At 43.4% G+C, this 144179-nt stretch overlaps 2 protein-coding genes across 30 annotated transcripts in view; both read right to left on the minus strand.

Moving 5' to 3' along the window:
- Positions 1-29738: 29738 nt before the first annotated feature.
- On the minus strand, positions 29739-119282 carry BIN1 (bridging integrator 1). Of its 28 annotated transcripts, none has more exons than XM_038141860.1 (20): positions 119071-119281; positions 83402-83482; positions 78549-78603; positions 78021-78115; positions 76108-76203; positions 72117-72224; positions 69364-69456; positions 64163-64248; positions 62765-62840; positions 60631-60713; positions 57847-57897; positions 52953-53103; positions 48804-48932; positions 45826-45933; positions 44201-44224; positions 40038-40130; positions 39146-39256; positions 38267-38368; positions 37002-37052; positions 29739-35272 (listed from the first exon to the last, which is right to left on the minus strand). In XM_038141860.1, exons 1-20 carry the CDS (start codon positions 119152-119154, stop codon positions 35165-35167), a joined length of 1785 nt encoding a protein of 594 aa, XP_037997788.1. In that variant the 5' UTR covers positions 119155-119281; the 3' UTR covers positions 29739-35164. The 28 variants fall into 28 exon arrangements, with proteins under 28 accessions (XP_037997788.1, XP_037997789.1, XP_037997790.1 ...); XM_038141861.1 differs by having other exon boundaries at positions 57853-57897; positions 119071-119278; XM_038141862.1 differs by lacking the exon at positions 44201-44224 and having other exon boundaries at positions 119071-119282.
- Positions 119283-132439: 13157 nt separating this feature from the next.
- Positions 132440-144179, minus strand: part of LOC119703552 (cytochrome P450 27C1) — a 19594-nt gene continuing 7854 nt past the window's right edge. For both annotated transcript variants that reach the window (XM_038143587.1, XM_038143588.1), the window contains exons 4-9: positions 143046-143255; positions 141609-141772; positions 138951-139117; positions 138098-138176; positions 137215-137418; positions 132440-134794 (exon numbers count right to left, since the gene is read on the minus strand). In XM_038143587.1, coding sequence (XP_037999515.1) covers positions 134678-134794; positions 137215-137418; positions 138098-138176; positions 138951-139117; positions 141609-141772; positions 143046-143255 — 941 coding nt within the window. In that variant the 3' untranslated portion in view covers positions 132440-134677. The remainder of the gene's footprint in view (positions 134795-137214; positions 137419-138097; positions 138177-138950; positions 139118-141608; positions 141773-143045; positions 143256-144179) is intronic.

Here is a 144179-nt window from a genome sequence, read left to right on the forward strand (position 1 = left end):
AGACAACAGAGCCCAGAGAGGTTATCCTTACACCAGGACACGGGAGTTTCCAATGTCTCTGAAGTGGCCATGGCCGTGGGAAATTGGGAAAGGACTTGAGAGAAAGAGGGCAGAGACTCGTTCTTCTCTTTCCAAAGTGCAGTCTCAAGGCCTGGTACACAGCATGCTCAGGTGCTCTGAGATGGGATGCAGTGCTACCAGGGCTTTAGAGAAAGGGGAGGGCTTTGAAATATCTGGGAAAGAAGCCCCCCTGCATTACCAGCGTCAAGCAGAGCACTGTTCTCAGCAGGCAGGTAATGAGATCACACCACATTGAAAGTCAATGAAGACTTTGAAGTTCTGACTTTACAAAGACAATCTTATTCTTATATTTTTTGCCTTTCCCAAGTAGCAGTTCTGGCAGACACCTGAAAAGAAATGGTAACTAGACGTAAATATAAACAATTACTGTGTTTTACCCCTGTGTTATCCCAGTGGTACTTGGCATTTTAGGAGTTTAAAGTTTAATTACATTTTTGCTTTTGGTACATTGGATAGCCATTCACCTATGAAGAGGAGCATCTGAGAGGGTTTCAAGCTCATTTAAAACACTCAGAAGCGAAAACTGCTGAAGCGTGTGAGGCTGGCTCTGTGTTTTGATGTGCTATAGAATAATGTATGGAATTATTTATACATTCCCTAAGTGGTGCATTTTTCACTGTGCTTTCAGCTAACTTGCAAACTCCACTGGTCCCATCTCAGGAAGGCTCTCTCTCCACACTTGTTAATGCTTCAAGTAATATGCTGAAATTTTCCTTGCCCCATAGCACTATTGTGTGGAAGGAGATATTTGAAAGTCTGCTCAGATTGCAGTGTGACAAGAAAGGGGGAAAGAGATGATTGAGAACATTTCAGTCATCTCATTGCTCACAGAATTTCTTATTTATTCAGATTACCCACTCCCAGCTTCCTCCAATCACCTTGGTTTCTGATGCCTTTCCTGCCATTACCTCACAAGACAGGAGCTGGGGACCCTTCATCTTGAAAATCTTTGAATTGGTCCATCAGCAAGAAACCCCCATTACATAAAGCTCCAAAGGTCATGTCCACTATGTCACAATGTGCCCCCCACAAAAAGCCTGTCAGGGCAGGCTGTTTTGAGGGACAGAAATGGCCATGTAGAAGGCAGCTTTTGATCTTCATCAGGTGGGCAAGGAGCTGGGGGAATCCCCAGAATCACTGCAGAGGTTTCCTACTTGCCTGGTTACATGCTGAGTTCCACCACCCTCATGTGTGTGCCCCCTCCATCTCTCTCCCGCTGTCCTGAGCATCCTCCTGCTGCCAGGGGCATGGAGCCCCTGCTGTGCTCAGCTCCACCAGCCTGCTCTTCAGAGCAGGGGAATTGATTCTGCTAACAACACGTCTGAAAACACAGCTTCTGCTGCTGTGGTAAATCAACACAGCGCCACAGGATCGGAGCAATAAAACACGCAGCAAGCTGGGGGTCTATTTCCTCTGCCTGAAGGGTGCTCCATCATGCCAAGCTATGATTATTACAGCCCCACACCAGCAATCTCCTCCATTTCTCAGGTCCAGTTTCAGTAGTTTGGTATAGGAGTGCATAGCTGTTTGTTTTAATCTAATCACTATTTATTTTCAGTTAGCCAGGAAAATGAGAAAATATTTCACAATACACAAAGCCCTGGGTTTCTTTACCTCTGGCTCTGATGGGCTGCTTGCAGAAGGACAGAACCTGGCCAAGCAGGCTCTGATTTGGGGAAAAGATAGAAAATGTGTTAGTGGGCAACAAAAACATAAAAACAGCATAAAGAAGCACAGATATGTGATCAAAAAGAAATGGCTAAATAGATGGTCTAAAATTTTCTATACACACATGTGTACATATATAACTATATTTATGTAGTCTCTGTGTACTTATGTATAAAAATAAGCATGCATGTATAGAAAATGCCTCCCTCAACACATGTGGACTTCATTAGAAAACCCATTGTTTTCATTCTAATCTGTGAGGGAAGTACATAGCCTGGTGTGATTTCTCAAAGAAAGAAGGGGGAGCGTTTGATGACGCTGACTCCTACACTGCCTCCTGCCTCTTTCAGCGAGGCTTTTCTCCTCACTCAAAGCTGTCCAAGGGATCCACACATGCACACATACACATCTGCTTCTGTCTTTGCTCAGATGCTTGAATGATTGTTCTGGCCAGTAGTTACCCTCTCAGTCACAGGGAAAGCTTGTCTTTTCCCCAGCAAACTTTGTCAGAAGCCTCTGGACTTCCTCGCTGTTGTTTCAGGTTTTGTTACTTTGTTACTTTTACTTATTTAGCTGCAGAAAATTTTTAAAGAGAAAAAGTCCAGCCTCCCACAGTGCCTTTCAAAATCATTTCAAATGTACCTTACTGGGCTGAGACAGCTGTTTATATCTTCTATGGGGGAAAAAAAAAAAAAAAAAAGAGAGAGCGAGAAAAACAGAGAGAGTTCTTTTGCTGCTTTTATTTCCCACTCTACAGACTCTCTTTTAAAAGGCACATGTGTTTCCACTTCTGACCAAGGTTTCACAGCAGGAAGACAGCATCTCTCCTACCAGCAGTAGCCTCCAAGCCTCACTCTGGTGCCTTTCCCTTCCACATGGAAAGGCTGCAGAGCCTAAGGCGTTACCTCTGTTTCCCTCTGCAGTACCCTGGGACAAATCTCAGGGCAGCATCACACCATGTTGCTCCTTGTCACTGAAGAAGAGAGGTTACCAAGACACTTTCATTTCAGGATCACAAAGTCCAGTGCACCATGCACCAGGACCAGTTGTTGTTGACTCTTTGGAAACCTCCCTGGGAAATCATGGTGCCTGTATCCTAATCCATATATCCTACACCACACCACGATTCCACGTGCTCCTTCAGAGCTGCTTCAGAGGAACAGGGTTAGGGGAGCACAGTGACCACTGGCACCCCCAAGCTGGACAGTCCAAGCAGGTCCTGCCTCAGGGACCCACAAGGTATCAACACAAAAGTTTCTCACAGGTTTGCAGAAGGAACCAGGTTACCTGCAAGACGGAGTTGTGTGCAGGCCTGCTGAACAGGGCTGGATTAGACTGTGGCAGTACTCAGGCTGCTGAACCTGAAAACATCTACAGAACCAGGAATCTATCACCTCACACAGGGCTACCAGGTCGATGACCAAGCTATCTCCCTGCTATCCAGCTTTCTTTTCTGAGGATTCACTTATCACTAGCACGGGATGTCCCCAGCTCACACCAGGGAGAAGAAACTCAATAATTATGGTTTACTCAATTAACCTTTTGGACTCCAGCTCTAATGGGGCTGCTGCTGACATCAAGAAAAGGGATAAAGGGTGTTGTGGGATCAAAGCTTGCTAAACCAAGGGCCAGATTAGCAGAATTTTATGGCACTGGAAAATTATATCAAACATTATTTATAATCATAGCTGTTACAGAGCAGATCCAATGAGAAAAAAACCAAGTCCTTTGACAAAAATAAAGGCAGCTACAAAATAACCTTTCTGAGGCACTACCATTCCCATGTAAGAGCCTGAAACCAAATCTATACTGCAATGAAATAGTTTTCTGCAAAACCATGCTGCAGCCCATTGGCTGGGTCATGCTCATGAGCTGAACTGTGACTCTGGGATCTAAAGGCATCAGTCACTTCTGTCAGAGCAGTGTTAGTAGTTGTGAAGCAGGAACCAGAATCTGATCTCTGCAAAGGGACATAGACAAGTTCAGTCAATATATTATTTGCTGTGTCTACACTGACAGCTGGATTGGATCCAAGCCCCCTGGCCACCCTCTGATTTACTGGAGCCTTTTAGTAACTGCATTTCTGCTTTAGCTCAGTGGTGATCCAGAATTAGCAAGTCCTGCTGAGATCCCCAAAGAAAGGTTGTGGTAGGTCAGAGCAGCTGTAGCCATGAGGAGAAAAGGCAGGTTTCTGTCAGTGTCCAGTCAGGGATTGTGGCAGCTCTGTGGGAACATTTTCCTAAGATAAACTAGGTAAACATCTCATTAAGACCCTTTAGTGTTGGCCATCAGTGGATACTCACCTTCTCATCTTCTCAGAGAAACTCCTGTGCTGATTGCCATAGGACCAACATCAAGTTCAGCTACACCATTCCTGCTGAGACCTGTCTTGGTTCATCCTGTCAAAGCCAGCGTGACTCTCCTGCAGGCTCTCACATCCTCCAGTTTGGAAAAAGACATGACAGAGTCAGGGCAGCAAGAAAACAGATATGTCTTAGAAAGTCCTCCCCAAGCTTAAGTAAAATACATCAAGCTGTGAACCCACCCAGGGGACACTCAGACTGAATCACACTCAAAACTCAGGCTCAAAAATCAGGCTGGAGCAGAGCATCATGTTGATGATCAGTACATTATTACACAGCAGCTGGGCTACAATAATTGTACTCCTCCTTAGCCTTGGTAACATCCCAGATAATACAGCATGGCTTATCCCCAGGAAAAAGAAAGGTTACATCAAGCTGCTCCAGTCTCAGATTAAAAGCACGTGAACAGAGGGGCAGTCAGCAGTGCCCAACTGAGCCACTTTAATTTGGAAAATTGTCTAAGCCCCATATTTCATGGGGCTTTCATTATTTTAATATGCTGGAGGGTGTTTGTCATGTTAGGCTGTGTAGCTTAGGGCTGTTTTGTGGTCTGTTACAGAGCACAGTTTGTTAAGGTTCCTGTGCAGGTGCTGGGGAAGATCACAAGCATTACCCATCATGACAGGGACACATGCACCACTCCTCTCAGCCCATCTCACCAGCCTCTGCAATTGTACAGGAGTGATCCCTGTGCTGTTTTATACATTTTGAAATCCATTAAGGCTGACACTTATGCAAATGTAAGTATCTCATCCTTATTAAAGGGGATGTTTAACTTTGAGCTCCTATAAGAATATGTGTGTGCTGTAGCCATCCAGGAGCCTCTCACACCTTCTCCCTACTGAGACAAATGGGGCATTTCAAGCACCCATCTTCTTCCCTGTGAGACCATGAGCTGTTGGCACAACAGGCTGAGGAAAGCCAGAGCCATACTGACACCGATTGACTTGTTCTGTGCCTGCACCAAGGAAGGTTGCACAGACATTTTAATCTTCATCAGCACAAAGCCCTGCATCTGAAAAAAAAAAAAAAAATCAAGCAAAAGGAAAGGGCAGAGAAGCCTGAAAAATTAACACAGGGCCACCTTCCCACCCCTGTCTTTTCATATGAGGAGAGGATGTTCTATCAGGACTGTAAATGGAGCCCCCAGTTGTGAGAAATGCTAAGATGTGCAATTTCCCTTCATGCTCTGCCTCTCACAGATGCCACTAAATGATAGTCATGGAAAGCTAAGCTGTCATCCTTTTCCTGGAGTGATTTCCACTTACTTTGCCTACATGTGGCACTTAGGGACATGGCTGGCAGTGTTAGGATAATGACTGGGCTTCCAACCTAAACTGTTCTATAGCTGTATTTGGTCACATTGCACTGTGATCTCAAAAACCTTTTTGCAAGGTAGCTCCTGGCACTGACATCCTTGCAGAGAGGGCAAACTGAAGTGTATTGTGGTGAGGGACCTTGCCTGCAGTCCCAGGGATTAGGAGTAATTGGAGATGGTGTTGAGGCCTCAGATTAATTCAGGCTGCATAATCCAGGCTGGTACTAGGTAGCTGCTGGCACTGTCAGCTCTTGTTCCTGCAAGGAAATAATTATTTGATCATGAGATTTCTCATACACATATATCTGGCATGTACACATGGAATTAGTTATAACTGCCTCAATTCTAAGCCACATGAACTCATTAAAATTCATTCCAATTAATGCCAATGAGCCGAAAACAAACCCAACACCTGCAAGCCAGAGAGAAATCAGCAGTTACAATACTTTACATATGTCACCCTACCTTGGAAGTTTTGCTGGAGCTTTAATGTGCAGACTGTGAATTGAAAATGAAAATTTCTCTGCTTAGACAGATCTTTACAGCTAAGGAGTTGAGAAGGTTAGGGAAGCCAGTGCACAATTAACCTCATTGTGGCACTCTGCATGCAGCTGATCCAGGACTATCTGCTTGCACAAGTTTGGAAATCTTTCCCTCATCTTACAGCCAAGGAAAGTGAAGTATGGAAGGAAAAGCACAATGGCACTGGAATTGTTCTCCTGTGAGTCCCACCTTGAGGAAAAACATGCACACAGGTATTAACCTGATCAGGGTTGAAGAGGCAGAGTCTGCAGTTCCCCTAGCCCACACTGCTTCATTGGGGAGCTGGGAGACAGGAGTATCCTAGAAAACTGTCTGCCAAAAGCAGGAATGTGCTGGTGGTGAGAACAGCCTGACAAGCTGCTGAGGTCCAGCTGCAGCTGCCAGCCTCTGCCCGAGACCTCCATCAATCAATTACAGCCCTCGGGGTAGAGAAGAGAGCTTGAAAGCACAAGAGCACACAGGTTATTCTCAACAGCCCAAAACATCACAACCTCTCCCAGCTCTGCCTCTGTGCTAGAGGAGATAGGGCTGAGTGCCCTCCACAAAACCATTTCCCTTCCGAGGGTGCTCCACAGCTCTAGAAAGGTTTAGTCGTGGGGACCTCACTTTAGCCTCATGCACAGGAACATGCAAATTGCAATGACAGCACCGTTTCTTTGTGTCACACAAAATCTGGGCTGATGGAGCTGGCAGGAGGACAGAAAACAAAAATAAAAGATAGAAACTTCTGAAATTCATGTGAACTATTTCCCATGTTTCTGTAATGCAGCAGCACTTCAGAGACTGAGCATGCCTCGTGTTTGTTCCCTCTCCTATCTGCAGTGTTGATATTTGCTTTAATGATTTCTTTTTCATTTCTTCTCTAGGTGTTCACTGGGAATTGTCAGCATCTCTTTTTCCCTACCAAGAGTGAATGAACCCCAAGTGCATTTTGTATTCAACTTAACAGACTGATTGACTTTAGACTAAGTTTCACTATTTCCCACCTGACTTTCATTACCTAGAATAAGATGGTAAGTCAACCTGAACTGAAAGTAATTAAGGGAGTTTTGGAAGGGGAGGGTAAAAAAAAATAAAACAAGAAAAAAAATCATTCTCTCTTCAAACACAAAATTGTACAAAAATAACAGGAAATGCAAATGACTTATAGATGTGCCAGCCTGGCTCATTTGTTGTCACTTTGAAGATAGTAACTACAAAGGGCTAATATTTGTAATCTACTGACACAGTAGTACTGCTAAAGTGTGCTATTTAGCATCTTCCAAAAACACCTCCTGGGTTGGTCTAAAAGTATCTGAAGGAAGCTTCTCATTCAGACATTCACCAAAATATCAAATCAGGCAGGATATGGGATAGACTCATATGAGTTAACATTCCAGCTCTTGGAATTCACACAAAGTCAAGTACAGCCCCTTTGCCAGCACGACTGGCTGCAAGCTCAAGGGTATATGGTTTTAAGAGCTCCGTTCAAGGCCAAAATATTCAAATGTACCTTGTCCAAACTTGGATCTGCACATGAAAGGCAGGATTTCTTGTGTAGCCATTACCAGTATTAGGAGCTTTCAGTATTGGAAGATAAAAAAAGGTAAAAGGTAAAATCCCAGAGAGCTGTAAGGGACATTACAGAATCATGTTGGAAATTATCTAAATGTATTCCAGTCTGCTTTGGAAAAAAAACCAAACAGACTCATAGGGGCAACCTGAGTGTTGAGAATGAAACTTTGTAGCTCTAACCACTTCATCCAATAAAATTTCTCTTTTCAACAAGTGCCATTAAAACTCTTGTATTTGATGGCAAACCAGGAATTATTTTGGATCAGGGAGAGGGCAGACATCAGGGCATGGTACACTTTGCCTCTAACACAATATAAATTACACTCATTCAAAAAATCACTTACTGGTGATTTCAGCCTAGATCTTATGCTGCTTCAACCACAGGAAGAGATAACAGGCTCCATCTATGGCCCATCAGTCCCATTAACAGTGAGAGGAAGCAGCAAAAACAGGTGGTAATGACAGCAAATCCCCAGGAATGAGGCAAGGACCAGCAGTGCAGGAGGAGGGATACATGGCACCAGCTTGTTCAAGTCCTTACCCCTAACAGCTGATAAATGCCTGCCATTTTATCACCTTTTGGTCACTCAATAATGCTTCCTACAGAGCACAAGACTTTGGTGAAACAAGAACTAATTTCTGATATGAAAGACTTTCTTCATCTCAGCAGCACAACAAATGAATTAAAGATAAAAATTGGGCCAGGGCTTTACTTTGGGGCAGGTCAAAAGCACAAAGCACAGAGGTTTTCCTTTCCCCAAAACTTATAGGGTGAACAACAGCTGTGGCTGCTGTGAGAAGTCCATGAAAGCAACAGATTTCTGGCCACTGTGTTTTACTCATGGTGCATGGACTGGAACCACATTGGTGTGTCCATACCCTTTGGGGACTTTTGGATGAATGACTATGAAAAAATATTTTCTCTCATTTCCAGATAACTGTGCACTGCAGGGATTTATCCTCTAAACAAGATATTTATCCTCTCAATAAGCTTCTCTGTCACATTAAAAACAGTGAAACCTCTTAAAACAAAAAAGAATTCAGCTTTGAGTAGTGTGTTTAAGCATCATGAAACGTCATGAAAGGGGATAATTTATGCATCAAATAAGGAGCTGTCACTTTTTCTGAGATGGTGAACAGTGTGAAATTCATCACTGATGCTGCCTCCCAGCAGAAACTGTAGGGAACATGGATGTGAGCAGAGTGTCCTGGGTTGCTGGAGTCTGCAACTAGCATCCTCTTCCAGTTTTCTGTCAGGCCATGAGACTCCAGCATGTCCCTTGGAAGTTTACAAGCAAGAATTTCCACAGATGAGAACCAGACAGGGGATGCAGGTGTAGAGCTGTCTGCTCACCTGGCTCGTTCATAGGATCTGAGTCTGTGTTTGCTGCTGCTACCCACATGCCTTCCTGCCAGGTGAGAAACAGTCTGAACCCCTCCCATGCTGGATCTTTCATCCGTGCCTAAGAAGGAAACACATCCAATGTCTTGCTTCATCAGGAATGTGTTCTCTTCTGAGTTGCAGCAGAAGAGCAAGATCTGGTTTATCAAAGCTGCTGCAGTATGGTAAGAGCCCTTTATCCTCATAGTACATCTGGCCTCCAGTGATATCAAAACCATTTATTAAAATTGAGTCTCTCAAAATTAAATGGGGGGGGGGGTATTATTAAACTCTGAGAAAGCAAATAGTAACAGTCTATCCTAAACATAGAGCCGTACATACCAAATGTATCTATTTCTCTACCATCCATCATTAAAAGTCCTCCAATCCTCAGGCTCTTTCTAGGGCACAGCTTAAATTCCAGCTCACGTGACAAACAGCCTTTGGACAGCATGCCACAGCACTGTGTGTCCTCTGTGCATTGACAGTGGTCAGACAACCCTTTCCCACTACCTGCTAATTTCTAGCGATGCCAGGTCCAGCTGAGCCAAACAGACATCAGCTGTTCATAGCAGTAGTTGTGGAACAGTGGGGGTTGAAATTTTTAGCAAAGACTGTCTTTTCCTTCTACCTCTACAGCTGTCCTGTGACCTAAAGGGAAAAAAAAAAAAAAAAGCTTAATTATTTTTTCATTAATTGTTTTTTAATTCACTCGGTTCTCTGATCCTGTTCCAGGGCCTTTGCACAGACAGTGCTGTCTGTGCAGCAAAGGTCAGGAACAGCAAGAGGAAGGAAAGGTTTGAATGCCTCACTCAGTATCATCATGAATGCTTGACTTGGGAAATCAAACCTGAATGTTCCCACCTGTTTCTGAGATTTTAGCAACCCTTTTTGCTCTAATTGTTTCACTGATTACTGTAATTAAATCAAAGTATGATTGTCCCCAACATTTTTTTACTTAGAAGCTGGCTGCTTGTGCTTTAGGCCCAAAGAAAGGATGTTGTGCCCACCAGTTCCTTCACTATTTATTTTTTTTCTAGATATGGCTCTTGATCTAATAAGAAAATATATTATCCCTGTCTGCCGATTTTATCTCAAATATTTATGGTGATTATGTTACTAAGGGCTGTAGAGTTACTTATCTGCCAATATATGCTCACTAATTTATACATTCATAATTTTTTTTAATTTACCTGCAAGGCTGATTTTTCCTTTTTATTTTAAGATCTATTTAGCAATAGATCTTCTTTTATGACAATGTTTCCAAGCACCAGAAACAAGAAAGAAGGCTCACACCATAAAAGCCTTGGTTTTTGGCTTGCCTTCATGATGTAAGGCCACAAGATGGGGGAGATGTTTCTTTTGCTTTTTCTGGTACAGCAGCTTTTGTGGGTCTGTGCCCCACTTTCCCTTTCATCCCTGCGGTGTTCACTGACTGCTGCAACCACCCACATCTCTCCTATGGAGAAATGTGATATCCTCAGGATTTCAACTTACAACACTTACCAGAGGCTGGGTTAAACTTAACTAAATCTAGAGAAGCCAGGTTTGGTGCAGAAGCAGAGATTCCTCCTCCTCACGTTCCCTCTAAATTGTGTAAGTGCAAACACAGAACAGCTGCAGAACTACATTTATACAGCTGGTCCCACACACCACTCGGTGGCTCCTACCTTCAGAGAGCTGACCTGGAGTCCAGCAGTGGGGAGAACCCCACCCCAGATCAGATCCTGCACTTCTGAGCAGGACAGACACAGCTAGCAGCCACAGTGGTCTCCTCACAGAGAGTTATCTTCATAAAAGACAACTTCAGAGTTAAATTCCAGGCTAAATAATTTTAAAAGAAAAAAAAAATCAAGCTGAAAGCATAGCTAGGGTTCAAGGCAAAGGCAAGATAAGAATTCTATGAGAATCTGGTAGGGACAAACACAAAGCCCTCAGGATAATAATGGAGGATCTCCTATCAGATCTACCAGGAATCACCTATTTGACATTATGCAAATCTTATAGAGTAAAATCCTGAAATATTAGGTTTATAAAGGTGTTGTCAAAAGGCCTTTTTTTTTTTTTTTTTTTTTTTTTCCTATTAGTGCTGTCTCTGTCACACAAGAAACTCATGAGATCATGGGCCCTGTACAGGCTTGAGCAGAACCTCTAGCTGGAGTTTTACAGATTACAAAATGTGTAAGGAAGGGGGATGACACCCTTTAAGGTTGCCTGAATTGGGCTCATGCAGGGAAACAGCTCTTGGCTGCTGGGAGCTTTACCTTCCATTCAGCTCCTTCATGCTCCTGGAGAGCTGATCACCCTTTTCCCACTTGTCCTATCTCGCAGTCTGATGGCCAGTTTGGTCTTTTGGGGAATGTTTCGGCATCCTTTCAGGTTCTTCCAGCTGAGATAAAGGGAAAGTGACTTTTAGGATAAAAAACACCTCAACAAAAACACTGTCCTCTTTATTTTTGTAAACACAAAAGCTCCCCAAACCTCTGATTTGGATTTGCTTTTAGAGGATGCTTGCATGTCTGCAAGGCACTGCTGGAACGCCAGAGCTGAGCAGAATGGACCCACATGCTGGGCAATTACCCGACTGCTAATTCCCACAGACAGAGCAGCCTCTGATCTGGAATGTGCTGGAAGGACAGGAGCTGCCAACCACTTTGGGCACATGTGGGAGCTTTGTTCCGGTAACTTCAGAGGAGCCATTTCATCTGGGCACCCCAGCAGCCAGCGAGTGGGGCAGCCCTGTCAAATGCAAACTAGAAATGAGCAATGCCTATGAAAGAGAGATATCATGAGAACCTGCCTCTTGGGAATAATGAAAGGCTCGGGCAGGTTGCTCTGATTGTGCAACCTACCCGGGGCCTGTCAGCTCTGATAACAATGGCAGCCATCAGTTCCTGCAGAAATGGCAACAGCGTGAATTGGAAATTGTGAAGAACCATTTAGGGTCGAAATGAGATTTTCTTCAGAATGCATTTGTCGGGCGTGTTCCCATTCACTTGAAAAGCTCTGGACAGATCAGAAGGAACGAGAAGTAGCCAGGGTTGGGAGGGTTTTTTTGTTATTATTCCTCCTCCTCCTTACAAAGCAGTTTTAAATGCCACGAGCTTTCACAAAACAACACTGGTTTCAAAGCTGCCAAAGGGCAATTTGAAAGTGAAAGGTATTCTCTTCAAATTACCTTGGAAAATGATACATCTTATGAAAGGGGTTTACTTTTTGGAGTGTTAAAGAGATACCAAAAATCCAATTTTATTGTCAGATTATGGAGGCAGGCAGTAGGGGACTGTGTAAAATTGCCAGATCTCCTCTTTAGATTCCACAGATGTCTATTTGCCTTTCACTGACACCCACAATGAGATATCAGACAGGACTGAAAGGGACAAAAGAGTTGTGGTTGTTTGGAAAATCTGTTTTGTTAGAATATTAACAAAAAGAGTTAGAGCTTACACAATTGTTACCTATTAATAGTGAGGAAAGACCTGCTTGAGACAATGCTGGTCAAACTCCCTAGAGAGACAGGAGCTACAAGAAATTTTTGTATTGGTTAAAGGAAGGTTGAGCCTGAAGAGGAAAACAAGTCTGTGACCCTCTTTATGAGCTTTAGATAACAGTATTTAGAATGCAGGTTTTTTAATAGGGTTTTCTCCCCACATGCTTTGGTGCATGGAAAGAGGATTTTTGCCTTTTCCTTTTTCTGAACAGCATGACATCTATTATTCCCCAAGGGAAAGAGCAAATCAAGTCAGCCTCCAAAATGTATGTTTTCTAACTTGTAGAATGGATGGATGGAAAATAACAGCACAGGCCTTTGAAAAAGGAAAATTGAGTCTGAAATCTGAATAGGATGAACATAATCGCTGCGTTCAGTGCAGAGGAGAAGGCAAACCTCAGGATTGAATTTTGCCCCAAGATGAGCAGGGAAATGTAAACCTGAGGATGGGTTCAGTCCTGCTACACAATAGACTCCTTTTGCTTATAAGTCCCAGTTCTATTTTCCCTCTTTCTTGTTCTTGAATTGGTTTTTATCCTTTAGAGAAAGATGTATCAATAAAAAAGCTACTTTTTGTAGAGTCTAGCACACTTAGTTCCCAGATAGTAGAAATTCCTTTCTCTGAAATCACAGAAGACTTCTTTTCTCTTCTGGTCCAGGCTGACCAGTGACAGCTTTGTCCCTGTGGGCAGAGATGATGCTCATCGATCCAAACCCAAACATGACAGTAATAGATGATGCCCTCTGACAGTTTCTAGGAGACAAATTCTAACTCAACTAAGTCAGAACAGTCAAATCCAGCTCTCACTGGAGTCAGGTGGTCCACACTGTGGTTTAAGTCCCTCAACAAGCACCTAGCAGTCAGGTGAAGAAGTAAGACTGGTGAGAGATGGGAAGCTTTTGCTGTCTCTGTGTTTCTTGAAAGCAGGAAGTTTTTCCTCTTCCTAGAGAGTACCTTTTCGGGTGGAACAAAATCTGGTGGACCCTTCCCAGAGGACTGTTCCCCTGGTTCCCCCACTTGTGACCTTTTGAGTGTGCTGTCACAAGCCTCACTGGGAGCTTTTTAAAGCTGGCATCTGTGACCACACAGAATTTAAGATGCACTAATATTTGCTTTGCATAACAGGCAAGGAGCCGCAGCCTGAGTTAGTGCTCGCTCTGAGCCCAGTGGGCTGAAGGCATACTTCCCTCTAACTTTCCCTCATCTGTGGTCGTTAAAGGAGCATCTGCATTACAGGAGCAGAGCTGGATTTGTGATTTCTTTGAGCTCCAAGACTTGCCTTTGAGGGAGAAGGATTGCAGCATGAGCTGCAACAGTGAAACACACTGTGTTCATACAATCCAGGGTATTGCAAAGAACCATCAGGAAGAGAAACAAGCTTCCAACAGCATCTCATTGCATTACTTCTAACTTGTCCTTTCCTTGCCTACTAATCTTCTGCAAATTCAAGAGCGTTCATGGAAGAATTTCTTTATGAATCAGAAAGTCAAAAAGAGAAAAAAGGGGGAAAATTGTTTCACATTTCCCATTGTTGCTTGCTTTGCTATTGAGGCTTCAAAGCAAGCTTCCAAGCAGGTGGCAGATCTGTGTTTTCTGAGGCTGAAATGTACATGGGTGCACACACACTCTCACAAAATATCAGTCTCTATCTGTCAGCTCCAATGAGCTCTTTCTGCCTGCGTTTTTCAGAGAAGGCTGAACACCATGTCCCTCAGCCCATGCTGCAGTGAACTGTTATGCAGCTGAGATAACAGAGTCAGATTAAGGTGGATTGAAAGCTTCTGGGGGGAATTTGCTACCTTAGAAAGATTTGTGAAGTTTACAAAGCCAAACACACCAAAATCAGGACCTAAGTCCTTTTGGAGAACAAGCCCTAATTTGTTTGTAAATAACATCTGTGCATGTATGCACGCACATGGACATCCTCCCACCACCAGAAATTCTGATTGTACCTGCTCTTTGAAAGCCAAAGTTTGTTGCTTCATAACTGCCTAATGAAGTTTCTTAGGAGAAACACAGCTTGCTTTGGGAATGTGGCATTCATGATTCACATTAGTGGCCAAATTATTGCAGCTTTAGGGGCTGGGGGCATAGAGGGGCCATTTCCTTGGGTGGAATATTGAAAACAAGGCAGTTGACCATTTGCATGGTTTACCAGGGACCTTACCCAGAGAGGGTAAGGTGTTCCTCTGCGGAGGCTGTTCCTCTGGCTGGTTCTCAGCCTCCCTGACTACAAGCTGCTCCACTCTGGCTGCTGCAACTGGAGCAATTTTTTCCCTTCCTATTTTATCCTCAGACTCTGGTTTTTCAGTCGTACCACGTGTAGGCAACTGATGCTTTGCTTTACAGTGAATAACATGTTTTGCAGGTAGAGAAGACAGCCTGGGGGAAAGAGCAGCTGCTTTTCCGACCAGAGTCTTTGGGGAGCATTTGTTTGGAGCTGGTTAAAGCCTTGGGAATCCCCATCACAGAAAAACCCAAAGACACCCAAACTGAAGAGCTGGATCTTGGTGACACCCACAAGTGAGTAACACTGGGCTGCCAGTGCAGCACTCGTGGCAGGAGCCAGGGTCCCCTGCTCGTGCCTCTCTGGTGGTACTTGCACACAGCAAGTACCTTCCAAGGCCTTCCAAGACAAGCCTGGCTGTCCTGTGCCATGCTTTGGTTGTCCCCTTCAGATCATGGAGTGATGCAAATTCTGCTTCCTTCCTCTTCCAGGGGATTTCTATTCATTTTCATCAATATAATAAACCATCTTTTGGTGATTCATTCCTGCTGGAACCAAAAGGTTTAACCCTTCCTCCTGCCCTTGCTTCCCCATCTGTCACCTGTGGTGGCACAGTGATAAAGAATGCATTAGAGCCTGGGAGATGCTCACAAGCTAGCAGGATGCAGGAGAAGGCTGGCACGTCTGATTTTGGCCATCTGGGAAAGGAAAGCCTTAAAAACAGCTCGGGGCTTAACATGTGCTTCCAGAACAGCAAGAGCATGTGCTACACTATTCACCCATCTTTGAAATTCCACTTCTATCATCATCACAAAGAAGTAATCGATTAAAAATTAATATCCCTGCTCTGAGATAGCAGTATTATTTCCTAATAAGTGCCTTGCCAGCCGCTGCAAGGCAGTAAATCTGACGTGGCATGGTCATAAGAGGAAACATATAATCCTTCACCCTCTTTTTAAATATCTACTCAAAATTCATCCCCATGCCTGTAGAAGTTTCCAGGTATAGGGAACCTTGTCCTTCCTTCTTAAGCAATGTAAGGAGCAGTAATTAACAACAGTTAATTGTAATATTTGTCTTGATGAAAGCTTTTGCAGTATTTGGCAATATCATCATCATTAGAGACCTCTCTTCTCCCTGGGGTGTTTAAGCATCACCATATACTCACTGCCCAGCAATTATTTTTGTGTCAACTCCTGGCAGTCTTAGAAGGTTAAAGAGTGAGAAAGATCTCATACCTTGAGTTACTACTACTAGGACCTCCATTCAACAACTTTTCTTTAAAATTTCTTGTCCAGAATATTCATAACCCATAACACAGAATTTTATCCCATTATTTATCCTCGCTAAGGTCTTACTCTTCCCACAACAAAAAGATGCTGGGAGCTGTTACGTTCCTGCCCCAAATCCTCATGCTAAGAGCTAGAGCAGGGATATTATCTCTTTCTTATTAACCCAATACCTCCCCAAATCTAGCTTCTGCAGTGCTCAGACTGAGTCATGTGCCCCACAGACTCAATGCTCAGCATTCTCAGGCCATTTGCTAAGTACAAGCAGACTTTGTTCAAAGCAGGGTATTTCTAGGCAGAGAGAAGATTTAACAATCAAAGGAGGAAACAGCAGCAGTCAAAAGAAAAAATATTGACTTGACCATTGTGAGCTGAAAAGTCTAATAATAACCAATAAAGTTCCTCTTCTTTCCTCTACTCCCCAGCCTAAAATACATCTGCTTTTCAGATTAACTCATTGCTACTCAGGCTCCCTGCCTTCATTCCTTTAATGTTTAACACAATATATTAAAGCAGAAAACAATGCCCTCAGCTCCATTTCAGGAAGTACTATGAAGTAAAGTATATCATAATCTGCTTCTTTATCTTTTCTCCAAGGGAATCTTTGCTCTCCTTTCCTCATAAACCTTCCTAGTAAACTGGTACTGCTGATCATCTCCTGCTCTCTGTTGGACTGGCTCTGCCATTTGTTTCCATTTAATGTGGGGTTTTTTTTTGCTTTGATCTTTTTGCTCTGAGGTTCAGCCCCTAAAGTCCCAACAGCCAATAAAAAAACACCAGAGCACTTGGGGTTTGGACTGGGCACACTGTGTGAAGTCTCTAAAGACAAGTGCTGGAGACCTTCACTCACTTCCAGCTTCTGGACAGAGAATGAGATGAGGAACCACACATGGGGCAGACCTGTCCCTTGCACAGTGTGTGCATGCATCTGGTGAAATCCTTCATCCAGCAGCTCAGGTTCCCCCAGGTGTTCCTGGCAGCCAGTGGTGTCTGACAGCCCCATGAGAAACTGGATTCCATTTTACACTGGAAAGTGGCAAAGCTGAAAGCAAAGATGACCAAGGGCAGAATGAGGATCCGGCCTCCCAAGTGGCAGCCAGGCTGCAGCAGAGCAGCACACAGAGCCCAGACCCCCTGTCTCTGAGCCCTCTGCCTAAACCACAGGGCTATTAAGCTAATAGGCATTAGTGTATGATTTTTCCCACAGGAGCATTTATTTCCTTGTGTGGTTAACTGCTTTGTCTTGTATTTCTCACTGTCATTGCTGTGTTGGCATTCTGCAAACCTCCTTATTTGCTGTTCTTTGCCCTTCTCTCGTGGGTTTCTGTCTGCACTGGGATCGAGGCAGACTGAGGCGTCTTTCATCTCACCTGCTAAAGTAATGATGTTTGCCACGAGAGAGAGAGTTTGATCAGTGAGAAGGAGGGGGAGGATTTAGAAGGAGAAAAACAGTGAAAAGAACATGAAGGAAAAGTAACTCAGGCTGAGAGGAGAGATTGAAAATGTTGGTTGATTTGACATCTGATGCTTTGGAGAAATTCTTGGCCGTATCTACTAAGCAGGAGCCTTTGTGCTCCCTTTCTGGCAGCAGCAGGAGAGACACAGCAGCAGAGACCTGTGCTGCAGACAGGCAACAGAATATCTCATCCTCCAAAAAAGCAATGGCTGTCCTTGTTCTTAGAGATAAAATGCCCTGTTTGGATTTTGTGGGATTTGCAAATCCTGGAAAACTGTATTTGGCTCCATTTCACATATTGCTACTTCTCTTTATTTTTTGTGCTTTGCCTTTTTCTAGTTCCAAAGTCTCTATAGCCTCAGTAAAACCCCCCTGCTGTTTATGCTTAGGGGAAGTGAACACAGGAACAGAAAGCAAGTCCTCTTTCTGATGGAGCTGTTTCCCCTTAGGCAACTCAGGATTTGATTCCACAAAGCCATAGAGATACAGAAACCAGGTCTGGGGACAAGTGGAGATGTGTCCACCCCTCTGACCTGCTCTGCCCAAGCACGGCTGACACTGCTGCATCAGCACAACCAGCTCAGTATGGCTCGGAGTTACTTCTCTGTACAAGGAGCAGATCCGAAGCACAGCACAGGGAAAGGCGCTGGTGAGGGAAGCCTTCAGCTGGATGAGGAGAAGAAATAATGATTCAAAATCTAGCTAGCTGCCCTGGGCAGTACTAAAGCTCAGGGGAAGCCCTGATGCTGTCTAGAACAAGTGGAGATGCTTTGCTTCCCAAATCACCAAATCTTCAAGGATATTTCAGGCCTTAAACCTGCCACTTCACCAGGATGGAATGTTCCCTCTGAGGCTGGGAGGTATTCATCACCCTGAGTGATGAACAGAGAAGAAGCATGGAAATACACAGATTTACTCACCTGTATGCTGTGCCACCCAGCAGGATGCCTGTGACAGGACACCTCCCTGCCAGGGCTCCTGAAATTCTCCCCTGCAAAGCTGACAGAAAGACACTGTGAATAGCAGTAGGTGGATTTATGATTCATATATAGACATGTAAATGTATTTCTGAATCTCTTTATTCATCATGAGGGCTGCCTTGTTTCTGTCTGGGAGCCCCTGGACACATACGCATCCTCTTAAGCACATGGGCCACAGGTTTCACATGAAAAGCACAGAGCATCCACACAGCAGATATGTTGTCAGGGAAAAGGTAACAGTACAGCTTAGGTACCTTATGTCAGACTACACTGAAAATCCAGGAAAAACAGGGAAAATTCTTAACATCAAACTGAACAATAAAATGCCTAGGAGAAAATGTAATGTCCCATTGCCTTTATATTTATTTATACAGCTGTGTCTAATTAGGTAGGTGCGTAGGTTATATGGGATAAATAGATTTCACAGATAACAAATTGCACGGGAAAAAAAATGAAACCTATTGAGTAGGCAGATTTTACATCATAGATCAGCTGCTTGAAGCTCCTCAAACCCATGAAATTGTGTCAATCATCCCCAGGAGACAGGTCAGTGCTGAGAGCACAAATGAAACAGCAACCAGCACACCACCAGGCTGTGCCTGTTCCAGACTCGTGTGCCACTGCTCCCTCTCAGCCAGATGATGTCGGGATGAAGAGCTGTCACTCAAAGGTGACAATTTCCTTTGGGACTAGACAGTACTAACAATCAATGGGGTGGCATTTTTTAGTGCTCCCTTCCAGTACTTCCTACAGAGGTTACATGCTTTTCATTTCTACCATGTGCAGCAGAAATGTGTTTCTGGCATATGTGGCCACTTGAAATGCAAAAAATAGAGAAAATAGAAATAACCTTCTCTTTCTACATGGCAGTGATTTAATATTGCCAGATGTGAGCCCAAACTCAGGCTTGCCATAAAGCCACTTGAATTCACACAGTGTGACTGGAGAAAGAGAGATGTTACCAAACAGGGACTTTTCCAGAGTGCCCTTAATTAAACCCAGCATGGCAGGACACAGACTTCTGCAGTTTGCATCTGTGGACTATTTTGTATGAAACCCCCAATGCTCCTTCTGGGGATACAACTCCCCGTGTGTCAGCAAGAAAATGGAATAAGTGCAGGGAACAGTGCAAATCACAGGGCAACACTGCCATCCTGAGCTGCTCCTACGGAGCTGCACAGCTGCAAGGCAGCAAGAAGTTCAGATGCCGAAGGCAGCAGCATCTTTGTGCAGCCTGGTTTAGGCAGGAGCTCCCACAGCCACGAAAAAAGCTCTCAGACTGCTTTTGGCTTCAGCCAGACAAGTTACCAAAGTGGAATAGATGTTATCTCATTCCTAAAGCCCAAGTAATACGTCAGGCATGGCACCCATGGCTGTGCTGTCCTGATAAAAGCCTGTCAAGTGTCAGCTGTGACATTGATCCGTCAATCCAGATTCCCTGTGACAGAGCCATTGCTGAGCCTTCCAGCCTTTCTCACTGGGAGAAATGCTGCAGTTCAAAAAAAAAAAAAAAAACACAACATGGAGTGTTTGAAGAACAGAGACTTTGCTTGGCATCATGACATGAAGTCCCACACCTGGACATTTATCTGCAAACTGTGTTTGCAGTGTTTCAACCCTGACTGTAGGATCTCCTGTCTCTCCCCACAGTCTCTCCTCTTCTTCCAGGGCCACCCTTCAAGCATCCTGCCTTGCTCACAACCTGCCTCCTGCAACTTTCCAATGGCTGAGGAGTTGTGCTGCTCCCAGGGGACCTGGCCATCTCGCAGGGACTCTGTTACTTTCTCACAGGAGCTGAAGGAAGAAATGTGCCCTTTGCACAAGCATGTCAGTAACACACAGCCATCCCCTGAAGTGTTGGTGGAGATACCCTGTCTGCAACACTCAGCATGCTGACTCCTTAACATTAGGCTGAATGTAGGAGAAAAAGGTATGCTGTTCTTTATAATGCACAGGTCACTGCTATAAATCTGGCTTTTATAAGTGCCTGGTGTGATCAGTGCTTTCATAACCTTTCAGTGTGGCTATAACCAGTCCTGTGGCTTTCACTCACCACAGGGTGTTGCAAATGAAGTACTTTGGTCCAGCAGCCCAGGCACTTTTACATCATGAAAATTTGCTTTGTCACAGAGTCCATTAAGGGGAAATGGTGCTGTGCTGCAAAGCAAGTCTTCTGTACCCCTGTAAAATCATATCAATCTACCAGTCTCACTGCTGGGAGTGACTGCAAACAGGCTGAGGGAGTTCTGCAGAGAGCCAGGGCTATTATGTGCTATTGACTTGACTTAAAAAAAAACACAGGGAGTTGCTGGTTCTTTTAAAGTCCCTGTTAATAACTATAACACACACACCCCAGCTCCTCTTCAGAGAAGTTGGCCTTGTCTTCTATTTGCTGCTGAAAGATCTGCCCAGCTGCCATTATGCTCTGCCCTTCTCCATCTGATGGCTGGACCACAGTCTTGGGTGTGATCCATCCTCAGACAACAGAACTTTTACCTCTGAAGGGTGGGTGATACAACTTGCTCCTGATAGTAAGAAAGCAGAAAAGAAATAACAACCCTGGCAGCTGCAGGGCTTTATCCTAATTACAAAACTCTTTTCCCCAGCTGAGATAGGGCCTGTTATCTTTCTTCCATCCCATCCCATGGACCAGTGACACCTGCAAGACAATTTCCAGCCACAGCAGGAGACAGGATGCAAGAAGCATGCTTCTTGCTGGGGCTCCACAGCCTCCACCTCACTCCAATTTTTTTCCCCCTAAACTCAGAGCCAGGCTGCAACACTGCAGGGCTGAGGTCTTTGGGAGCTATTTCTGCTGAAACAGCAATGCTTTTCCTCAGCAGAAACAGCTGCGTGGTGGCAGGATCATAGCAAAAGCCCCAAATGCCACAGCAGCAAGTCCTACAAGAGCTGTAAAGAAATAGTTTGCAAGCAAGGACTCACCTCTGTTAAAACCATCTCTTGAGCCAGCCAGGACCTTGACTGTAGTGGGAAAGCAAGAATGTCATAAGGAAGAATTGAGTCTGGAAGAAGCCATAGGAGGGCATTACTTGTTCTCATACCAAACAGCTGGAAGCCTGTTGCCATGTAGTCTTGAATTTGAACAAGCAAAGTCATACAGTGCTGTCCCTAGTAACACTGAAAGACACTTTGTCCCTTCTGCAATGGCTGTTCTAAGAGAGACATGTTCCTTCCAGGCTGTCCCAAAAGGAAAATCAACACCTAGGAGACATATCAAGCCAGCCTCCCATGATACTGGGCTCTTGTGACAGGTTTTCTGCTGAGAAAACATGAATAATATTACTTCTGGAGATGAGGAGTCCATCTCATTCTGTAGGAAGCCAAATATGTTAGTGATTTCTGACAGAAACTGGACACAGTGGCCATCAAAACATGTTCAGAGACTAAACAGGACATGAGGTGAGAGACCTATAAACCAGCCTCAGCTGCTGTGCTCTTAAGAGCCTGGAACTCCATGACCTCCTGTGGCTATGCAGCAAGTCTGGGGCAGGGCAAGGACCAAATCCAGCCCTCGTGAAGCCCATTGCAGCTGAGCTTCCTTTCCTGACCCACCTACCCTTATTTAGGGATGATCTTCAGTGTTCCAGAGGCAATCCTTTATCAATGGCAAGGACACCAAATTGGACATTTATCTTGTTTACTCTACCTTGGCATTGGGTATTTCTGTAGCTGCCAGCTCTCTGTGACACATGACCTACATTCTTGAAACTGAGATTTCTCAGAAGTGTCTTGGCACCTCTGAAAGCAAAACACCCATGATTTCAGTAGGATGTAGGCATGGAGACTTCTCAGTCAGTCCCCACAAGTATTTATCTGAATCCTTCAGCACCTAAACACCATAGAAAATCCAGCCCAAACATCACACTGTAGCCTCCCACTAGGATGTCTGAATAGTTGCATAATTGACATGAAAACCCAGCAGCCTCCGTGCAATTTCCCAGCTGACAGCTGCTTCCACTACAGCAGTGCCTACGTTTGTGTGAGTATCAAAGGGGGACATCATCACATTTGGCCAGAAGATAACTAAGCAGCTATCAAAGCTGAGACACAAAACAACACAGATAAGAGAAGATGGTTTCAAAGTACAACACAAATCACCCTTTTCCTCCGCATTTTCTTTGCTTATTCTTCCTGTTCTGTTTTGGTTTTTTTTTCCACTCAAGCGACTGCCTAGTGGCTACCTCACACCTGAAGATAGGTGAAGCAGAGGTGCTTTAGGAGTGCTGCTGCTGTGAGACATTCTATGTGTCACAAAGGCTTGGCCTGGCTCCCTGTCCTGCAGAGAAGGGCCACTGAAGCATTGCTCTCTTTGCTGCTGTTCTGCCAATGTGTCCCTTCACCTTTAGCCATGGAAAGCCCAATTTTGTTTTCTGCAGCTCAAGATCTTTCTGCTCAGCAAGTGTGATGGTTGGCTCCATCCTTTAGCACAAAACCAACCCCTCAGTTTTAAAACCAAGCTGGGTCTGGTCCTTTCTGGAACGCTGCCATGGTTTGTTGAAGCATCCATGTCCCTAAGATATGACAACTGCTTGGATGAACATTACTATGCACAGGGAGGGGAGATGCAGGAATGGCTTCAGTGCTCTGCACACATAGTCTGTTACACCAGACACAGAGGCTGCAGCTCAGTTGCTACAGATTCCCCAAAGAATGGTGCAGCCACAACAGCAAGCACCTTAGGAGGTTAGATCTTCTTCAAGCTACATTGAATTCCTTCACTTATAAACCTACACATTGATAAAAAGGGGGTATTGGAAGAACCATTCATCTCCCAGTGCAAGTGTTTCAAGAGAACATAAATGAGGCCTTGCAGGAGTTAAAGAGCACCAGAACAGCAGAAAGTTCAAGTGGAAATGAAAAAAAGTCATTACAGATTAAACCGGCTGTGTAAAACCCCCAAAGCTTAGAATTAAAAGCTTTTAAAAAGCTTTGCATGGACTCACTGACTCATCAAAATTTAAAGGCAGAATTATTCCGAAGGAGATGCTAACAGACTTTTAACTCAATGATGGAGAAAGAAGTGGAGCAGGAAAGGATTTTTAAAAATAAAGAAAAAAATTCCTTTCAAGCCCGGATAGACTTGAGCTGGTCAAGCTACTGATAGCAGCACTGCTGAGTGGCTGCAAATCCCATCTTCGTTGTGGAGCATGAGGCAAATGCACAGCAGGGACCTGCACGGGAAGTTGCTGCAAAAGGCTTGAGCACACTGCCTGACACTGCCTTCTTCCAAGCAGCTCCCCTCTCCAGGGCTCACAGCCACAGTGCCTGAGGCAGAGGTCCCAGAAGGTCCTTAATCCAAAGGTGTTCATGCTGTATCCTGTGCCGCGTCCACAGCTGCATCCAGCAGTCACAGCACCAGGACTGCTGCTGGTTGTGACTCTGAACATTGGCTCTCATCAACTTCCCCTGTCCTCTCATGTTCTTTAGCCTAATAACTGTAAGGAGTGTTGGATTTCAGGCCTGGATACATATTGCTTGAGATTCAGAAACAGAGCTCAGAGAGAAACAGAGGTACAGACAACCCAACTTTAACACCCGAGAAATCTCCATAGGAAATTTTCTTTTGGGCATCTCAATTCCTGTTGAAGAGCTTGGGATTTAGTTCATTCTTTTTTTGGATATGTTAAGATTACAGCAGTTTCACTTTCTTTCCCCTTGAGTTTCTCAACACACACTAAAACCTACAGGATTCCCTCCTGCTGCTGGAGATAAAAATGGTGCAAGCCCAGGGCTCTGCTTGGGAGTGATCCATATCTAAACTAAGCAAAGCTGGTCGACAGCTGCAACACCTTACATCAAAAAAATAAAAAGCTTAATTAAAATAATTGTAAAATTTGTAGAATGTTTGTAGTAGGAATATTATGTTCTAATGTTTTGATTTTCTACTTTTCACTTTCACAATGGCACTGTGTAATTAAAATCAGGAAATTGATGTTTATAATAAAAATTGAAAAGTTGGAACAAGAAAATACATAAAACAGGAGTTCTGTTTTTGGCAGACTGCTATTATGCATCAGCTCACTGAAACTGAGTTTTAATTTTTAATCTCAATTTGCTTTTAAGGCAAATTTGAAAGGCTCAGGCTAGCCCAGAAATAGAAAATCAAACTTTTGCTTTAATTCCAATCCACATTCACTCCTACATCACCTTCATCACCCAGAACTTATTGTATCAGAACAATAATGGCAGAAGAAGACCCCATTCCTGGCTTTTGCCCAAATTTCCAGCATTAACAGGCAGCTCTTGAGAAAGCTGCAATTTCTACAAAGGGACTTGGAAAATACACACAGAGCTCTCTGAGTCTACTGCTACGGCACCTTCGTGTAGCCCAAGTCCTTTGAATTGTACCTAACCCTGCTGCAGATCCCACAAGAAGCCCACGTACTGCTTATAAAGAAAGAGCTTGAGTATCAAAATTAATCACAATCAAGCAACAGGCCACAAGAATGACACCTGGAAGGAAGAAGTCAAAAACATAGTCTAATTTCAGGCAGAGAAGACTTTCCTGGCTGTCTAACACACTCATCAGGAAGCCATTTGTTTATTCATTATTATTATTATTTATGATAAATGAAGTGTGCTGTAAACCCAAGGCCGGAAGAAGCTGTGCAGCTGGAATAAGATGCTCCTCAGATGGCTGCTCTGGGGAGACTGAAATGTTTTTGCAGAGCTAATTGCCTCATAAATTGGTTTTATTCTCCTGGCTGAGGCTAATGTCTTCTTTTAAAGTTAATAAAAAGAACTCAATTTGCTGATTGTTCTGGACTGGTACTAGCAAAAAGAGCTGCTCAGGGACTCTGGAAGGGCCCAGACAATTCCTCAAAGCCATTGCAGCTTGGATGCTAAGTGGTGACAAGCAAGGTGTTCCCTGTCTGCTATTTAATCTGCTTTCCAGTGATGCTGTCACAGTGTGTGCCTTGGGTATCCCCAAAATCGTTTGAGGGGGAGAGATTAGAACTGACAGCCTCCTGGAGCAGACTCCAGGGCTTGGGGATTGAGAGAGCAGAGCAGGTGTTTATGCCAAAGAGTGTGTTACCAGCAGGCATGATGTGAGCTCAGGTCCCAGCAGTGCTCCAACAGCCAGCAGCCCCCTCACACCACACATTCCATGGGTCAGGGCCATCAGCCCACGAACTCACCGCTTCCAAGTGCACTCCTGCAGATCAAAGTCCGAGCAGCTCTGCAGAGGTTTGTCAAAGGGGGCCTGTGGAGTCACACCTACAGCTGGCACACACTGACAAGCCCCATGGCAGGCAGGTGCTGTGTCCTGCCCCACCACCCCCAGAGCCCGGTGCATGAACAGCACCAGCAGGAACATTTTTGCCCTGGTCAGGTAAGAAACAAGCCATTGCCAGCTGCTGATCCTTACCTACCCTGACACCAAGAGCAAAGTTTGAGCCCCTCACAACACAGACTCCCTGCCTTTCCAGTCAGGAAGTAAAGGAAATGCCAATCCATGACCGTGCCACGCGCAGTGCCGGGATGCTGCATGCAATCATTGCAGACACACCAGCTGCAGCCACCACACCTACGGGACCTCTTTGATAACCTGAGATAAATGAGAAGGTCACAAACCGACAGCTTCTTACACCAACACAAATTTCTCAGCAGTTAAGCAGGGACTGACTCTGGAAAACTTCAGCTGAGATCCAAGGAGGCTGCTTAAAACTTGGTGCCTCTTGGCCTCTCATGCATTGAAAGGATCAAATCCTCTGCTAGTGCTGAGCACAGGGAATTCAGCTCTGATGCTGAGCTTAATTAAATAGAAATATGAAGTAAGAAAGAAGGGCTAATTAGATAGAAATGCAGAGTTAGAGGATGTGAATGCTGATTAACCTAATAATAGACAATAATGCTGTTAAAGGGAGTTAAATGGATTGCTTAATGGATGGAATGATCTATAGTATATATTACATAAAGTACTTAACAGTAAACATTTAATTACCTCTTCAGTTGCATTTTTCTTTACTGTGTGGAGAAAAAGTGCTTCATAAAAGAGTTATTGGATAGGAGTAATTTACAGTCCTGCAAAAACATCTGTATCGTATGGGAAAGAGCAACAATTTGTCAGAACCACAGCAGAAAGCCTGAGACACAGTGATCAATGCTGGAGCTGCCACATAGAACAGAGCAAGGCAAATGAAATACCTGTCCTCCTGGTGTGGTACATCACTGCCTGTGTGGGGCAAGAGGCACAGCCTTCCCTGATGTGCCTCCCACAGGAGGGAGGGCTTAGGAAGCAGAAGATGGACGTGACACTTCACGAAATGGCTCCAGGTGAAACTCGCTGAGGATTTAGGAGGGTGACCACTTGTCACAGAGGAGCAAAGCCAGCTCTGCTGCGCCTTATGTGGAAAGTTCTTAGGGGGCTGGAGAATCTCTGGTTAATGCGACGATCGAGTGCAACGCCATGGCCCAGCCACTAAAACACTGTGACTTCTCCCAGCACAGATGCTCTCAGTTTGAGCTTTTCTCAGATTTCCCCAGGGGAGCCAGCCAGAAGTCTGGCACACAAAAGGTGTTTTCCAGACCTTCGGGATGTTTCATTCTGAGACAGGGAATTCATGGATGTCATGAGTGCCTCCGTGTGGCCAGCTCCCTCCTAAAGCAACATTGTCCTCAGCAGCAAATAAGCACTTCCAGCAAAATCAATAGTCTGGTTTCTCCTGGAGGCCTCTAATAGAGATGTACAGAGGCAATCCTGGACATTAGAGAGGGGAAGTCACTCCAGGAGGCTCTCACAGGTCTCTGAATTGGAGAAAGGAGAAATTACAGTCTGTGGCACAGGGGTTTCCGTACATGCTTCACTTGTGCTGTAATAGGCGTCATTGTGACCATTACAGAACATGCCCTAAAGGGGCACATGATCATGTCCCTTTGGGACACAGGACAAGGCTTGCACTCCTTACTGGAGCACAGCAGCAGTCTCAGTCCCATCACATTCATTTCACACCCTGGGCTGTATCATATTGCTCAAATGATGAAAATGTGTGCAATTTAATTTCTATACCTTGCACTCCTGTACAGCTTTTCTTTCTCCTGTCTTATTGCTAAGCAGCTGGTACAGAGGCAATCATTTGCACTTGGTGGAGCTCAGCCCTCTCCCTGTCAGGGTCACTACTGGAGTGCATTGCTTCCTCTTCACTTGGATTTCAAAAAGCAGCCTTGCTTTCATGTCCTCGTTCCAGCACAGCTCTGTCATCTCCAGTGCCTGATGCAGCATAGGTGGCACCTGAATTTCTAAATATTAATTCATGAGGAAGTGCTGAGACAAGCAGAGTGTGTTTTAAGAAGTCAGCCTCAGTGAGGGGGAGCACAAGGAGGACGTGAGGTAACACCAGTGCTAGGAAAAGGAAAGCTGATATTAGGTTGGGGCTGTGCCAGAGTTGCCTGCCTGACTTTGATAACTAACAAATTCCCTTACAGATCTATTCCCCCAGAATCTGAAAAAACAATCTCACCCAAAACCTCTCAGCAGCACATCAGAACAGCTCACAGAGTCTGCCCATTGCCCCTGGCAGGGGGCTTTGCCTCGTCCAGAGGGAAGCAATGCCTGTTCCATTACCTGCACCACAGGACCAGGGAGAGCAGCCTGACCATTAACTGCCTGTGATGAGCTAATTAATCATGGGCACTTGCTGAATTCCTGTTCCCACACCATTATTAATCGCTCTGTGGATTGGACTGCACAGCAGAGACTCCTCCACATGCTGAAGCAGCAATTCTGCTCTGCAAAGGGCACCAGCTTCACCCAGGCAGCAAACAGGAGAAATTGCTGAGTGCTGCCCCAAACTCCCATCTTTTTCTCCTCACCATTGTGGACTAACTCCTAGCTGCCCACTGGGGCTCAAGCTTCCTGTCATGGGGTCTTCCCAGGTGGCATGGGCTCCTACTGAAGGACAGCCCTGGTACCAACTTGTGCCTTCATGTGGGCATGTCATGAGGTGACTGACACCAGTCACTGCCAGCCCACTGCAGCACAGAATGCCCTGGCTTCCACCTTGCCCACTCCCAGACACTCCAGCCTCACCTGGTGCCACATGTGTCTCCTCCATCTTAGAGGCTTCCTTCTCCAGCTGTGTTGCCAGAGGGAAGCCCAGTCTTCCCTCGGTGTGATGAGGTCCACTGAGGTTGGACCAGGGCCCCTTGAGCCTGATCCTGCTCCAGATGTTCTGCCAGGGCTTATGTGGCCACAGCCTGCACATGGCCAATGACACCAACTGCTGCTTGCTTGGAGCAACAAAACATCACTGGGAATGAATTATGCAGCTGAGCAGAGACTCTGACAATGAATTCTTCACTGCTGCCACTCGTCCATCTTCTCCCCTCCCATTTCCTTTGCATTTCTAGGTGATGGGAATGAAACTGTGTGAGGCAGGACAAGCAGAAGGCATGAACAGAGCATCTGGGTCTTGCTCCTGCCCTGTGAGCTTCCATCTGCAGCAGAGCTGGCCCAGCTCAGCCTCACAGGAGCTACCACACCAAGGCAGAGCCTGAGTCACCAACTGCAGTGATGGTTCCAGGAGCACAGACTGCCTCTGGCTCTCCCTCCGCCACAAGATGTGACTCAGGTCCATCCCAATGCCATAGAGGTGAGAAGGCTAAAAGGCACTAAACCCTCCATGCTGTCTGGAAGCAAAGGAATGGTGCAAGCACAGTCTAGACAGCCCCCCGAGCTGATTTTGGGGCTTGTGGAACTTGTGCAGCCTAAAGCAGTGAACTCTGGCAGTCCATCCATCAAAGTGCTAACTGGCACCAATTTACAGCTGTGCCCATGTCTGGAATCAGGCATCTGAGGGAGTGGCCCCAAAACCAGTCAGCTATGAAATATGAATCCCTCTAATCTCGTCCCTCAATCCCTGTGGCTGATGGGCACAAACACCTTCTTTCTACATGGAAATGTCCAATTGAAAGAGCAGAACCCAAAGCCAGCCTGGGAAGTGAGCTCACACAGGTGTGGCAGCAGGCCAGAGGGAGCTGAGAAAAGTTTGGCCAGGTGGCACTGAGTTTCCTTGTGGTGTCATAGTCCCACCAACAGACCTGCCTTAGACGATGAAGGTCACATCACTTTGGGGTCAGTAGCTAATAAAAAGGAAAAGATCTCAAATTTTTCCTTACACTACTTTCATTTGGCGTCACGATCAACTGGAACAGAGATGGCTGCTACAAGAGCTTACCCTGCTGTTTTACGGACCAGCATCACCCTCTCCATCACATGTGATTGTAAGAACTCCCACTATTAAAGGTGCCTGGACACCAAACATCTATGAAGCTAATGACCTCTGCGGGAAGAAAAATGTCCTGAATTGTTTCAGCTTCTTAATATAAAGGTAGGGGGAAAAATAGAGAGAGAAACTGACGCAGGATTTAGGATGACACAAATTATATTTCTGAACATCACCAAGAAACAAGATGGGACAAATTCATCGAGTACTTGTGGAACTGGGTATCACAGCTCTAAATACAATGGGAATTGTTCAGCTTTGATTAAACAAAACAAAAATTAATTAAAAAAACCACTCAACCCCCAAACATGTTTCAGGTCATTGTGATTAAACTCAGAGACTGAATTAACAGAAGAAAAGAGATTGCTAATACACTGCCAAAGTCATTCCCACTTAATTCAGCTAAAGAGAAGCAATAAGCCCAGGACTGCGTCTGGCAAGTTTCAAGTAGGGACCCTCTACGTGAAATGCAGACTAGGGTCACAGTAGCAGAATAAGCTGCAAAAGGAGGTGAAGGAATTATAGCCATGGACACATCAAAGTACAAGCTTATACAGACCAGTCTTCACAGCTGTAGTTTCTCCATTTAGTTTCATAAGCAAAATTTCCAAAAGAGCCTTTTATTCTTAGCCCCATGTGTCAAGTAGACCAGATGGTTTGTGAGGGTGACACAATCCCACTCTGGGCACCACCCAGGACACCTTTCCATCAGGAATCATGCAAAAAGGTGTGAACCAGAGCATGCAAGCAGAGAGGTGTCTGCACCAGTACCAGGTGAGACAGTACCCGTGTGGCAAGGAGTAGCTTCCCTTTGGTGGCCCAGAGAAGAAAAGCTGTTGCTTGTTCTCCTGATATCAGCACTATCAAACTGCATTGTGTAGGATTTGTTGATGGACATGTTTGTGCATCTTCTGGCTTTGCACTTTTTGGCTGGTGGGACGTGCCTGATGCTGCCATCATCCTTAAAAAGGATGGGAGAGGCTGGGAGGTGAGAGGAGCTGGAGAATGGGGCCAGTGCTGAAATCAGAGGCGACTCTGTTAGATGCACACAATCCTGCCTTGTCTGTGGGAGATCCATAGGTCTTCCTAGAAAGGGCTGAGAGACACCTCTGCCCCCTTCAGAAAAAGACATTCACTGTTTTGGGGCACTGACTGCACAGCACCCAAAATACCTGTGGCAGAGCATTGCATCTGTCTGGCACAGAGCAGGAAACAGGGAGCTCTGAACTCAGTGCCACTGGCAGGCAAGAAGCACCTGTTATCAGAGTGAACATACACACCTTGGCCACTCATTTTTTGTTCTCAGCCCTACAGAGTTTCCCCCTGGAATTAAGAGGTGAGGGAGTCATCAACCCAAAATGAAAAAGATAATGAGTCATCCCTCCATCCTCCTCCACCTCCTTAGCCTTGGGACTTTTCCCTCCAAGAGGCTACTGCAAAACCTAACTGAACTGACATGCTAGTTCCAGGTAGAATTTGGAGCCCTCACTCCTGCTCCAAGTCCCCTTTGACCGGGGGCTGTCTGCCATGGCCACGGTCTTAGGATAGTGACACAGGAAAGGGTTCTGCAAGTGAACAAAGCTTCAGGGATTGTGGCACAATTCACACAAAGCACTACCAGCTTTGAGCAGTTCAAATGAACCTGCACAACCCCATTTACTGCCTCACCTCAACAGCCAAGCAAAACAAAGGTGATAAAAGCAGACAGCTGAGGAATTTCCATGGAAAATAGCACAGAGTATGTGGGAGTCTCACCTGGAACGCCATACTCTTCTTCACCCTGGGACTTTTCCTTAATTCTATCAAATAGATACATTACTGACACTGCTAAGATAGAAAAAGGGGTAAGAAACAATGCCTTATTTCTCATCAGTTGGGTAAATATTAATTCCCACTTCATATTAGGATTAGACTCAAACTGGAGTATCATAAATCTGTAAACAAACTGAAGCCAACAAAGCAAGAATGTCTTTTAAAGTCCAGCTACAAAACCAGTCAACGGCATGGGATGAGATGCTTTTATTTTTCACCCAGTAGAACAATCAAGTGGAAGATTACTTAATGGGGAAAACAGCAGCTTTGATGGGCCAGATACCAAGTAATCCCTGAAATGTGTCCAGTGTATCTGTCAGTGGAGCAGAACTGGGCTTCTTTGGGTTCTCTTCAGTGGATATTTGCAAAAAAATACAGTTTAGAGTTAACTGAAACCAGTTATCAGATTAAGAAAAAAGGCAAAGGCAAAAAGACTATTAAAACATTTTCTTTCAGCATTTTCTAAACAGAAGGTTTCACATTTTTGCTTCAAAGCAACTTGTTACAGCCCAAGACATAATGTTTGTTAAAATGCAAGCCTAGAAATTAATTTTTTATTTTGGTATGAAAGGATTTGTTTGTTTCAATTTTTCCCTTTTTCATTCCACTGAGAAAATGGAAAAAAAAAGTCTCAGGTCACCCTTACATTTTTTCTCAGATTTTTCAGTTCAGCCTGCAAACTGAAAAACCAGGAGGGCACAGCCTACTTGGGAGTTTACTGCCCCTCTTTCTATTTGAATCAGATCTAAACCAAAGAAAAGAGGAAGTTCATTTCACCAGGTAATACCAACCAGAATCAAGGTATTTAGGAGATGTAAAAACACTGAAAATGGGAGGAGCCATGGCTGTTTACAAGGGGCTGAACAACCCAGGAGACAGCTCTCCTGGCTCTAAAGAACACTGCCATCTACAAGTTTCCTGCTCTGCCATCCTACTTTCACATAAGGCAATTTATAAACTGTGGGTCTGATCCCGCATTTTCAGAACCTGACTGAGATATGCTGACACCACTTATCTGTGAGCAATGCAAGATCCAGGTAACCCACCCTAACCTGCTCTAAGCCAGGGGGCTTGGGGGTTCTGGGGCTGGGGGAAGCAAATGGAGAGAGACACAACACTCTCCCCACCAGCAACACTGGAGCATCACTCACGTGACCTGAAAACAACATCCCTTTTGTGCAAAGTGCTACCACTTCTGCAGGGACAATACAGTACTGGATAGTTGCTCTGCAAGCTCAATAAAATGAAAAGGCCTTACAAGGATCTTTGTTGGGACAGTCGTCTGGTTCAAGCACAGCAGAGGACAACAACAGCAAAAAAACCCCACAATAAATTAGGTATCAGTACAGCTTTCTAAATGGTCTAGAACAGTTACTACAAGACAAAAATCACAGCTCTGGTAACTTAGAATCTTGTCCTTTTTTTAAAAAAAAAAACAAAGCTATTATCCACAGGTTTTGCATAAAAATAAACATTTTAAGCTGACAGCATTATGTTAATTGGATCAACCCGCTTTTTTATATATATATATTTCTATGTATATTTAAATGTATATTTTTATATGAATAATCTTTAAAGGAGTAATGGGAGTCACAAATGCATAAAAATAGATATTTTGAAAAAAAAAAAGAGTAATAATAAAGACAACCCTGATGAAAAAGGAAAAAAAAAAGTCAAACAGGGCAGTATTCTAAAGCAACAGCTCACCATACCATAATTTGTGGAGTCCAGTCCTTCTGTATTGTGAGCAGTTACTCCTAAATACTATTGGGGTTTCTAACAGTGATGCAAAATAAATTCCTGCACATTTTTTTCTTTTAAAAAGGAGAAGATATTTGGGTATATAGGACAGATTTAATGCCTGTAAATAACTAGCATGGATCATCTCCCAAGCTGAAAGCAGGAGGAACTCCAACAATGCTCGCATCTATAAGAATATATTTTCTAATCAAAATCAGATCTGTTCCTCCAAACTAAGTTGTTTTGTTGTTTTTTTTTTAAACACAATTTTTGCCCTACAATGTTTTTCTGCTGTTTTACAAATAATCCAAACAGACTGGAGAAGGTGAGATTTTCAGTACTCTGTCAGCATTTGGTACAGTTTTGACAAAAGCCAACTCCTACCACTTTGGAAGATTATTTCAGAGTGATCCTGACCATGGCGTAACCTCACTGTTAAAAATCCCTTCAGGGCAAAACAATCACGGGGGGGAGGAGGAGAAGCTGTAAAAAATTAAAATAGCCTGACTTGCTTGCCAGCTGCATCAGTATTCAAGTAAAGTTTATAAAGTACCTTTGTGGGACTTTAGAGTCTTGGAGAGCCAGACTGGCTTATATTAACAAGTGTAATATGCACTTAGAATATGCCTTGTCATCTGCTTGTCTAAACTAAAAAAAAAAAAACAAAAAACAAAATTCAAAAACAAACAGAAGCAAAGGAAAGGTAAAAGAAAGGACTCAGCATCAGTATTAGACTGCAGAGTGTCTTCTTGACACTGACACTTTGATATTCTTGCCTTCCTTTCTAATGCATTACAATAGCATGAAGTCACACAGCCATTTTAAACGAGCATTTCAAGAGTCCAGTTTTCATAGAGGTTAACGTGATCATCAGCACAGCACTGGAGAAAGCTGATCTAACGATATTTCACTTACAGAACTCTTCAAAGGAAAATAAGAAATACAATTCCACAAAAAAACAACGCCAATGAAAAGCACAGAAAGTAATTTGTTTTTTATCAGTGTTTTCTCTTTGATATTCTTACAGAAAAAAAAAATCTTCACTTATCTCTGTCTTTAAAAGCAAATTTTCTAACCAGTAGATTTTAGAGCTATTTTCCATCTACATGAATCTAAGCTTTTCTGAAACCACCAAAAGGTTTGGGGTTTTTTGGGGGGGTAGGGGATGGGGATGTGTGTACTAGAGGATTCCCTCTCCTAAATTTCAGGCATCCAAATGGCATCTGTTTGTTTTGTCTTGTTTCTCCTCTTGAATTTGTCCATTCCCCTTTGAAAAACCTAAGGTCAACACTACTGTGAGAATTTAGGTGTCCGCATTTGAAAGAACTTTGGACTGAGCACAGCTTCACACATTTCACCTTCTTCATGCCCTTTCCAAGTAGTTTCTTCTATCTTTACATGTATAAAATCACAGTTTATGTAACATTGTTTTAAAGGAAGAAAATAAAACACACACACGCACACACATACATTGTAGTGGTGAACACTATACACTAATTTTTTTTTCAACAGCATAACAGAAAGTTTGGCCTACTGTAGGTTGAAGATGTAGGGAAGGCTGAATTTTTATGGTTGCCATGCAAGCCACCTTCAAGACAAAACAGATTAAACCACCCAAGAGCAAATGCAGCTTCTACTTTCAAGCCATTTGACAAATACTGCCTTTCCAGGAATCAGACTGACATCTGACAATTCAGTCAATGCAGTACTTGGAGAACCTCACTGAGTTGCTTCTGCATCAGTCCTTTGAATCCAAATGCTGTTTAAACCAAAGGGGAAGAGGGTATCTGAATTGCCATATTATTATTAATATGTATATATTTCAATAACACTTTGAATTTCAATTAACTTCTGAAACCTTGCCCTTTGAGAAGAACACACCCTTTAAGTTGACTTTTTTTTCAGGCTTCTATTCCTTCATAATTCTCTCTTCATTTCCATTCGTTGTTCTTTTTCAGTTATCTACCAGAAAACTTGCTTTCTTCCAGCAGAAATGCAGCTGGTGGGCTTGGACTTCACTGCACCCGTTCTGTGAAATTCTCAGGGAAAACCCCTCGGCATTGGTCAAGTTCCTTATGCTGGATCCAGTCAGACTCCTTCACACCCATCAGCCACCCTTCGTCCTGGAGGAGAAGACAGAGATCAGATGCTAAGGGACAGATGTGAGCAGGGATTTTTCTTACACAGTGCAGGCCAAGGAGGTGTCAAGACATTACCAAAGCCATGCTCCTATTTGGCTTGGAGAAAATCCAGGAGCACTATGGGGGAGAAGGAAAAAATGCTTTTGTTTCCTTTTAAACGGATTCAAGACTACATCCCACCAGAGTTCATACCAAAGCTCCCACCTGACCCAGATTGTGCAGACACAGTAAAAAATAAGCAAGTGTACCAGAAACATGTCATAATTTACACCCACTGAAACAGGAGGAATTCTGCCAAAAGAGACTCCAGATCTACAGGGTGGGAATCACCTATCTCACCCTTCACAATGCAAACATGAGGGGTCTAGAATTCTCCATAGCCATAAAAGAGACAGGCACCTCCAGCGTGTGTCCCATTCATCTCAGGGACAAGTCTTTGGAAAGGATGAAACAGCCCCAGGAGGTGCTCATCCCTGCTCCAGTCAGAGCACCCAAATGATTGGCATTTTAGAGGTGGTACAGGCAAAATAGGTCTTATATGCTATGCTGAAATCCTTATCTATGGTCATTGGGAGCTGAGGAACCCAACCCATCTTCCCAAAACTCAACAGTCTGTTTGGTTTGATGCAAGGCGAGGTAAGCAAAACTACCAAATTTTGGCTACACGTGATTTAGGTCTCTCAGTAAAGGTCTTCCCTAGCCTCCAACATCTATAAACACAGATGAATTTTCACTCAGGCAAAAGGAACCCTGCTTGGTAGAACCTGCTCATGAGCAAAACCAGACTTCCCACCCTCTGCCTGCAGGCTGCCGGGCAGCCTTTGAGCCATTGAGATTTCTGCTTCATCCTAGGCACGTGAGGGAGATATTCAAGGTGGGAGGGCTGCACTGGGCTTTCAGCTCAGGTGTACAACCACTCTATTCTCTGCTTGCCTTGGAGCTGCCACAGTGGAAGCTCCCCTTCCATGCACATCTACCACTCATTTGCAGTGGGGCAGCCTATGGGTTTAGAGTGCAGCAGGAGACACGAGAGCTGCACAGCTCCCAGAGCCTGCAGGCTCACTTAGCCCTGACTGCTGCCTTAGATTGGAACATTCAGGAAATGTCTCAGGAATTACATGAGATGGGAACCCATCTGCAGCAGCCAGCTGCAGGGGCTGTGGAAGGACTGACATGCCATAAATCAGGAAGACAAACAATGAGGCAGAAGACACTGGGCCCAAGTGTCTAGAAGGCAGCTCCCAGCTCACAGCACGTCAGGCACAAAAGCTCATCCATTTGCACACAGTGCTGTGCCATAGAGCATGCATGCATCACTCCCACCACATCCTGCTATGAAGGGTCTCCTCAGCTATAGGGATTAGACACCAGGATCCAGATGGGGCCTTAACAATTCTAAACCACATCACTTGAAGTACCAGCTTAGAAGAGTTGCTGCCCTTAACCCTTTCTTCTATCAAGAGAGATGAATCCAGGCCTGGGCATACCCACAAACTGAGACGTAAGCTGCAAGGTAGGGATGGGAATCAGTCTCTAGAATCCTAAGCTCCTTCCACTCACGTGTACAGTTCATGCACATGTTAACAGCCAGCAATTCCTGGCTGGGTATGGCTGAGGTTAGGGAAATGAGTTGTAGCACAGGATACACTGTAGAAGGGTTAGAGGGCTTCAGTGCAGCTACAGAGTCATGTTAGCAACACTCAGAGCTCACCCTCTGCAGCTTGGAGAGTCTCGAGTTCATGGCTGTTGCACCCACATCCAGCTAAAGTGCAAACACAGAGCGTTGAAAAACTCTGATCCAAAAATGCCATCTGCTCCACAAACGCCATCTCCTACCACAGAAACTGGGGGAGCTGACACTCATTTCCCATCCAGAAAGCTTTCTGAGAAAGAAATGTTCACAAATACTTGTGCAGGGCAGTCCCACCCAGTGGGGAGTCTCATCTCCAGAAGGAATCAGTGCCTGCTCCCCAAAAACCTCTCCTCCTCTAGCTGTGTGGGAACTGTTGGCATTTTATAGCTCCATTTCACAAACATCAGCATAATCTGCCTCCATAATTCACAAAGCCCACAGCTGGGCCACAAAGAGGATCCACATATTTCTGAGTTTCACCTTCCCTTTACCCTTTGCAGAATCCAGATGTTATCGGAACTTGGCCAAACCCAGAGCTGATGACTGCTCAATCGATTTGGAGAATTCTCTTTCTTTTCCAAATAGAAACCTAGAGATGTGAGCATTTATTTTATAAACTCACCACCTCTCTCAGTCAAAGTAGTAAAACTGCTGCAGATTTTCAGCTAAGTGCCCTCAAACACAGAAAGTAAGGAGGACTTACTCAAGGCTTCTAGCTCAAATTAAAGAAAAACATGACCAAGTAAATTCAGGTAGAAGATGGGCAGCAAGACTTGTTCTCTGGAGCTGAGACCTGCTCTAGCCTTTGATTCTGCTGCCATCTCCTGACCAAACACAGTCATTTGGAAACAGCCACTGCTGTGCTGAAGTGCAAGACATCATCCATCACCAGCTGCTTTCTCAGAGCTCCAACATTTCTTAAAAAAGAAAACATCATAAGGTATGAGTCACTTCTTTCAATGCCACAGTCTGTGCTGTAGTGGTCATAGGGAATGTGCATCATGTTTAGGGGCAGTGAGGAGGCAAACTATGGGCTCTGCTGGGCTCCCTAATCAAGAGAGCCACTGTATTGCCTCAAATGTTTTGACAGTGACAAGAACCCATGGCTACTCCACATGCTTTATGCAGGATAATGTCTCCACTTTCCAGTAACAAGCAGAGTCCTCCCCGCTGTTGCAAGAAGCCAATCTCAAGCTCAAGGACAACCAGCTCTCTTGCCAGCTCCCAGCCACAAACTAACGGCTCAGGATTCAGCCAGCCAACTGTTAGTGAAGAAAGAAGCAGCTCAGGAAAGCCCCTTGGCTCCACCTGGCCCATGCTCACACCCTGCCTCCCCCACTCACCTGCTCCTCAGGGTTCTCAAATGGAATCACAAGCACCACGTCCCCAGCCTTCAGCTGCAGCTCGTCAGTGTCGGTGGCCGTGTAGTCGTGCATGGCCTGGACCTGCAGGGACAGGAGAGCAGCACTTTGAGCAGCACAGCCTAAAATGCCACCTGAAACCACACTAAACGTTATGAGCCTCCTGGCATTCTTCAGGGTTTTGCCATTCTTCCGCTTTCAGCAGAACTCACAGAAAAAAAATGGGAATTACTAAAGGAGGGAAGTGTTCCTATAGTAAGATGCTGTAAATTCTCATTTTCAGGGCACGGTACATCTGTGCTTTCTGGTTACCACGATCCCCTATGGACATTAAATTTGTGGCTTATCTTCACCCAAAATCACTCCTTTGCTGCAAGTGATCTTTGGCATATTCAGAATACCCACCCAACTTCCCTGTCTAATCCTATACTTTTCTCTGTTAATTCTGACTTTCTAACTTCCCTGAACACAGAGTCCTCTGCTCCTGCTGGTGTTCTCAACTCTTCTCAATTTGTCAATTTTGCACCAAAGCTTAACTTTTCCTGTCAGGAGCACATTTTATCCACTATTCAGAGTCTGTGACCAACACAACCACACCACCAAGACAGAAACCACTCCAGCAGAGAGAACGGATTTTGCTGCACAGTAGAGCAAGACCTTTAGATGCTGATGCTCTTACATAATCCTTTGAAACATTTGGAATTGCATGAAGCTGTGCTGCTGGAGAAGAAGGTTTATCTCTCCTTCAACTTCTGTTCTGCCTTTCAATGTGGCCTAGCCCATGGCCATGCTGAGTGAAAGCACTACAGGGGAGAAAAAAACCTTCACTAGGAACTCAATGCTGCACAGCCACACACTCACCTTGAACAGAAATCCTGGGGGCATGTCAGCTCTCTCAGATGAAGCACCTCCTTCCACAGTGCCATTGACAGTTGCAGGGAAAGTTTCCACAACAACAGCAGGCAAAGAGCTCTGATAGGCAGTGGCAGCCAAGGAAGGGAAAAAAAGACATTGAGAAAAGAGAATCCAAAACTGAAGCTCCAAGTCCACCCTGAAGGATCCAGACCCCAACCATCCCATGGCTTCAGTGGGTTTTCCAAGCACACCAGTCAGCAGCAAGAACGCCCCAAGGGACAGCAGAGGCAGCAGCGAGAAGGCAGGAATGGTGACTGCTGTCTTTTTCTGCCTAAGGCTGCAGAAAGGCAGGGATGAGTTGTAGGTTTCCTGAGACCATAATGGCCAGCATTTCCCAGTTGCTGTGATCAGAATGCAATCTCATAGAGCCCTCCTGGAACAGACAACTCAAATGTGACAGCCTATAGGAACAAAGCTGCCATGAGTGGGACCTACCCCTGTCCCCTAAAAGGGCAGTAGTGTCACCAAAAAGGGAGGAAGCCTGGACATTCAGGAGACACAGCCAGAGCCCAGAGGACAGGGTAGGTAAAGTAAATGGCAAGCAAGAGGGAATCCAGCTGACAACACAGCTTAGGACAGCACAGGCTGCAGGCTGACTTCATAACATGGGTGAAGGGATATTTCTTTTACTGACTTTTCCAGCAGAACTTCTCCCTAAGCACTACAAAGACAAAATGCAACAACTAAGTCTGGTCCCTGAATAAGAGCATCGTAACTCCTCTGGTGGCAGAGATGTGTTTTTCCAAGCAGCTACACAGCTCTTCCCAGTCCAGCCTCCCACGTGTGCTGCGTGACAAAGGGATGGAGGAAAGGGATTGCTGTCCCTTGAGGTGTTTACCGATCCTGAGTCAGCTTCAGTTTTAGATGCTTCAGCTCCAGCTGCTGCTTCTGATCCAGCTGCTTCAGCTCCTGCACGGGCTGCTTCTGCAGGCTGCAATACAAAAGTCATCCCAATGGGAAGTTACTCTCATTCCAGCTACATGAGTGTGCAGCAAAGTGCAGCCCAGCCTGCCCAAGTGCTCTGTGCCACTGTCTGAGCCATCTGCTGACTAACAGGTGAGACACTGCAGGGTCTGGCTGCATATCTGTCTTCCCCTTTCTCTGGAAATCACAATGAAGTCAGAAACCCTCAACTCCAGCCATGCAGAAGGCAATACTTCAGAAGAAATCAATGAAACTCCAAAAATTCTGTGTGCCTCTTTCTCTTCATGATCTAAACTGTAGACCTACTATACACACAACAGTATCTATTATTAGATCTAGACTGCCTGCTTGTAAGAGAAAACAAGTTCTCTTGCATGCCAAAGAACAAGGATCTCTCCATAGTCTACTTCCAAGGATCAGCAACCACAGAATATTTAAGCACTCACCTACTCCCAGAAACAAGAGAGCATGGTAATGATATGAAATTTAGATATGAAATTTAGTCCAGACCCAGCATCAACATGACATTAGGACTGAATCAAACAGGACACTGAGCTAACTTTCACTCCCTTAAATTTCTGACAGGCCCAAGGAGTTGTGAATTTGGATTCTTTCGTGAATATTCTATTACTAAGAATTTTCTATGAATATTCCAGATGGGGTGTGCCACACATTTGTGTCAATGGAAAGTTTCTACTGCACAAAAGCTGCCACAACCAAAGATATCCACTATCACCCACAAATCACTGCTTGACAAAGACTGTTCTATAATGCCTGGGGACAGGGGTCTCTGTGCACAACAAAAGACCAACCAAACACCTATGACAGGCTTCCGGCAGTTCAAGTTTTTATTCTCCTTTATCTGGAGATTAACTCTTGTTGATCTCAGATTAACTCTTTTTTAACAGAAAATTAAAGATATTCATTTGCCCCTCCCAGAAATTGCAACAATGCAGGAAGTAGATTGGATCTGGCAGCACCAAGGCGGCAAATCAGCTCCTTGGGAGACTGGCCAGGCAGCATCAGGGAAGACTCCCAAGATTTCCCATTTTTAATACATGGGAATACCCAGCTTTAGCATGCCTACATGCCTCATACATTTAATAAACACATGTTGTCCCCCTTTAGCTGGGATAGTTGATTTTCTTCCTAATAGCTGGTATAGCGCTGTGTTTTGGATTTAGGATGAGAATAATGTTGCTAACACTGATGATGTAGTTGTTGCTGAGCAGCGCTTACACCAAGTCAAGGACTTTTCAGGTTCTCATGCTGCCCTGCCAGCAAGGAGGCTGGAGGGCACAAGGACAGGAAGGGACACAGCCAGGACAGCTGACCCCAACTGACAACAGGGAAATCCCAAATGCCATCATGCTCAGTGTATAAATGATGGGAAAAGCTGATCAGGCACCACTGCTCAGGAATGAGCTGGGCATCAGTCAGCTGGTGCTGAGCAACTGTTTTTCATTTGCCTCACTTGGGGATTTTTTGTTTCATTTATCTCTGTTATTTTTCTTTTCATTACAATTATTATTATTTTGTTTGAATTAAGAGGGTCTCATCTCAATCCATAAGCTTTATTATTTTTTATCCTTCCCACTTTCTCCTCCATCCCACCAATGGAAGGGAAATGAGTGAGTGATTGTGTAGTGTTTTGCTGCCAGTTGCAGTTAAATCAAGACACATGCACCCCTGCATACAATCATATTCAAAACAAGGCATTGTCCAGATTCCTTAATTTTGCAGTTCTTATAGTCCCAACCTTACAAAACCTCAGAATAAAGCAATCACCATGGTAAATCTCAAATGTACACCCATCTGGCTACTAGCCACACACTAGCACAGTGCTCCAAGCAGCATTCTAATAACAACAGCAATAATAAAGAAATAAACCCTTGATTTAATAAAAATCCATTACTTTACCTTCAGCTGCTCCAGTGGTGTCATCTAACATGCTTTCCTTCCCTATCACATCCTTCCTCATGTCTCCCAATCACCATGTCCACAGGCCTATACTGCCAGAAGACATTACAGAGAGCAGAGCTGTTCCCGTCCTACAGAGGATCTCCTCAGCAGCTTTGGTAGAGCAAAGGTAAATATATGCATATGAAATGCTACAAAGGATTCTCCTGTTTAATTGGATTCACTCCCAGGTTTTCATTTGGGTTCAGTGAAACTGGAACTGAGACAAATGCCAGGCCAGCTCTATCTGACCAAGCATGAGTTTTATATGGACAAGCGAAAAGGAGCTCAATGTGAGGGTGAGGGTTTGTTTTGTTTTTTAAAGCAGCTAATTTGCAAAAATAGTACGGAATAATCAGAGAAACTGGATCTAAATTAATCCCCTGAATTTCAACAAAGGGCATTTTCATGTCAACTATTAATTTTTCTATTTTATATACCTGTGGGGCATCCTGAGGCCTATAAAAGCATTTACAGTCATGGAAAGATAGTACAGGGAGAGGAAGAATTGCTCACTGCTGTTACGAGGTTTAAAAGCTCTGCTTATTCCAACAGCAGCATCATGCACACCAAATGCACATTTCCCAGTCTGCAGAACTCAACTTCCAACTCAACTCAAGCCAGCTCTGCTGCACTCAAGTTTCTATGCAGTTGTCAACTTCATGGCCTATGGGACTAAGGAACCCCAAAAAAACTCTCCTCTCATCAACAGCTAAGAACATTTTAACAAGAACACTTCAGAAGACTTGAAGAGGAAGGTTCCCCAGCTTTAGGAAGCTCTGCTCTCTGTGTATGGTACGCCAAGGTGAGAACTGGTACAGTGAGAACACCTTGACTAGTAGCATTTCCTGGTTGAGCAGATTCTCTTCTGGGTAAAATCAGTTTGCAGGAAGAGAGAAGTTGTCCAAAACACTTTTTACAGCCAACACTGTAAGCACAGCTCAATCAGATACAGTCGTACCTTACCCCTGCCCATTCACCTGAAAGGAATGAGATTTTTCCTAGCTAAACCAGTCTCTTCTTCCCTACAATGACAGATTGACAATGCACATACAGGGGAATGACAGATGTTAAACACTGATGGCTGATACAAGACACAGAGGAAACCTTCTTCCTTGACATCACCCAAGCTCATGTGAAGGACAGGAGTGGCCACAGTGAGTCCTTAGGCCAGCCTAAGTCATGTCCTTCTAAGTACACTCATTCTAGGGGGTGATCTGGCCCTTGGGAACAGGAAGGTTGGCAGGACTCAATTCCTCTGCATGAGCCAAGGCCACGAGCTTACTCAGTGAATACAGCCAGTTCCATCAGCAGGCCTGAGAACCCAGATCAAGCATTTTCTGTCCACACTGCTGGCTGCCAGTCCAGGGGGACTCAAAAGTAGCTGTGCTTGAAATACCTCTCAAGGGCTAATCTGCAGCAACCTGAGACCTGCCCAGGCCAGGCATGTAGACAGGGCATAAACGAGGGTCTGGTTTTTGTTCAGATGCAGGGCATGTGCAGGGTCTCCCTGTCAGCAAGCTCCAAAGCTGAGGTTGAGGCAGATGTCAGGCAAGTCTCGGGCCTGCAGTTAACTTCCAGTGGAGACACAGGAAGAGCAAATTCACATCAGCCTTTCTGACAACGATGGTTGATGAACAGCAAACATCACAGACAAATCCAGATGTGTACATATCTAATGGTACAGGCAGTAATGATGATAACATTTATGACAGCTGAGATATTTATGCATTGCACACAAGACCAACAGGACATAGGGAGTTTAGGAAATGCTGTGCTGCAGAGAGTGAGAATGATGCCACAGGTATTAAGTATGAGGTGAAGGTCACAGCATTATGCCAAGGGAAGGATGAGTGGGTTAGCAGGGAAAGGCAATGGCCATGTGCACTGGTAGAATGGTAAGTCTTAGAATGCCAGACTGACTTGCAAACACATGATTGGCCCTGGGGCTTCATACAAGGTGCATAAGTGGGTCCAGCAGCAGCACACAGAGCATCTTTGGTCTGGGGTGTGCAGCAAGGAGAAGCAGTGAAGGACAGGAGACAGGCATGTGAACAGAGCTGGCACTGGCATGTGAACAGTACATGATGAGAGACAAAAGCCATATGAATTTCTTACCTCCCATAAATCCCAAGGTAAAGACTAAGCATGTCAAAGAGCAACAAAAATAAAACATGTTTATACATGATTACTTCAGCGAGTACAAACATTACAGACACTGATCAGACTGAAGCAGACATACACATTCAACAGAACTTATCTCTGCATGTTTTGAAAATATCTGTTAGTACATTAATTTACACATCCCTGGGAATAGAAGATCTTTAAGGTCCCTTCCAACCCCTTAATGTTCTATGATTCTGTGGTGTCTTTGGATCAGTAGCAAAATACCTTAACCATTCTGCCATACTGCCCATCCTGCCATACTGCCCATCCTATAGGAAATAAATCTGTTTTGATAACTAGGTGGTTTTCACTATTTTTTGTGCTTTGGTTACCAGCAGAAATTCTTGATTTTTGACTCTCTTTTAATGACTTCTGAAGCTAACAATAATTAGGTTAGAACACTAAATATGCCATTGCTGAGCACTTTTGAAGAACCCGCTTAGTGTAATATTTGTTGCTTGCTGGAAGGATAACAATTCCATTTTAAGTCAAATTTATACTTGCATCCTATGTCAGTAAAACCAATTATCTGAGTTCTAACTGGTGATTTGGGAAAAAATAGTAATTAAAAAAATTTTTCCTGATATGTGGCTTGTCCTGAAGGTAAGCAGACACAAAATACCCATGGACCCACATAAAGTTCCAAAAAATGATAGCTTTGCCATATTGGTGTGTATCCAATTATGATAATAACTAGTATCTTGCAGATACAGTATTTTTATTTAGGGGTATCAAATACCTAATGTTTGATTGCTCTGACAAAAGAAGTCTTATTCCTACAAAAATCTGTGCCATACAGACCCACTTAACATGGTGATACTGGAGATGTACTATAAACAACCCAATTACGTTAATTACAAATAATTACAGATTTTAGTGGCATCCACAGGCAAAAAATAACCACTTTACACATATAAAATGGAAAACCTCAGTGAGGACAACAACCATATTCAGGATGCACTGCAAAGCCTCCAGTCATGTAGACATAACAAGAGGCACAGTTCCCTCTGCCTCTGACAGAGGACAGGACTAGGTACAGACCAGAACAGAATTAGGCATCTTCCCTTTTGATACCACACTGTGACAGGCAGGAAGCTGCTTCTCAACTATGAATGCAGGCTGTGTCATACACAGAAAAAAAAGGGCTTCACATCACTTGAATATCCATTTACAGCCTTATTCACCTTAAGTAACTGCATATTATCAACGTGTCTGTTAATTAAAAATCCATTTGAGAGCCATTTATAGCAGGAGCACAGAGCTCAGGCTGAATTCCCATCCACAGAGTAACAACTTTAATACATACAGCATACAGAGGATGCTGCTCTAGGGAGGGACATACATTAAATGGATCATCAGAGCAAAGCCCAAGCACCCCACAAACACCTAGTGCCTGACTGTGGCCAGGCCAGCAGCCACCTGATTATTCCTGAACTTGCACATCCAGCAGAGAAGACCAAGGTCCCCATGCTGGGCACCCACACCCAAGCCCAGCCACCCACAGCTCAGGTCCATGTTATTGTTCAGGTGGGCTCAAGTCAGTTATGAAGGGAGAAGGAATGGCGATATGAACCAACCTGGGAGGCGGGTGTGGGGGTCTTCCCCACAGTGGCATCTGGTTTAATGGGATCAAAATCCAGATCCAACAGGCTGGCTCCCTCCTGGAAGGGCCCAGGGGCATCAAACTTGGCAGCAGTGAGGGAGAAAAGTAGTATGAGCATTAGACACGCGCGTGTGCACGGTGGAGGGAGGGCATGTGATATCCCGGAGCTGAGGCTGCAAGCGCAGAAGAAATGGTGGCAGCGCAAACACTGGATGTGACTCCTGACTGCCTGGAGCCCACAATCCCAGGCAGCTCACATGGGGGCCCTGCAAACCAAATCTGAGCCTTTTCCACAGCACTCATTTATCTTCCCATCTGGCCGAATGAGCTGACATGGTGTGAGCACCTGATCTGCTGTGGTCAAAGGGATCACGGTCACTGACGAGTGAGAAGGGCTGCTCCTCTATGTGTATCTACTCCCCATAGCTCATCCAGCTGCCTTTACACTGACAGACCAACTTCCTGACCTACACATAAAAGAGCTCCCATCCATACAACCCATCTCAGGAAAAAAAATCCAGGCAGAATACCACTCAAACTGCTGGAAGGGAAGTCTGAGAGACCTCAGAGCTAACTCCCAAAGCTGCTAATTTCCTCCTACCCTCTGAGTCAGAAACACAAAATATGGCAGCTGACCCTAGCTAAGATATTTGAATTCCCCCCCCCCCCCCAACAAGGCAAAAATGTCATTTTCAATAGTTTTCATTTCTAGGCATCCCATAAACTTACACACGTAAGCCTTCTAAAAAGCATACAATTGAGAAACTTTGCTACTTTATTCACAGTCATCAGAATGACTCCCTTTGAGTGAATAATGCTCTGCCTAGAGACAGTGATCCCACGTTTGCTGATTATCATTAGTAAGAAGTCACTAAAAAGGACACAAATTATTAGCATTTAAGACTGGACTATCACTTTGGTGGTTTAGATTTGATCTAATCTCAAGATACTGCTTTCTACTCAGCTTCAGAGGAAGCTGCTGCCTCTGGGAAGTCAGGAAGATTTGCCCCTGTTTTCTATGACATCCCAGCTCACTGGCCCAACTGCTTCAGCTACCTTTTCAATAACACAAAATTTGGCAGGTTGGTCTCCACAGTTATATGAAAATCCCACAATGGAAAAGCTTCTGGAAAGTAGCAAGTGACACCATTTAAGCTAAGTCCTCTGAATACCACCGACATCACCATCATTTTCACCTCTTCTAATTTTCTCTTACCCAATTTTCTTACACATTTTTCTCTGCCTTATGAACATGTCTTTTTGATATCCAAAGGATGAGGACAAGGAACCAAGTTCTCTCATCTCACAATAATGAGCCCTGACCAGCATGCAAAAACCAACTAGCATTCTAGTAATTTGAGTATGTTCTTCCAGCACATCCAAGCCACCCATCAGAGAGGTTACAACCCCAATCTTTAGCTTTGTTTAGTAGTGAAACCTCAAAGGCTGCAGCCATGGAATAGTCTTACCTGTCATTCAAGACTTGAATGCAAGGGCTAACACTCCTTGCCTTTACCCAAATCTCCCACAAGACAGCTCACTGGAACTAAGACATCTGACAGGAACAGCCCTGGGCAACACACTGAGTGCCAAGGGCTGCTGAGCCCTCGAAGTGAAGATTGTTCTGGATACCAGAGTCCTCCCTCAGAATTACCATCTGGTCAAAAATCACAGCAGATCCCATCCTGGCTCAGAGCACTGATCAGGTACAGAAGAATATATCTAAGGGCTGGCATTCACATGGGAATACATGATAGAGACCATGGGGCAGACAGAGCTGTCCATTACAATACAGGAGAAGGAAGCACAGATGATGATAAAGAGTTGCTCAGCTGCCTGCAGTCCCCACCTTCCAACACTGATGCCAAATCATCTCTCCACTCCGCAAGTTTTATCTATTGCAATGCCAAATCTAACATGGACTTCCTTCCCCCCCCACTTCATCTCTGCCCCTCAGCAGCTGGGTGGAAGGTGGCAAACCAGAGGCAATGGAGCAGCGTGACGCAAGGAGAAATGAGGGAATGAGTCACAGATGAGCACTGATAGAGATATGATTTGTGCTTGAACAAGCATTTAGGGAATATATATATAATACACATGTGTGTGTATATATATATGTGTATATATATATATTTAAATAAAGTAGATGCAGGTATCTCATGATACAGCCAGAAATCTGGTCAGGCTCCTATATACATAAGGACTGTCATTCTCCTAGATCCAACAGAGAACTTCCCACCTGGACAGCCTCTCTGGTAGTGACATAAATCAAAGAGAAAGTGAAGAGGAAAATCCACAATTTGAAAACTTTTTTTCCTTTTTCAGAGCTTCAGAAGGTGCCACTTGACAATACTGACAGACTGCGGCAGCAGACTTAACTACAGGCACAGTCCTGCCCATCTAACTGCATCAGCTACTCTTTGCAAAGAGAACTTTGGCAAATCCTTTTGGCTTTTCCTGTGCAGACCTGGGCTTTAAACCACAAAGCACATGGGTGAAGGCACAGAGGGCACAAAACTGTATTCTCCAAGAACTGGCAGAGATGCCAAGGGTTAGGGATGTACATGAGCAGAAAAAAAACATGTTTCATCCACACTCAGGATCAGTGGCTTTGGAGAAAGCATAGCACACCACAGGATATGAAGAGAGTCATAATCCATGTGCACTGCTGCTGAACAAATGCAGCCATTACTTTCTGGTATCTTGACCAGGTGCATTTCTCCTGTTTCTTCTATGAATGAAAGCCCTCAAAGGGCAACCTGTTACTGTCTTTCAGGTACTCTCCCCTTTAAGTCAGCTCTTAAGTAATCCTTTGCCTTCTGAGGTCCAATGCTGAGCTTGTTTTCCTCCTTCACCTGACCAGGTTTCATGGCTTGACAACTCCAAAGAGAAGAATGGTCTGAAGGAAGAGTTCAGAGGCAGAGAAGAATTAGGCAGGGCACAGCAGCTAACCTGCGAAGGGGTTGTCACACTTATCTCGGGGACAAAATTGTCATCAAACAGACTGATGATGTTCTCCTGCTTGATCTCCTTGGAGGGGGTGACTTTTGGAGGCGGAGGCACCGGAGGCCCTTTCCTCAACTGCATGCAAGTGAGCACATGGCCACAGCATAGACGGCGACACCCAAAAAAACCAAAGACAGGAGCCAGGTTAGTCACAACAACTGAAGGTGAGGGAAATCACAACCACTGGCACAGAGCAGGGTCCAATCAACTCCATCTGAAGAAAGAGGGGAAGGGGTGAAGGGCTGAACTGAAACAAAACAAAAATCAATAACCACACGCCTCCAGAGAAGGTTTGGCATCATTAGTTACACTTCAGCCATGGGCAAGTTTCCCTGTGCAGAGGAGAAGTGTAACACAATTAATATGCATTGACAGGACATGCATACATAATTAAAGCATGTGCAACCTTCAAAAGAACCACTGGGAAGGGAGCAGATCAATTACTGAGAACATGATCCAACAGAACAGGCCAGCACTGCCTCCCTTTGCCATACTTACCGTACCTAAGGGAATGAGAGAAACGACTCCGATTGTCCTACAATGGGCAGGTGGCCATGAGGACAGACTGATCTGCCCCGCACTGGCTCCCTGGTGCACTGGTTTTCAGTGTGCTGTAAGAAAGGTCTGCAGGAGCTCTTGATGGCATCACAGCTTTAGGTAAGAACAACTCAAACTCCTGAGCAGCCGAACTCTGCTCTCAGTTTCACCAGTGAGCACTGACAGTAATGAAGTCATGTCTCCCAAATGGAGATCCCATTGAATACATAAAACCACCTCACTCTGTAACTCTAACCCCTTCTTTTACCCCTCATCCTGCTAAAGATTCAGCCTGACACTGCATCCACACCCCATGGAAGTTCTGGTAGGCCCTGCCTAGATCAACTCAACCATGAATTTTCATATTTTGCTGTGCACAAGGCTTCATGATCATTTCTAGATCAAATCAAACTTTGAGGAGGGCTGTAATAAATCAGCCATACAAGTTCCCAGCACCACAGCAATGCTCAGCAATGACAATGCCTTCCATTTACAATGAAGTTTTCCAGCTACTTGATCTTCTTACTGCATCCAAGGCAGCAAGACCCAGAGACCTGACAATGTGCACCAAGTGTATCAGCAGTGTCAAGCCCAGATCTAAAACACAGAAATCCATTACTCCTAGGCCTGTGTTCACACTCCTCCAGCACATAACTGAGTTCTACATAGCCTTTATTCAGATTTCTAAGGACATGCCCAGTTTTCTACTGGATTAACCTACTTGAGAGAGAGTGATTGTGTATGAAAACACACTTTTTTTTTTTTTTTTTTTTTTTTTTTTTTCCCCTGAATAGCTAGCTAGGGGAAATAATGGAAGCAAGTGTGTTCACTTCCAACTTTTTGTTTGCAGAAGGTGGTGTGTTCATATTCCCTAAGAACAATTCCTTCCTGAAAACCCCCTGCCTTCCAGTTGCAAGATGAGACCAGAAGTTTCAGGGAAATGCTGTTCTCAGAACAGATCCACCCTCTGCAGAAATGGAAGGCTCCAATTACTAATTCTCAAGTCAAAAATATCACAACTCTTCTACTATTTATTCCTCTAATATGGATACTCAGTCTCCTTCATTCCAATGCAATAGTGTTTTGGAAATCACCACTTCCACACTATCCAGCGTTACTTCCAACAGCAGTCTAAAACCACGTTTCAAAGACAAGATGATTGCATATTGATGTTGGGTTATACCCATAAATTCATCATGCACTAACAACTTTGTTGCCTAGAATAGAACAAATCCTCTAAAATCCTTCTGCTGACTTGGATCTCACAGAGCTTTATCTGCCCAAATTCTGCACAGTTGCCCTGATTTCAAAAGTCTCATTACAGAGTTTCAGTGGTGTAACTGAGAGCAGAAGTCTGACCTTTTAAGTTTCACAGATCTCCTGAAGTCTTGTGTCATCATCAAATTATCCTGCAGAGAGCTGAAAGCATTCACTTCTTCCAAAAGACAGAAATAAACTGGTTTTAAAAATTAAATGACAGTAAAAGAATTTGAGGCTGTTTTGGATTGTACAGGCAACAGTTCAAAATTTATTTGATCACTCCTGGTCTTGTCTTTCTCTCCACAGCCTTTGCTCACATTCTGCATTGGTATTTCAGACACAAAGAGGCCAGGGAATTGTTCTTGCTTGTTGCTTTGTGCTCCATCCTCCCAAAGAGGGTGAGGCCCTTCAGCCTCCCTTGAAGCACCACTGCACAAATCACTTACCCATAGGTCAAAAGCAATGACACCTGTGAAGATTTCAGTGTTAAAGTCGGGCACTGTTGAGAGAGCAGACACTTGTGTTCCCAGCTGCCTGGCAAGCTGACACACACTTGGTTTCTAGATTTTATCCATACAGACACCAGGCTCGGCTCTGAGGGTGAAACTCCTGCCTTTGTCTTCCCTGCCTCTGCAGCCAGCTCCATCTCTTAGCAGCTCTGTGAATACAGAGGGGAGCGCTTCTCTTCACGATGCCTGGGGGGATGAATTAAACACAGGCTGGGAAAGAGCTGCCGGGCGGTGGCAGCATTCGCTGCAAATGTCATTTTAGTCTTGCCTGTGGCCCATCCAAGCCAGGGCTGTGCTGGAATATCCTGCTTGCTCCTCAAGGGTGCCTCCAGCCCCATTCCTGCGGGCAGGAAGGCAGCAAGTGGAGGAGAAAGCACTTACAGGCTGGCAAAAACAAGGGTTATGTGTGCTATTTAAAGGAAAGGGAAGAAACCAAACTCAGCAAGATGAGTCCACAGACAGGGTGAAGACTGTTGTGAATAGCTTAATAAATCTCTATACGATTTCTTGTTCCAAATTTTAGTCAAGTTCTGGGGGAAAAGAGAAAAAAAAAAAAAAAAGAAACCTGCAACAGAAGGGCAGTTTTGGATATCCTATCTTCTCTCCCCCATACACACAGCCTACTCCAAAGGTCCTAACCAGGTTGGTGGTGAAGCCACAGGTAGGCTCTGCACTGACGAGCTGTTCTGAGACCCTGGAGAAATCCTGAAAAGACACTGCAAAGCATCCACACATCTTACAGGGCTGGAAAATAAATTTTGCCACACATCCCCTTCCTCTCCCTCAATAATCCTAAAAATCAAATATGCAGTGGAGAGAACAATATAGTGAGAGGCTATCTAGAAACAGGAGAAAAACCACCCCACAGGCCTGGATTTGGAATCACACTGCTATGCATGGGAACAGCAAGGAAGTTCTGGGTTGCACCCAACTCTTTTCAGAGGCAGTGGGTTTTCTTACCAGTTTGGCCAGAACCCCTCTTAGCTTTAATTCTTCCTGGAAGACTTCTCCTAGTGTCCCATTTAGAAGGACTGGAATTTAACATAAATTTGGCCTAGTTACTACTTTTCCCTACTAAGCTTTTCCCCCACTCAGTAACAGAGGGACAAGAAGATGAAGCAAATGTTTTATCTTCCCAAATTAAAACACATAGATGATATGCTGAGTAACTCTGTCTAGTGTTTGGAACATGCTGCTGGATATTTCCTACGTAAGGAAAGGCCTAATGAAGGCTTTGATATGGAAGATATCAGGCTATCTTCTTCCTGGAACCCACCTAATTTCTTCCTAGCATAAAAATATAATCCCTTTTTTTAGCATAATATTGTATCTTGATAGTAAAGTGAAACATCATCCAATGTACAGATGTTCTTCTTATAATATTAAGCTTTTTTATTTTAACCTTTCTCAACTACAGATGTTCTTGAGAAGAAACTGGACCACTGAACTCCACAGGTTAATTCAAATGTAAAGGACAAACCTCCTCGCCTAGCTACAAGTCCATCCTCCCTAGATCTTCTTGGCCATCCTATCAGACAGCAAAAAGTATTACTGGCCTTCCCCCTGTGAAACCATTCAAAGACACTCAGTTCTTAAAATAGAAAGATGGCAAATAAGCAACTTGCATTCTTAGGAACTTTCTCAGGAACCAGTGGAAGAGAACAACCATCATGTGATACTCTGTGTGCTCAGTAGCAGGATGAGGTCTAAAAAAACAACTGATGGATGTCTTTGACTCACAGAGCTTGTGCCATCAGCAGAGACATGGTCAATGTCATGGGGACACTACCTGAGACGGTGACTTTGGGATGCTTGCCCCAGGTGCTTCCAAAGTGGACGGTTCCAGCTCATGGTTGACAGTCTTGGTCTCAGGGCTGGTGATGGGAGATCCATCTGGTGGAGGCGAGGGGCTTTTATTTGCTTTCGCTGGGGTGCTGTCACTGAAGGAAGTGGAGAGAGAAAGGGGGAGACAGGGGGAGAGAGAGGGGAAGAAAAAGAGAGAGAAGTCTGAGCCAGGCCTAGGAGGAGCTGTGCTAACCAGCACAGATCAGTGGCCTTCATTATCTCTTTGCTTCACTGCCCAGATACGCAATGAAGACATTTGGAGCTCCTGAGAAGCATCTTTGCTGAGTCACTCGCAGTCCAACACACTGCAGCAGGCTACTTTGCAGCAGGCTACTCACTAAATGCCTACAGAACTTATATACTTGCCTCAAACACAGAAAAACAAAAAGAAAACAATCAGGCATCCTTAATTTTGCTAGATTTTCACGTTAAGTGCCTGACGTTAAATCACAGTCTTTAATATTGGGGAAGCAGATGGGGAAAGGAGTTCAGTGCTGCTCATTTAGTTTTAAATTCCATAGACTGGAATTTTTCTGTGTGGTAGTCTATGGACCTCTGCATGGGTTATGACTAATAGATTCACAACACCTGAACTAAGGCTGTAATCACACAATATCTTATTCCTTGATGTGGTATGAACTGACTAAGCTAGTAGAGAGGCAAAGTAGCCAGAGGTTTCACAGATCATTCCAGACAGCAAAGGAACAGTGAGGTTCTGGCTACTAAGAGAGATTTCTGTGTTATGAAAGGTCTCCCTGGCTGGTCTCTATTCCAAGACTGTTTCTGACACACAGTCAAGTGGGATTCTTCAGGAAATTAAGATGCAAGAAGCATATGCCAATGGCATTTGTTGGTTCACAGTTTGGACAGATTTGGGCAGATTTTTCAAAGGCATGGCAAGAGGCACATGCCTTTCCCTACAGGCATGCCCTGGCTGGGTGTCAAGTCTCTGCTTCAAAATACAGAATCACAAGATATTTAGTAAAAGGTTGGTTACCAGAGAATTTAAACACAGAAAATTCAGGGAAAATTCACTGCTGGGGGATGTTTTAGCAGAAGTGATTACAGTCTGGCAAAACCATACACATATGAAAATATAATTTCACGGCATATTGCAAAAGGGCTGCGCAACCTCATCTACAGGGAGTGATATTTGACTCCACTAAAAGTCACAGTTCCTGTGAAATTCAAGGCCTTGAGAGAAGCTGAAAGAAACAGACCCTTTCCTACAACTTGAGACACTAAATCCTGGCACAGAGCCAGTACTAAAGCAAGGCAGATCCGATTCTGCAAGGAGATCAAGTAATTTATTACTTTGCTCTGTCCCAAGAGAGCCTAGAGCCTCAGACATGTACATCCACTCACACTTGGATGCCTGAGTTGTGGTGGTCACAGGCCAACATGCATGATGGCCTCATTCCTAAACATTTGTTTGCAAGTGGGGGATAGCAAGAGGAAGAAGGGATAGCAAGGCATTTCAACAAACCTTCTCTTACAAGCAAGCATCTCACCCTGCACAGCATTCCAGCTTTCAAGCTCCCCACCCCATTCCCTCTTCATTCACTATGACCTCACCCATTCCCCCAGCTTTCTCCCCCATATCCCCACCCCACACACACATTTCCCCACAAAGCACTTTTTCTCAGGTCCACATGCAGGTTGGACACTTCTGATGACACTGATGCCAAGAGCACACCAACATGATGCAACAAACCCAATGACATTCTCTGCCAGCAGCTCTCAACCAGGGGCACACACACCAAGGGAGAAAGAGGGACATGAAGAAGGAAAAGGGAGGAGGAGAGACTACAGAACATGTATGCCAACCCCTGCAGCTCTTAAGTCTGCCTGAACAGTGCCCTTCCTCAGAAGTTCCCAGGAATCACTTCAATACCTGGGGCCTGTAAAGAACTCCAAAAAAATTTACACAGTTGTGCTACAGATTAAAAGTAGTAACAGTTGGAGGGTGAAGGTAAAGTCCTGATCTAAACAGAAGTCACCAGGAAACATCAAAGAACGTCCTCTAATGCCAGAGTTGGGGGAAAAACTAGTACATGTTACCTCCCTTGGAGTTGAAAGCACTTTGGAGAAAATGGGGGACACAGTGATCTACATCTAGAGTGCCAGGACTTCCCAAATGCCCTGACTGCACTGGGAATACTGGGACTACTGGCTAGCAGATGGCCTACCAAGACAAGGGTAGACTTCTTCGAGGGACTTGAAAAGGCCAGTTCTCTCAGTGACAAAGGAGTTCAGGCTTATTTTCTAAAGGCCATGGAACAGTTTTGTAGAGACTTATTTCCAGTGCCTGGCAGTGATTTAATTTGGAGATATATTGGTAAAAGGCTCCCATGTGAGTCAGCCCCTGTAGGATGAGCGGAAGAACTGGGCTGTGAGGGCCCAACACTAAAGCCTTCATTAAGTCACTGCTATTTACAGCTTGTTTGATGTGTTGGCCAGTCTCCCTAGGAAAATGCCAGTGCTAATTTTGGCTGAGCCTTTTTCAACCCCCTGAGCGGCACCTTCATTCCTGTACTTGTTGCTTTGTAACTTTGCTGAATTTAGCCAGTGCAACCAGCATCAAGTGAGATGGTCACCAGGATCCTCTGTCCTTCATATGTCCCCAGGGAGCACACACTGCCCACACAGAGCAAAGTCTGGTCTCCAGCTGTTTACTCCAGAAAACACAGGAAAAAGCAAGAGTGCAGGGACTCTACCTACTGACCAAACAGGAGCACCACAGTAAAGGCAAGCCAAAACCACAAGGTCACTGCTCTTTTTCCTTCCCATGAGCAAATGGGAAGTGATGCCAATTCCAGGAATATCAGGCAACGAAAGGAAAGGGGTGTCAACTTTCTTCTGCAAACAGAGAGCTGGAAAGAGAGCTGGGTCTAATACAGCTGAAGGGAAAGTCAAAATCCCCCAGCCTCTTTTTAGTTCTGCTGAGCTCCCAGACACTCCAAGGTGCTGCCTCATCTGTTCAGGAAGGGCAGATCTGCAGACGAGTTTCCCTTGCACTTGTAACAATCCTACATCAGAGGATAAAACCTACTTTCCAATATGGTAAAAACAGAGCAGTCATGTCCTGCCAAGTTCTCAAGTTAAAAAAGAAGGTTGGCATCTCAGTTAAGGCTCACACTGGGCCTTTTAGCCAAAGGTAATTAAATGTTTACCTCTAGAGCATACTGGAGAATTAATTGGAAAAAAAAAAAAAAAAAAAAACAAACTAAAAAAAATACAAAAAAAAAAAAAAAAAAAAAAAAAACAACAAAAAAAAAATAAAGGAGTGGGTGGGAGAAAGAAGGAAAAAAGAACCTACATACCCAAACATATGGTGGCACAAATGAACATTCTTGCTGCAGACCAAAGACCAACTGAGTTCCAGATCCTCCTTCTCTGCACTAGGGATTGCACATTTCTCTGTGACCCCAGCAGCGGCTCTGACAGCACAAACCCCCAGGAGAGCCCAGGTCAGGCACCTTTATGGCTAGGTCAGCTGGACTTCACCAAGGCAGAGCAGGAGCCCATGGTGAGTCAGGGGGAGGTTTACTAGCTCTCCTTCTCTTGTATAATCCAGCCACTCTCTGGAAATATTAGACTGGAAATATTAGACCTCCTGCCTGGTACAGATACAACACCAGTCCACCCAAGACCAGAGACAGACATCCAGAGAAGTACTCCAGTGAATCCTCCTTTTCCTACAGTAGAAAACCTCAGAATAGTAACAACACAATATATTGCTTTACTACTTGCATTTGAAGATATAAATATCTAAGTTTGCCCATCAGCTTCCTTGTGAAATTACCACTCTTCACTCTTCAACTTCCCACTTTACAAAGTGTGCGCAGCAGACACAAAGAGAAGGGCTGCATGTGCATGACTTGCCCTAGTCAGTGGGAAACTACATCAGGAAAAACAAGGATCCCAATCCACCAGCACTTTCTTTTATTGCTGGCAGGACACCATCTTGATGATTGTAATTTTTTTTTCTCTCCCTGTAAGGATCCCATGGAGGAAGTACCAACACAACAAGTAAGAAAAAGAAAAATCTGAGGAATTTTCCATGCCATTGTGCAGCAGTTCCCACTTTGCTCCACAGCATGTTCTTGTCAGGGTCCTTGACCTATGGTAATGCCAGGCATTGTAGCAATCCAGATCATCAATGCTATCAGTGTTTTAAAGGCAAGATGCAGACATTAGTCTTTATACAAGACAAGAGGCCAGTCCTGCAGTCTCCACTTCCTCCTGTTCTCCAGCCTTGCACAAAATTTTAAGCAGATGGAGCAAGATAGAGAGGATCCTCAAGAACAGAGCAAGTAAGGAGCAAAGCTGGAAGTGTCCTTCTCCCACCTCATCATTCTCTCAATTGCAACAGGTAGACAGGATAGGACTTCTGAGTGTGAAAGACCTGCCTACTGGTCCTCCCTGCCTCGGCAGGGGATGAGAATGCAGCATTTCAGACCTGTTCAAAAGGACAAGCCCACTAGGTAAAACTAGAAGCTGTTAAACATCAAAATTGATTATATTTCCCATGGAAAACCCAGCACTGCATTTTCCATCACACAAAAACAACTGGACAGACAATACCTGAGTTTTCACACTGCCTTCTTAGATAGGAAAAGAAGCAAGGATTCAAACCAGGCACACAAGCAGTTAATGGGATTATCCAGACACAGAGAGATCTCAGCAGGACCCAGCAGGCCACAAACACATCTTATCATGCAAAGGACCCCTTTCCCACCACAGGGTTAACACGTGCCAGGCTGTTAGAGTCCAGCAACAGCCTCTCCAGTTTTAGGAACTAAATGAAACACGTATCGAAATGCTGCTCTCCATACCGGTACCTGCTCATCTTTTTCCTCAGCCTGGCGAACAGTTTAGTTTTCTTTCTGTTGAGGATGGCACGCAAATCATTTCAGTTACAGGATGGCACAGTCAAACCAGGGAGGTAAAGTTAAGCTTCCAAGTACCCATTTAGTTGGTGCCACAAAACTCGCTGTAATTAAGATGACAGGATCTCCTCTCTCTCACACACACACGAGTACACACATGCACACTACCCTTCATTACCAGAAACCTATGGCCTGGTTTGGAGAAAGCAGAAGAAGGTTCTTTATGCCTGTCAAAGATATGCATATATATCTATATATATAAGCAAACTAGAACTTTCCCTGCACTTTGGAACATAGGGCCAGGGTGCAAATGGAGAAGAAAAAGGAAACTCTATACACCACCAGAGTACTGTAAATGTCCTTTCACAGCTTCTCACTCTCCCCTGTGAATATTGCTGCAAAACAAATAAGCTCCCCCATTCTTCTTTTCTTATGTAGTCTGTGCAGTCGTATACATGGAGCCTACTCAGCAGCTTTCCTACCATGTCCTTTTCCAGTTTGCCCAATCATACCAGGATAATCCCACAGAACTCCTCAGTCTTCTAGGCATCTGAGCCCTGAACGTTCCTAACTCTTTCAGAAGCAAATCCCAAACATAGGTCTGAGGTTTCCAGAAATACACCAGCTGTTCTGTGCTACTGTGCTACACTGCCAGCTCCAGATACATCAGCCATAGCAGTATTTCTGGAGGGCCCCACATGAATGCCATAATGGTGTGCACAGATAACTGCCTCTCTTCTCACACCTCCTCATTCATTTCCTGCCATTGTATCAATCTCCAGTCCCCTTCCCAGTAGAAAAGGGTTAGGGAAGCATCTGCTCCTACTGCAGACCACAATAAGCTATTGGATGAGTGAGGGCTATTTCCTCCTGCACACTCTCACCCCAGCCCTGCACCACAATGAGAGGCCAGATGTGCAGCAGACCCAGAAGTGCCTCACAGCATTTCCTGGTCACTGCAGAGCTATCCCCTATATCCTCCTACAACACCCTGCTCCACTGAGCTCAGGAGGAAGAGATTCACTCTGGGGCACGTCTGGCACCTCAGCTGAGAGTAGGTGATGAAGCAGCAGCACTCAGACTGCTGCCTACACGGGGACCTCTGTGCATGCACTCAGGTTTGGGTTTTAGGGCCATGTGGTCTCCCAGCCAGCCAAAGGGCACAGAACTGCAGTTGGCACACCTGTTTCAGCCCCAGAGCAAGCTAGCAGGTTGGGAGGAGAGGGGGCAGAAATTGTACAGAGATAGGGCAGGAATTGTAAAAACAGGTAATTTGCTCATTAAAAGCTCTTTAAGGCCAGAAACTTTCTGCCACAACAGCAATGGATATCTCTGAGCCAAGCTGCCACTACTGCCTACAGTCAGTTCCTCGAGGAATAGAGAAAGGTGGAAAAAGAAGCTGGGCAAAGCAATAGCTACAGCCTTCATCTGTCCTGCTACCTCATCCTCCTCCAGGGATCCTGGAGGATGCTGCTAACAGAGACAATACAGCCCACGGCAGCAAGAAGATGGGCACCACAACCTCCTCACAAGGTTTCAGTCTGGTTGAGTTGTGATGATCAACAGACACCACATGGTAACTTGGGAAGAAGACATTATTTTCACATTCCAACTAGCATCACTGAAATCTGCTGTCAGCAATCCAGAATTCAGGGGCCAAATTCAACTCAAACCTCCTCTTTCTTTAGAGTTGACAACCACCACACTGGAAGAATTGCTGGGAGAAGACATGCAAATCATCTATGCATGACTCCAACAGGTTAAACTGGGAGGAGACACAAGGGAGCACAGAGGTCTCAGCAGCTGATCTACCCCTTTAAACCAATGCACTCAGACCACAGCTTGCCCTTACTTCATGCTGACTTCACCACCTCCCTCCATCAAGACACCAGTTGAGGACCTGGGCTGTGCTCCTGCTCACCCAGCATGTGGGATTAGCAGCAGCTGGAAGCCAGAGCCCAACACTGTTTCATCACTCGTGCACTTGGATGGGAGCCAGTCAGCCTAATCCAGAGCCCAACCCCTCCCTCCCTCCCTTCTCAGTGCTGGGGAATGTGCAGACTTGCACTTAAACATACAGGACAGGACCCAGCTGAGGAAAGAAAACTGAAGGCCCAGAGGACACTCACTCCTTGCACACACACGGATTGGAAGAGCTCTGAGTTCAGGAGGCCTTGTATTAGTGATGCTGCAACTACTTCCACAACACACAGGAAGGAGAAACACCTGCAGCTGGGTACACAGGATGGGCATAAGGCTTTGGGAAAATGGTGATTCCAAGTTTGGAGGGCCAAATAAGGGGCTGGGGAAATGGGCTCTTGGTGCTGAAGCTGACAAGTTGCAGGTACGTGGTGGGAGCTTTTGAGGGAAAGAACAGGACATGTGCTGGGCAACTGGACCCAGAAGGAAGAGCAGCTCAGTAGATGGAATTAGACTTTAAAAGCAGAGCTGGGAGTCAGTTGCCTAAATATCAGGACCTAGTGAACATTCAGGCCTCCAGATGCCATCCTAGAAAGGTAAGAGGTATTGGATTGCATCATGCAGTGCCAAGTGCAATCTTGGGCATGGCTCTAGGAAGTCTCAGGAGGGCACTGGCAGGTGGGCAAATCACTTTCAACTGACAGCTTGAGGATTCAATACCCCTGGGTAGGTAGAGATATCCCTGTCTCTCCCAAATGTCTCTCCCCTCTCTCCCCTGCTGAGGGAAAGACACTCCCCACAGTTACTGACCTGGGCTGTGCTTTAACAGGGAAGGCATTGCCTGAGTACTGCTTGTCTAGACCCAGCAGGACATCGTGAAGATTTTGGTTCAACTGCAAAATACAAAAACAAAAGACAGAAAAAGAATGAGAAAGTAGCTCAGATGCCAGAAGAGAGCCTGGGCTGGCCTGCACAGACAGACCAAACACAAGCTTGTGGCAGGACATGCAGAGTTCCTCAGCTATCCCAAGAGAGGACAACCCTAAATCTATTTCTACTTCTCTGTGGGCTATGCATTGCTACCGCACTTGAGCTGTCGAAGAGCTACTGGCCTTTCTGGGAATGCTCTGTCTTCCTTACAGATCATCCTCTTTGCTTCTCTATCACCTGGGCCCACCAGTGTGCTGCCAGGTACCACTGCAGAAGCAGGCTGATTGTTTACCTGAGATCTGTGTGCTACAGCTGGAGCTTCACTCAGGATTTGTAGCCAAAAACTGTTTCTCAGGCCTGCTCACCAAAGCTTGGGACATGGCCATTTCCACTGTGGAGCCAAAGGCAGCTGGCCTTCAGGTGAACAGCCCTTAACTTCACCAGCTGCCTGGCCCATCTACACTTGGGCAGAACCTAGATGTCTTTGCAGAAATGCAGTATTAGGGGTTAAACTCTCCCTTGCACTGAAGGCTGCAACAGCCACTCCAGACACTCCTACTCTGAAACAGCCAATCCATGAACGAGACAAGATGCTGGATTTATCACTGGCAGGAGAAGGGATCCCATGAAATCAAGGTTGGAAGCATTCTGCAGGCAACACCAGCAATTAATTGGATGCTGTAGCAGTAATAAGAAACAGATGGTTCTTATGGAACAAAGCAAAAGCCCCGCTCTCATACAAAATTCCTCAAGAAAGAAAAAATCCTGACAAGAAAAATCATCCAAGAAGAGAATTCCTGTCTAACAAGCATCTTTCCCATGTTTTGTTGAATATAAGTTATCAGCAACAAACTAGTAATTCTAACAATCCTCCCTATTCTTAACACTTAGTTCATCCCTCAGTGGAGAAGAGCAGGCTATTAACTGGAAAAGACCCCATAAAATGTCAGCAGGGCTCAAAACTGATGTGTTACACCAAGGCAGAGGGCCCCTGACTGCTGGGAATTGAAGGACTATAATGTTTCCTGTTGCTTAGTGGCTGTATTGTTGTCAGGATGACATTAGGGAGCAAAGGGAATATAAGGGTTTTCCAGCTGGGCTCTCAGTCCTGCCTCAAGATTAGTGCAACATTTACATCTTCAAGCAGCATACAGACCTAAGGAATTCATGATTTCTCTAGCTCTTAACTGAAAGAACAAGAACATATCTGTAAATGACAGTGGCAATGGGGGACTATCCTACAGACTGGTCCTGAGGTCTCCTGTGGGTGCTGCCACACAGCACCAGGATCTGGCTTGCCAACACTGCTTTCTGTTGTGATTCCCAGCTCAAGGCACACTGGGAGCCCATACAAGACCCCCACTAAGTATTTAAATGCCTTCTTTTGGGTCACAGGGCAGGAAAAAAGCCAAAGCAGAGAGGTACTGTGGGGGAGAGCCTTTTTGAGGGACTGGAGTGAGGCATGTCTCAGTCTTCAGTCGACTTGCAGACTCCCTGCTGGTTTTAACCCCACACCTGGGTACAGTGAGGGTACACAGCAACTGGCTGTCAGGCAGCAGAGGAGGAGGAAAACATACCATGGCCAGGTCATAGGTTACAGACCCACATTGCAGATGAACCAAAAATGGCAGCAAGAGATAAGGTCTAAGAGCAGCTTCCCTTTCCTCCGTGGATCTGGAAATGAGTGCTGTCAAGTGACATGAACTCCCCACTGCTGCCCATAGCCCTGTAGTCTCTTCCCTGTGCTCCCTCCCTTTACATTACTGTGTCAGACTGCCTTTGTCCCAAGTGGCTCAGAAAAATACTCAGAGTTTGTACTATGCTCCAACATAGGGCCATTTTCTCCAGCTGTTTTTTAGCTCGGGATTTTGAGGGGGTTTTGTTTGTTTTGTTCATTTGTTTTTTCTTTGTTTTTGTTTGTTTGGGTTTTGTTTGCTTGCTGGATCTTGGGTTTTGTTTTGCTTTGATTAACAGTGAAGGGACAGTCAGTATGATAAGCTGTTGGTTGCCTTACCTTGCTCATTTCTTTATGGAAGTTCTCTTCTAGGCCAGCTATACTCTGGAATGTGTTGACATAGAAACCAACACGACTGCCAAATGAAAAACAAGACAGGAGAACTTAATGGACACAATGCTCTCTCAAAATCTTTCAATCCACCCACCATTCCCATGCAAACCCAACTCTGTCAGATATGGTACATGTGAGAAGAGAGGGTGGCAAGGAAATGGAACAATGAGCAAAGGCCAGACATGTCCAGGGGAAAGAAGAGACTGAGCAGAACAGGATCTGAATTTATGCTGGCTAAAGGGCGAGGGAGGTATAGGGTGGGGAGGAAAAAAAGAAATAAAAAATACAAAAGAAGGTTAAAAAAAAAAAGCACCAGCAGTAGGAAGATGGGAAGAAAAAAGGATAAAGGCTGCGATGCAAACAGTGCTGGGAGAGCTGGGGGAATTAGCAGAGGGACAGATATTAATTCATCCAGAAGTCCCTTAGCACCAGGGAATCAAAAAAAGCATGAACTGTTTGCTTCAGGGGCAGAAAGAGTAAGAAAGGAAAGGATAGCACAGAGAGCAACAGGGAAGCAGAAGGATCAGCTGGAAAGCAGGAGCCTGTGAAAAACCTGTGGCACTTTGAAATGCCAGCAGCTGCCTGTCACCAGCCTGCCAGCTGCCAACAGAGAGTGCTCTACCAGCACCCAGCCGAAGGAGCAACAGCAGGAGGGAGAGGAGAGGCTGTCCAAGGCCAGCAGCATCAGGGCTCTGCACAGGGAACCACCCAGATGGCTCTGTCCCTCCCAGCTCCTTCCCCAGCCACACCTGCAGGCTGCTGTGAGCAAGGAGTCCTGACTCAGGCTGGTGGAAGGGGAGTGAAGGCAGACATCAGCACTTTGCTTTCCCACCCTGCTGCTGCCCACTTTCTCAATCCTCACAAAGCAGCCCAGTCAACCTGGACACAACCACTGCATTTAAAAATAAGAAACTGGGACACTGCTAGGAAGTGTTTACCAGTTTTCCACAGTGTCGTCCCCATAAATCAGCTTCTGCTGCCCTACAAGTTAAATGCTGGTCTTTGTTTCACCTCCCTTTTCATCACCACAACCACTGGTATGGCAAACCCATGGTCTCTCAAGTCTTTCAAGAAAGTTGAGCAGAGCTGGTAGGGCAAAGAGATTAAGCAGACAAAGCAGAGAAATAGTTTCTCTTTGTGGTAACATCGTGTTTTTCAGGAAAATCATGAAGTAAAGCACAAGAGTGAACCTGTGGCTGGGGGGAATCCTAGGACAGACAGAGATGATCCAGAAAAAAAAAAAAAAAAGAGCAGACACCCAGTCTAGGCAAAGAAGAACTGTGATCCAAGAGCTGGCTATTCATTTCCTTCCAACCAGCCCTTGGGAAAATTTCCAGCACTCACCTATTCCATAGTGAAGGCAGTTCCTCCTGCAGATCAACATTCATCTCTTCAAACACCTTCTGAGCCTTTACCAACTCTTCTTCAGCCTTAGCAACAGAGAAGGGAGATTGTCAGCTCCAGCACAGACAAGTACCCTGCAGGGCTGGAACACCTGAGACTCTTCTGACTTCTTTGAGAGACCAGGCAAAATTCTGCCATGAGGTAACCAGCATCCCAAATGAGTCTCCCAGGAACCAGGGTTGCACCATAGGTGACCCTTTAGGTTGAATGTGTTCCCCTCAGTTTTTCTCAGTGGATTTATACACTCAGCAAGAATTCAAACAACCACTAATGTGTTTTAAGTTCTTTAAATTTCCCTGACTTCAAAAACTGAGAGAAGTTGGTCAGGCAGTTCAGCCCCCAGCTTGGATACACATGAAGGTAATAGGAACCTCTGTCCCTTGCCAGATCTCAGAAAGAGCTGAAATCCATCCTAAATGGCATTAGAGAAGAATCCTCCCTCATGGGGACTCTCTGCTGAGATAAGGTCATGCCAAAGCCCCATCTCCTATGAGGAAGAGAGGAGATCTGCATCCTTGGCTGATCCAGCTCTCCCACAAAGCTGCCTGGACAAGCAAGGAAGGGTATGCAAAGCATGAGTTGTGCCAGAGGGAGGCCAGGCTGCAGGGCTTCAGCAGCACATCTTGGTCTCAGTGGTCTCACACAAGCGCAATCCCTGGCTGGCTGTCAGCCCCAACTCCAGAAGGGATCTCCATCTCTTTAAATGAGAGTTCAAATTTGATTGGGTCATTGGACCTAGACGCTCAGAAATCCCAACACTGATGGAGAATTCTGTCAGGTTTCACCAACAAAAAGGATGCTCCTGGTTTCTGTTGCTGACAGCAGATACCAGCAACAAGCACATGCCCTTTCCTTCATCTGTCCTAGGTCACCACTTTCTCTTTTCAGTGCCCTGACTTAAAGTTCTCTAATTAACATGTTTCTATCCTGTAATCTACAGCAGCACAGCATTCTGCTGTGCAGTGGGATGTAGAATGGAAAAAAACCCTGCATGAGCAATTTGGAAGGTCAGCACATGTGCCTATACATGTGAAAACAGCAGGAATTTCACAACACCACAGGCCTCTACAAAGAGCTCAAAAGCTACAGAAGCTAGATCTCCCTACCAGCCTGCAGTCATATTCCTACACCTTCTCTGAAATCAAATTTTATCTTCTTTGTGTCAGCTTAATTAAAGAAATCCAGCTTACTGCTCCTTAGCGACCCTTATATACAGCAACAGGAATGATGTGAGAAAGGGCTTAAAAATATTTGGCAGTTCTGAATCTTGTTCCTCACAGGAATCACTCTCCATTATATAGGGGAGGATCCCTTCACTCTCCATTTCTCTCCCGACTCAAGAGCAAACCACGGAGCTCCCACTTTCCAGCTAGCTTCACCTGTCAATGGGTTGCTCATTGCTGCCAGAGGCAAGGCTAAGGCTCTGTACTCAAGACCAGGGGAAATGATTCCCCCATAAAAAGACACATCTGGGAGGTTTTCAGAAATTAAGACCTGGTGAGGAACAGGCAAGGGGAGAAGGGGTCATGATGCTTCCACCCAGAAACCCCTGTTTCGCTGCTACACTCACTGAAAAACTCAACATTTCAAGAGGGTTTGCACACAACAAACAAAAAGTCTAAACAGAGACACAGTTTATGCTGAATGAGAGACAATGATCACAAATACTCATTCTACCTTAAAACACCTTTATGAATGAATTTTTCTAATGCAACCATTTTAAAGGGAGTAAAAAATAATAAAAAAAACCAACAAGTCCACCCTCTGGCTTTATCTTATTCCAACTTCCAAACTATACAGGAACCAGAATCAACCCAGGAAATGTGAAAGCTAGGAGATGAAGCATCATTGAATGATGTTAGTTTTTCAGATGTGGTGAATATCATTAACATTCTTTCCCTCTCTCATTTACTTGTTTATAAGGTCAAAGAACCTAGAAAGCAATGTGTGAATATTGTGACATCCCGAAGCAAAGGCAAAGCCAATAACAGGCAACGTTCACTCTAAAGCAGTTGTAGGAATCAGGGATCCATCCAGCAGGGCCTGTGGCTCAGCTAGTGCTCTCATCCCCAGGTAGAGCATTGAAATAATTCTTCAGTCCTTAGTCTGCCCAGGGATCTTCTCACCAGTGGGATTTATTTTGTTTGGAAGCCGGAATGCTGGCACTTGATAGCCCTGACTGCTTCCAGCTGGAGCCAAAGCCAGATGTCAGCCTGGTCACAAGCCCTCCTAGAGAAAAAGCCAGCCCAGGGAGTGAGGTGGGGACAGGCAGAGACAGGTTCCAGGACAGGGCCCACTGCCACATCTGTGCACTTTCTGTTTCAGCTGCCATCCTTGCCATCCTGAAGGGAAACCGAGGCAGAAGGACTTGATGCTCACACCCTTGAAATAGCATCTCAGAAAAATCTTTCTTTCCTCTCCCTGCTTGAAAGGGGGAAAGGTTTGAGCAGGAGATGGACAACAAATACCTTCCTGACCTTCCACCTAGCCAAAGCTCGGAGTGCCAAGCACAACCAGTTCAGTTGTGGCAGGGAACAATTTTTCCACCATTTCTGCTACTACCACTCATCCCAGCCCTCCTGAGTGTTTGGTTATGTCCAGTCTGGTGCTTTCAGGCAGTCTGGTAGCATTTCACTTCAAAGACTATACTATGAACGGTGGTAATTAGGCACTGCTCAGTAAATAGTTCAGATATCCAAGAGGCAGGGATAAGGAAAAGAGCAGGAAGACTCCCTCCAGGCCCAAGCCCCATCAGCCCCAACCAGACCTGCCTCTCAGGACTCAACTTGCTCACCTTTCCCTACAGACAGAGTTCTCTTATCACTGCAGCACCAAGGATGTTGCTTTTTAGTCTGCATTAAGCATGTCAGCAGAGCTTAGTCAAAAGGCAAGAATGTGCTGTTCTAAGCCATTTTCCTCTTTGTTTCAAAAAGCACAGTCACTGACATTTTTAACTGGGAGTGTGCAACAGCAACTCCCACAGCAGACTTCGCAAAAAATCCCCACTGTGTTGTTTTTGTTTTTATCTGCTAAAGGCCTAAAGAGCCAGAAGTTTGCACACTGGAGGGAAGGACTTCGCTTTACAGTAGAAATCAGATCTCACTGACCCCATTTTTGCATGGAGGCTGTAAAAGTACCAGGCAAGAAGAGACAGCAACACAGCTGCTGGTAAAAGGACACTTTTTCTAGGCTTAACATTCTGAAGCTTCTCAATAAACCCAGCGTCATCAGCCCTCCTGGTTTTATCAAGAGGTTAATGAGATTTAGGGCTGTCATTAACACCTTCAGTCTTGAAATCACACAAATGCAGAAACTGAAGCCTTTTTTTACCTACCTACTAATGTTTGTGAAGGCAAATTGGAAAACCTAAAGGTTCAGAATACAACTAATGTTCTTTGTTAAGAGGTTTTTCTTGGTTAGTATCCAACCAAAAGTAAAATTCAAATAAAGAAAAAAGCAAAGAAAAAAAATCCAAATACTTACACAAATAGAAACAAAAAATTAGGACCAGCAATAGCATTACTTAGCAGAGGAATAAAAGGGAGTGTTTTGAAAATATCTGTGGTCACTGAGTATATTAATGCCATGTACTGGGAGATTAACACCCCCGCACCGCAGTGGGTGGAAAGATTACACAGTCCCTTGCACATGCTGTCGGGCAAAGTGACCCAGTACAGTGACTCTTGGTAGCCTAAGATCCACTGGCAATGGATGAGGGGCACTTGTAGGTACTGCCTCTCTGGGCAGTCTGTGTGTGCTGCTATTATAGCAGTCACCACAGCCAAGCCTGAGAAGAGGAAAAGTGCCCAAGAGCTGATAGATTTATATATTTATTTGTGACTTGAGGAACTTCCTATACCTGTTTTCTGGTCCTCCAGAAAAACCACCAGTCAAACAGACCAGTCAAGAACCACAACTGTGCAGGGAGCTCCCAGCTGGGCCAGCAGAGGCACAGGAAAAGCCCCCAGGAGGCTGCCATGTGTCCTTCTCCTTTTAATCAAGAATGAATACATATTTCCTCCCTTTGCTCTGCATCTTAAGCAGGGCTGCTAACAGCTGTTCTTTCCTCAGGCTTTACTGATGTGGTAATGGAGTCTTTTCCCTGATCCAAAGTCATAAAGTGACTGTGAAAAACCCAGGGGCTTCATAAGGTGAGAGGCATTCTCTAAACTGCAATTTATTCCCTGGAAAGGAACGTGAAAACACAGGAGCATTTGAATGAGAACAGATGAGCTCACCAGGAACTTGTGACCAGGTAACTGGTGCTCTCCCAGTCTGGGTAAGGATTTATTATGCCTTGCTCATTGAAAGCATTTTCTTCTCACTGACTGCCTTCTGACAATTCCCTCTTATCCCTTAAGGTGTTCCAACTGAAACACTGATCGAGATTTCATCAGAAAGTCACACTTCTATCCAAGTGGGATGGAAATTTTTATTCCCTGCAGTTCCTCTGAGGAACGCTCATGTCTCTCAAGATGCTACAACCTAAGTTCTGCCAGATGACACCACCTTGATCTCAGCCTGTTCAAATATGTCACACAGGGTACAAATTGCCTGATCTGGACCCATCTCCTCTCCTGTGCAGATCGAAATTGTATCTAAAAATGGCGCTTTTAAACCACAACAGCCAGGACAGTGCTCATTTGGGAATATCACAGGAGAATGTTGCAAGCTAACTCAGCAGCCCACAGAAATCACAATGTTATTTTTTTGTGGCTTTACTCAATGACATGAATCCATAGGCCAATTTTTCAGCGTTTCCTTTTTTTTCTTTTTTGAAACAGCAACAATAAAAACTGACTGCTTCTCTTAGAGCAAAATGGAAACAGTAATTGGAGGAACTGTGCACTACATCACCCTCTGCCTCAGAGTTATTCCACAGCCTTTCTTCATCCACATTTCATCTCCAGGGGAGAAAAAACCCGTCCAGTATTAACACACCTGTGATTAGAAATCAGTCAGGCAGGCACAGATTCATTCACTGGTCAGCAACTTCCACGTGCCCACTGTGGCTAAGAAGCATCAAGGACACACTTATCAGAGAGGACTAGAGTGAACGTTGCCTGGAGATTATTTGCAGGGTACAATCTAGAGCCCAAAATAGCACATGCAGGGTTAGAGCCAGGTAGATCAGCAGTCACCTGATTTCGGAGCAGATTAGTTTGTGCAACGAGGTGAGCTTGTAGCTTCCCTTGACACCACTGAGGCGCAGCTTTCTCAAGCAGCGAAACAGGCTGGGGGAGGGAGCATGTTTGAGTGGGAAAAAAAAGAAAAACAAATAAACAGAGAACAAGAGAGACACAAACATACATCTTTTAGGATAAAAAAATTAAAATCACAACAGAGAGTGTATTTAGAGGCTGGGCCAAACCAGTATCACCAAGGCGAGAGAAAAAAAAACAAACATCCCAGGACTGATCAGTTATGAATCCTTTGAAGCATGCCAAGTTTAGCAGTAATTAATGTTCCCATGTGGGCTGGATACTGCAGACCAGCCAGGCAGCTGTAAGAGCAACAGATACAGTCGTTAGTGACCTAGCACACAGACAACCCTACTCCAAGGCATGGCTGTGAAGTTGGAGCTCCTTAAAGAGAGGTCAGGATTAATTAACCATCATAATTATTTGCATGCAACAGCTGAAAGTCCACAGTGATTTATTTTAATAGCAGGATGTAAGTTTAGCAATAAGTGGCAGGGGTCCTGGGTGGGAAAAGAACATCCATATATTAGGGAAGAATAAAAGAGACCATGTAGTGCCAAAAAGTTTTGGCACTGCTGTTTCTGTTAGTATACCATGAAACGTTAATCAAGTCAGTTCCCACTTGTATCCTGTGTCAGAAACATGATTTCTCTCTCCTAGGGGTCTGCCATCACATTCCACAGTAATTTACACTGGGAACAACCCTACATCAAAGGTCACAGGAGTGAATCTCCAAGCACAAAAACAGAAAGGTGAACTACCTCCAGCAGCTGAGTGCACACTGAGCCCTGGCTACTGCCCACAGCCCTGCAGAGCTGCGTGAGTGCAAATGCCAGATCCCAGGCTGGGCAGTGAGAACTGCCCCCTTGGGAAGGCCATACATACATAACTCCCTGGGACTTGCTGCTCCCATCTTTGCAGGATCAGGACAGTGCAATGTGTCACCTATTATCCTGCGCATGAGCTTATGGCCTAAATTCCAGAGTGTGGAAAGATCCCCTCCAGTGCACAAGGAGAGTTTGATCAGGTACTGAGAGACTCTTTCACAGGCTAAATCAGGAATAGAGCACCAACTCCTAACTCTCAATATTTCACTCTTAAAACTTTTTCCATACCTGTTGTATCATCTTAACTGAAGATTTGGGGCAACAGTGAGTGCAGCAGTGATAAAGGCAGCCAACCTCTGCTACAGAGCACCAGGTACCAACCTGACTAGATAAATTCCTACAAAACCATTTGGCTTTATCTTATACTGCAGCAAAGATCCCACTGGCACACACCAATAAAATAACATGCCCCAGGGAAATTCTGCTCCTACCCCAAACACAATGAATTACTGCTTTGAACTGAAGGCACAACCAGCTGGGCCTCATGCCTTGCATACAGAATCAAGACTTGCTTTGCTGCACAAGTGATGCAATGACATTTGGGCCATCAATCTCTTTCCCCTTTTGTCTGTCAAAGTTAATCACAGTGCATGCAGTGCACTGTACATGACTGATAACTTGCAGCTTAACAATAAAAGTACTGTGGCCACTAAATGCATATCTTTTGCTCAGGATAGGGACATATCTTAATTTCTTCTAGGCAGGAAAAACACCAGCATCTTTTACATAGCTCATATTCCCCCCTACCAGAAATAACCCTAAGCAAAAGATGAAACTCTTGTCAGGCTGGTTAAAACATACAGATCCAGGGTCTTTCTTTCCTGTACTGCCTCTACCCTGAACAGTCACAATTTACCACGGCCCACACTGAAGAGAGTAAAAGATGTCTCCCCAGCCCTGGACTATTCTGTTGTTTCAAGAAGTGCCCTGTGAAGGGAAGCACAAGGGTTCAAATACACTTAGGGTACAAGAGGAATCCATAGCTCTTTTTAGGGACAGTATTCAATCCATGCACCTACTCTAAAACAAAATCAGCACTACTACGTTTCTTCTGCTACATTAAAAATGTAAACTTTATTTTTAATTAAAATAAATCTCATTAAAAATAAAATCATTCACTTGACTATTGGGCAAGCCCTGGATCAAGCTATTCAGAGGCAGGAAAGAAACTTGACAAGAAAAAGCTCTTATTTTTCTGCTTTCAGCCATATTTATTATCCAGTAATTGTGACCAACAGACAATAGAATACATTTATCAAGTATGCATAGAGTGCATTTCTGTCAATGTACTTATAATTCACACTCCTAAGGGTGTCTCCCCTAGGATACCAGAGGGCTTCACAAACACAACCAACTTCAATTAACACTGAAACATTCTTACCACTGCTCTAGAATGGGGAGAAAGTCCCAAGAAGCAGACAAAGTAACATTTTTCTGGAGCACTGCAATATTTTGCTTCCCTGAGGGGCACACAGGCTTTTCTGCCAGAGGTTACTGGTCCTGTGCATATTATGAAACCATGCCCAAGCATTTGGCCACCAAGACATGCAGACTGATGATGGTGGGTCTGAGCCAACCCAACAGAGGCCATCCTGCCTTCCAGGAAAACTAAACAAATGAGAAGGAAATCCCTAGCAAGACCTCACCAGTTTACAATACCTCAATGATCTTAAAGGTCCTTTCCAAAATGAATGAATTCTATGAAAACACAATGAAGAGGTACAGGTGAACTTAAAAGCAGCTCAGTCGGCAAATGCAGACCTCCCAAAAAGAAAGGAAGGCTGCATATCCTCCTGATTCCTTTACCTTTGCAATTTTGGTTTCATCCTTCTTCTTTGCAGTTTGCAGGGCTTCAAAGTGGTGCCTGGCGCTGTCGTAATCCACAAGCTTCCTTCCCCGCTTTGCGATACGAGACTAGAAAGATGGAGAAAAGAGTCACACCAATCTTCCCCAGCAGCCAAAACTGCAAAGCCTCCCAGGAAAAAAATCCTTCCAACTTCCAGAACATCCCACACTCTGCCCACACAAGGACTCTCCCTGAATCCTCCACACAGGAGGAGGCCCTGGAGCCACCTGTGGCAAGCACCGTTTCAGAGGGAGCACCTCAGGAGGAGAGGAGAGAGGAGCCATCAAGGGAAGGGGAAGGAATCCAGCCAACAGGTCCCATCTCTGGGTGACATGTGTGTTTTCAGAACTTTAGCTCCACTGCTTCCTAAGCCCCACAATGTGCCTGCATCCTACATCGTTCATTATTTTCAGGGCTTCCTGAGGGCTGCTTCCAGTCTCTAAACAGCTCACTAGTTTGTGTGGAAGCCTGAGAGATTAAGCTCATCAAAAGAAGGCATTTCTGCTGCCAACACAGCAAAAGCACACATCCACGTGCTCAGGATATGCCATGGACAGCCTTTTGGAGCCTGTGACAGAAGCTGCAGACAGTAGTGACTGCCAAAAGCAGAGGTCTGCTGTCACCAGCATTTAGGCAAGGGAAGTGCAAGGGAAAACCTGTAGCACTGGGTCACCAACACACAACACTGAAGCCAAAACAAACGCAACGAGGGAGCTGGCTGTGTACCAGACTTAGATTCAGGAATGGAGTCCTGACAAATCCATGGCTGAGAATCCAGGACAGACAGTCAAGGCCTGTGGCCTGATCCTGTGCTACCCATCCCGAACTGAGGACCCTAAGGCTCTCTCTCTCAGCAGAGTTGCACTTTATTGAGGCTCTGGCCCACTGGGTTTCCCTGTTTTAGGAACTATCCATCCCCTCAGCCTCCTGCCTCCCACACTGTCTGCAAACACCCCAGACTATCTGGGTTGGAGCACACACCTTCCCAGCCTTATCATAACACTTCCCCCTAGATCAGAGAGCCTGGACCAGCGTCAGTAATCAGCAGCCCAGAGACAGGCTGGATAACAGAGTGAAAAGGCATGGCAAAGAGCCAGGAGGATTTCTAATTAACCACAAAACCCAGGGACATAGTGCAGAACAAGGAATCTGCACTGGGATTTACTTGCAAAAGCAGAATCCCCTTCTCTCCTGCCTTGGCAAGGAGCTGTGGTTTTCTCTCCCCAGGCTCCTGCAGAACTGCACTCAGGGCAGATCTCTGCCAGAGCAGCTGGAGCAGCTCACACATCTCCCACACAGGCTCCCCTGCTCCTCCAGCAAACTCTGCTGCAGCTCCTGGTGAGTCACAGCAGATCTGCAGGATCTCAGCCACATGCACACCCAAACTCTCCCCTAAATGCTCAGCTCACTCCAAGAGAAGAGTCACAAAGAAGCAGAGCCACCCCACAGCCGAGGTCACTAGAAGACACCTCCCAAACACCACACTGCCAGCCTGGAGACAAGGTACTGGAGGGGGCTTCCAGCTGCACAGCAACCTGAGATACAAGTTAATGCATCTTACAAACACAGCCCCATCTGGAATTTAAGAGATACCACGTTGCCCCCAGGTCGGCCTGGTAGAGACAGCTGGAGTTTTCCCCACCTCTGACATGGCCACACAGCCACTTCAGGTTTTCGGGCTACCCCACCAGGAAGTTTGATTCAATGTCACCCATCTTCCAAACAAAGTCACTCCTCCATGTTTATGCAGCTCCCAAAATCCTAACACCCACCTCCCATGTTTCTGCTGGAGTACAGGGAAGTGCTGCAAGGTACAGATACACAGGGTGTGAGCCCTCCTGGAGTAACCACTGAGCACACCACTGCTGCTGACGGCACTAACAGGACTTTCAGGAAGGCTCAGGGCTCCCTTGTATGACTCCAGGACAGCTGCAGGGACCCACCATCACCCAAATGTAAGAGCTGAACTCCAACAGACTTCACTACTTTGCAACAAATCCATCTTAATTTGAGACTCCTTAAAAAAAAAATCCAAAAAAAACCAACCAAACAAACTCAAGCTATCACAAAAAAACTTCTGCCCTCCACACTCTTTTTACTGATTATTGGTTTTACAGCTAGTAGAGCACCAGTTTTAGTGCTAGTCAGAAAATCCCCAATTCCACAGCTATTCAGAACTTGGGCTGTAGTTTATCTTCTCTGGCCTCACTGCAGAGATCTGTACTCCTATTCCATATTGTGCAAAACCAACAAAAAACTCACTCAGAAATATTAAAGATTATGCAAGAAGAGTCCTACTCCAAGAAGGACAGACAATGACATGCAAAGAAAACTTAAAGTACTTTTTTAAGTTAAAGAAGATGGAGAGGCCTTGTTCAGGGGTGAACATCCAACATTGGATAAGTTATTTTCTTTAACACACAAAAATTCCTTACTAAAGGCATGCTCCGTTTTCACATTCCTGCTGTGGATCCCTTTTCAAGTCCAAAAAATCCAAGGGAATTTTTACAGCCCCTCAAGTAAAGATGGATTGAGATCATGTTAGAATGTAACAAAAAAATAACACATCCATGATCTAACTCATCACACATTTCAATTACAAGGCTATTAACAAAAACAGGCCTTTTCACAAGGAAATGAAAATCCTCTTCTCTCCATAAATCAACTGATATTACCAGAGTAATGCCAGAATTCCAGGAAAAGCAGAAAATTTCATTTTGTGGAAAACAAAAACCAGAAAACTAATATCACAACAACAAAAACCAACTCAAGTATTCTGTAAATTACATAAGACTGGAGCTTTTTTTTTTTTTGCCTGCAAATCTCAAGAACTCTAACTCCTTATGTGAGGCCTAGCTATACTTCTGTACAGGCATAGCAATGTTCAACAACTGGTAAAATGTGATTTGGACCAAAGCAGTGCCAAAGTCTGAGTCTACAGCAAGCCCAAAGTAAGGAAGGCATCCTGCTGAGTAGGCAGCACAGGTTGCACTTCTGACTGAGGCCCATGGCATCACACCCCAGAGAGATCAGCCCTGCAGCCTGCAGTGGGTGGAAAGCCACAGCCCTTCCCCACTCCACACTTCCAGGGGCAGAAGAGGATGGAAAAATGAAGCAAAACCAGTGAGTCCCGGGAGACAAGGACACTGCTGTTCAGGGCTCATTTGACAGGCCTGTGACCTGCCCCCATCTGATTCAGCACGATCCTGCTGAAGCAATAAATATTGACAAAGGTTTTAAGAGACATGTGCTGGGGAAAGGACTGCTTTCACTGGAAAGTAGCCAAGCTGATACTTCCCATATGGTGATATCATTACTAGTGCTTCCATATGGTGAAGACATTTCCTGCGTAACCTCAAAATGAATAGAGAGGAGATAACTGTGGGGGAAGGGAAGGTCACAGGCCAGCATTCAAACCCCGGTCCCTGGATACAATCTCTCCCAAAAAAAGACACCCATTCAGCATTATCCCTTCCATGAAAAAAGCTGGGTACAACACAGCAGGACTTCAAGGACTCACAGAAATCTGCCTTCCACACCAGCCTCTACTCATAAAGTACATTTGCCACTAACTGCTTCCTCAGTGTTTCCTACTTACAAGGAAGTTATAAGACAAAAGGACCAAAAAGAGATTGAGACCTTCTGAGCTATTGCTGACATTGCCCCCCTGCACTCTAATGCAATAGGGAATTTCATGCATCCTCCTGTTTCATACTTATATTTTCTCTTCAGCATCTTTCCCCCGGATTATTCACTCTTGTTTTAAGCCCAAAATTAGAACAAGACATTTTCAATTAACCCAGAGCTGCAGAGATCTTGGCTGCTTTCAAAGAAGACCTTGGAGAAGCACAGCACACATTCTCCTGAAGCAGATGGGGATCTAAGAAATCGATCTTCAGAGCTTTTATCTGCTGTGACTCTCTAGATCAAATAGTTCAAAGAGAATCTTACTTTAATATCTGGAAATTGGCCAAGGTATGTATCCATGGTGAGAAGTGCTTGATCCACCAGCTTCTGATGGAAATCCGTCCATAGGAGATCATTATTCTGAAAAACAAAAGTCATGAGTTAACTATTAAGAACACAGGGCTCCACGTTTCTGTTTTTCTATGCGAGTGCTACAGCCAACAATCTTGGGCATTCAGAGGTCTCAAGAAACGGTAAATTCTTTGCAAAACTAATGATAACAGATCTTGGCAGAAATGAGAAAGCCTGATGCTGCTAATTCTGGTGACTTCTCCAAGGACAAAATGCCTTTGAAGCCTTATCTCTCCCCTGCAATGTTAAACTCAAGTCTCTACAATGGAAGGTGATTGTCAGGCTAGTTTTGCCTCCTTCTCCCAGCAGCTACAAAAAAGGGACACCTGATACCACAAGGCACTATTTTCCGGTTTTCATTACAATACAGCTTCCCAAAGAATTATGAACAACAGAAAGCTACACTAGCAGTCATCAGCCCTCACACCACCTGCCTCCACAGCCCAATGGAAGACAAAGCATGTACCATGAGCTGTGCCCACTTTATCCTTGACCTTAGCTCAGGCACAGTAATTTCCTATTAACACCTTGGATTAGGTGAAAATTACCCTTCTCTCCTGTTTTTCCGATGGAACAAAGGGTTTTGGCTAAAACGTTCAGGAAAAATTCCCACTTAATGCTTTTTATTTGGCAGGAATAACTCTTCTCTTTCACCTGTCTTTTCACGGGCAAAATATAAGGAATTAAAGGGGAAGGTGGAAAGCTGGAAATATTCTTGCAGACCAAAGGGTAGCTACACAGTTAGTTCTCAGGATTCATGCCCCCTTTGATCTCTCTGGCTCAAATTTTCTGAAGGGTCAATCTCTCAGGAGGCACCACAGTGGCTCAGGAAAAAAACAAGGCCAACAGAGACTGTGAAGTCAAACCAGCTGAAATACAACTCCAGTATTTACTGCAACAGCACTTCCTAATGCAAAGTTTCCATGTTAATGAAAAAATTGACTTGGAAATGTTCAGATTTTGTTTGAATTATCTGCTTTGAAGTTATTATTTCTTGGGCAAGATACAGATGTTATTTCAGGTGAGATTTTCTGAAGGGGAAAGAAGGAGAAGGAAAGAATCATCCTCCTGCTCTCCTGTCTATTCCTTCACCACTTCTCCAATGGCACAGACAGCTGCAGATAAGCCCAGTCCTGCAGCCTCATGGCAAATGAATCCAGAGAGCTGAACTGCCACAGCTGCTGCTCAGCAGAACAGCTGAGCAAGAGAGCAGAGGGTGCTGCCTCCAGCTGGACCCACCCCAGGCACAGGCCAAGGGGATCCACACTGCCAAATGACAGGCTGTGCCCTGAGCTCCACAGAAAATACCTGGGCAAGCTGCACAGGCATCACATCGCCAAGGGATGACAACACCAGCAGAGTGGGGTGGGTGACACATGGCTCAGCCAAACAAGGGAGCAACTGGAACAAGGCAGCTGCTGGTACTGCCATGAGGGGTTGTGGCAGCTACACAACTGGCTGCTCTGACTGCTTTAGCCATAGTTTTATCTGCCCCTTTCTCTTATACAGAACATAAGCAGTACACCTAGCTGGCCCTACTGAGTTTCTGTTGGAATCCTCTGTCCCCATTTAGCCACTCTGAGGGGAACAAACAGCCTCTGGGCACAAGAGTACAGTTCCATGTAATGCACAAGCATCTGGCATCAATCTCCTACAAAAATACAGGCCACATCCTTCCAGCCTTCCTTTCTTCACAGTGCTGAGTTTGTCTCCAATTCTTCTGCAAAGTCATATGCCTGAAGAAATGTGCACAGACACAGCTTCCAAAGCTCATCTCTGCTGACAGAGCAAGTCTGGACATCCCCACATCCTGGACAAAGTCTTACCTCTGCTATTTTATTTGTGTCATCTCTCCCAGGCCAATCTGGCTCATAAACTTCTTGCAAACACTCTGTCAGCTTCTTGGAGGCCTCGTGCATAGCTAGGAAAGAAGAGGGAACTATTCAGACAAAGAAGAAAAGGTATTCTCACAGTTTAACCCTTACCCTGAGGAACAGGGGCACAGGAGCATTACAACAGAAGCTGAGCTCTTCCTTACTAAATGTCTGACCCTTGACGACAGAGATGGAAGATAACCAGAGGGAGAAAGGAACCAAGAGTGCAGCTGCATCAAGCCCTTTGCGTTCATCCTCCCCTAGAAGAACATGTGAAGGTCCATCTGCTAAGACACCACCACATGTTTGGCATCAAAGCACAACCCCATCCCCAGCTGGTCCCAAAGGATTCTGAAAGATTCCCCCGCTGACAAAGCTGCAACTCATGCCTGGGGAAACACCAGGGAGGGGAAGGCTGCAGAAACCTCACTGGGAGGTAAGCACTAGAGGGGAACCAACTTCTGCTCGTGCAGACCTTACCTTTGACAGAAGCCAAGTAAGTTCGGAGGTCCTTCTGCAGCCTCGTGCCTTCAGACTGCGAACGTAAGGAGATCATCAGTTATTCTCTCAGCTAAGGAGAGTAAGAAGCACTCAAGCATTTCTAATTAAACTAGTCTTGCAGACAGGCAAGACACCAGTCCTATGACCACATGAAACTTCAAGCTATCACATTTTTTGTATTTTTTTGCTCTGTGTTCTAGGAACTTCTAGGACTTTTGCAGCAAATGTAATCTTAACTCCTCTCCTCTCCTCTTGTACTCTCTTTGGGTCAGTTCCCAATGCTTCCCCAGACCAGGAGACTTTGTTTGTAAAACTGGCCAGCTCTTTCTGATCCCTCATTTCCTTTACTGATGGCAGAAGGAAAAGAACAATTGTGAACTCATCCAGAACTTTCGAGGCATGGAAAACAATTTGGGCCATGCTGCTGGAAGCAGATGGATTTCTCACAAAGCTATGCTATCACTGCCACTTCAACAGCTGGGCAGATTTAGCCTCTGCTTAGAGAGCACAGCTGCACTGGGAGCACAAAGGATCTCAGCATGAGCTCAGTTGAGACAAGAGGTGCCTGAGTGGTGGGGACAGCTGATGGGAAACATCTGCTTTTGAAGTCGGTAGCTCTGAGGCAGCTGTTGAAGATGTCCTGTGAGCTCCCTGTCTCTGGAGTTGGCTTCAGCTGTCAAAATTCATTATGCTGGGGTGCCCCCTCAATGGGGCACAAACTGGGAAGGAGGAAGAATGACAGCAGGCTGTGAGGTGCAGCGGTCTCTTTTCTGCATTCTTGTTTTGCAAAAGATATGCAAAATCCTGTCAATGGATACATTATCATCCTGCAGCTGTACCATTTTTAAGAATAACTAAATTATAACTAAATTTCAACTCACAATTTGGAGGTTATCAAAAACTGTCAGCAGGGAAGGTCCTCTGTAGAACTTGCCCACTACACACTTGGGCACTGCAATGTCTGGAGCAGTTATATTCAAAACTATAGCATCTAAAATCAGAAGCCACTTCTACATTTGTGTCAAAAGAGTCAAAATGGAATCAGAAAAAAAAATCCAATGCCCAGTTATCAGAGTTGAAGGGTGTGCAGAGGGAAGCTACACAGGTATGGCTCAATATGAAGATGTTCAAACACACAAGTGCCATCTCATTTGAGCAGATATTGTCATACTTGCAATCACAGTGCAATTCAAGCCCATCGGCCTACAGCACAACAAGGTATAACATGAAGGACAGATGGATATTTAAAAATAAAAGTTCTATGCTTGGAAGGCTGGAAGACCTCTTTCTCCTCCCAAAGACCTAATGAACCACCTATTACTTACAGCTCTGTGAAACAAAACCACAAAAAAGTGGTTTTATATCTTTCTGTGCTTTCTTATCTTGAAACCAAGCCCTAGCTAAGTATGTGATTTTCTGTAGAGCTGCTTCTTGGTAGTAGACAGGTTTCCTAAAACCGTTTTAGCCCGTTCCTAAAAAGGAATTATTCCATCCTAATATTAGACTGTAACCCCTTTACATAACCTCTCTGGTTTTGCAGTTCTAGTGAGAAGGATTTTATTACCAGTAGGGATGTTTGACATCTGAGGGGGCAGGAGGTAATGTCCTGTCCCAGATTAGATTAATGCAGGGCTGGAAGAGCAGACTGTAATTACAGGGAGGGGAAGCACTGAAACAACAGCTCCAGGTAAGCCCCCACTCAGTAAAACTTTAGAACTGCCAAGACAGAGCATGAACTACTGGTGGGAAGCTCCAGCCTGGGGTACCACAGGGAGGCTGTTAAGCTTGTTTTGCCACATAGGGCTGAAATGGAAACTGCTGGGTGTGAAAGGTTCTTGTCAGGGAGGAAACCCTCTCTCTGAGCTACTGACAGTAATGGGAACCTACTCTGTGACAGCAAAGGTGCAGTCCCCACTGCCTGCCCTGCAGCAGGGGCTGTGCCCAACACAGTGTGGTGCAGGCAGAGGTAGGTGCAGCCTGTGCCAGCAGCAGCTTTCCTCTTGTGCTCAGTGTGAAAGGCTGTGAACCAGCCCAGAACTTCCACACAAGTGGCAGCTCACGAAGGGTATCAAAACCCAGAGGCTCTGCCAGGCAGAAACACACACAGTGCCAGGTGTAAGAGCTGCCACCAGCATCACACTGTCCCTCCAGTGAGTACTGCAGCACAGGGCAAGAGAAGCCAAAGCCTGGCACACTTCAGGCAGGGGCTGAGCTGCATCTTTACAGAGGACTCTTGCTCCCAGGTCAGCAAGGACAGCATCTAGGACAGATCCTTGTGCCAGCGACTGAACACAAGTGACACTGGGAAAGGGAAAGAGGAGGGAACCTTCAAATGGCCATTTGGGAAGGTTAATAGCCAAAGAATCTCCATGAGGGAGTAATGAGGGGCAGTTCTGCTGCTGGTCAAGCCTTCGGGAGACACAGGCAAGGCCTGCACCTGCATGGCTGTGTCCAGCTCTTTTGCCACAAAGCAAACCCATCTAAGCTAAAAAGTTCATACCATTCAGGGACCTCAGAGTGGTGCTCTTATATAAATAAACCTGATGGGCAGAGAGTTAGGAAGTGCAATGCCTTCCCTTATGTATGCTCAACCAGTATTTGAGAGAACCATAATTACCTTGATTGAAAAGTATTCATTTTTAGACCTGCACTCCATTCCTCAACAGACCACACACACAGAAACATGTATCAAAGTGGTCCAACACAGTCATTAAGAGTCAGCAGAGCCTCTAATCAGCCACTGAACAAGGTCACTGCCTGCTCACACCCTAGCCAGTTCCACAAGAGAGCAGCGCTGTTCTGTCGCCAGCCTGCAGCAAAAGGTCAGCTTTCCTCCAGACTTCCATTCCCCACTGGAACAGACTTAATGAAAGGTCATAGAAATCTCAAAGATAACTGTATTATACACACCTTATACATATAAAAATATAAAGAAGTGTATAAAGTGTATATATGTATATAAAGCAAATTTTTTATTCCCCTAGCCCTCAGCTCTGGATATCCTAAGAATCCAGCTAACTCACCCTCATGGTTTGCCCTGTAAAATAGGCATTGCCTACATCATTTAGTAATAGGGAAACTGAAGGCCTAAGGAAAACCAGCAGATCCCAAGCAGCAAATGCAGAGCAGCCTCTAGCTTCTTTGAATAATTATTTGGGGAATTTAGTTCATGGTCTGCTCCACAAAACGGGAAAAAATTCAGATGTAAGAGATACAAGGTACAGTGCTTCTTTAACAGGCTCCTCACTGCACCACTGGAACTCATGGCTTTGGAAATTGAAAAAGTCATCCTAGAGAGTCACATCTAGAAATCTGTATTTGAGTTTTTTTGTATTTCTCATTTATAAAGGTTATCTCTTAATTGCTTAAAAATTATACCAAAAAAGTCACATCTGGTAATGTCCTGTTGTCAGAAAGCAGTTAAAAAGTATTCTGCTGTGTACAAGAGAGTATCATTGCTGGACATGCTACAGACATGCTGCATGAACTTCTGGAGCAATAGCTACTATTGCTGCCAAGAGAACAAGCATTAGTGTCCAGGAATCTGCAATCAGCTCTGGTTACACGTAAGTCAAAGCCAGACTGAAGGATTTTCATTACATTCAGCTGTGGCAAATCCCTGCTCAGCTGGTTTTGCGACACAACCACATCTGCCGAGTCTCAACAGACATGATGCAGCTGCCACTAACAGCTCTAGAAAAAGGTCCTAAATGTGTCAAGCCACAAAAGAGTAACATTTCTTCCAGTACCACCTGAGCTATGCTGTGGCACACATTTCCTGCCACAAAACAGAAGCAATGCTTCCCCTAACAACAAGAGCCAGCAAAATCCACAAGGTAACTGGTGTTTTCTCTTCTGGGAGGCTGAAGGCTCTAGATAAAAAATAAAACAAAACACACCCAGTTGAAGATTGAAACCCACTGCTGTGGAAGTAGGAGGGTGGGGAAAAATTGCTACACTGTTAAAATATTTCTGTGCCCTAAAATATTGGGGATGAGGCAGACACACAGAAGAATAATGACTCAGGCCTGACAGAGTGATTGTGCAAGTATGGGAGGGAAGTCAGATTTAGGTCTTAGCCATGGAAGGATGTTCCCTTTTCACCATTTGCTTTCTTCGTCTCTTCTGCCCGACACTGTGCTTAGGAAACTGAAACTGCCTTGTTCCATTTTATTTTTTATTTCTAATCTGTTTCCCAACCTATTCCTCATTCAGGGACACAATGTTGCTCTTACATCTCCATTTCCAGCAGAGCAGCAAAAATTACATTACAAAACAGCTGCTAACTGAAGAAAGTTAGACTGAAGAAAGGGTTCTGCTTGAGCTATTTCTTTTTCTGAAACTGGGTGTAGAATAAGTATTATTTTTTCCGATCCCTTCACTCTCGTGACCAGTGACAGGACTGAGGAAACAGGATGAAGCTGAGGAAGGGGAGATTTAGGTTGGGTACCTCACCCTGAGAGAGGGTGGGCACTGGGACAGGCTCCTCAGGGAAATGTTCACAGCCCCGGCCTGACAGAGTTCAGGAAGCATTTGGACAATGCTCTCAGGCCCATGGTGTGACTCTTGGAGTGTCCTGCACAGGACGAGGAGTTGGACTTTTGATCCTGATGGATCCACCTCAGCATGCTCTATGATTCTCTCATTGATTCCATGAAAGGGATCCTGGAAGTCACAATGTCATTTCTTGTAAGTGAGAGGTTATGAGTTATGGGTCACTTCAATAGGCCTATGTCACTGTTTAATTTAATGGCCTTTAATCACATTGCAGCAGATGACTGGAGGCTGATACTGAAACCCAGGGTGCAATTACACATTGACAATTATCTTACCAGCTGTTTGTTGAAGTTTTGCACACACTGTTCAAACTGCTCATCTTTTGTTTCATCTGCTTTACCAAGCTTCTGAAGGACCTGCAGAGAGAGAGGAGAAAGGAGACTTCAAACACAGATACAGCAAAGCAGAGAAACAAACAGTTGCACTTTTTTGGTCCTGAGGGCAAAGTGAAAAAGTCACCTTTATTCTTGTACTCAAGATTTTCAGAATATTTTTCCACACAGTCGTAGTTTGAAAACAGATTTACAGATGAGTAAGGAAGAACTCAGACCCCTTACATTCTGCTGTACTGAAGAGCATGACTGAGGCTTCTCTTTCACTGATCTAATGTTTTTTGCAGACAAGGCAACAGCAATCCAGTTATCTCCTGAACCAGCAAGACACAAACCACATCCCTAATATGCCTTGTGTTGTGCAGTTACACTTTTCCTGATTTAGCACTAGTGCCTAGTCCAGACAGGGTGGGGTTCTGCTCCCAGAACTGCTGGATGATCCTCAAACACAGAGAGCTGTGCAGAGAAATCAGGGAGGGAGGGTGGCTGGAGCAGTGAAAGTCCCACCTTCTTTCCACCTTTTCTCACTATGCACATGCTTGGCAAGAGCTGGCTGCTGAGAGCCACTGGGCACCTTACACCATTAATCTGTGTGACACTCAGTCCAAGTGTCACGTCTGAGAATGTCAGCAGCCACCTCTCCCTGCACAGCACAGCTCCCCACAGCCTGTAAAAAAATCCTTATCAGACTACTTCTCTTATCACCCTTCTCTCTTAGTTCCCTTTCCATGCAGCTAAGTGGATTGCTCCCAGGCTTAGAACGAAACAGCATTTCATGTTCTGGGCTGGCAGGTACATTCATCACAAGAAGTCTGGGCAAACCTGTGGAGAAGGGCAGCAGCCATTTGCCATGCCCCAAGCAACTCCAACTCCAGCTGCAGGGAGAATGGAATATACCCTGTAATTGGTTAAGGTCGAATATATCATCTCTCTGAATCAAAACTAAAACCTAATGTGCCAAAAAAAAAAAAAAAAAAAAAAAAAAAAAAAAAAAAAAAAAAAAAAAAAAAAAAAAAGAAGAAAGGAAAAGCCTTGTCTCACAGGGACAGTGAAACCCGAGAAAAGCCCAGCCAGGCCTCAGCCACAGGAGGTTTTGGTGAGCTAGAAAGGGAACTGAGGGAGCACCTCAACAAGCGAGGCAGACCTGTCTGGAAAGGGCACGAGTGCCCAAGAGGCAGAAAGCACTGGAAAGCTGGAGTCCCCCTGGCTCCGCTGAGCACAGCAGAACAGCCCTTTACCCTCAGACCCCAGCTATCACATTCAGCCCCTTTTGGGGAAAAGGGGATTAAGGCAAAAAAAGTAGGTCCCTGTTACTGACACCAGGTCTTCAGGCAGACCATTAGTTACTGTTCCCAGACTCCAAGGGACTGCCAGAGAGCCATGACAGTCACCCAAACCAGTTTCCTCCAGCTGCCTTTGCTACACATGGATCTTCTCAAAGAAGATAAAGAGAATTTTTCCCCTGCAAAGCAGGGATCAGTCTTTCATGATTAGTCTCCAAAATGGAATTGAAAAGGATCATGCAACAGGACGTAAAATAGAATATTATCTATTTGAAGTGACCTACAACAATAATTTAGTCCAACTGGCCATGCACCTACTGGCCCACTCTCATGGCTTTTTATACTGTTGAGGTGGAGAACACCTGTTATGCCTATTTGGCTAATCTCAGTTTCTCTCTCCCCCATACATGAATGCATATTCCCATCTCACCTCAACCACAGTAACTGACTGTAGAGGAAGATGTGATAAATCAGTGCAGTCATTCAGCATTTAGCTCCTAAATCCCCTCATTTCAGCTGAGATTAAATGTCTAGGAGGGAATAGCTTTTTTTCATTCTCCCCCAGTTCAACAGCTTCTCTTCACCTCCAGAAATTGCTGAGGTATTCCAGTGTCAGCAAAAGGAGGGAAAAGGACACACAGACAAAGAGTGCCCTCTTTATCATCAAGAGCTGAATCAAAACCACCAGAATTTTGAGGACAACTTTCTACAGCTCAAATGCCAGCAACAAACACTGCAGCCACAAATGCCTAATGTGCTTGGTAAATCTGTCTACACAGCAGGACATAGACAGCATGACTATTCCCTTCTTCCTCACAAACCCTTGGCACATAAGAGCTTGTTGGAGAGAGAAGCAATGTTGTTTGTACTGGCAGAGTCCTGTACACCAGACCCTGCTGTCTCCTGTGCCCATCCACTCTAGCAAAGGGGAGCACATCCCTTAGCAGCACTGCTGCTGAGGTTACACTTTCCTCTGCCATGCCAGCAGGAGACAAGGATTCAGTATGGCCTCATCTTTCTCATCAAGTGGTATCTCCTCCAGATATTGTTCAGCTGCACTCCCCTAGGCTGTCAGATCTATGGAGCAGGGGTTTCCCACTTGCTGGGTGACTTTCTAGGTATCCCAAGAGAAGGCACAACAACAGCACCCATCACTGATAACAATAAAATACGCAAGCTGTAAATTCCAAAGCAGAATTTCGTTCTCTCTCAATGTGCAGATCGATAGAATTACTGGAGATACAAAGGAGATTTTTACAGGGCAATGCATCTGTCTGGCTATTCAAAAGATGTGATGCTTTCAGGCCTGGAGGGGAGGGAAGGAGAGCATTTAACTAGGAGGAATCTGGAGTATGTCACCAGGGTCAAAGACTTAGAACAGCCTCAGTGCTTCCTGCTGTAAAACACTGAGTAGCACTCACAGACTATTCATTATGGAGCCACATGCCTGCTTCCATCATATCCAAGGAGTTAATTTCCAGTTCTACAGCCCCTTGGGGAACATGCACACTTAGTCTGGGATCATCTGACCAGCTGGGAAAATCTTGTTCCACTGTGCTGAGGTGCTCGGCACAATTCCTGTAAAACACGGGGCACTGCAAAGGGCTCTAACTCCCAGCCTATCTCTAAGGAAAAAGCTCCTGCTGTAACAGGAAAGCTCAGGTGAGGAGCAGCTTTGAATGAGGAGAGATGAAGTAAGAAGAAACCCTGCGTGATTCCACAGTGGTGACAAGGGGTGGGTGAAATAGATGACTTGGGGATGCCTGAAGAGAAATAAAGCAAGGAAAACAAAACCAGGTACAAGAGAAAGCCTGAGAGAAGTGAATCCTTGACTACACAAAAAAAAAACCCTGTTCTTGCTTCCTACACTACTTTCCATGTGGTAGATGGAGGCTTCTGCCCCATGGGCAAGCCCCAGCCATACAATGATCTCTTTTTTACCTGCTGTGATGCAGCACAGAGACAACAGCCCTGGGCTGCAGCAGGACAGTGGTTATCTCCTCATAATGCTCTCCCTCATAACCAGATCTGCCCCACAGGAACAGCCCAGAGGTCAAACCCCAAGTCATCTGAGCAGCACCGAGGACGGCGGCTCAACGCTGGCCCTCAAGCCTACTCCCAGCTCCCCCATCAAAGAGCTGTGCTGGCAAGTTGTACTAAAAAATCCCTCTGGACTCCCTGAACCAGGCAGGGATGGAGCAGCTGGCCCTGGGCGTGCTGCTGGCTGCAGACATGTCTGTGCTCACTGCTAATAACCCGTGAGCTCACAGGACAACTCCCCTCCCCAGGCTGGTAGGTGCCGTCATAGGTCAGGCTATTCCGGGTGAGCCACGGCTGCTCCCTCCCTTCCCCTGCGACAGGTTTTAATCCCCCAGCTCACTGCAAAGCCAGATAAAGTTCAGATGGAAACTTCAGGCTCTTTGATAGCTATTAATGGAGCAGATTTACCAGGGCAGGAGACAGGAGTCCACCACAGCTCCCAAATCTCGGGGCGGATCAGAGATGGTGTGATGTGTCAGCTGCTGTCTGGCGGCAAACCACACCAGAAGTGGGCATGGAGCTGGCATTTAAAAGATTAAGCAGCAACCATGGCTCCTTGGTCTGCCCTTGACCTCAGGAGTCCTGGCCCTGCATAAGAATAGGGACCATTTCAACAAGGGTGAAGGAGGGAATACTTTGTCTGAATCCCACAAAACACCTTGTGAAATGGATTTCAGAGGAGGCTCTAGTGTTGCTGTGGGTTTCAGTCTTGATTTACTATAGCAGTAGTAAAATGGTTTACTATGATTTATTGATTCACAGTCTTGATTTACTGTGACAGGATGGGGCTGTCATCCCAGCCAGTGTTTTTGGCCTCAGGCACCAGGTATCTTTTCCAGTGTTTCACAGAAACCAGGTCTCTTCTAATAATTATAGCTAGACCTGCAAACGCTCCGCATATGCTAAGATGAACAGGAACCGACCAGCTACCATAGAATCTCCAAAGAGAGCCAAATTCCATCCATGGAGCCTCAGTTTTTCCTGCATTTGAATAAAAGCAACAAACAAAACAAGGAAACTCAAGAATTCAACTGAAGTTTTTAAAGCAGTTTAAGAACCTAGAAGGCAAGATGCTATTAACAAATCAGTAAATAATCACATTCCTCTCATATCACACGTGTTTGCAATCTGCTGTTGTGGACAGAACCATCTGCAGTAAATTCAGAATTGCTACACTTTGAGAAGTAACACAGAAGAAGTGAAAGGGAAATATGAAAACCCTCATACCAGAGATGTGGCATTTGCTAGCAATGGTCAGAGAAGTCAAGGCATGAAATAGCCTTTGAAAACAGCAGCTGTTCCTAGCAAATTTGAAAATTTGCTTTGGGCTGTCCAAGTTGCAGATTCTCCCCAAAGACCATTAGATTCACACAGTGACTGATGATGACCTAAATACCACAACTTTGTACAACTCAAAAGAAAGCATCTTATCTGGCCGCAGTTTACCCTTTTTTCCCCAGGTTTGTACAGGCGGAAACATTCCTGAAGGGCAAGCTCCACACTGATTAGCACAGTCTCCAGGGCTCTGCTTCAAGCACTGGGCAGGAAGGGAATGGAGATCTGGACATCAGCCCTGTGACCACCAAATTCTGATCTAGAGCAGCAATCCCCAGTAAGGATAAACACTTGCTGGCAGTGCAGCAGCTGTCAGCATCAAGCAGCAGTATCAGACCAACTAAAATGCAATTCTGCTTTGCTCAAAAAAGCAACTGCAACCACATTTATGCTTTCTAATAAATAAATATATGCCAGCTGCTTAATGCAGCCACAGTCCTCAGTCAGCACTTTTCCTCACTCCCTTTCGAAATATTAATGCCACAACACAACAAATGCCCTGAAACCCCAAATATTCTCAACAAACCCCAAGTAGACTCATTACACGAACCAATAACCTAGTAAAAGTCTACTTTCCAAGGCATATGGGTCACTCAGACCAAATACCAGTTTAAGGAATGCAAGTGATGAACACAAAGGCAATAAAATAAATGCATTTATTTTGTGGATATCAAACAAAGCTAAATCTGGCTCTGAAACATGTGAATTTAGAGTGGTCCAGCCCTGATGAAGGGGAAGTCATTATCCCACAGTCAGGAAACTTCAGCCCTACAAGTCCACATCTTACTCCCCACACAGTATCAGAGAGGGGCTGCATCTTACTGACAAGGGCCCGCTGCCCCTAAATCACCCATCTCCTGACCTCTCCACCCCTTATCAACAACACCTCCGACTTGCTGTGTGTGCCAACTCCAGTGCATAATCTCCAAGTACCAAATGGGCACTGAGCCAGTAACTACTGTGACTAATTTCGAATTGCAATAAATTGGCATGTGTCAATGGGTCAACCAGCAATAGAACAAACAGACCTTTGATCTCAGGCTGTTGCTTGTTATCCCATGGAAGACATTCTGCTCAGAACAGGAGGAGAAGAAAATAGTGTCCAAGTCAGATGGAAAGCACAAAGTAACTTAATAAGGTACAAACAAAGGAAGTTTCATAAGCTTTTTAAAGCCTCGTTTCTTCTGGGCCCAGATGCAATGTGACTCGTTCACTGAAATAGATTTGTGCCCATGGAATACTTTGGTTACAGCATTCAGATTTGGGGAGAAAAGCATGAGCAGCAGTGGGAATCTGCTCCCCCTCCAGCCCTCCCCAGGAGAAGGGCATGTCCTCCTGCCCTCCATGCCTGACTCCAGGCTGGTTTTGGGGACAGCCTGGCTTTCCTCATGCAAGCCTGACACAATTAAGTCTTTCTTTCAAACAACTGGACAAAAGAAGATGGGGTGGAGAGGAAGAAACTCCAAACATATTAATGCTTAATTTTAAATTGAGGAAATTATTCCCATAGCTGAGCAATCACCAAGGCCCTTGGATCACCGGAAGATGGGAAAGGGCAATGTCAAACTTGGCACAGACAGAGCAGTTCTTGTTTGCCTCTTACTTGCTAATAAGGTTCAATAGATCCCACAAAGACAGGACAGTGCCTCTGCTACAGAGCTAAGTGTTGGGAAGTGAGGGTCCAACACTGCATTTTGTTAGCAACTTTCTGAATGATCTGGAAAAGCCATGTCTAATGTCACACCCATACAGCTGTAAGGAGGAGTATTTGGTCAGCATGTCAGAGTCACCAAATTTATCTCTGGCATATCCAGCTGGCAAATAGGAAAGAGGAACAGAGAGATGAGATGACCAGTTTTCAGTGCTCAGCTCAAGGCATGCTGAGTTTGATTTTCACAGGTGTCCCTATAGTTAAACTATGCAAGAATTTGCATGCTTAGAGCCATAGTGTAAAACACAAATGACTAAAAAGATAATTTTCTGTACACATTCCCCAAAAATATGTTACCAGTGAGGAATTTAAATCATTAGGATAGATTGCATGAAAGTCCTTTGCTAATGAAAGGCTTTAAGACAAGCATCAATCTTAAGCCAGATTGATGCCACTCTACAAAGGGGTCAGACCTTGTAAGGCCCTTTCAAAGCTATTCTTTTCCAAATCCAGAAGATGACAGCTTCAATGAAGGTCAATCACAAATATCCTAGTCAAAAAGATCTCACTCCTTCCTCCATACAACATGAAGTGTAACATAAAGCCAAGTGTGACTAGATAGTAACAACGCGCACAGCTAAAGAAACAGCATGCATGTGTCAAAGAACCATCATCTTCCCTAAATAGTACTATATTAAAAATTTCTGTAGGAGCCAGTCATGCTGCATTGCCTTGAAGGCTCATCTCAAGAATTCACCTCTGACAGCTGTTAAACAGCAGCCTCACCATGACCTGCACCTTCAGGACACACCTCTCAAGTTTTCATGACTCAGTGTGGTCATATTGCGATGCCTTTCATGCTTCAATCCTTCTCTCTCACTCTGTAGTCATTATAGAAAAAAAAAAAATCAAGTTCCAGTTTTCTCACTCAGAATTATTTCCTGGAAAACCGCTTCCCCATAACAGGTTCAAGAGAAAGTTCATGGCAACAAGTTTCACCAGGCTGAAGTCAGCATCTTAAAATACACAGGACACTGAGTGTCCTAAGACCATAGGTGACCAAAATGAGAAGAATCAGGTCTAACCCCAGTTTTTTGACATTCCTCCCACAACTACCTCCATGGGTTTAGTGGATCTCAGGCTGTTCCTACACCTGGAGCTCAAGACACTGTCCTCCATGCTATTGTTGGAGAACTCCTGACCTGCCTGTTTCTGTGCCCAAGATAAGAAGCCCTCTTGGACATGGGGCCAGAGTCCCAGTTAATCTTTTGTCCTAGGAAAAATGCCAGGATAATTTTCATTTCCCTGGTTACCTCCTTTCTTTCTACTGCTCTCAGAACCTGCAGGTGCCATTCTCTGTCTCAGCAAGACCAACATCCCTGAGGATCCACATTAAAAGCATCTTTGTTTTTGGAGTAGAACCTATAACAGTTTCTCCCCAGGCCATTCCCACCCTACTGACAATACTCAGTTTTTCCCAAAGCAGGTACCAAACACTGCCTTCAACCTCTATGTTGTGATCAAATCACTTATCTAAAATGGGCTTTGACATTTCCCTGCCTTAATGCCACTCTCACTCTGGGAAGCCTTTGCTGTCTGCTAACACTGCCTCTAACTGTGCAATGCTTTAAAAAAAATGTTCACAGTCCTTTACATTACTACAAGGCCCACTGTTACTTTCCACAGAACTGGGCTACAGTGTCTAAGTGGGATGGGGAGAGCCTTGACTTCCCAGAACACAGCAGTGGGACTTGTGCAGGTCAGAACTCTAAACCAAAAGGCACAGCAAGTTCTGCACAGCTAATCTGTGCTGATTCTAGTCTCATACAGACTCATTAAGGAAAAAGATAAAGATGACATTCAAGTGTACACAAAGCCCAGGGGCTCAGACAATTTTTTGCAGCATCAGCTTTGGCAAAAAGCCTATAAATAACCAGCTCTTTGAAGAAAATGGCATGCTGTATATGCACTCCCTTGCTTTTACTTCAGATAAGCAATTTCCCTGGGGAAAAAAGACTGCTTATATTTCTCTTGAACAGCTCCAATTGAGTCTCAAAGAAAAAAACAACAACAAAACAAACAAAAAAGTACAAACTGAACCACAAACTCAAGAGCTCCCCAAAAATCACTGAGATATATTTAAAAGCTCCACCCCAAGCTCATTATTCTATCTAAAGTGTTAATTGAAGTAAGTAAAAAAAAAATAAAAAAGCCACAAATGGAATTCCTCCCTTAACAGTAGTATGTCCTGCATTTTTATTAGCTGTCCTAGGAAAAGTTTAAAATTTGCAAGGATTTTTAAAACTGACAGTGTATGAGCCTTCTTTTATTCAAGAGCCTAAAGTAACACCATCTCAGTGGTCAATTGTGAAAAGACATTTCTGAACAAATTAGCAGGTTTTTTAAGTCATGTGACCAGACCCCAGATGTTCTTCCATCTAAGAACAGGTTGCCAAGCACAAGCTCTCTCCTTCCAGCAACAACTCCTGTGAACCCATCTGCATCAAGTAGATTTGCTCTGTTAGATGGACCCTGAACTTGGAGATCTTTAGAAGGAAGATACCATGAAGAGATTAAGTCAAGACCACCTGGTTGGCCTGGCAGCAAATACTTTCATCTCTGCAAAGGGCAGATCCAGAATGCTTCACTGTTTTCTCCCAGACACACAAATCAACGTGTAGGACATTTACCACACCTGTATCAGGTACAATACAAATGACATTTCTTGACTGCACCATCTGGGGAGAAGAGGGCCCTTCCACATTTCACTGCCTACATCAGGCATGGATTTCCCAGCAGTGTGAAAGGAGATGCTGTCCCCATGCTACCAGTCACGTATGTTCCCACAGCAGGCAATGACATGAGGAGTTCAGCTGCCCCCTCTTCCCAAAGGATCACAACTATGTCCTCAACACAGAGCTGTGCAGACTTCTCAAGTGTCTTTTTCTTTCATGGAAGATGCCAAGAGCTGCTGAGAGAGCCCAGCTCAGCTGACATTAGCATAGGGCAGCAAGGGTGCTGTGCTGAGGTTCTGTCACACCAGCACCAGACAGCAGGGACTGCTGAGTGTCTGCAGCTTGTGAGTTTGGCAAACAAAGCCAGAGTGGGAGAGGCACCTCAGGGTACTTTTGTCTTTTTTGTTTTGCTGATTTTTAAAGAGGGAGGGCTCCTTCATATGCTAAAGCAGCAGCAATTGTTTGCCAAATCCTTAAACATGGTACATGGGAAAGCATGCTGTGCTCTGTGTTATCAACTCAGTCACTTCTGTCCTTCACATTTTGCAGTTCTCAGATATCCAGATCTGGTTCAAGCTCAGCAGCTTTTATTTTTGACGGCAGTCTCAGAGCTCAGTTACCAGCCTTGGACAAGATGGCTCTGCTCAGCTTCATGCTGGAAGGGTGTCGACAGATGCTGAATATATTATGAACAAGTGGACATGAGCTATCACTCCCTAAGAAGAAAATGGCACACTGAGGAAATTTGGTCACTATAAATCAATTGGAGGGGGGTCTGTTTAAAGATCCTCAGATTGTTTTTATTCCTGATGTGCACCATACATTCATCAACATTAAAACAGGTCCATGAAACAATATAGGAAACACAACTTAAAGCTGCAGCAAAGTACTTCAAGGAGAGCATTATGCAGCTAGAAATGGCTGCAAATCTCTTTATTTGATGGAGTGTGTGGAAAGAAAAAATATTTCCTCTTCTTTTTTTTTGTCCAGGAAAGGCAGTACCAATCATACATATCCTGATAGATAGGCATTGTAGAGCTATCTGTATCTATAGATGTAGATATCTTTTCACTCATATCTTTAGAGAGGTCACATGAAATATCTAGGGATTTTGGTACTATCCCATACATAGGTACTGAAATAGCAGGATTCATCAATTAGCAGAACTCAGTACCTCTCATTCACACGAATGTTGATGGACCAACTCTTCTCTCTTACGCTGGTACTCCATGCCCCAGAAAATCCCAAATCCAGGCAACCAGGACTGCCGATTACAGAATCAGCACAGCTGCAAAAGCTTGGTCTGCTTAGTATCATCATTTATCATACACAACCTCAAGGCAGAAGGCCTTTCTTGTTCCAGATTTGTTTACAGTGGGATCCCAACCCTGGAGCTTTACTCTTCAGAAGCGCGGCAGTACTAATGCACAATCACACTAACAAGGATGAAACTGGACCGTGTGTCCAGCTTAGCAAAGGGCACAAGGGTTGCAAAGCACACGTAACTGAAAATCCTCAAGTCTCCTACAGACAAAAGATGCAGCTCACTCCACAAATACCAGGTGACAATGGATAACACTGCTAGCACTGCTTACATAGGTGTAGTTTTGCAATCTGGAAGAGACAAGGACTAAAAGAAGTGGAAACAGAGGGTCAAGTTATGCATTAGCTCAGGACATTTTTGGCTCAGCACCACTGAACAAGGATCTGCTCCTCTCTCCCAATGTTATCAGTTGCTTGAAGATTCAAATACAACAGGCTTTCCCTCATAGTCCTCATCCTTCAAGGCCACCTCTGTTCTTTTGGTCTAGCCTGCTGTGCGAAGCAGGAGAATTTTTGTCTTGCAACAAGGTTCATTAACAGGAAATTCTGCTGAAGGAGTAACAGAGATGCAAGGCAAGAAATGAAATCTCAGCAGTCAGCTAAGACCACATGCTATTTCCAGATGGCTTATGGACATACACCCACAAAACATGTCATTAGCTGTGCACAGGTGGGGCTAAGGCTACCAGCACACTCCAAATTCAGCTTGCCCAGAAAACCCAAAACCACACAGTAATACCGAAAGCCCCAGAGTTATGAATATTTACCACACACTTCAGGAGAGCAAACCCAAAGTGCCAAAATAGGTAATAACACGCTGGTATCTCAAATGAGAATCTACAGCAACATCTAGTCCATGAAAATCCATGAAGGTTTAACACCTCCCTCTTTCACAGGCAGCCATAGTTTGGAATTCCTGTTACATTTTCATTAGCAGAAGGCCTCCCCTGTTTTTGTATCTTATTAAGCACACACATGCAGACAAATACAAAATCACCTCCTAAACTTAGAGCAGAGAAGTTAACTCTGCTGTAAATGTCACCAGGTTTAAGCCTTGGCTGGGAGGAGAACAACTTTGTGTTACTGTCAATCAAAATCCAGGCAGGGATACATTGCTGTACCAAACACCATTGTCAGCTGTCTCCCCCAAAGCAAACACAGGGTCTATTCTCAGAATCTGAGAGCCCTTGCTGTGGCCATTAATAACCAAGGAACTGTCAACAACATGCAGCTCTCCCAAAGCCCAGCTCCACATGCCACCACTTGATGTTACAGCCTCACTTGGAAAGGCCTGAAATTTGACGTGGATTCAAAGAAAACAGCAATGTTTTATATATGAATCAATGCAGCTGCCCCTGGTTTGCAGAGCAGCACATGTGAGTGGACTGAGCCAAGCACAGGCTCAATTCACCTGCATCATCACTCAGGGGGTCATCACAAAGAACCAGCATTTGCTCTGCACCATCCCAGTCACATCCTATTGCAGAGTGACACAGAGGCAGCCTGGCACTCACAATCTCTCCAAAAGGGCTCACTGAGAATCTAAGATCCTCTAGGAAATTGGTGGATACCCAGTAGCTAGAGAGCAAACCCCCTTGCTTTTATTCGATTCCAGCTTTGTGGCAAGTGCTTGTGGACAAAACTGGGCCCACTCATTTTGTTTTGCATCTAGGATATGAAAAAGTATAAAGGGGATGTCTTGTTATACACTACAGACTTTAAATTTCCAATACAGACCTTTTAAAGCAGAACAGAGACAGTACCTATAAAAAAAGTAGAGTAAGCAGAAGGAAGATATGATTTCTACATGGAGCAAAGCCAGGCAATACCTAAGGGAGGGGAGTTACATCCCTCACCTTGGGCCCTAGGCACATATATCTCTGGAACTACAGCCAGCAGTGCCTGAGCATTCCCTGCCCACCATATTACTTATATTTCTCTTTATCCATTAAAAAGCACCTGTAGATCCACAAACATCATCACCATTCTTTCAATCCTCAGTCAAAATTACACAAATGTCAGTCAGAATCATAATGGTTGCTAAGACACCCACATGTCCAGGATACCCACCTGCTTACTCTGTCCTGGCCTCCCTCTTGTTTGTGTTCTTCTGTTCACCATCTTCACATGCTTTTTGTATACATCTGAGGCCACAGCTCTAAATGGCACCAACTCCTGCAAGAGGAGTCAAGCACACAGTTCTCACCCTTCCTGAGTAGCTGACTTCACCCTTAGCACACTTTCAAAAGGTTTTCAAGGGGCCTCTTGGAAATTCAGGGGTCAGTCTGGAGTTCTCTGTTCACTCCCACAAAAAAAGTGCAAATCAAAGTCCTTTGCAAACCTCTTGAGTCACTACAATGAAGATCCATAAATTTACTGTGCCCAGATAATAAGCAAAAGAGGAAAGACGTAAAGTTACAAGGAGGACAAGTTACCTTGCCACAAATTATTAACTCCAATTGCATTTTCATTATCAACCCAGGATCTCAGCTTTTAAAGTACAACTCCCATCACAGTATCTGATAAGCAAAAGACATGCAGTATTTACATGGGTGTTTCTCATTTTAAAAAGATGGGATTTGCTTCATTTCAACATAAGGTAAATTCCAGAACTGTTTCAAAGAAAAACAATCAAACAGAAAAAAAAAAAAAAAAAAAAAAAAAAAAAAAAAAAAAAAAAAAAAACCAAAAAATAAATCCACTACTCTTTTAATTTTTGTGTCTAATAAAGTTGAGAGTTCCCACAGAAAACACTTGTCACTGAAGACCTGATTTTGTCAAAGTTTTCAGCCACAACATTTGTCATGGTAATGAAAATGTCTTCATACCAACCCAGATAGAGAAGATTAAAGACCACCTGGCTTGTTCTGTGAGTCATTTGGTGCTAATCTTGTTATACAGGCTAACAATAAAATCATAATGTATGTCTGGAGCCCGAAGGCCTCGCTGACCTTCTGTGGTTAAAGCACACTTATTCCATCGCTAGCAGCACTCACAAAAGAAAGACTGGAAATGCATCTAGCTGCTTTCATCTCTCCTTGCCCAAGAGTTTATTTGTGAAGGGTTACCAGGAGCCAGCAAGCCCAGATACAACTCAAGTTGTCTCTGTATCACAGCAAGCCTATTTAACCACATCACTCCTGTTCAGATCCCATGTACATTCACTCCTGCCCACCTTTGGTTATGCCATCACCAACTGCACAGCTTTGTAAAGTCCCCTCTAACATTCAACATGCCCTGCAAGAACACCATTAGGACACCTTTATTTCTAAAGTTACTTTATGTCATCTTTCAGCCATCTTTATGTCTAAATCTGCTATGCTAAGATTTCTGTATTTCACTATTTCACAAACTTATTCTGGATTCCCTTTGAAGTACCAAGAGCCAGTCCCTTGAAACCCCACCTCACACACTTTAAGTCACACACAGAGAAAAGAGAATCCCCTGCCAGTATCTAAGAGAATTCACATCCTCTTACATTACGTTTCATATTCAACTTGTTGAATTGACATGCAATAGACACCCTTTCACTACCCTGGATGACCAGGAAGGATTCAAGTGCACAATCTACTTAAGAAGTTGGACCAAAGAACCTAATAACACATCTCTAGTCCTGGACTCTGCAGCAGTACAGACATGTACATCCCAGCCTTGCAGCAACTCTGCCCTCAGAGCAAAGCGGCCAGGCTGCTTTTCTGTTCAGTGCTGGCTGTGCAATGCTGCTGCAAGACTCAATGGCACTGTAGAAAAGACAAAGAGCTGCCTGCACACTCTGGAACAAGAGCAAACTCAGTACAGTCTACTTTCTAACTCACATTTTGATGCATTACAACTCTGTCCAGTAACCACCAGGCTGTGTTCTGAGTTACTGTCACTACAGGTCACCACCACAGTGACAAAAGCACCAAGCTGTGACCTTCAGGTGGATTCATCACTGTAGGAGCACTTACATGCCAGCATTCCATTCAACTCATTCTGCTGCACAAAATTTACCAAGAAAGCCAAATTAAAAAAAAAGGGACCAAACAAGCTTTTGTGTTTCTGTCCCACAGGATACATTTAAATGCTTTGTTACAACAAGCAGGACAAGTTATCTGTTCTAAAACCTGCCTCATTTAAACATTAACTGTCTCCAGACAGTCATGTACATTTTTGTGTAATGATCAGTCTCTTAAACAGCTTTTTGAAAAGCTTGTCTCTGGAACAGAGTCATGTTTGAATCTTTACTATAAAGTCAACATCTAAAGCATTTTTATTCCAGATAATTACATGCAAGCAATTTTGCCCTTCTTAATCCCACACACAAAATACAACAGAGGCCTTTTCCATTTGCCCAGTTCCTTGAAGTAGATTTTTTCCATAGGTAATGTAAGATTAACTTTTGATTTGGCTGAGACCCCCTTTATCCAGGTGGTTCCTAATCCTGCTTCTGTTCTTGCTGCTGCTGAAGTCAGGGAAGAGCAAGAACCAGCAAAAGAAGGGAACTAAGATTTCAGTGACTAGAGTGATTGAAGGTTTTGATCACCTACCCAGAAAATGAAATTCCCAGAGAACGAACCCTGCAGAGGAGAGTCAAAACCTATGCTCAAGGGGAACAGGAAGGGTTCAGTACAAGAAATAAGGCAGAAACCACATCAGATGATCTGGCACTGTAGGAAGCATCAGAAAACAGCCACATGGGAGTTGCTGTAGGAGTTACTACTTCTCTGATTATCCATGAAAGCAATTGTCAGCCAGGAGATGAGAGGAACAGCCAGGCAAACACAGGCATCAGCCAAACAACCTCCACCATATATTACCAAAAATCATCCTTCTCAGAAGAGACAAGGGGACCAATGAGGGAGGCACTCAGTGCAAAGCCATCTCACCACTCTGGGAGCCAGATCTGAGCAGGCAATTTGGCTTTGCTCATATTTGGATGGGAGTGTCCAGCTCTCACCAACACACCTGTGCACCAACATAGTGGTTCAACACAGCATGGATAGAGGTTGCCAGGTTCACTTAAAAAGTACCCCAAGAATACAAAGGACACATGAAAGGTACACTGTCATTCATCCAGCTTCTTCAGAATGGGGAGAAAACCCCACTGAGTTTTCAGACCACTGCCACACACAAATCTGTTACATCATCCTAGGATTCCAGATACAGGAGACCATGTTAGGGGAAGAAAATGAAATGTCTGAGCTCACTCTGCAACAGTCATGCTAGACTGTGGGATGGTGGTTCAATTTTTTTTTTCCCCAACTGTAAACAGCACAGGGAGTTCCACAGACAGCAAGGCCAGAAGATACTGGGCTGAAATTACAGATCTGGCAATAAACACAAAAGAATGTCGCGTGATTTTCAGCATGTGGTCTGCAGACTTCAAGGCCAATGAAGAACAGCTACAGAAAGCAGGCTGTATATCTGGCATTTACAGAGAAGGCCAAATCCCTGGAAAAGAAAATTAAGGCCCCATGACCCAAGAAAAGGTTTGAAGCCCTGCTCTAGTTCATCTAGAATATGCATGAGACTTTTTTCATGACGTACATTCCTCTCCACGGTTTAAAGGGAACCTCCTTCAATACCACAGACACATTCACATACAACTCAGCTATGGGGAGCCAGTACCTGGTGTGTCTGAAAAAAGAGCAAGCACCTCATTAAGACTAACACAACACAACTTACTCCCATTATGAATAAAGACTTAAACCTTAAATGAGTGGGGTATAAAACAAAATAATCATAGTGATAAGATTTCTTACTAAAAACCTTATAAAGGCTTCTCTGTTTTCTGTTATTCCCAAGCAGAGAAGGAACTAAGTAATAACTCTTTTTTGATCTTTAAACACAGAGCCATGCCAGGCCTGCCAGTACAGCTGTCCAAGTCCAGCAAGGCTCCTGCCTCAGCCACATCCAGCCCCACCAGCGTCGTGGCTGTGGTCACTGCCCCTCAGCCCTGGGTGCTGCAGGCACCAGCGCGAGCTGCGTGCTGGCTCACACGGCTGTCCTTCCAGCACAGTCACACCAGCCTCCCGGGCAGCTCCTGCACACTAATTTTGGCTCAGCACGGTTTTAATAAAAATGAGTCATGACAGCAAGCAGCAAGCGTTCCATGGCTGCGGCTACCCACACTGGTAGCTCAGGAAAACAAAAACGGCCTGTGCACACATCTCTGTGCCTTCCTTGCCACCAGGCAAGTGCCATCACCTAAATACTTCTGCTGTCACCTGCAAGAACGAGGGCAGGCATTGAGGCTGCTGTCAGCAGCTGCTCCATCCATTCCCCACCACACTGGGTAATGCTGCAGATACCTGATGGGCACAGGACACTGTTACAAAACCTCCCTGCTGGATCCTATCCTGCCACAGGTTTCACTTCCCGCCCCCAAAACAGCTCTGCGTGACAACAGCCAAGCAAGCACAGGAACTGGAGTGCTCCCAGGGAGGGGAACAGAAACCTGAGAAGAGAGGAAAACTTCTCTTAGCAGGTGGGTGTTCCCCAGCTCATTCTACAAGTCCCAACCTGCTCCTCCAACACCTTTCCCCATCAACCACCACACTTTGGTTTCAATGATGTGCAGCCTGCAGAGTTTCAATGGTGTTAAATGCTACTACTGAATAAAAACAGGGTTTAGGAAAAACAAAACAAAACCCCAAAACAAACACACAACTGAGATGAGCTGCATGAAGTATCTAAGAGCAAAGGTAGAAGGGAACAGGGAACAACATCTGCTTGTCACTGTGCATTCACTGTTTGTTACCTGCACCTGGCCACAAAGGGTCACATCCACCCAATATTTAACTTCCTCCTGTGCAAACCTCGACCTCACCCATGCCTTTTCTCCTCTCGAAGAATGACAATAGGAAGCACTCTCTGGTCAGTGTGGTGACTCCAAGCGAGACACACACACACACATCCCAGGAGGCTCTGAGATCCCACTGGAATTGCTGCATGATGCCCCAGCAAGAGACAAGTGCTGGGAAGCACGTCCATGCCCGGGCAGCAGCTCCCAACAAAAGGAGCCTTTGTCCCCTGGTGGCTTTTGCAGGACTGTGCCAGAATCAACAGGGATCGATTCCAGCAGTGCTAGGAAACAGGATGGGGCAGGAAAAAATAGGCTGGGCTGTTCCTTCTGCTCACCTCTGACTTGCACTGGGGGGCTGCATATCAAAGGAGCCTAGCTTTTAAGAAGAGTACCATCCTAAAAAGCTTCAGGCACTTGATATGAGACATAGGATCCATCTTCTGTAGACAGCCTAAATATACAAATCATTCCAAAGTACTTCCCCCTAATCACTTCCAGGCAAGAGGCCTGATGGGAGCAGTTTCCAGAGTCAAAGTTCTGCTTTAATTCACCTCCTGCAAGAAACAATAGGACCTTCCTTTGAAGTACATTTTCCAGCACAGAAGGATACAGCATCCCCTCCACCCTCATTTCCAGAATGGAACTATCCTGCTCAGGGGATAGAGAGAAAATCTGCTTTGGACTGGAGAAATTCCCAAAGCACAGAGGAGTCTTCGCAGAGGCCATAGTTTCACGAATACTTAAAAGCTTTCCCAGGAAGGCCACTGAAAAAGCCTCATTTCCCACTCTCTCTCCTGCCTCTGTACCACTGACCCTCCTTGTGTTTCCTCAAGAATGTGAGGGCTAAATGCTGAAACAGGATTGACAAGCAAACCTCAACTCAAAATAGCGATACAGGTTGGGTCGAAAGTAACCAAAGGTTTCTGATGTCCCAGTCTGACTCACAAGGGGTGGAATTGAATTTCCAAGCAGCACTGCTGCACTTATGCCCTCTTGTAAATTGTGGGGCCATTGTTCTCGCTATGTCACACCAGTGAGAGGGGATTTTGGGCTAAAGGACTAAAAAGGCTGGGCTGTTTCAGTAGAATGTCCCCTGTTTCTATCACTCTGGAAAACACCAAGCTTTAGACTTGCTAAACTTGTATTTCAACAGTAAAAAATTCCCACCCATTCCTAAAGAGGGAGAATCACTGCCAAGCCTTTTTCTTTTTCAAGATAAGATGTTGAATTCCAGTCTCAGCATTTCAATTTTTTTAAACTCTTAATTACACAAGGGAAATGCAGGTTAGTCAGACACAATTTGAGACAAACCCATTCAAATTCAGTGGTTTAGGAACCAGTTTTTTGACTGAAAACTTAGGCTTTGCTCACCAAGAGTAATTTCCAAACCTCGATATTTACATACTTTCTATAACACTTGAAGTTCTCACTGAGATTCAAGAGTTTAAAAAAAAAGTGCAAATCTACTGTTCTAAGCAACACAGAGTATAACCCAATATTATGGAGATAAAACTGTAATGGCAAAGCTCCAAACCAACTTTACCACATATCTTCACAGTTCATGTAACTTCTGGGGTAGGTTTTGCTGTGCACTCAGGACAAACCTGCCATGAAACTGAGCACTGGGTTTCTGAGACTTCATTACTATCAGATTTTTAAAGAGATACCATCTAAACTATTACAAAATTATTTTATATCAAAACTGTTTTTAAAATTAGGTAGCTTTTTGAGACAGTTTCTCAGCCGATGAGGCCACTCCGCAATTGTGGCTACTCTCAGGATGAACTTTGGAAAGCAGTTAAAAGGTTAAAATGACTGCATATTGCCCATATCACTAATTAAAATTTTGAATGAAAGAAGAGCTAATGCATTACTTGTAATGTTATTTCCAAAGTAAGAACCAGAGCCCTATTATTAAATGCAGGCTAGGATCAAAGAGGCAGCCCCATCTGGATTCTGGCCTGATTGCACAGCTGCCACAGGCAAAGGTTAAAGATGATGGGAAGAGAAATTAAAAAATAGTACAATGAGGATCTAGATCAACAACTAAATAGGTGTTACTGTGGAGCACCACAGATCCTGAGACAGAAGCCTTGACTTGGAAGAGGAAGGGTCACCTGTGTTTTGGCTGGTCTATGATTAGAGGACAGAAAGCTCTGAGGAGTTGTTTGATGTGACAGCTTCAGGTTTTCCAAGACCAGGAAAACACAGTCAAAGCAGGGGCACTCTTGCTGACACCAACAAGGAGCTGGGAGCACACACAGGCTCCCAGGGCTTCCCTTGGAGCTCTCTGGGGAAAGCCCTTCTCGGTAGCTGAGGAGGGTATCCCCTCCTTAAGCACTTGGCTGTCTGCCACCGGTGGAGATGGCTGGGGATTACCATGGGGGATTGGAAGGAAGGTGGGATTGGAAGCAGGAACTTGAACGATGCACAGCTGATGCTATCTAGGCCTTAGGTGCTTTGCTAAGCAGATGAAAGGAAGAAATAAATGCAGAATCAGAGCTGATCACCAGTTTCTTGTGAAGGGGAGTATCCAGCTGCAGCTATTTTTTCCACATGCACCTGCAGGCAAGTGTAAAATGCTTGGACATCTTCCTCTGAAACAAACACAGAACCTTCTTCTCTATCCAAAGAAACAAGCACGTCACACAACAGCACTGGTTCTGCCCCAGTGCAAGCACAAAATACTTTCTTTCTCATCTCTGACTTCAGAGCAGGGACACAAATAAACCAAAGATGCTCGCTGAAAGCAGGCAGTCTGTCTCTGCCAATCTTAACCAGCACAGACAACACAAACCCAGAACACTTCTGCTGCAGGGAGCAGGGCAGTCTCCCCCACACCACAGCAGCACTGCCAGGAGGAGAGCAGGCTACGTGCGAAGGCTTGGCACACGCACGTGCTCAAAGACTTTTTCACCCCAACACAGAACCACTTCCTCTTCATTATTTGAAGATGTCAGAATGAGACCTCTAGAGAACAAGTAACTTGGCCATAGCTGTACAAGGAGTACACAACAGTGCTACAGCATAACCCTAAATTACATGTAGGTCAATAATAAACAGTAATGTTTATTACAGAAGGAATGGAGAAACTGTCACAGCTCCCTTCAAGCCCAGGAAAACCCGCACTGAAAAACTGCCTCTGTCAGAGATTTGTACAAACCATGATGCCCTTCTGCATCATTACCTTTCCTTTCTGTCACAGTGGGGCCAGTACTCTCACACAGCCTCAGAGAAAGCACGATATAAAAAAATCAGGTGCTTAATTTAAGAATTCCGAACATTTTCCCTTACCAGTGCTGGGGCCATTGTGTATGGTAGCACTATGCTCTTGCAAGATAAGATTTCTGTCAGGTAGACCAGTCCAGCTGGCTTCTTCAGCTACTGCTGAAGGAGATAAAGATGTTGATTATGTTCCTGGCTCTCTTTCAGCCTTCTGGGTTTTAAACACTGGATAATGGTGAGGGCGGAACAAAAAACTGTTTACACTTCTGCAGTCTTGAGTCAGCTCTGCATAGGCTGTATCTCAGCCACACAGGGGCTTTTCCTTCTAAAAAGCAAGGACATCAAGTAAAAAAAAAGTGAAAACCAGTCTAAAGGGTTCAAAAGAACCTTCTCAAAGTGAGATTTCCTGCTTAGGCAAGACAGGATTGAAGCATTCAGGATGCACAGATGTCCCGAGATATACTAACAGGTAAATAAACACAGCTACTCCAACCCTTCTCTTTTTTTCCAGCACCCACTTGTTACTAGCAAGAATTAGTTCTGAAGCCCAAAGAAATGAGTTGCACTGGTGCAACATGCCCCAAGGACAAAGCACAAGGACAGGGGAACTGACTGACCTCACATCATCTCCTCCTCCTCTTCTCCCCTGCAAGAGCCTCCCAGAGAAGTCACAGTTAAATCGAACAAAGGATATCCTGACTTGTATCTTTCTTTTCTTTACAAAAATGGCAAAATCAATCCAAGCATGACTGATGACTAGAAGGAACACTAGAGAGGAATGACAGCAACAAACAGAAAGCAGATCAATGGGTTTTAGTAAGGAAGCTGTAGAGCCAGACAGCAAAGGCAGCAGAAAGCACTATATATGAATTTTCATCTCTCAGCCTGTCACCACTAAAACAGATTCTGTTTTCATACATTTTCATCGTGTTTCCAACCACTTGTTAACATCTCTGCTTATCCTGGCCAGAGTTTCAGGATAACCTACTAAAAATCTGTCAGGGTTGATACAGGCATGCTGTATCTAACATGGGGTTAGAGCAGCAGAGCTACCATCACTACTGGAGACAATATCCTGTGAATAAAAACATCACCAGAAGGTTACTATAGTCAGAAAACTAAGGGAGGCAGCAGCAGGAGGAAGAAATAAAAGAAGAGTTTGCTGTCTCAACACACAGCCTCTTTTCCACACTTTATTCTCTCATCATCCAGAGACTCCTTACAGGTGAGTGCTTTAAGCATGGCACAGGAGTCTGCACATCTTTCAGACCCCAGTTTCCCCTTTTTGCATCTTCTCCAATAGCTTCACCACAGAAAAAACTTTAGGGATGGGAGGAAGGAACAGAAGGAAGAGGTCAGAAAAGGAACAGGAAGGACTCATGAGCAGCCCAGCACTGATAACCAACCCGAGACAGACCAGAGCAAATGAACAATGCTCTCTGCTTGGACAGCCTTCCCTCCAACTCCAACCCTACTATTTTTTAAAAAAAAGGAAAGGGACATTATTGACAACACAGGGCAAAGCCACTCTCTGTCTGCAGGTTGTGTTGGAGGGCATGGTGACCCTGCAGGTAACATGATTGGGAATATTATGCTCCAAAGCCTCCAAATAATCCATTTATGGAAAGGAGTCCCCAGAACAGGACATGAGTACTGCAGAAAAGGCACTTTTGCTGAGTCTCCTGGCATACTCAAATACACCTGGCTAAACAGCAACTTACTGCAGTCCTAAAACAAAGTGTTCCCTCCCCTCCTCCAACCACCCTGGACAACATCTCACCTAATTTAAGAGCGACTTTGGATGATTCACTTCTGTCTGTGTGAAAGAAAATCATCTTGAGAAGATCTGGCAGCACAATTTTCCCCTCCTTCCCTGGTACATTGTCCAGGCCATTAGCATCCACACCATACAGAATTGTCAAAAAGTCAGTGCATGGGAACACCAAAGGAGAAGACACTGGGACTCTTCACCATCACAGCAATCTGCTTTTCTGACTTCCCGACCTTGGAGCAGGAACTGAAAAAGGCTTTGGCACCCACTGCATGAGAAACCAAACTGGTGCACCATGAACCAGCAGAAATGGAAACCTGCTGTTAGCTCCTATCAAATACCTTGGAATGAAGGTGGCAAGGAACTGTAACATCATTTACTTCTCTCTTTTGTCCCAAGAAAAAAGAGAGTTAGATTTCATTAGTGGGTGAGCTGTATCCTCATCCCTCATTCCCCTTCTGTGCAGTCACAGTCAGCTCACCACGTGCATGAAGAGGCTGGAAGGAGGGCAGGTTTCTCACCCATTCCTGCCAGCTGAGCAGCTCAGACTCGGTGAATTCAACAAACAAAAATAAAGACAAAGTTTTTCATCCAACAGTAAAAACTGATATTTTGCTGCCACTTAATATTACAAACAAACCAAATTAGGTCATGACATTAACATTAAGGATGTGGCTTCTTACACAAAAAGCCCTCAAGTGACTTTCAGAAGCAACTGAGACATAGCACTAACCTCTGAAACTGCTCCAACAACAACAAAAAGGCCAGTAGAAGTGGGAGACCGGCCCAACAGCACTGCAACAAAAAGCCAGCCTTGGAAACAGGTGAACAGTAGTTGTGTGACCTAAACTGAAATCTGAGTAGAAGCAAAGATCTATCTTAAAAGTCTGTAGTTGCTGTTGAAAGAGAAAATTACTGCACCTTCTGTATGTCCAATAACAGCCTTTATAAGGATCACTTTTCTTTAGAAAACAGCCATATTGACAGTCTAGGAAAACACAAGAACAGATCTCCAGGATGCAAGAATTATTTTCCTCAAAGCAATCTACAGCATGTTTACAGAAAGATACAAATAAACCCCCGGTTCTCCGGATGTTTTGCAAGCACTCTTTGCACATGGCCAATCAGTTAAGAGGAAAGGTTCTTTTACCTACATAACCACAGGCTCAAACCAAGCATCTCCTCTCCCACAGAGGGCACTTAGAAACAAGACAAGCCTCGAGATGGTGAACCGGCTGGGGCCCCTGGTGTGCATCTAGTACTGAAACAAATCCTGACATTCCAGATTTTTTTTATATGAAGATTTTAGTCCCTTCACTATGTTGAACATTTTAGGTTGTTTCTCCCTCCCTCTTCACTCACGGTTTTTGGAGTTTAGCTCCATTTGTCAGTCAAGTCTAAATTAAGTGATGCTACAGCAGGAGTGGGGCTGTGACAGACAGCATGGAAAAGCAATCCCAATTCCCTGTCTCCCCGGCAGGATGCTTGGTCTCTGCAGTCACACTCTGCTACACTCACACATTGCAATGCAGTTCGGTGTCTGCTAGCCCGAGGCCACCCAAGCACCCTCAAAAGCAGGTTCCTTTTAAAGGCTCCTGCTACATTAGTTGATTTATCTTGTTACTCCTCTCTCATTTCTTTAGGTCATTTTGCATTATGCCTGCCCTGCAGGTACAGCCCAAGCACTGTGTTTGTACTCTAGCATGAATTCAATGGTTGGTTCTCAGTTATAACCAACATTATATAACAAACTGAAACAAGAATTATTTCCTCCTTTTTTTCTTTCTTAAATATATCTATGTTCCCACTCCCCCATCCATCTCCAAACATTCAACTGATATGCCATGTTCCCTGCAGGTCTAACTCACTGTCTTACTTAGTGGACTTTTTTCTCCCTTCTATAAATGCACAAGCTTGCCTTGCTAAATAAAAGCTTATTAAGGGAAAAAAAAGTATTGGGTTTTATTTATCTTTTCCTGTTCTTTACAGATTTTAACAGTTAAAAATAAAACATAGACATTTCCCTCTCCTATCCTTTACTCTTCCCACTCTTCCCCCCATTTATCTTAAAGACATGAAAAATCCTGTCAAATGTGATTTAAACTTCCCTTCCAATTTTTTCCTCGTCAATTTTATAAGCCTTCAGTCAGGGGTTTACGAGAGTCAAAACATAAGCTAAAGAGAACATACAAATAAGAAGTTGTGTGCTAGCTACAGGTCTAGTTGAGCTGAGCTGGGACAGAGGCAAAGCTCAGGCACCATCCCACTGTCCTGTGGATTGCTTGTCTTTTCCCTGTTCCCACACTTTTTGCTGTCCTCTAGTCCCCCATCCACAACTTACCATCAAATCTACCTATGAGAGGAGAGATGTGAAAGAAAACCAGGAAAAGCAGCACAACCAGAGGGTTGATAATGGAGCAGCAGAATGCAGAACAGAGAAGGAAAAGGGGCAGCTAGAGATGACACGTGTCAGTGGCACAGGTGGTTTAACAGTGATGTGAAAGAGCTGCCCTGGCAGGAGTAGCTACGTCCGTCTAAACTTCAGTCTGTAAAGGCAAGACTTTATTTAAGGCAGGCAGATGGAAACACAAAGAAAGTGCTCCAGCAGCAGAAGACAGGGCAGCAAGAGAACTATTCAGAAGTGGTCACTTCTCCTACCAGAACAAACCCAATGCCAGAAGCAGACACCTGTCTCAAGAGGTGTGGGAGATTAAAAATATTAAGAGCTTAAGCCAGAGTTTTCAGACTTTGAATGCTTTAATCTTGACACCTTAAGCAGATGGCCCAATTCCTGAGGTGCTGAAAACACAGCTCCACCAGGAGACACAGCTCTGTCAGGGTCAGCCTCAGTCTGTCAAGTCTGGGGTGCACAAACTGCACACAGGTACCAACTCTACCATCACTCTGCCACATCACTGCCCCACTGACAGACCACTGACCCCTCAGCTCCTGGGTGTGCTGGTGGCACCTGGTCACCTTCACCACATGCCTAATTCATAACTTTGGGGGCAATTTTTTCCACTTGGTTTGCTCTTATTCAAAGCAGGCAGCTAAAAACACTGCGCTCCTGAGTTCATGCTATTCAACAAAGCAGAAACCAGAGAGAATATGTATTTATCAATACCCTGAAAATAAAGCAGGAGGAAATTTCAGTCTTAAGAAACCAGGTAAATTGCCCCCTCCCTTCTGTCTGCTTCAGCCTTAAGCAGACACCAAACAGAGGCCAAAAAGCGGCACAACTGTGGAGCTAGAGAGTCACTACAGCATAGCTCTGTAGTTAATAAAGCCAAATGGCATCATTTAATTCAGTTGGCATCAATGTGACATTCCAGGCAACAGGACTTCAACAACATCAATGTCTATTACTTGGGTAGGCATTTAACATAGCTTAATTAAACTCTATCTATAGCCAACAGTAACACTAGCAAGAGGAATAGATAGTATAAATAGTGCTGTTTGCACAAATTCCCCTTCTCAATTCCTCTGCCTCCTCCTCTGCAACACTCATTTTAAATGCTGATACTTTTGCAAGAAGTATTTTTATTTTTACACAGGCCCTGACGCAGAATGAAGCGACCAAATCAGGAAAAAACATAAAAGGCATTTGAGGCCATGACTGAGCTGGAGAAAGAGATAGAGGAGCAGGTGCACGCTAGGAGGGAGGGGGCTAAAGAGCTCTTACAAGGCAAAACAATGCTAGAGGGGAACTCCAGAAGGGGACGGGGTGGATGCAGAGCCCTCAAGAGGCCAGTAAAGCTCCTCCACAGGTTCACAACCACCTTGCTGAAAAATGATGAGTTTCTCAAGTCCAGGACAGATTTGGAACATATGGCACACACAGTGGGGCACAGGAAAGACACGGGCATCTGGATCAGCTATTGCAATTCCCTGAGCTGGAAGGTGATAGCTGCAAGGGATCAGCCATGGGGGATTTAGGAACAGTGCCCTCCAGGGCCAGGCTGAGTTACAGAATGCAGTTTGTCCCATCAAAGTGTGACCATATGGATCAACAGATGATCAGCTCTTGGTTCTTCCTTAGCAGCTTTTGGACAGCTCTTCTCCTTTCCACCCAAGAGGATTGCTTTTCCTTCAGCAGAGCTGAAGGGCAAGGAACAGTAAATTAGAGAACCAGGCTTGATAGGGCAAGTCCTCTGGCTGTGAATGAGTGTTAAGTCCATCAGCTTCTTTGCCAGAGCACTTGTTAAGAGTCTGCACCACACTGGCTTTGGAGTGGAGAATCACCATAAAGTGCTCCCCAAAAAGCCTCCTCAAAAATGAAGGCCTCAGCTGGAGTCTCAGGATTGTCAGCTCAGGAGACACTCCAGCTAAAACACCCCAGCTCCAAGTCACCTTCATCCAGCATGACAAAGCAGCTCTTTTCACCTACTACATCCACAGCCTCATGGTAAGGGCATCCAGCCCGATAACGCACACTTCCTCCCTGAATTATTTATGACCACCAAGGGTCATGGAATAAGGAGAGCAAAAGCCTCCAGCTTGGCAAAAAGTTCTAGTCTGGCAACTGACTCTGATATCCATTCACAGAGAAGTCCCAGACCATGAGCAATTGGGTGCAGCACACCATTCCAGAGCTCTGTGATGGATGGATCACATCACCCCTCTGACCTTCTGACTCCCTCCACAGCCAGGTGTCCAAACCCTACTGTCCCAGTCCTGCACATAAACTGTTCTTCCTCTCCAAAGAAAGACAGACAATCTCTTTTTCCACTTTCTTCAGCTATTTTCACAAAAATTTTACTGCTCAAAAACAGTTCTGAACCTTTGCCTACAAAACAATTCATATCAAACTTCTGCAAAAATGCCTGAAAACCCTTTTATGTCTTTTGGAATACACTTTTACTGAAACAAACCAGAATCCTTTTTATTAACTGAAACTGTCCAATATTTACATTGGAATTGTTTCAGAACAGGGAATGGCCTTTTTTGGCAATCCATAATGCAATCACACTGCAGACACTAACAAATAATCATACTGACTGCTTGCATGATGTAGGAAACATTATCAGAGCGAGTACATCCTTTTAATAGCTCAAGTTTATTAACACACAATTAAGCTTGGCCTTTCACAATGGCTGTCCAGGCTAAACAGACAAAAAAAAAAGAAAAATCCCTGCTATTCTTCTACTTCAGAGGTCAGTTCAATACACTGAAGAATGGCCATTTCACTCCTCTGCTGAGGAAACTGTACCTAAGGAGCGTTTTGGTCAGACCCAGAGTGTATTTCTCTGTCTGAATGATTTTACACTCTCCTTGAGCACTGTTCCTCTTATGGAAGCTGCCATCTCTCTCAACAGATTTTTTTCCAAAAATACATTTCAAACATTTTTTCAAAAATACATTTTCGCTGTCCCTCAGTACAATAACTCAAACCCCTTTTGTGCCCTATGTGTCAGGCTCAACACCTGGACCAAGGGGTCATGCTGCACCCACAGTGGGGAAAGACAGTAACTCTCCAAGACAACACTTTACTGCCTGGAAATTCAAAATTAATGAGCTGGACATTCAAATTCCAGGAAAGGAATTTCCTGCATTTTTTAAAGCATACTCTTTTTTTCCCATCAAGGTTTTGCCCATTTTTTCCCCCACAATAACTGTAGAAGCAGGAATAAGGAAATAAGGTTGGTCCTTCCACACTCAAGACTCACAGAGCTGGCAGGATCAAGACTTAAGTAGTTTTTTTACAATTTACAGGAATAGTTAACTTCACCTACAAGGGTACTGGAGAGCTACAAGACCAGCATATCTGTTAAATAAAAAGATGCAGAGATCTACATTTTCTTCAAATGTCAGTCTTTATAACTCCTTGGTATAAGTTTGCATCTGTTGCTGGCACCATTCCAAGTAAATCCAACGGGAAGAATTGCTGTTTCACTCTGCAAATACCATCCAACTCAGTTCTGAGCCAGTTAAGTCACACATTATTGTTCCTGGCCTGATAAAATGTGCAATCAAGCCAAGTAGTACAAAGGAAAAAAAAAAAAAAAACAAAACCAAAAGGGTAAACACTTTTAGCTGTGTTTTCAAATACTGTAGTTTCTGTACCATTGAAGTTCCCTTTCCATCCCTGCTGGCAAACAAGCATTCAGCTCTGCCTAAGACAGTTCCAAAGCAGAGTATTAGCAATTGCCCAGTGAAAAATGTTTGCACTTCAGCTGTATCAACTTCTAATCTCCCTCCTGAGGAGCTAACTTTGAAAACAACTGAGAAACTAATGTGGCTCTTGAACCAAGTTTAACAAAAAGTTCTAAGCCTATTTAAAATAAACAAACCAAATACAATTAATGCAGAATTACCAAAAAGATATAATTTCAGAACAGGTTACCAGCTTTCTGAAACTGCCTGTCAAATCCTTGCAGAGAGGGCAGCACTTCTGTATATCAAGAGATTAAATACAGCCAATGGTTTTCACAGAGGGATTAGCTGCTGTTAAGCACTGCTTTCTCCTTACTGGTGAAGTTTGCACTCTCCATCCTGTTTGGCAGCCTATATTAAGAACACACTGCCACCCAGACTTCTCCTTTCTTGTAAAGAATGGGACAGAAAGAAAGGCAACACTGTCTGGCTTTCAGGACTCCCCCAACAGCACTTCTGTGGAAATGCTGACTTTCAGAAACTTCAACCTCCCAGCCACAGGTCTGAGTGAAGCTCACTCCAACCCAGCCTAAACAGCAGAAAATTCAGTGTTGCACATGTGTACTAGCAGAGATCTGAGCAAACACAGTACCTATTTCTCATTTCATAAAGCTGCTTCATAGTGATTCTGTGAGACCTCTGTCTGTGTCTGTGACTGCCCCAAACTCATCACAAAATGCAACTCCCTGCTCTGGCAAACCCCTCCTGAATGCAAGCTCCCAACATAAGAAAGGAGAAACCCAGATTAAAAAAAGAAAAAAAAAAAGGAGATAAAAAGGGAGAAAAAATAAATTAAACAACTGGTACAACTTCAGCAGGTTGAAGAATTCCTATTCCCTTCCATTCCTTCAGATCACAAATCTACAAATCTAAAGAGAACTACAAATCTACAGAGAGGTACTTTCTGAGTAGCAGCTAAGAAACAAAAAAATGCAAGCAACTTTATACAAGCAAATACAAGCAAAAATACAAGTTGGCATGATGAAAATATAACCCAAAACTCATCAATCCTATTTTCTGCTAATAAATACACTCTAAGTTTTTCTCCAGGAATGTGGCACAGGACCTACCCTGCAGTACTTGCCAGCTGTATGAAGATCAAATGGCTTCAGAGGCTAGGAAAGTGCCCAGGGAAACCTGAACAGTCTGAGCTCCACCAGCCACTTGGATGCACCTGCTGAGAAGACACCTGACAATATTTATTCATCCCCTGCGCCATTACCAATAGCTCAGGCAAATTTGCAGGGGTTCCCCTCTTCTGTTCTGACAGTATTAAGTACTCAACTAATACCATATTTAAAATTGATTTTGACTAGCAAGAAAATGGAAATTACTTTCTTCTCTCTCCCAGCCTCTTCCTGTGAGATATGTCCCCTTTTAGCTCAGCAGAAAGGATGCCACAACGGTATAGGTCTGGTGGCACTCATGCATTCAATATTGTAGTTGCTGGAGAAACCCAAATAAACAGTCCTTCAAGAGAAGGCTAAAACAGCCTGAAGTCAGAATGGACCTTTTTGCATTATTCTACCTGCCAGCAGTGCTCCAAGGAGGCTTTGCTCTTATTTTATTGTTTGTTCCCATCTCATTGCTCTGGGGTAGGGAATGCACAATCTCCTGGTCATTAATAGTCTTACCCCCATTAGAAGCTGCTGGTCTGCACACCCTGAATGGGCCAGCCCACGTAGGGGGCTGAGCTGTGGCCAGCTCAAGGAGACGGACCTGCCTGTTCTGCTTGGCAAATGGAGTCTGGCTTTGTGATAAGTCAGGTTGCCAGCACAGAACTTCTGGGAAGACAGGCTGATCCCTCTGTGTACAGGTAGGCAGCCAGGACTGTAAGATGATCCTTGCAAAGTTGCAGAACTTGCACCACGGGCAGCTCAGGTGTCTGGTCACCATCGCAACAGCAGAAAAAAGCAGCCACTCTAATACCTGCTAACCTAAGGGACCCTCTTGTCATTCCAAATGTTTCTAGGACCAGAGCTTTGTTATATATTTGATCCCAAGCAATAGGGTCTTGTGTCTCTGTCTAAAGAGTCATGAACAAAGGAAAACTTGTGTTATTCCCAAAGGCCCTAGTCCAGTTAGATGCTGAACACCTCAGGCTGCATCCAGCTTTCCCAATGGCTTGGCTACAGCCACTAATCACGTGTGAAGAGCAGTCATGAGGTTGGAAAGAAAACAAATACCTTGCCTGGAAATACAAACCTCACCTAACAGCATGCAGGATGGAGGGAGAGGCCAGACGAGATTTGACATCACACCCTGAGAGATGAGGTCTGTAACACTCTGTATGGCCTAGAGCCTCTTTAAAAGTCCACATCTGGAAGAGACATCTTCCAGATCCTGCTTCATAAACCTGATCTCACAAGAACTGCACTGAAGAGGACTGTTTGCAAGATTAGAACTTGCAGGGAAGATAAAATGATAAGGAATAGGGTTGGGCCTTTTCCAATCAGAAAATTCATCCATCCATGAGATTCTGCTTCACATAAGAAATCTGTCACCAATAGCCAGACAGAAGGGCACCTTCAGCGCGGCACTGTAAGTGCCCTGCCAATCAAACCATTCCATGGGCAAGGAGACATGTGGAGCCTGGGTTCCTATTTCACCTCCTCCCTGTACCATGCAGATTATCTGATACCAGTAATACAGTCTGAGCTCATACTGGAATCATCTGAACGTTAGGGGCATTAATTCAGATCTTCCTGCTGTATCCAGTGCCTGTTTTCCAGCAACCTTTAGGCATGAAGTACCTTTGAGATCTACCCTAAGCCCTGCATTCTTAAGAATGCAAGCTAACAGACAAAGTAAAAAGCCCAATCTTTGTCATCAGGAGAGTCCCCCAGAAAAAACAAAAACAAAACAAAACCAAAAAAACACCAAAAAAAAAATCTTTCCTGCCAGATCAGCAGGCAAACAATACTTGTAGTTTTTCAGGCTATTTGTTCTTCACTGGCACAACAAGGCAGACTGCCACCAAACCATCCCACCCTATGCAAAAGCAAGAAAAAAAAACATAGAAGCTTTGCAGAGACAGAAGGATTCCAAAGGAAAACCAATAAGGAACTTCTCTCAAGTAGGTAGATGTACTACTTCCCAATAAGAGAGCTTACTGCATCTACCATTTTTATAGAAAGACTCCCTCCCCACCTGCAGAGTTTCTACAGAGCAGAGAGCCTCTGCCAGGTGAATCCTGATAACAGCTGTATTTAAGTTTGCTTTAAGGTTCTTGGGTACTGCTCATCAGTATGGATTCTCATCTGCTTCAACAGGGCTGAAATTTTATTCCAGGTGTTTCTTCCTGTGATGCTCCATCTATTGGAGCTTGACTTAGAAGGAGGAAAAATGTCTTATCAGGGCAAACTCAAAATGCAAACCATGGCTCCAGCAAACCCAGTTCCACCCAAACCACAATCTGTGAGACCAAGACTACAGCCCAGCCTCCTTGGACTGTGCGGCCAGAGGAGAGCAGAACTTTGCTCTAACAGATGGTTTAACCAGGAAAACTTCAAACACATGTGGGTAAACATCAGTGGAATTAACAAAGCCAAGAACGGGGAAAAAGAAGTGACATTTCATGGCAACACGGCAAGCCAGTCTGTGACTATAAATGGCAGTCAATGACCTAAATGTGAACCCCTAACACATGGGAGTTTGGATTTCCAAACTAAACCCTGTCAGGTCCCACGTGGAAAACAAAGCCTTCCCCTTTGGTTAGGGATGGAGAGGGAGAAAAGGGGATGCCTTGGTTTGTTGGTACATCCGAGGAAAGACATGACAAAACACAGCAGTCAGTTCATGTCACAGAACACAGACTCCTCATTTTGCCCAGCTTTGTAACAAAAAGAGACTGAGAGACCACCACTACTACAGGATAAGAACTTCCCACACTCAGTCTAAGTAAAAACAATTCCTTTCTACTCCTCTCCACACAAAAAAAACTCCCAAGGGGAATTTTTTTTTTTCTTTCTGATGTCGACTTTACAGTTCATCTCCTCAGACAAAGCTATTAATCTGTATGCAACTTAAATCAACAGTTGGTGCTGGCACAGCCAATACCACCTTTCCACACTGATCCTCCACCTAGCACACAGAAGGAAAGCAAAGAGCCTGATCCTGTAACAGAGTACACTGCCAGCCAAGCTACTAACCCCCAACTCATTTGCTCCCCAAGCTCAGCTCCCTGCTGGAACCCCACAGAGGAGTTACCCTCATCCCAGGATTGCATCAAGTCACCAAGATGCTGTTTGAATTTGTTCAAAGCAGAAACCTGCACGTGCAGGTAGACACATCCAGAAACAGGACATTATTAGAGGAAAATGGGAATTGTGGAAACTGAGGAGATTTTTAAAATTTTAAGAAGTGTTAAGATAAAACACAAACCTTAACCAATATAATGGATTACAGATATAAAGAAAAAAAAAACCTTCATAGCCTCACTGGAAGAGTTTGAAAGAGCTGCAAACACTAGGCTCCCTCTAAGACACCATGACATTGGGAGCATTACATTTTTACACATATTTAAGAAGTTTAGAATTATGAGAAGTCCAGAGCTTAACATCTCAGTCTGAAAATCCTTCAGCTAAATTGAGGATGAATTGATCACGATTTCTAGCCTAAATATCCCAATTAGTTGAAAAAGGTGATATGAGTTAGAAACAGTTGCATGAGTTCCTTCTGCAAGGTGCGTTCCTCTGGAGAGCAGCATCAACTTATTTGGTACATTTCACTGGACAATTGGTAAATTATTGCCCAGTATTGTATTTGAGGCTACCTCTGAGTAGAGATGGAGGTTAAATGGGTGTCCATTCCATTTGTAAAAAGCACAGTCGACCATTCCATCGTATATTTCCTGTGGGATTGCTCAAGTGTCTTCCAAAAATAGCCAACAGTTTTGCTGAAAGGCTCAAAACAAACAGCACTTCTGAAGGAATATCTTACATAGTTTACATAATAGGCATCTCAGAAGGGGAAAAAGGATGTGTACAGTGTTTCAGTGTGAATTCTACACTGAACAAAAAGACATCATTCTTTGCTTAGCACAAGGCTGAAATTCACCAGGAAAAAAAAACTGCTGAGGTCAAAGCCTCAGGGCTCAAGTTGAGAGGGAGATATTCTCAAGGGAAGAACTTTTTTATCCTCGATTCAAATCAAAATACAATATGGAAAAGGAACAGTCAGCTTGTTTAAGCCTCAAAAAGGAAAAATTCAACCCTAGCCAAAATATATTCACAAAAAATCGAACACATTTTTAAGTTGTTACCAGATCCACCTCTGCACACTTCTGCTCACTGTGGGTTTTTTTTTAATTATTTAACACCTGGTCCTTATCTCCTGACCCTCAATTCACCCTTCCTGCCAAACAAACAGTTTCTCAGTTTATAACTAAATACCACAAGTGTAGAGTGTCATAACCACTGATGCTTCCACATCACTTCATATTCAGCTGCATCTCTCCTCACAACCTGAAAGTTAACAATGTCATATATTCCTCAGTGAAAGCCTGTCCTTTATGGGTAAAATACTGAATGCTTCACAAAAGAATTGCTACAGAGAAACCTGCAGCAGTATGAAGAGGCAAGTCAGATGATGAAGCAAGCAATGCCATTTTTTCCTTTTTATGGGAGTCCAGAGATTAAAGTTGTACTGTTTACATCAGGATAACAACAGCTGAAGGGTCTAAAATTTGTGTTAGCAAGTGCTTTGGGGTTGTTTTCCTTTTCTCATCAGAGGAAAACAAGCTGTGCTTTTCTCTTTCCAAAGAGACAGACAACTGTTTTCAGAGCGTGCAAATTATTATTGTCATTCCCACTCCCCAAACACCACCAGGGAGTGAGCAAGGAAGTGAGCTCAATCTTGACAGAAATTTGTGGAAAATCCACCCTAGGAAAAGAACTTGTGTATATTTGATAAGAGAGAGGGCAGGGCCTGGCAGGACACACTTGGTTCCAAGCTGCACCACTGAATATAATAACTCCATCAGCAGGCCCAGGAGCTCTACCACCTACCCTAATGTTAACTACAAATATGGTTGCCATCTGGTGGCTAACACAGAATGAAGTTCAGCATCTGTGACGAGTTCAAGGTGGACCAGATTCCCTGTCCTGTCCCCTCTGGAACAACAGTAGGATAAAGAAAATCACAGATGTGGCCATGTTCACTCTTGTGTACAGCGTAAAGGCAGGACCTAACTGCTGAGTTCCATACTGGATCTGGTAGTCATCGGGGATTTTTACAAGCAGTCAGACAAGTTCGAGGGATGCTTCTAGTCTCAGCAAGTGAGCTAAAAGTAGAGAATGCAGCATGGGCAACATTAAATAAAAGTGGTTTGGGCTGCCATTCTGACCCAGCAGCGTTTCTGAGCAGGGTCAGAGATTGGTACAAGGCTCAGGCCAGCACTGCATTTAATCCCAACTCCTAGATTAAATCTAGCTGCTAAAGATAACTCCCAGGGAACACGAGCAGCAGTGGGCAGATCTGCTCGCCCGCCCTCCCTCGAAGATGCACCAGTCCTTATTCAGTCAATGTCATCTCTCGGCAAACCACTGAAAACCAAGACGAGCGTGCCCGCAATAAAAGCAGCTGATCAATGTCCCTGCGTAAAACGCCCGATAATCCCCACACAGAGCAGGCAGCTGGCATCGCATGCAGCATGCCAGAGAGATGAACAGGAAAAGTATCCATTGCATATTCCTGGCACCTTCTGCTGGCACAGGGTGGGCGGAGAGCAGCGAAAGGGCTCCCGGGATTCGAAAATCCCCCCCTCTCTCAGCAGATCGGCTCAATCTTTAAAGGCCGTACGGCCGAACCACCATTCCAAAATGAGGAGCTCAAGGTCAGCACAGCGAGCAGCGACCATCGCGCGATGCGGGGACAGATAAGGGCCAAGTGTCCGTCTCCCCTCCCTCACCATCTTTGAGGTTACGGATTTAGCGCTATGGCAAAACACAGAACCGCTCACGAGAACGCTGCGTAAAGCACAGCCTAAATGCCACAACGAAAGGTCTCCTCCTGTTGAAACAATAACATCTGCGGCTCCAACACAAGCGGGCGGCGCTCCGTCCCCCCCGCGCTGCCGGCCGGAGCCGATGCCATGTTTCCGCAGGCGAGCCCGCACCGCTCCAGCGGGGATACCCGGCATTCTCAGGATGCGAAGGGGCCCCAGTCCCGCAGGCAGGGCAGGCAGCTGCTCCCCCCCCGCAAGCAGCCACTGCGAGACGCATCCCTGCTCCGGGCAGGGCTGTCATCCCCGGTACCCGCGTCCCCGGACCCGGCCCCGCATCCCGGGGATGCCTCCCTTCCCCCCTACCTTCTCCTGCGCCCGGGTCAGCTTCTTCTGGACGTTGCTGGCGATTTTCCCGGCCGTGACCCCCTTGCTGCCCAGCTCGGCCATCTTGCCTCCTCTTTTTAACGGGCTGCGAGCGACGGACCGGCAGGAAGGGGGGGAAAACCCGGCGGGCAGGCGATGGCCCCGGCCGTCACCGCCGCCTCCCGCCCGCCGGCCGCCTTTTAAAGGGATAGTGCTGCCTTACAGGGACAGGGATGGATGGGGGCCGGTTTGGGACGGATTTCCCCCACCCTGCCTCCTCCAGGTCCCCGCCGCTGCCTGTCCCAGAGGAAGCCAACAGGGAGGAAAAGTCTGGGAAGCATCGCAAGGCATTAATCTTAGGTGGTGGAACGAGTTTGCTGCCGTCTTTCATCCCGCAGCAAAACGCCGCTCTTGTTTTAAGAGATCTGTGCCGTTAATTGTGATCTCTGATTGCCCACATTCATAGGGCAAAGGTGCTTCCCAAATTACTACTGGAGCTTCACACGCACAAAGGGGAAATTTAATTCCTTAAGGAAGGGCACCTGGAAATTAATCAACCCCCTGATTTTAAAAGTTGACATGAAATTTCAGAAGACTCCATCCTTTAATCATTGAATATTAAGGTTGGAAAAGACCTCTCATATAATTGAGTCCAATCATCACCCCAGCATCATTGTGTTCACCACTAAACCATACCCCCAAGTGCCACATTACCCCATTCTTGGAACACTTCCAGGGATGGTGATTTCACCAGGTCCCTGGGCAGCATATTTCAATGCCTGACCACCCTTTCAGTGAAGAAATTTTTTCCAATATCCAATCTAAACCTCCAACAGCACATCCTGAAGCCATTTCTGCTAGTTCTGTCACTCATTACCTGGGAAAACAGAACAACCTCCACCTTGCTACAATCCCTTTTCAGGTGAGTTCAGAAAGCGATGATGCCGCAGTTAAGACAGCCACAATACACGGAGTATCATCATACAATTTCAGAAAGCTTCAACCCACACACAGCAACACCATACCTCATCAGAAGGCTTAGGCATCTGCCCTTCTTGTTCTTTAACCCAACCTTTTAAATTCTCCATCTTACATGCTTTACAGCTGTGTGCCCTCTGTTCCCTTTGGTGGTTGCTCAGTGCCCCTGGGCACTCCATGGCTCATTGCTGTCACTGCTGCTCACCTGCTTCTCACAGCTGTGCCCATTGGGGATGAGGCTCGGCCTCAGCCCCACTCCAAACACCACAAACTCTGTACCTACATGATGAGGTCTCCCCTAAGACTCCTTTCCTTCAGGCTGAATCCACCCATCTCCCTCAGCTGTTCCTCATGGGACTTGTGCTCCAGACTTTTCACCTGCCTTGTTACCCTTCTGTGGACACACTCCAGCACCTCAATGTCTTTCCTGAGTTGCGCAGCCAGGAAACTGAGCACAGGATTTGGGGTGTGGCCTCACCAGGGCCAGGTACAGGGAGATGATGACTGCCCTGGCCCTGGTGGCCGCACTGATTCCATTTCTGATGCCATTAGCCACAATGCCATTGGCCTTCCTGGCCACCTGGCTTTGGTTTTGCCTTGCTAGATCTACTGGGCAAATACCTTTTGTAAACTTTATTCCTTTACATGTCAGGACAGAGTTCTGCTTCCTGGAACACAGGAAGCCACCTCAGTGCTGTTATTCACATCCTAATCCTCAGCCCCCAAGCTTCCCTCAGTACCACACGCCAGAGCTTGGGCGAGTGGTGGGGAATCTTCCTTCCTTCCTATCCTGCTTCTGCACACTCCTCCCAGTTCTTTGTGGGAGCTTGGGACTATGTGCACTCAGTGCCCACTACAGTACCAACCAATCCAGTGCTCTGCAGAAAATTAAGATACATAACAAACTTGCATTTGCCTTTAAGATGGGAACACTTATTTTAATTCAATGATGATACCAAAACCTCCGTGTGTCCCCGCAGCATTTCACACGGCCATTATTTTTCCACATGAAGACTGTCATCTCCAGTTTCACACGCACAGGGAATAGTGTGGCACTCACTACTGCAATGTAAAGCAACAGATAAATGTTGAAGGTGATAACTTAAGAGAGCTAAGCCAGCTCTTCCAACATATATGTCATTTATTGTTTCCCATTTCTGCTTCAGTACGATTTCTGTTCATTCAGAACAGAAAATAAAAATAAAAACAATTAAAATAAAAACAATTGTCTTGCCAGAGACCTTAGAAACTGTGAGCAGAGAAGCTGTCAACACCTTTGTAGGGCTTCATGAGACAGTGCCTCTGCATTTCTTTCCTGTTTTGACAATGGCTTTTTTAATGGCAAAACCTTCATTCAGAATCTAGTTTAAATCCAATAGTAGACATACTATTCCCATTTAATAAAATACTAGGGCATGTGTTCCAGTTGTGTATAAGAAAAGTGCAGTGATACTGGACGTATTCAGTGTGTGACTACCCATGATGCCAATCTGTATTGCAAACTGCAAATTTATTCAATTTCTTCCTGGTTTTACATCTAGTATTCATCTATCTGTATGATTAGAATTTAGTAGTAATTTAGTATTTGTTTTCTGTAGTATTTGTCCTAAATGCATCTGATTTTTTCCATAATTTCAGCCTTACTACTTATTTTTATATTACCTTTCTTCTTGGGTATCACCTATCATTTTTCTCTCACCCCCACCTCCCCCATCTTGGCTGAGTTTTTAAGGTTGAAAGATGCACATGTGGTTAAACATTTGTAACATCACATTTAAAAGAGCAGATGTTTCAGGGTCAGAACACATTCCTCTCTGCCCTACCTCATATATTTGCTTCTCCTGCTTAGGTCTTTTCTTCAGTGGAACTGGTTTTGAGGGGATTTTTGTCTGATTACATCCTTTCAAGTGAAAAGCAAATTAGCTGAGAAGAGAGTGCCCAGCAAACATCAGACAATTGTGAAACAGAAGCAGCCAGACACACATGTTCACCACAATGAAAAATGATGACAAACTGTGTACACTTTAAAAGCTGGGATTAACAGCAAGTATCCACCTCTCAGCATGAGTCATTTCCCAGTTATTTCTGTACTTGATTGGATCAGCACCAAAGCTGCAAAGCATTTGCTGGGCTCCAGGTGTGTTGCAAAATGTACTCCCCCTGGCATGACCCACATGTTATGAGTGGCCATGCCCCTGAATGACCATGTAAGCCATTTCAGCCAGGTCATATATGCAGGAGGTTGATGCTTTGTGAACAAAAAAAGGCTTCAGTCTCATATCTATCCACCATTGCTCTGATCTCAAGCTTACCGTGTTTTACAAGGTTATAAATGTAAATAATTTCAATTGGACTGCAGTGCAATTATGTAGTTAAAAACATACAGGCTGGTTACTTAATGCTTTAATATTTGTTGATGCTTTGTGTCATCATATGACAGAGATGTCAAGCCTTTTGGAAGCCATTAGTGACAGATTCTGCACAATTGGAGTAAATATAAATCAAACTTAATGCTTATGAATATTACCTGGAATGAGATTAGGTTCAATATGTACATAGTCATCTAATATATTCTAACACTGGACCCTAGAACACTTTATTTCACCCAACTATAACCAGCTAAACATATTTAATTTCAGCTGAGTCACCTTGGCTCCTTTTATAGTCAAAAGAGAGAAATCTGTATCTCCAAAGCTAAGGGAATGTAAACCAGATAGGTCTCCCTTCCCCCTGGGCTCCAGAGGGAGATTAGCTGGATAGCTTAAATAGCTGAAGTTAAGAAAGCCAGATGGGTTATGAAACCCACCTGTAGTCCATCTCCCTGGTGACAGCATGACTCATTGCCACAGTTCAGAGGGAAGAAGCAAATCTGTCAAACACTCCAGCACAAACAGGCATATTTAACATGTACATAGCCACCACTGCTTTTTTATGGCTCTCTTAATTGATTAATGCTCTAGTCAATAATAACTGTGTCAGGCCTCAGCCCCATAAGTGCATTTCACTTCTCAGTTTTTCATTAAAGGGAGATGAACTGTTCACCTGTTTACAATTAAACATATGCTTAAATGCTCATTGGCTTGGAGTCTATTATTTTGTAGCTTAGGTACAATTTATTCCCTTCATTGCACAGATTGTTGTTCCAGCTATTTTTTCATTATTATCAGTATTCCTGTTTTGCCAGTTTTGTCCATCTGGGAGCAGGATGTTTTCTTCATGATTAGAAGAGTGATTGCAAAGAGTGATTTCAGCAATGCATCCATGAACTTATTTTTTATTTTTTCTGACTTGAACCTTTTAATCGCAGTTTGTGTGTTTAAAAGTGCAAGCTGTGATAATCAAAATCTTCCCTGCTACTGACGGCAAAATCTTTCATAATACAATTCATTGAAATAGAATAATTCTAAAATAACAGTAGAAGTGGTTTCTACTATTCATGGAACTAGAAGTATATATTATATGTTCCACTTACACAGAAGATTAAAAGCCAGTTAAATTGATTTTTGTTTCTTTTCAGCAAGGAGTTCTGATTTTAAGTGTATAATTACAGTTTTTAGAAAATATTTAGTAGAGTTCAGTTAATTAAATGTTTATGAAAAATGTGAATATATCATTATTGGATTATTTAAATTCTTATATTTATACTAAATAATATTTGCAGTAAACTATTTGAAGAACTATAAAGCCCTTTACCCCTCATATGATAAGTAGTACTCATATGATGCAAAAAGGGGCTATTTTAGTCACAATTTCTTGTAGCATTCAAAGCTGAAGTTCAGGTATTAAACAACCTGTTTGTTTGCATCTGTAGTTCTGTGTTAACTCTGGCTGTACCACTACCAGTTGGCCTCACTCCCTGCCAAAACCACTCTCTTGCTTCAGTGATGTCAGTTGAAGGACTAATTTAAAACAATAAATTCAACAGCTTGAAAACAACAAATCACACTAAATATATGATGTAGCAAAATCTAATCAAGTTCTAACTTCAACCTTGCCCACCTTTTTCTTTCCATTGCAGATCATGCATTCTTCTGGGACAGCATTCCAGAAGAGTTTGCAAAGGTGACTTCTGTCTTTTCTTTTAACCTGATAACATTGTCAGGGATAATTTGGTTATCAATTTCACCATTATCTAGTTTGCCCTAGAATTCCTTCCTGACTGACTATAATCTCTTGCAAACTCTCCCTTTGTTCTCCCACAGAAAGGTGCAGGGAAGAATCAGGAAGTTTCTACCATAAAAATAATAGATAAGAACTTGCTGATTATACATTCTGTCCTTTAAAATAAGAGCAACATGAAAGAGCTTTGGTTTAAAAATAGTGTCTGAAGGTGTTCTCTCCCACACCTCTCAGACACTCAATTCCTCTTGAATCTCTCTATTATGTTTTATGAGAAACAGAAGATGATACCCAGGTTATTCTTCTCATGCTCTAAACACACAAAATAAACCAACAAAATACCTAATACTATAGCACTGGGAAGGCTCCAAAGCTGAAAGCTTTGCCTGTCTGGTCCAGGCTCACCTGATCAGAAACAGAGAGAGGCAGGAAATAAAATGGCATTAAAACTTTGTCTAATGTCCGCTGAAGACTGTCCTGTAATTGCAAGCTTGCTTGATTTCTAGGGAATTATTGGATGTTCGTGATGTGCCTTACTGGGACCTCCAAATTTTGGCAAATTATTCAAAATTTCAAAATTCAGAGTGTATTTCTTTTCCATCCACCTACCTTCTGGGGTGCTTGATACACATGCATCTAACTTTTTTTTCTCAGCTTGAGTGGATTTAGCCATTACAAAGTGATCTTTGGCCCTGAATTTGTGACAGATTAGCTACCCTTCACTATTGAATGAAGTGAGTAAAGAATGGCAATGGTCTGTAAGCTTTGCACAAATATATTTCCAAGAAGCTTATTAAAATTTCTGTGTAGCCTATTGTGCAGGAAAAGAAGGGATTTAGCAAATATGAAATGATTTTGTTTTTCATTCTCATCAGTCAGCAAGGAACAGACAAGTGAATCATGTGCTTCCTTTGGAAAATATTCTGAAAATTCTGGAAGCCTTCAACTATTCATTAAATATCTAAAAAATCAGAAATAATTATATACTCAAAAGGACATGCCAGTTTATCCCCATCTATGGCTACAGTAGAACAATGGGCCAACTGGTGGAATCACACAAAGGATATCATATCACCAGGATACCATATCAACAGCACAAACTGTCCTTGAAATGCAGGAGCTATTTGGTATTTTCTATCAAACACACATCCACAAGGTTCCACACTTGTGATAACCATGCCAGGTGGATTATGTAATGGTAACAGTTGTCCCAGTTGCAGTGTCTTCCTCCTTGCTTCCCTTTACCAAGAGCCTCATTTTATTTCCTTGGCAACGAAATAGAATGACTTGTTCACTGCACATTGCTTACAAGAGCCATCTTTCCTTCAATTACTGTGAGCTTGCTATCAATTCAAATCTTGGCAGTTTTCAAAATTATCCAACTCTTTGCTTTTGAGGTTTGGGATTTGATTTTTCAGAAAATAAGGACGGTAACTTTCCAGTCTGGGCAAATCGTGTTTTCTGCACATATTGAATACAACAGGGGATACAATTTATTCATACAATCTAACCTGCTTAATAATTACTGACATTTATAATAATGCTTTCCTAGACTTGGATCACAAGAAAATACAACACAAAAAATGTGAAAAAATATTCTTACCTGTAACAACTCAGCCATTTTCAGAGCTCTATCAACTCTGTAAAAAGGCTTTCATAAAGATTCAGCAAAAAACATTGAAGGCCTCAAATAGTTAGAATTAGTTATAGTTGATATATTTCTCTTCCTGAATTATGTGACATTTTTAGGTATCATTCAACGCTGTGACATCTTCAAGTTTCCCTGCCAAGTTTAGCAGAGAACATTCACAGTCCTAAAGCAAGCATCCTCTACAGTTTAATGAGTCAAAACCATGTGTATACAGATATCAGGGTCATCAGCGTGGTAGGAGAATAAACTTAAATTTCAAGCTAAATTTCTGCTTTGTTTCCAAACTATAATTTGAAACAAGGCAACATTATCAGATAAATGAACCAAATTGTGAAAAATATTCACATGTCACTCACTGCAAAAGTGATGTAAATACATGTTGTTTCTGCTACTGTACTCTGAAAGCCAAAGCACAAGTCTGGAAATGTTGCAGCATCTGAGCATCTTTACTAGGAATTTTTCAATACAAGATGTTACCTCAAAACCCCACCTTTTGGAATCACATGAATAGGTAAAGGTAAATTTATTATATAAATTGCTGAAATATGCTGCTTGTAAAACAAGCTTCTAGAAACTGGTATCAAACAGAAACCCAAAAGGCAACTAATAACAGAGAGCAATATTTTTGGTCTACATAACAGCAGTGAGCTACATCACAACAAAGCAAAGCAAACTGCCTGGATAGGAATAATCTTGCACAGCATTATCCCCTGGCTGTATGTGTGCTGTCAGATCTTCTGAGATCCTAGATTTAAAACAACCAAACAAACAAACAAAAATATCCCCTCCTAGCATGCCAACACGATCCAGATTTACCAAGTCTTACACAGTAAACATTTAGAAAGGCAAGCAACCCTACAATCCCTGGACAGAGCAACAAATAGATACAATCCACTTGCAGATCCTACCAACACTGCACCAACTCAGTTCTTTCCTGCTGAAATTACACATTTCCATTCTATTTAGAAAGCTTTTTTTTAATGGGGGAGAACAAGAAGGTTTACCTTCTTGCTATTAATTAAATGTATCCTGGAGATATTTAATTAATTATCCTATCCTATCCTTTATCACAGCAAACATGTCTTCATCTTCTTATATAAATATCAGAATATATAAATGAAAATACACACGATTTGTACTGTATAGGATGGAACAGTGCCCCAGACAGGTTTTGATAAAGCTAATCAGATCAGTTATGATCTTTTTATAAAAAAAAATATTTTACAGATTCCTGTTTACTTATATGTAATATTAGAGACAGGTCTTTAGGTACTAGTCCCACATTATCTTGCAATTAGAGGTTGCTGTTCCTCCCACAGGAATGTCCAGCTGATCACAACCACTTTATTGACTCACTGCTGTCTCTGATGTTATTCTTTTGACCTCTTGGTTACAATCAGTAGTCACTAAAACCACCAATCACACTCAGAAAAACCAGCCAAAGAAAGTATCTTCTAGCTAGCAGTTTTTACCCTTTTATGAGTTGCCATCCCCTTAAAAAATACTTCAAAAAACATTAAAGCATGACAAGCCTTGTTTTAGTCCTTCTTTACATATCTTGGAGAAATTAATGGATTCTTATTGCTCCCTGGTGCTGACACTAAACATCCCTCTTTTCAGTCAAATTGTTCAACAATAAACTTCCAAACTTTAGATGTCAAATACATGATGATAACCAATAAAGAGAATACTTCATTTGTTGCCTAAAGACATCTAAAAATAATAAGCTCTTTTCTCCTCTCTATTTTCTTATCACTGTGCAGTTACATAATAGTCATGGAAGTAAAGCAAAGGCCTGGGAAGATTTTCTCCTCTGACAAGTAGCCAATTCAGTGGAAAAGCCTGAGGACCCTGACCTAACCCAGCATCTGGGAGTGGTAAGGTTATTCCTCATCCACTATATGTTTTTCTGTAATTTAATTCATTTTAATTTTACAAGAATTGCACGATTGATATTTCATCACTTCTCATGGCAGAAGATCATTAGTAGCCAACTATTTTCTGTTCCAGTAGAAAAAGGACAATGTGCTAATTGTAATTATTTTCTAGCCAAACAATAGCATAAATTTCATTTGATCTTGCCTATAGTATCACGTGGAGGAATGCCAACATCAAAAATAATAATGAAAGTACTTAACACCAAATTATACATCAACACAAATGCAGTAATTACAAGCAGTACTCTTGCATTCCAATGTGACCCGGAATCGTGACAGACTAAAACATTAATCTCTACCTATGCATTTGCCAATGAAGCTTTGTCAGTCAAGATGACCCAGTCCCAGAAGATGCAGAAAGAGGAATTCAACACAATGAAATTGTTCAGTGTGGGCCTAAAATTTACAGCCTTGAAAACATACAAACATTGTAGACACATTGTAGACATCTGCTCTGATGGAGCAGCATGGCTGTATTAGATCTTTTCTGCCTCAATTTAATCGGACATAACCAGTGGATGGATAAGTGTAGCCATTCCCTGCAGAGGTGATGATTGATCTCTGCATCACAGGATGAGTTAGAAAGCTTTGCCAGCTGAGATTTATGTCTCAGAAATCTGCAAAGTTGCGATGTTTTGCAACCATTTTAAAAATACAACGTGGAAGAGAGGTGAGACAAATGGCTGCCCACACTTTCTGGAGCTGATATCTATTTATATAGCAAAACTAGCTGACTAGTAACCAGTGAATGATTACTTCTTGGATGAATTTGGTGCCTTCATTCTTTGTGGAAAGAAATGCATGTTATTTCCTACAACTTCAACTGCAAATAACAGATGTTTAATAGAGTTATCATAATTTCTATGCATTTATTATTTATTAATTTGTGACGTTAAGAGAAGCATCTATAAATGTGATAGTGAAATACTGATTGCCTTTTCAGTGGTATCTTCTCAGATGAAGATGTTTTAGCCAAGTCCCTCCAGATATGTGTAACTGATTCCCTGCATACCTTTCTGATTCTCTAATCCACTAGACTTAATGCTTCTTTTTTGCATCTGGGATGAGACTGTCTCTGCATTTTTTGGGATTCTTCAAGCAAATCCAAGTGTTCACCCCTGTCTGCATAAAGGAGACAAAGAGCTTCTTCACGAGTTGAGCTGCTGAAAGTGAGAAAGGCTTGCCCAAATGTTTCTTATCCCATGCTTAACCGTGGTGGCAAACATTCTCTTGCGGGTCGTTTATCCCTTAGACACTTCTTTCCAAAATCCCTGACTCCAGCCTTCCTTTTGTCCGAGTAAGGTGGGCTGCTTCAGTGAGTTTACACTTCACTGTAATTGTCTCCCAACTAGATAAACATTTGACAGCAAACAGTGTGTTTAAAACATTGCCAAGATTGCTACAACACCCTCTAAATGGTGTCAGATGATCTCCTGTTTACTGCAATGTTTACTGCAGTAGTGTCTGAAACACACAAATACCCCCCTCGATTACTTCCTGTCTCCTTTACTCTTATCTCACCGAGACTGTGATCTCTTCAGAGTAAGAACTGGCTTTATTTTGAATTTTGCATAATAACAGGTAGAGTGTCAAAGCTCAATGATTAACAAACTGTTAAAGACAAATCTCAGCAGGAGCCATACAGGACTACAAAGGCTGGATTTTCTCCAACAAAACTTGTCCCATATGAAACTTTGGACATGCTCTACTTTTTCCCACATGCAAATTCCCATTTTGACGAAGGATATGCAAAAGATGAACAGAAATTAAGAATGTTTACATGTACAGGGGCATAGAGGCTTTGTCAAACAAGTGTAACCAAACTCCTCTATCTTTGAGAAGCCATACTAAGTACATTGCTCTTAGCTACATATATATATATTTTTTTTTTCCCCATAGATACATAATCCCTGACTTTCACTAAGGAATACTATAAAGGCAGCACCACCTAGTGGTACCAAAACCACAATGTAGTATTGTCAGTGGTTTCCTGAAAATCCTTTTGGAAATACAGGGGAAACTCAGCTAGAATTATTTTTTAAATATCCACATGACATTTATATGTTTAGTCTTTTTTTCTTTTTCTCAGCAAGAACATGAATAAATATTTGCAACCTCTTAGCAAGCATATATATTATATATATATATATATATATATATATATATATATATATATATATATATATATATACTTGTTTCTGTTTTAAGTACCCTTTGAAAAAGCACAGTGGGTACACACCCCCACATATATATATATATATATATATATATGTATATATATAATATATTTTTAAAAGATCAGGTACCAAAATAATTACTCCTCACACCTTTCCATCCAACTTTATTGTTTACTACTGCATGTGTAAGGTTTAGATGAAAACCTGCACAGGAATGAGAAATACCTGGCAGCTTTGGACCACTTCCCAAATATTTTCCAGCACACATTCCAGGGAACTAATTTATCTTGCTTCAGTAAATATAGTGATGACAGAGGTGCTCACCTTACAAAAATCAGAAGGGTCCAATGTGTCAGACCAATTTTCCCCCGAGATGGTACTGGCACATGTATTTACATCTGTGCTCAGTGGCTGCACAGTGCTGGGAGTATCACTTGGTAGCACTTTAGATCATCCTACCATCTGCTTTTCACTTGCCCCTGTAAATCCTCTACTGACACTTTTGTGACACTTCTGTGACACTTCAGGAGGTGAAAAACCCTCGGATCCATCTGCATTGGTGGGAGCCTGCCAGCATAAACTACCATTGTTCTGAAGAGTGAGAATCAGTGGTTTGTTACAGTCTTCCTTCTGAGTCTTCCTCTGGGCATGCGCTGGTGAAGTTTGGCACTACCAAACATATAAATCTATAGCAGTTCTATAAATCTATAGCAATGCTATGAAATTATATGAGAGCATGTTTTAAAGTTATAAACATTATGTGACAACATAGCATAGGAAGGAAAAACCTCAGTGATCAAAACCAGTAGTAGCCTTGCTTTTTAATGCAGTGCAAATAGTACACAACAGACACTCCAAACTATTCCTGCCTCATCCCTTTTCTCTCAGCCTGCCCCATCCTCCCTGCAGTCCACAGCTCTGCATTTCCTGAACTGGCACCCGTGTGGTATTTGGTGTAGCCACAAAGCCTCCACTAGCGTGGCTTTCCACTCCTCCCTTCCCATTCCCGAGTACCAGCACAGCTCTTCTGTTCCTAGTTCCAAACACCCCCAGTGCCTACTCCTCTCCTGTCACAGCTGCATCCTACTCTTCATCTTCACAGCCGTGTCACAGCTGGGGTATTTCAGAAGCTCCTAAGTTTCATTCACCACGGGCATACAGTGTTGCTGGTGCTGTGACTATTTCACCACTGACCTCACAGATTCCTTCCTTGCCTACAAGAGAGTATGGAAAAACAGAGAACAAACTGACTGAATAGAGTCATTCTAGTTAAACCCACTTTATGGAATTTTTTCTACCATGGTTTATCATTTCATGGTTGGGTTTTTTTTTTTTTCAGTCTTGCCCATGTCTCACAATGACTTCATTCTAAACTCTAATTCTCCTGATTGTTTAAAACTTTCCACGCCAGTTTATTTATTTGTTGTTACTGGTGATACTTGTTTTGAACAGGCATTGTCCTTTACCTTAAGGAGTAAAGAGCTTAACCTGAAAGTATTTGAAGAAAAGATTTATGTCCTCTTACAATATTCACTTTTCTAGACTAATTACATGAACTTTTTGAGGATAAATTTAGTCTCTTGCAGACATCCATGTTTTCACTACCTGTTATCTAATCCAACTGGAAAGAGCAAAATCAACTCAGCAGTTTTGTGTCCAACAAAACAAGTTCTCCTAAGCCCATGCTTACATAGCTTCCAGATGTGCCAGGGTTTGATCTGCCAGCAAACCACAGGGAGGCAGAGCAAAAACCATTGCAGTATAACCCTTTCTCCACTCACAGAAACTATTAACCTGATAATCTTAGTGTATCCTCATCTGTCCAAATCAAACTCCACCTTCCTTGAACAGTTAAGCACACTGTATTATAGCACGTAAGAAGTATGTCTGATAGAAGCTGGGGAGGAATAGGTCACATTGCATCTCATACATTGTAGGCTATATTTCTCATTATTCTCACATACTTACACTTTCTAGTCACCTGTGATTATCTAGGCTTTCCTCCATATATGACATTTTCAATTGGCGAGCTCCTCCAATAAATTATTTTTATTTCCTATGTACATATATTTTGCTATTAAATTAGAGCCCATTTCCATTACGTTCTGGGTTGGTTTTGTCATTGTTTTGGTTTGATTTTCACACTTTATGCCTTTTTTCATTATATCTTTAATACTCTTCTGTGTATTAGGCAGTTAATTAAAACATTAACATTAGAGTCAATTCTCGGGTATTTCTTGCATAACTTTGCCAATACCTTTGCTCTACAATGACAGTACTCTTAAGGTAATGTTATCTCCCCTCTTGCCAACTCGTTACACACCTTAAATTCTTGTAAGAATCCCCCCCTTCTTTCTAGCTGAACTATTATTTTTCCATGGAGTAGTGACTCTTTCAGTTCAATGCAACAAGTTCAAGACTTTAAGCTGCTAAAGAAAAATGCAAATATAAATAGTAATTAAAATAAGAACAAAAACTTGTAAATTCTGTATAAATATTTTATTGTGTATAAAAGACAACTTACATGGATAGGTGCTCTATTAGAACAAATACTGTCTGTTTTCATTAAAAGATTCAAATGCTGTGAAAAGCATTTTAGAATGTCTCTTCCATCTCCTGCACTGATATTTTACTTAGGGACTCATACCAAGCAGCAAATGTACTGCAACATAGCAGTGGCTGGTGTTTCTAATGATGCTGTGACAAAGCAAAAGGAAGGCACCATATGGCATCCAAATTTGGATTCAAGGCAGGAGTTCCTTGTCTCCAAGTCAAAAAAACCAGGCAGAATTATGGAGTCAAATACTCAGTCCAAAGACTTTTAAACAGATTTTGCAAAACATCTCTTTTGGGATGTAAGCTGGCTCTGGCAAATACAAATTTCTTAATTTGATTTAGGATGGAGACAATTGAAAATAACAATGGGAAAGAAAAAAAAACCAACCAAAACAAGAAAGATGGAATAATTAGAAGCCCTGGAAAAATCAGAAGGCAGGCTTGTTCAAGGAAAATACTCCCAACAGAATACCTGGTTTTCTTACAGTACACACATATGCTCAACACAAGAAAAACATTTTAAAGTCCTTATGTAAGCATTTAATCCTCTCGTAGATCAGATCAATTTTGTTTAGTGTTATTATTTTGTATAGCAGATCCATAAAAAGGAGATTTTGTTTTTCTTTTGTCTAAACCTTGAAAAGGCACCACAAAAAGGAATCGAAATACTTTAATAGTGCGACTGTAGTAGCTAGTTGGCAATGTGAAGTTTCATTTACACCATTAAAACTACAGATTTTTTAAATTTCTAACCTATCTTTGACTTCCAAAGGCTAGACAATCAAAGAAAAATTTTGTCATTTTAAAAAGCAAGTTACAAAACTATTGCTAAATTTATTTAGCTGAAATATTTATGATTGTCGGTATGTAAACTACCTCCCAAAAAACAGTCAGAGCCTGACATGTAAACAGTTAACCATATATAATTACATATGTATCATATTAGGATATGCAGGATTGAGCATTGTTCAGGGCATAATGAGGACACAGGGTACAGGGTTTCTCTCAAAAATGGGAATGTAAGGTTAGTGCAGTGATACTAAAGTTATCCAAAGTATCGTGCAAGGGAGAGTTTTCTGTTGGCTGTCATAGGAAAAGTAATAATAATTAAAAAAACCAACCAAACAAAACAACCCCAAAAGACCAAACCCAAACTTCCAAGTGTCCACTCTTTCTGTTAGGCACCAGATAGTAAACAAACTTATTGGAATACTTCAGTAGTCACATTTTCATCCAACAGAACTCTGTATTTGCCTATACGTTCAGCAAGTTAAAATGGGAAGATTCCAGTTCTTACTGTAGAAGAACAGTAAACCTTACTGTTTCCAGTTCTTACTGTTGAAGAACAGAATAAAGTCAAAAGTAGTATTTTAATTAAATGATAAAAATGTAACAACTACTTTCTTTTAATATTTACATTTGGGTTTGGCATATTAGCTAGAACAATGAAAGTGGCTTGTGCTTTGGTGATGAGAACAATGCCCAGCTTCAAACTCTCCAATGTGACATTTAAACTTTCATTTTTAAGACTTTTATTTTTTCAAAACTATATAAAAACATTTTATGGGGATTATGTTTAGATAAATTTGTATATGTTCTGTATTTCAAGTCTAAACAATTTGACATAAGTTGTATTTTTTCTATCCTTACTTTTCATATTACTGGAATTTTTTTTTAATACATGCAGAGTAAATGTTTTTACATATTAAAAAAATTATGTCATAATTTCATTGTAACGTGGAAACTTTTAAAAAACACTGGAGGACAAGAAACAGGAAAATATAAACTTATACATGCAGCTAATTTCCACATATTACATAATAATCCCCTTGCTCTCAGATGCACTCACCGAGTAGCAGCGTACAAAACCACTGAATGATTCTGACATGTCTGAATTTACTTCTGGTTGGCTTTTTTCAATGCATGTGCTGTTATTACAAGGAATTCTCTCAGATAAAAGGAGATTCCCAGTGCAAGAAGGAATCTTTTTGGTATTTATTTTCATATGTGTAATTAACTGTTACAGGAGAGGCAATTGCTCTTATGTACTGCTAGAACTAAGGCAGAACATAATACTTCATGATACTGTCAAATACCTACAAACCAGAGAACAGGCATATTTTAAATTTCCACAAAATGCAAACCTGTTTCCATGAAAATTGTATCAGTATTTCCAAAATGTCTGAGTTTCATTTCCTGTCAGAAAATCTGACATTGATGGAGTTGCCAGGAGTCAAAAGTCCATGAGTTTTGGCATGAACTGGTTCAGTTTTGGGAGAAATTTTGATTTCAAAATTCTGAAGTAGCTGTGAACATAAACAGGACAAGTATTAGAAAAACTGCAAAATTACCAATGAAGAGAAGCCTTTAAACAAGAGAACATAACAGACTGTCACAAGCAAAATTTGTGTTGCCAGTTTGGCAGAGTTTAAGTGCTGTGATTCCCATCCAGGAAAAAAGAAGAAGGTGTTACAAGGTGAAGATTATAATTCAAAATCTTCCTCCTCTGATGGAGGGAGGCCTAAGGAAGACCTTTCTGAAGAAATCCCACAGAACCAAATTAAACAGTCTGAACTATCAAAGAAACTAAGGTCTCTTCCAAACTTTGTGACGTTCCGCTCTATGTGTTTTTGATTTCACTTCCTTTAATATCAATCAATATATGAAATTATTAAGAAAGCTGTAGGAATCCCAATCCCATCAGACTCATTTTTCTGAATGAAGAATACTTCAGCTGTCTACTTTTACACTTTCAAGAGGGAAATACTGCAACATCCTCAACTTTTCCTCATAATAAATCTAAAACACTTTTTTCTATAAATTATTTTCTCTTATTCTTTCTCTAGTATGACTTATAACCAATGCATTATATTCCTATATATAGCTACGTTTCTTAGTGTCAGATGTTTGACAAAGCTTTTATTTAATTTTTCTCTTTTTAAAATTCCTCTTATTATTATCTTTGTCTTCCAAATTTCCTTGAATTTACCTATATTATCCTTAAAGTGCAGTGCATGGGGTTGGCTGTTTATTGTTGCTAAGTGAGGACTCATCAGTGTTTGGCAAGACTGAGTAATTTAGCTCCTGTTTCTGACATACAAAATGCTTGCTAATGCTGCTAATATTATCTAGAATCTGATTGCCTTGTCAGAATTGAATGATTTTTTACTATATCACTCCAATCTGTTTCCATGGTACTAATATTACTCAGACAGTTGTTCATAAATTTGTATATATGCATTTATTTCAAATAAAGGGCATTAAGTTGCAACTGTCACTAATGAATAACTTTGTGTTGCTTCTAAAACATTTCTCCTTTTTCTTCAAAATTCTATATTCACATCCCCTGGTTTTAAATTAATTCGCATCAGCTTGGTATCCCATGCAAACTGTAAAAGTATTCTCTAATCCATCACTTACACTGTTAATGAAAATAACAGCCTAAATCAAATGCAGGACAGACTTTTACAAAATTTTAATTAAATGCTTTCTCAGTTCAACAGCAATTATTCTATAGCTACTGCCTCCAGCTATTTCCTTTTTCCAACCAGCTGTGCATGCATTTTATGGGCACTTCCATCTGGAACAAATTTTATTAATTTAATTGAGAGCAAAAACATAGAGGACATGTGAAAATACTTCCTGAAGTCAGAGTACATGACTTACTTTATACCGCCACATGAGGTAAGTGATCAAGCCAAAGAAAGAAATCAGATTGGTCTGAAACAATTTCTCTTTGATCAGCTCCATGTGTTTCTAATTTTAACTCACTTAACTATCATCTCAGTGTTTGTAAATAGGTTATGTGCTGTTTTGTTCTAGTTTCTTTCCAGAAAACAAAGCAGGTTCTCCATTGCTTCCTTGAGCCACCTTTTAAAAAAGATAGAAGTGTGTTTGTTTTACCAAGCCCCCTGGGAGCTCTCACACCCTCAGCTCCAAAAGACAGGCACTAATTGTTCAGAGATTGCTCTCGAAGTTTACTGAAGGAAATTCAAAGGCAAATTCAATCAAGTTTTCCTTTGAATACATAAAATGGATCTAAATATTTTTATAGTTAAGTAACTATAAATAGTTGTCAAATCTTCACTATTTGACTGCACAATCTGTACTCATTATTTGAGCTATAGGCTGTCTTGTCAATGACAAAAAATGTAGCAGCTTTTGGGAACGTTGTCTTTATGATATGAACCAATCAAAAACAATATATCTCAATATGTACTATTTATATAACTATAAATTATGTATATATAAAATGATAATGAGTTAGAAGAACAAGAAGAGACAGAATAAGCCCAGAACACAGAAAAACGCTACTGTTTGTCATCACACTGTGATCAGTACAAGGATATAAAATCTATTTTACATCTTGGTAAGTTCTGAATTCCTCTAAATAAAACACAGAAACCGAGCAGGTAATCATTCTAATACACATTAAGAAAGATTTCTGATTTGCTTACAAAAGCCTTCTGTACCAAATCTATATATTTCCTTAACAAACTTACCTTTAGTTTTACATCACGTGTACCATACCATCTGCAATGTAGTTTAGGTACTATGCTACATTTCAAGCATGATTATTTTCAATTTTTAAGTCTTTGCAGCTTAAGTACACTAGACAACACTCCAAAACAAAGGTTTTGAGCACTGTAGGATACCCAGAAATGGCATACATAAAAAAATAATACCAATTCACTTTTTTCTTGTAATGCTGTCACATAGCTCTAACCTGAATCAGTGCAAGATGGATTTCCAGCTCTGCAATTCTTTTTCCTATACAACTTCTAATGCCATAACCAAAGGGGATGGAGCCAAAGTTGTCTACTCTGTCCAAATTATCTTTCCTCAGCCAGCGCTCAGGTCGGAACTCATTTGCCACTGAGAAATTTTCTTCACTGTATGAAGTAGCATAATGACAAAGTGCCAGCTGGGTCTGAGGAAATAAATGATATTTATATTTAGTTATCTCCAACGCACATAACAAAATTTAAAAGCATTTGCAATTATTGTAATTTCTGCAATAATAGGTGATAAAAATTAAGCAACTCTGAGTAATTCTGAAGACAAAAGAAAAAAAAAATCAAATCCCTTTCTCAATTGGTCAAAGGAAACAATCTTCTAATTGTTTTCAATGTTGCTGCATATATTAGAGAAGATGCAGTGGGGAAGGAGATGGGAGCAAGTCACAAGTATTGGGAATTGTTTCATGAAGTTGCTATGAGAAAAAGTGAGAAACTTTCCACAAAGGGAATTAACAGACAAAGAATTGGAAAACTGCAAGAATAATGAAATCCATGCTTTTTAAATTGAATTCTACCATACACTGATATGTTATTAATAGACTCCACCATCAAGAATATTAAGACGAAGTCATGATGATAAATTTCATTTTCAGATGAGGACCCAAATAAAAAAAATACCAAAACAACAGCAACAAGTCAATCATAAAATCTATTTGTGCCATATAAATGGGTATTACTGAAATACTTTCTTCTTAATAGTCTAGCGTGGTGAAATCTTTTAAAATCAATGAAGTGTATATATGCTGTAGCAGATCGTATTTCATTTGCAAAAATTAAACTGTTCTCTGCAGAGCACTTCAAAGAACCTACCCCTTTAGGTATCAAGTATCCTCCAATGATCAGGTCTTTTTGGGTCACTCTTCCATTTCCTGGCAATACTGGATATAACCTAGTGAGAAATATTTATCTGAAGTTCAACAGTAATAACTAACACATTTTTGAAAATGTTTAGATTCCAATTTGCATTCACAAATATGCAGGATGAATGCCATATTCATTCACACCAAAAATGTTTTTTCAGGAGTACAGAAGGACTTGGAGCTTCAAAGACCTTGAATCATCAGTAGCAATATAACCATCATCTGAGAAAAGTTATTTATTAGTAACTGAAGGTTGAGCTATTTGGTCTATGCATTTATTCAATTTACACATGTACAAGCATGAAGGCAGGTGGTCAAGCTGGAGACATTTTAGCACTACTGCTAAAGCTGAAAAAGCCTTACTGATGCCTTCTCTAAAACCCTCTTACTCCCCTCACCTCATGATGAACATTTAGTATAAACATATAAAAAAAAAGTATGTCACATGCCTTTAATTTAAATCAAAAAGCTTAAAATTATTGAAGTGGGACTGCAGAGCGCCAGTGTGAGGAGGAGGTTGTTACATTTTATCATACAGACTAAAGGGAAAAATCAAGCTTTCTATTCCCTACCTTAAGAGACATGGCCTACATCTGTGATACCACTTCTACCATACTGAGAAACATTAAACATTATATAATCTATCTTATTCATTGCTTGAGTATCCTTGGACACAATACTGCTGAAATAAATAAAAGTAGAAGCAGCAAATTGCAGTAGCAACAATAAACTACAAATGCTAAAATGGACTCAAAATTCATTAGAATAACATGGAATTAAATCTTTAGTTGTCTGCTACTTACCTCAAGGTTTCTTTAAGGACAGCTCTAATCAAAGGCAATTTTGGGACATCATGAGCCACTGGAACTTGATCTTTTCTCAGTTTATTGACTATTTCCTCATAAACACGTTGCTGCACCTCTGGGTGCTTTGCCAACAAGTATATGGCCCAGGACAAAGTGAAAGAGGTCTGAGGAAGAAACCACAATCATCAAGCCCAACAAGGTCACATTAATAATAATTTCAAGCCAAGAAAAACAATCAGCTTTCAACTATGTGTTTTATATGTTTAAAGTTATGAAACAGGCTGGCAATGATTCCCATCTGGATTCCTCCAATGGGAGCTTGCCAGACGTTGCCATCCCCTCCTTCATCCCTTTTCCATCTAAAAGTCCACCACATAGCAAAACAATCCCTGCTGATATTTTCCCAGTGAAATATAAAAAGCAACAGACAAACCAAATGCAAACCCAACTATGTGAGCAATATTGAAACATAAACACTCCAAAGAGCAATGGATTAAATTAGCTCTTAGTTTTTCAATATGCATTTCACCTTTTCTTCCAACAAAAACACTTCACAGGAAACATAAGATAAGAAAAATCTTCTCAGAACATTTCCAACCCCTTTAAAGCATATGGTGGTCCCCCATAGCATCCACACGACAGAATTGATATCATCACTGCTAAGATTATACTTTATCCCTTTGGTAAGCAATGCTCCACCACTATCATTTAAAAATATTTTGTGTGAAGAAGAAACAGAACACGAGGCTGGAAACGGTTCAACTTTGAGCACAAGAGGATTCGAAGAAACTCATCATCTAATCTTTTTTTCACCACAGCTGGGAAAAAATCAGCTTGTGGAAATGTCTTATTTTGGTCTTAAACTTAAGATCAATTCAGAATGCAAATTCATCATGATGGTGACCTTTTATGTCTTGTCTTCTTTACTTGATTTTCTTGCAGTATGGAATGGCTGTGCCTTCTACAATGCAACCCAGTTCTAGTCCACTCAGAGGAGCTGGCAATTGTGCAGAACTTCTCTGATTAGACAGTGTTCCTTCCCAGGTTCCCAGTTCCTTCATAACTTCTTAAAAATTAGGACTGTTCCAGGAACAGACAAAATGCTTTGTAGCCAACAACTGCCTCACAATTCTGTTGAAAGCTTGTATAATCCTCAAAAATCTCTTTCAGTTTCTATGATTAAATGAAATCTGAATTAACAGCAATAGGAAAAAAAATTCCTTCCATTTTTGTTTTGTACTTGAAAATGAGGAAGTCAGAAGTATAGTTCTCTCAGAAAAAGACTGTTGCCTGCTGAGAAAGTTGAGTCAAATGGAAAGGGAAATTCCTGTTGGCATGAACATTGTCCTTTTATTTTAATGAAAAATGTCACACACTAAAAATGGAAAATTAATGGTCTGAAAGATTAGAAAATGAATGGGATTAATAGCTGTGTTTTACTTAAGAACCAACATCAAAAAGCTCTGCAAATTCATAAGCCCTTGGGACATTTAACCAATGGAGAATTATTCAGCACGTAAAGAAGTTTTACATATGCTCCTTATTTTGGAATTCAAAAGCAATTGCTGCTGGTTTTTTTGTTTGCTTGTTTTCTTTAGAAACCTTGCAAACTTTCTTAAGCCAAAAAAAAATCTGAATTCAATTATCCAGAGAGTTTTTCTTTTCTTTAAGGCCATTTTACTTTTTTACTTATTTTAAATCTTTTTACTATAAGACTGTTTAAGTCCTACATGGCAATTCTTTATCAAATTAATATAATTTCTTTAAAAAATTTGTTCAGTAACAAAAAAGTGTTCACTGATATTCTAAGTAACTCTGTATACATTTTACATAAAATAACTCAGCTTTCTTTTTCCTTATTCTTCCAATGGTCATGCTGCAGTCGGTACTGAGCTACACTGATTTCATATGCTAGGAATGAGAGGGGAAGATACACACACAACATTAATGTTTCTTCAAATGTATGGCAAATCAGAAGAATAAAGAAAAAGAGACACTTGAAACACGTTCCTAGGTGTTAACATATTGGATACACCAGCCCCATTAATCCTGAGCCTTTACCACAGCTCTCTGCCTCAGCCTGACTCTGTTGCCAGCACAAGCAGGGGTAGAGTGAATTTATGCCTTATCCACATAATTGCTGGCCTAACATCCCCCCACTAATGGATTCCAGCAGAAAGCAGGTATCTGATCCATAATGTGTGTCCCAGTTGATTTAATTAGCCATACATGAAAATGCTTTACCAAACTCTACACATGAGTGTATTGATCAATTTTTTTCACCCTAACTTTCAGCTAACCTTTCTATTGAGCTCTACCTAGCAGAAACACCAACCTGATAAGCAAACTAGTAAAAGCAAATGTATGAAATGCAAGCTGAATGTAAAGACAATTGTTATTTTATCTGTTTAATAAGCTGTGGAACAGACTCCCAAGTGATGGGTTCCTGTAAACCACAGCTAGATCAGAACACTGATTTCATTGCAGTGGAGAGATTACACAGGACAGGAAGTATTTTGTATCACTTTAAAGGAATCATGGCTTAAATGTGTTACAATTACATCCTTATGAGCAATGTAACCCCCCTGAAGAGAGCAGCCAGTGATCCTGGTGTACAAAAACAACTATGCACAAGAAAAATGGTAACAAGCTTACTGTGTCCACTCCTGCCAGAAGCATTTCAGTCATGTTGGCATAGATCTCTTCCAAAGTAAGTTCCTTACTCACTAGGAGGTGTGTAAGTAGCCCACCATTCACTACTTCTCCCTGGTCCAGCTGAGACTGAATAGCCTTCAATTTGTTGTCAACATGGATTTGACCTTTGGGATTCAAAAACATTGTTAAGCCTCCATTTTTATTTTTCTGCTGCTTCCATTCAGTAATCGCATTTCTCACGCTACACTGCACATCCAGGATGTGGGAAAAAAAATTCTTTTTTCTTAAGGAAAAATCCTAGAGTGGTGGTGGAGGTCCTTGGGTACTCATGGCAAGGAAAGACTGAGCTGACAGGAACCTTGGTGGCTCACAGCATGAGAATGCTGAGCACAAAGGACACAAGAGACTTCAGTGCCCTTCCTTGAGGGAAGCTCAAGGCCAGGTTTTTACACCCACCTGGCTTGTCTCCTGGGGACTCTGCAAGAAGTGTGAACTCTGCAGAGCATGCTGCAGCTCAGCACACAGAGGCTGCTGCAAGATGCTAGCAGCAACCAGAAGGTCAAAGCCACAGAACTTAATTACTTTGAAGACAAGGATGAGGACCATCATGTGATAACAAAAATACAAAAACTTCAATGAATGACACGCTGAGCAATTTCACCCACAGCTCCATGTACACTCCAGTAACTGAAAACAGCATCTTTGGTCAAGCAAGGGATTTAAAAAGAGAAAATCTCCTCCAAAAGTTAATGGCTCACATAATGAGCTTACAAAAAATGAAAATGCTTGCAGCTTTTTAATATTTGAGAGAGAAAAACGGTTCAAGTTTTTTTTAACACTCAAGAACATTAAAAAAAATAAAATTTCAAAGACAACTCCTTCTTCCTACTTACATGAAAATTGATTCATAAAGTAGCCTGGAATGTTTTATTTACCAAAAAAATCCATATTGTAGTACATCAGGGTACTTTGCTGTCAACTTATACACTTGTATATATATAAATAAACTTTACAAAGTGTTTAATTAATTACCAGAGTCTAGTTTATTAACCTTCTAGTCAGTTTTAGTGGTGATTATGTCAGGGTGCTTAATTAAAATTTTGCTGAATTCAACAAAATTGCCCTCATTAAAATTGAAGTGGCTTAAGATAAAATCTTGGCGAAGGATTTGGACCTGGAATGACAAGTGGGTGCTGAAACAGATGAAGATAAATAAAGAGCAGTATAAAATAGGGGAGTTTTGAAATGTACTGGTAAAGTTTGTTTTCAGTAGAATATTTTTTAAAACAGTTCCCCTGGCCAGTCTGCATTTAATATGAAACTTACTTCTGCCACAATGTCTTCTTATAATTTTAGAAGAGAAATGCAGCTTGTCCCGTTCAAACACACACAGAAACTGCAGAAATACAGCTGAACTTTTCTACTACTAAATCTTACTAAATTTGAAGAGTCCATCCCAGGATCTGCAGAACTCTCTCCAGGGTTTTGGAATAAGTGGACGAAGCCATTTGGGAATAGCACCTGCATACATAGTGGTCTTAAACATGCTAAACATCAATTCCAGAGCCTCAATATATTCAACAGTCTGCTGTGGGATGTTGTTTTCCAGGCAGCCCAGCCGGCATTCGTACAGAATAGTCGCCACACCTGCACATAGGAAAATGAAAGAAGCGTCTCTACACATGCATGAATACATATTTATAATTTAAGGAATTAACTAGCATTAAATGGAACTACTTTACAAGAAATTATTATTATTATTATTATTATTATTATTATTATTACTACTACTACTTCAGTTGTTAAACAGATAAATCAGAAATTCAAACCACAGTAAAATAGCCCAGCTAAACATTGCAGCAGGAGAGTAGTTGCTATGTCAATAATGCTCAGCATGAGAAGACAGCCAGGAATTCCACCAGAAGCAGAGTAGCCTCCAGCCTGTTTGCCGTGTTTTGCACTGCACTGTGAATCCTGAGCCTGCCCTGTTGGCCTCTGAACACTCAGGGACACACGAGTCCAAAGACATTTCTGATAGCTGCTGACAACGGAGGAGCTTCTATCACTAGCTGTGTCTGTCATTAGCTGATGGCAAATGAATACTGAGTCTGTGTAAATGGATAAAAAGCTTGCACTCCAGACAGTGCTTTTACTGCACACACCATTCTCCACCCAGCCCTAAAAAACAGCAAGTGTGATACCATTGCAAGTGACAGTGATGACTGTCTCTTGTTTGACTTGCTGTAATTTTCATAGATCTTTTCTGCAGTTCTGCAGGCACCCCCACTAGACATTATCTTTACTGATGAAAATACTTTTAAAATTTGGTTATTTTCAACTCACTCTTCCTTTCCTATTTTTCCTCCCTGGGAAGATATTTTTCTGCATCTTTTCTTATTTTTGTGCCTCTTTCAGAAACTGCTAGTTCTTATACATCCTCTCACTGCTTACATGGTCCCTTCAAAGAAATCTTATGTATTGGTTCTCTGAACAGTTACAGTGTAGGTTAAATAAACAGCAAGTCACATAGAAAATAAGTGTGTGCCAGGCACAAGTTATAAATTAAAAACT

This window comes from Motacilla alba, chromosome 7 (assembly GCF_015832195.1).
Source record: "Motacilla alba alba isolate MOTALB_02 chromosome 7, Motacilla_alba_V1.0_pri, whole genome shotgun sequence".
NCBI lineage: Eukaryota > Metazoa > Chordata > Aves > Passeriformes > Motacillidae > Motacilla > Motacilla alba.

What these genes read in the sequence shown, in the direction of transcription:
- BIN1 (XM_038141860.1), bottom strand. Translation starts at nt 119,154, where the DNA reads ATGGCCGAGCTGGGCAGCAAGGGGGTCACGGCCGGGAAAATCGCCAGC. An exon ending in CCCCCACACCCGCCTCCCAG is followed by an intron (nt 44,225 to 45,825) that starts GTTGGTTCATAT and finishes TGACATGCTTAG; the next exon opens with TCTTTACCTTGGGATTTATG. An exon ending in GACTCTCCAAGCTGCAGAGG is followed by an intron (nt 35,273 to 37,001) that starts GTGAGCTCTGAG and finishes CTTCTCCTCCAG; the next exon opens with GACGAAGGGTGGCTGATGGG.